At 36.5% G+C, this 110,220-nt stretch overlaps 1 protein-coding gene across 1 annotated transcript; it reads right to left on the bottom strand.

Moving 5' to 3' along the window:
- Nucleotides 1-12,971: 12,971 nt before the first annotated feature.
- Nucleotides 12,972-88,880, bottom strand: LOC131148616 (callose synthase 3). Its single transcript, XM_058098452.1, has 43 exons — nucleotides 88,442-88,880; nucleotides 88,131-88,362; nucleotides 81,703-81,803; nucleotides 77,943-78,067; nucleotides 77,745-77,838; nucleotides 77,463-77,573; nucleotides 77,250-77,366; nucleotides 77,049-77,141; nucleotides 71,952-72,043; nucleotides 71,224-71,350; nucleotides 69,215-69,352; nucleotides 69,045-69,121; nucleotides 68,871-68,964; nucleotides 66,873-66,995; nucleotides 66,661-66,778; nucleotides 50,307-50,641; nucleotides 50,119-50,171; nucleotides 49,916-49,976; nucleotides 40,802-40,883; nucleotides 40,673-40,722; nucleotides 40,479-40,565; nucleotides 39,520-39,654; nucleotides 39,310-39,404; nucleotides 39,084-39,168; nucleotides 38,831-38,991; nucleotides 38,567-38,690; nucleotides 38,363-38,463; nucleotides 38,148-38,277; nucleotides 37,907-38,058; nucleotides 29,549-29,658; nucleotides 29,306-29,428; nucleotides 29,036-29,104; nucleotides 28,716-28,902; nucleotides 28,472-28,631; nucleotides 18,479-18,598; nucleotides 18,259-18,377; nucleotides 18,094-18,177; nucleotides 16,149-16,261; nucleotides 15,610-15,839; nucleotides 14,721-15,518; nucleotides 14,566-14,616; nucleotides 13,875-14,060; nucleotides 12,972-13,480 (listed from the first exon to the last, which is right to left on the bottom strand). The coding sequence occupies exons 2-43, from the start codon at nucleotides 88,312-88,314 to the stop codon at nucleotides 13,232-13,234; spliced, it is 5,844 nt and encodes a 1,947-aa protein (XP_057954435.1). The 5' UTR covers nucleotides 88,315-88,362; nucleotides 88,442-88,880; the 3' UTR covers nucleotides 12,972-13,231.
- Nucleotides 88,881-110,220: the final 21,340 nt, after the last annotated feature.

The following is a 110,220-nucleotide window of genomic DNA, read 5'->3' as shown; positions in this document are numbered from 1 at the left end:
CTGACCTCATGAGAGGCACTCTCGCAGCCCACACTATCACCTGAACCACACCCTGAGGGTCGCAATATCTTATCTCTTTTTGATCATGAATTTTTCTCAATAAAAAATAAGAAAAATAATTCTTTTCTAATATTTTCTCTAATAATTTATTTTAATATGATAACAAATTTAGAAAAATAAGTGTTAATGATGAATAAAATTAAAATTTTATGTATTTATTATATATTTAATTTTCTCACCTACCTTTACAATCAAATATGAAAATTGAATCCTTTAATATTCTTATTTTTCTCTCATGTTTTTAAAATTTCTAGCAAAAGCTTTATCATGGTGGAATTGTAAATTCCATGTACACGACAATTCCTTTAAATTACTCAATATTTTTTGGTTGTGTAAAATATGTTTTTGTATTTTACTTTTCTTTTCTATCATCAAAATAATTTTTATAAGGGAAAAATAAAATTCTACCCATTAAAATATATTTTTTTAAAAATTTATAGTGTTTTGTGTATGTGATATATGTGGATTATCTATTTTATAATGCGAGGCTTAGAATTTTCTGTAAATGTCAAAACGTTAAGGTGATTTAAAATAAAATGGATTTTCTTGCAATTGAATTTGTTAGCTTTGTTTATATTTTGGTTTCTATTTTCAACCTAAACTATTTTTCAAAAAAAGGAAAGAAATTCTTATGATTAGAGACCATGTCAAATATAAGAAAAAGTTTCATAATTTACCTAAATTTTCAAAGAAAACTTTATCCTAAGGTGTAATTTTAATTTTGAAATACAATCAATTTATCATTTATAAGGTGTAACTAAAATGTCACTCTCAACAAACTTTAGAGAGAGAGAGAGAGACCCTACTCTTCTAAATTGCTTCTAAATTCAATAATTTCTAGCTTTAATAATCCCACAATAATATTATAATTGCAATAAACCTTTCTTCGTCTTATGGTGGACTAGCTACATTGAACCAATTGAACTAAAATCAGGAAAAGTTTTGTTCTGGAATCTTTTTCCAAAAGATTGGAAAGACAAAATAATCTCAGATTTTCATGAAGAAGAACCAGACTGAGAAGATTTTCAGAAACATAGAAAATTTTATGATTTGGTTCAGAATTTATGAGGAATTTATCTTCTCGAAGCTAAAATGGCTTTAGAATTTATATTTTTCTCGGATCATGAAATTCTAATTGCGATTGAAGGAAAATATCTCTATAAGTTTGAAGAAGCAAATTTAGTAGAATTTGCGATTGGAGCAAAAAAGATAATTAATCAAATTAAAAATTGGGAGCATCATCTTCCTTCAACTCAGGCCATGAAGAGTGATCTTCATATCGTACTTGCAAAGTTAGCGAGAAAGCAGCATGATGAAGAAATCATTAGTGCTTTAAAAGATTTTTAAAGGAGGTTGAGATCGAACGGTTTAGATAATAGTCCAGGTGTCATCATATCCTAGGCCAGACTGAACGGACTACTCAGAAGAATCATATCAGACATTTGTTCAGAATCATGTCATATCACAGGCCTCGCCAAAAAGACGATTCGTCGGGTCATATCTTTTGTTGTTTAGTCAAAAGCTATTTTGTTAAAGTTGTCAGTAATTTGTTTTATTTCAAAAGGTGAGTCAGCAAGCATGTGTCATCCCCTCTTTCTCTTCTTTTTTTAAAAGTAAGTGAGTCAGTAAAACATGTGTTATCCTTTCTTTTATCCTTTACAGCTTTTGTTTTACAAAGATATCGGGAAGGCATCTACTTTTGAGCAAGCAAGTTGTACTTATCCTTTAACAGTTGCTACCCTATATAAGGGAGTTCCGATGTAAGAACCCGAAATATGAAAAATGAGTTTAAATATTAAGAGAGGGGCAAAATTAAAAATTGCCCGAGTCAAAGGGTTATAAAGGAAATTCTCATTTCTTCAAAGCTAAGCAAACTTAGAATTTTATCTCTCTCTCTCTCTCTCTCTCTCTCTCTCTCTCTCTAAACCTCTCCCTACTCCTTCTCTCTAGAATTCTTCGCCGATCGTTGAAGGAATTGGAAAACGGAAGCTACCACAAGGATCGTGGAAGGATTCTCTACAACTTCTACGTATCGGAATCTCGTTTCGGAGATTTTTGGGTTTCAGCGTAAAATCGAGGTAAGACTCGGTTTTTAATTCTGATCTTGTAGATTTGTAGGTAACTGTCTTGTGAACATATTATGTACTGTGATTTGTAGGTTTTGGAACTCGGTTCGCTATTTAGGGACCTTGGAGTTCGAGATTTGCTTACAGGGTTAAGGTAAGGGGAACTATGTTTATATTGGTTATTTTTGAAATCAGACTCGGTGGAACTATGGTCCTGTTGACCTTATTGGTCACGCTCGGTTTTGATTATGACAAATACTCATTGTATCTAATGAGCGTTTGAGGTTTTGTGCAGGAACTAAAGGTGATAAGATCAAGATGTGCACAAAGCAAGAAAAGCTTGAAGACCAATTTATAATTCAGCATTGTAATATATTTATATTGGTCTGTAATAGTAAGTAGGCATTTGGTTTGTAATAAGCTCACACACACATCACATGTATGATTTACTACGTAAGCTCAAACCAAACCATGAATGAGAAAGGACACTAGAAAGACCCTAGGGTGTACCCTTCGGTCGATTGATACCGAACTTTTTCGATGTCTTCAAATTGGACCCCAAGTGACCCTAGGACACACACACTTTCACATATATTTATTAGGCACTTAAATAGGGCTTGTTTGGTTCAATACGGGACTGAAATGCACACATGATGCACTTTCGATCAACTAGCCAAGTCAGTTCATTTTTGCCTGGTGGACCGAGACATCTTAGGTCAAAGTTTGACCACTCAGTTGACCAGTAAAGGTAGTTCAAAAGGCCCTGGTCAACTGAAACTCTTTGGAGTCAAAAGTTTGACCACCTGGTCGACCGAAACTGGTAGTTCAAAAGGTCCTGATCGACCGAAACCCTCCTGGGTCAATAGTTGACCATCTGGTCGACTGAGAACATTTGTTCTCCAACTACCTGGTTGATTGAAGGGTCCTCGGGAAAATTTCCAGCGGTCTAGTTGACTGAACCAGGCAGTTCAAAATGCCCTGGTCAACCGAAACTCGGAAAATTGAGAAATCACCCTCTCTTAGTCGACCAAGACCTTAGTTTAATATTTCCCTGGTCGATCGGACCATTTGAAACTTGGTCGACCGAAACATTTCTAGTCGACCAGACCTCTCGGGTTGCCCTGATTTTTTATCGCAGTTAATATTTTTTAAACAGGGTTAAAATATTTTAAACATCATTAAACTTTTCTAATAATACCCAATAGGTCCCCAACGGTCATATTTTCTCCCATGTCTATATATATGAGTTCATTTGAGAAAATTAGGAGAGATTAGCCACTTTGATTAGAAAAGAATTCTTTGAAAAATAAAAACCCTATACTACTCATTTTCTTACTCAAATCACTCATACTTGCCTTTTATTGTTGCCTACATCATTTGTAAGTTAATTGAGTGTTTTGCTTTAATAGATTTGCTCTCCCATTCATATTTGATTGATTTATTTTCATCGAGAGCTAAACCTAAGGATTCTTAGGGGGGTTTTGCTAATAAGCCTATCCTAAGAAGACCTTGTTTGATCTTATGAGCTTGCACTTTTATTGCAAGATCTTAAGAAGATTGTATTTGTTTTTGGTTGCAAAAACCTTTCAAATACTTCCAAATATCTATAGCGCTTTTATCCTGTAAAATATTCGAAGAGATATTTGTTTGTATGATAGTGATCTTTGTTGCAATATTCTTTTACTCATATTATTTGCTGAATACAAAGATTACACATCTTTTGCAAACCAAGCATATACATCGTTTAATACTTACATGCTTGAGATATCTTACTGATTGAAATACTTAAGACTTGATATCTTTGTGTGAACTTATTTGTTGAATATTTTGTGATACAAAGATTGTTTATTTGACACTCTCACGTACACATTACACTGATAGAATATACTTTGAGAGTTGAACCATCTAGACCACGTTGAGCTTACATATTGAATCATATTGTGGTGTATGTTATTGCGCGCATTTGGGTCCATATCTGCTTTACACGAAAGCATAATCACTGTACCATCTGTTTATATACACATCTGTTGTATTTCCAGGCACGGGCCTGAAGAGGGAGACTAGCCCTAGAATAGTTCCGGATTGGCTTAGACCCGGTTAGGAAAGTTAGGTGCGTTGTCTTGTTAAGGCGTATAGGTTGAGGTCAGTCTTGCTAATTGACCTCGTTAAGATTGAGGTCAGTCCTGTGTTAATTTGACCTGGTTGTAAATGGTGCCCCTCCACCCTTAAGTGAGCTATTAGTGGAATCCTCCGGCTTGTGAGCTAGAGGCCGGGACGTAGGCACAGTTGGCCGAACCCCGATAACATATCGTGTGTTCATTTACATTTCCGCACTTTATATTTACCGCACATGTATGTTATGGGTGAATGATGCGTATGACTTAATTTCCACATTATATTTATCTACCCATTTGGAAATTGCATAGACTGACCCTAGGTTGAGTATATACTGTTGTTGGATAGATTAACCTAGGAGAAAAAGTTTTAAATTCCAATTCACCCCCCCTCTTGGGAATACACCAATTCTAACAGGTCCATTGTCCTATGTGTGTTTTGGCTACTCATTTGGGGGTATCTAACGGGAAAAACTATGAGTTTTTCATTATTACAGTTTTCGAAAAATGGGGGCGACGGGCCAAATCCCGGGTTTTGTTGAAAATCGAGTATATGTGTGATTTATACTGTGATATTGGAATGGTTGACTTTGTTTAAACTGTATTTGTTTGGAAAACCATGATTTAGATTACCAAATGAGTATGGTTTGTTTGGTTATATGAGCATACATGTGTGTGTGATATGTTGAAATGCTAGTAGGAACGCGGTTCCGAAATTGTCCTAGGTACTGAGAGTGTCCGGCTCTATATTCGAGGGCATGAGCCTATTCCGACAGATTAGGCCGAAGGGTGTGGATCCACTAGTTTAGCGTCGATACGATGCCATAGGAGTCGGGGACTAGCCATGTGCCGGTGGCACTTTGTTCGCGGGTTGCCTACGGGCCAACAACGTATGTCGCGAGCTGGCTTTGGGCCGAAGAGTGTGACGACACTGAGGATTACTGATCATGTGTATGTATTGTGACGGGGCTGCGTATAAATGGCTGCCGTATGTGTGTGTGTATGCACTATGTAAATTAGTACTGAAATGCATTTAACTGCGGGTATGTTGTATCATGATAACACTCAAATGCCATGCACCGATATAACATGTGTTCTTCCTTACTGAGAGGTGTCTCACCCCTATTGTACGTACATTTTTACAGGTCCTTCAGGTAATCGGAATTAGCGTCCTGGTGTAGGGAGTGTAGTGGCCGGTGTACTGCGTTAGGGCTTGGGTAAGTGCTAGGACTGTAGTTTTGTTGGGTTGCCATTTTGAGTTGTATTTGGGCACCCAGTTTGTAGGTTTTGTAAGAGCCATGTTCTGCTCTTGTATAGACTCTGGTATGGTATTACATATGTTGATATAGAATGACTTTTTTCACTGCGTCTATGATTATGATTGGATGTGTTTAGGGTGCCTGGAAACCCCATAGAGTCGGACCCTCATCCTTTGTACTGTATCAATGATGATTTGTATGATACAGGGACAGGTTAGGTTACATTCTCACCTCCGGGTCCTATTTTCGGGGTTCGGGGCGTGACATCCAACCCTTGTGTTCAGGGAGGGAAAATTAAGAAACATTAATACAAATTTATTCAGTTCATAGATCTCTCTCTCTTCGAATCTTTTTTTTTTCTATTCCAAACAGTATTGTGTGACGATTGAAGTTCTAAGTAAGCCCAAGGAAGCTCGGTGGAAGGAGCGTTCGCAGAGGTTCCATTTAGACACCAAACATACTAGTGGGATACAAAGAATTACTTGTTGCAACTTTGTGCAGGGTTGAAGAAAGATCAGGAAGAGGAAACAAACTTTTATTAATTAGTTTTCCTTTCCCCCTTTGTCACTCTAGTCTCAGTTTTGAGTTTAGTAAGGATTCGCGAGAAAGTGGTATTAGAGCCCTCTGCATTTTGTCTGAATCCTCACAAATTCAAGTAGAAGGTTCTAAATTCAAGCACTCAAATAAAAGTTAATTAGATATATATAACGCCCAAACAATTTAGATGTAAAACAAAAACAAAGTAAAACTGATGTGGTGAGTGAGAATTGTGAATGAAGTTTTTTCCAATTCCCTAATTGGATTTTTTTATCATTTAATTTTTCTTAATTTTTAACATAATAGAATAAATTAATGTTGAGAATTCCACTTGTGAGCTTGTCGCACATTGGTAAATTAGAGTGGATCATAGATGCTTATATAAATGGTTGGGCCCAAGACCCAATAGGCTTAAGCTTTTAGGTCAAGTTGGTGTTCATCCATGTGTATCAAGCCCATCCATGGGCTCCTCCAGTCCTAACAAGTGGTATCAGAGCTGACGATTTGTAACTCTAGGAGAGCGACGTCATAAAAGTCAAGATGTGAAACTAATTCTCTTGACGTGCTAACAGTTGGAGGACCAAGTGTGTGACCGAGACCAATAAGGATCATCTAGCCCTGTAATGGATTCGAATAGGGTCAAGACATGGGAGGTAGGATTGGTTCGGAGGCATGTGGAATGCAATTTGAGGCACGTAAGGCGCCAATGGTAAGGCCCACTTGAGCAATTGTTGGGGAATTGGACTTACTCACATAAGGGAGATGGTTTCTGTTCAAAGGGGAGCGGTTGGAACTCACAGGGGAGGGGGAGATTGTTAAGAACTCCACTTGTGAGTTTGTCCCACATTGAAAAATTAGAATGAATCATGGGTACTTATATACATGATTGGACCTAATACCTAATAGGCTTAAACTTTTGGGTCAAGTTGGTATTCATTCAGATGTATCAAGCCCACCCATAGGCTCCTCCAGTCCTAACATTAATTTTTCATAATAAATTTTGTCCAATTTTGTGTTATATAAGGTCCAGATAAAATGGGGTGTCTACAAACTCACCGTTGCAATGTGATGATCGATGCTCTAATAGTCAACCATGGTTACTCATAGCTATATATTATTGTCTAAAATTTCTATCAATGATACATTTGTGAAACTCGCGGTACCACAACTAATTTGATGCAAAAGTGAAAAGTCTATGTTTATTTATGGGACAATGACATTTGACTTCAAAATTACTTTCTATTTTTTTGTCCTTTTTGTTGAAGGGCATTGGTTTACATGGACCATGCCGCATAGATTTGGCCCGTGAGGTTTACATATGTAATGTTCCTTATGGACTTGTGACATGCAATTCCAATCCAAGCTTGCGGTGGTAAAATCTCATTTCTCACAAGCGGGTCAAGCATGTTGAGTTAGACTGCCACTTTATTTGCAAACTTATTCTCGTTGGTAAACTTTGCACCCAATTTGTGTTTTCTTATTTGCAAGTTGCTGACATCTTTACCAAAAGTGTGACATCTTTACCAAAAGTGTGTCTTGACTTCTCTTTGAATTCTTCAAATCCAAACTTCACGTTCATTCTAATCTGATGCTCAGCTTGCGGTGGGTGATTAGGATAATTTATGAGAGTTATTTTGTTTTTACCTTCCATGTAATTATTTCATGTAATTTGGAGTATTTATTCTCCTATGTAATTATCCCGTGTACTTTATCAATTGATATAAATACATAATCCTTACCACCCAGCGGTGGTTTTCCAAACACTCTCAGAAATAGATAAAAATAAAATAAAAACATTATCGAAGAATATTAGATTTGAAAGACATAATTTAAATAATAAAAATACAAAAAAAAAATTTATATTCTAAAAAATACTATAATAAAAATAAAAAACTGTTATATCACAAAGCTTACTTTAACTTTTAGTACTACAATATCAAAATGAAAAAAAAATAGTAAAAATACCTTTAAATGCCTTTTTTTTTTTTTTTTTTCAAAATTTAAGGAACTCAATATATTTTTACTCTTATTATTATATTTTAAATGTACATACCCAACTCACTTTAGTTTTACTTAAAAATTATGTATAAATAAATAATTTAATTTATAAAAATTAATTTTACATATTTAAGTATTCTGAAACAAAAAGTTGGCAATGTAAACATATGCTTTGCGAAAATTCATTTTTCATTATGTAGAAAAAATATCTGGATGACTGGATGGATCACTTTTGTCGTAGGATTTATTCGTGGCGGGGACCGACGCTACATCGAGCACAGTGCTCTGTCATCCTGAAGTCATGACAAGAGCTCAAGCCGAACTCAAACAAATCTCTGACGGCAAAGACAAAGACAAGGGCGAAATTAAAATAATAGAAAGAATCAGAAATTTCAAAGCTCCCTTACCTGCAAGCCGCCGTGAAGGAGACGTTTAGGCTGCACCCACCAGTGCCCTTCCTCGTGCCCCACCAAGCCGAAGCAAGCAAGCGTCGAAATTATGGGGTACGGTGTCCCGAAGGGCGCACAGGTGTTGGTTAACGTGTGGGACGTTGGCCACGACGCAGATTTGTTATTTTTCAAAAAAAGGAAAGAAATTCCTATGATTAGAGATTTTCAAAGAAATTTTTATCTTATGGTCTACTTTTAATTTTGAAGTACAACCAATTTCTTAATTATAAGGTGTAACTGAAATGTCACTCTCAACAAACTTGAGAGAGAGAGAGGCCCTACTCTTCTAAATTGCTACTAAATTTAATAATTTCAAGTGTTAATAATCCTGCAATAATATTATAATTGCAATAAATCTTTCTTGGCGACCACCAAGAAATAGTTTGAAAGGTCAAATTTTTTTAAAACTAGAATTATGAAATTAACAAAATTCACAGCATCACACCCCTTGAAATCAATTCGGTCTCCCTTCCAAAATTCTCATTATTGAATTTTAAAATAAATGCTCGTCAAATTTTCAATTATTGTAAATAAAAAAAGGTATTATAATTAAATTAATTGCTTAAGCAAACATTGTTCACTATAAAAAAATTTCCATGAGTAGAATCTTCAACTTATTGTGTGAATCATAATGAAGTAAAGATTAATATTAAGACATGATGCTCCTTTCTATCGAAAAACTCTGTCTGTGATGCGTTTAATTTCCTAATTTTTTCACACACAGCTGGTCCCAAGTTCGGGTTAAGGAGGAAGGTTGCGTTAAGTAGCTGATAGTCAGCGTAAAATTTGTCAGATCACTATGATATGAATCCTTACTGAATATTTGTTGGGACGTCCCCTACGAGCGATGTGTTGCACTTGAAAGACCCCGGTGTAGCAAAAAGTAGGCGAGGGTGGGTTAGGTCGTCTCCCTGAAGCAACGCGCCATATTGGCGATAGAGTAAGAGATAGAATTATAAAAATCAAAATAGTATTAGGACAAGAGATAATAAATATCATTAGTGCTTATGCTCCTCAAGTTGGCTTAACAGAAAATCTTAAGAAAATATTTTGGAAAGATATGAATAGTATTATATAAGGCATACCAGAGACTGAGAAAATATTTATAAGAGGAGATCTGAATGGATACGATGGAAGAGATAATAAAAATTATGAGAGGATACGTAGAGGATATAGATATGGAGACAAAAATGAGTCTGAGAAGATGATCTTAGATTTTGCTATGTTATATGATTTTATTATAATGAATACTTGTTTTAAAAAGAGAGGAGAACACTTAATAAGCTTTAAAAGTGGACAAAATAAAAATCAAATATATATATTTTTTAACTAGGAGGGTAGATCGTTTATCATGCAAGGATTGTAAAGTTATTCCAGATGAAAGCATAACCACACAACATAGAGTTTTAGTGTTAGATATATGCATTAAAAAAATGAAAGATAAATGATAAAATAAACCAGTGTAGGAGAACTAGATGGTGGGACCTAAAAGGAGATAATATAATAAAATTTGAAGATAAAATGATCAAAGATGGGAATTGGACCTTAGAGGATGGAATAGATATAAATACTCTTTAGAAAAGATTAATTAGCTCTGTTAAAAAGATAGTAAAAGAAATTTTAGGTGAATCAAGGTGAAGATTTTTGAATAGCAAAAAGAGTTGGTGGTGGGATTAAGATATACAAAAAAATCATAAAGATAAAGAAAATTTGGTATAAAACATAAAAAAAAAAAAAAAAAAGTAGAAACACATTTGGCGTGTAATTTGAGATTGAGGGGAGGGGTTTGGGATTGAATTTCTTATTTTTTGAAAATTGAAATGCCATTTGTTTTGGTTTTTATTTTATTTTGTTGGCTTTATCCGCGGGTGGGTGTTGGTTGTCCCTGTACCGTTGTACTTGCGCTGAATGCAGGCATTTCTGTTATGATATGATGTGTTGTGGTCCCTTGGCTGGATGTGGACTGTGGGCTGGCTGTTTCACAAATTTGGCTGGACCGTGGTCCCGTGGGGATGATGCTGTGGAAAGGGTCCACAAACTTGCATTATTTCAAGGAAGACGCATGTGCCTGAGGTCAGATGTGTCAATTTCTCCTCCCCTCCCCACTTTCCTTCGCACAAACACACTCGTTCGGGAGTACGTGTGTTTGGGAATTCTAGACTTCATACGGGTGGGTCAAATACTGAGTCTGCACTACCCCAAGGATGCGGTTCAGGTGGTAGTACGGATTGTAGGAGTGCCTTTCATGAGTTCAAGTGTTCAAACTCTTCTGGACTCGTTTCTGCTTCTGGATTCCTGAATTTATCCTTCATTTGAAGTTATGGGGTTAACTTTAAGGGACGCATGATTAGTTACGTGGATCGTAAAACGGACGCGTGGATACCCGGTGCGTATTCCAAAAAAAGTACTGAGTCTACACCGTTGCCAGTGTTGAGGTATTATTGAGGCCTTTTAATTTTTTATAATTTGGAAAGGATACGCGGGGGAGGGGTGCTTTGAGAATTTAAAATGAATATTAATTGATTGAATTTTAAATTTCTAAAATTGTATTCCCCATTTGTAGGAGGCAGTGGGATAAATTACAATTGCACAAGTCTTTAAAATTTTATTGAACTGTATTTTACTCCAAGTTCAAAATTAAAATATTCTTAAGTTGAATATGGAAGGATAACTTTAAAGTTTCAGAGATTTGAATGCCTATGAATTTAGATAATATTTAATATATGTTAAGGGAAGCAATTTGAAAAATTTTATGTATTTATTATATATTTAATTTTCTCACCTTCCTTTACAATCAAATATGAAAATTGAATCCTTTAATATTCTTATTTTTCTCTCATGTTTTTATAATTTCTAGCAAGAGCTTTATCATGGTGGAATTGTAAATTCCATGTACACGACAATCCCTTTAAATTACTCTATATTTGTTGGTTTTAAGACCTATATGTGTGTGTGTGTAAAATATGTTTTTGTATTTTACTTTTTTTTCTATCATCAAAATATTTTTCGTAAGGGAAAAATAAAATTCTACCCATTAAAAGATTTTTTAAAAAATCTAGTGTTTTGTGCATGTGATATATGTGGATTATCTATTTTATAATGCGAGGGTCAGAATTTTTTGTAAATGTGAAAACGTTGAGGTGATTCAAATAAAACGGATTTTCTTGCAATTGAATTTGTTAGCTTTGTTTATATTTTGGTTTCTATTTTCAACCTAAACTATTTTTCAGAAAAAGGAAAGAAATTCTTATGATTAGAGACCATGTCAAATATAAGAAAAAGTTTCTTAATTCGCTCAAATTTTCAAAGAAATTTTTATCCTATGGTGTACTTTAAATTTTGAAGTACAATCAATTTCTCAATTATAAGGTGTAACTGAAATGTCACTCTCAACAAACTTTAGAGAGAGAGAGAGAGAGAGAGAGAGAGACCCTACTCTTCTAAATTGCTCCTAAATTCAATAATTTCAAGTGTTAATAATTCCCCAATAATATTATAATTTCAATAAATCTTTCTTGGCAACAACCAAGAAATCATTTGAAAGGTCAAATTTTTTAAAAAGTAGAATTATGAAATTTAACAAAATTCACATCATCACACCCCTTAGTTCAATTTAGTCTCCTCTCCAAAATTCTCATTACTGAGAGTTTTAAAACAAATGCTCGCCAAAATTTTAATTATTATAAGTAAAAAAAGTATTATAATTAAATTAATTACTAAAGTAGACATTGTTCACTATAAAAAAATTTCCATAAGTAGAATAATCAACTTATTGTGTGAACCATAATCAAGTAAAAACTAATATTAAGACATGATACTCATTTCTACGGAAACTAGTGAAAATTCTATCAAACTTGATTAAGTATTGTGAGAAATCAAAAACCCTTCATATAATTTCATTAGTGATGCAATCCTTTAAGTCATATATATATACATCTGATCTTGCCCTTTCTGGAACACAAAATGATACATTCTTTACCAATAAATTGTTTAATGAAATTCTTGACTTCAATCAATGTACCTATTATCTATACATGAATCAAGACATCATTTCTAGTCTTGATTAATAATTTAAATATGTACGAACGAAGATCACAGAGACATATACATATTCACTTCACATGCAACCTTAGTTTTATGCCTTCACTTCGATCAAGCTAAAATTTGAAGGTACACACTAGTTTAATATTTTATTTTCAGCCAGCAATCTACTGACTCTCTTCGAGTGTTATGATGGCATGATTTTTAAGTTAACACAATTTAATGTGATTTTTTAATTCATTAAAGGGAATATTGATGGCATGAAATATGTATTGATATATAATTAATAAAAATTGAATAATATCTCTACTGATAAAGTTAATGGCATTTCATTTTTTTTTTTTGGAAAGTATAAATTGAAATCATATAATGAATTCTATTTGTGTTGTCACCGCACACCATAAACCATCTTCAGAGATCAGAATTTAGTTTCGTCCCAACAGTTCATTTTTGACAAAAAGGATTTTCATCATTCAAAAAAGCTTACCATTCTATACAACATTGCATTTTCAGCAACAGATACGAGCGTGGCTGGCACTGATGAGTTCCAAATTATATAAAAAAAAAAGGAAAGAAAAAAAAAAAAACAGAAAAAGCAAAAGAAAAGAGCACTGCCTGCATCTATAATTACAACAGCAGTAATTTCCAATGGGGAAGGATTTTCTACAAATCTATCTGATAAACAAGATTGTTTGCTGTCACTAAGATCATTCTTTGTTGCGAGAAGAACGATCCTTCCGATGCCCGCCAAGAATACGAGAAATTTGTAGACCTCTGCTGAATGCTTGGTTGAAAAGCATTCGGGTTTGGAATTCTGATACAAAAGGAAACCAGGCAAGAAACGCAACTGGGGTGAACAGAAGCCAACCCATCACAATTTCATAGCCACGAGCAAGTGTCTGAACCGATCCCCAAAACCCAGCCCGGTGAACAAGAGGCTTGCAAGCTTGGGCAACCTGGAAAGCAATAGGGGGGGAAAGAAAGCAAAAAGGGAAATCACAGCTTAAACGAGCACAACTTAATAGTTACTTTCATATAGGAAGCAAATTGGTGCACAGCTGCCTCCAAGGACATCAAACAAGTAAGACTCCAAGCGTTTCATCCATAAAAAAGAGACTAGTTCAAAATAACAAGACAGCTACAATTATTAGCACTTTTCATCTTGGTGGTAACAAACAATTAATCTTAAGTGGGAATATATGTCCAGGTTAATGAATATGCAGCATGTTCAATTTGGGTGCCAGAGATTTCAAGCTTCAATTTATGGACCAACAAAATCATATGGAAAAGAGAATTCTGAACGAATTGAGTAAACAATAAAAATATGCAAGGGGGAGATATTTCACTGACCAGAAGCAAACCCCAACCAGTTGGCATGAAGGCAAGAATGCACACTACGATGTCCCGCATTGTCATGTGGGGAAGCGCAATCAGGGTGATAAGAATTGAGACAAATGTCAGGAAGATTAATCCCTTGATTAGCCGAAACATGAGTTGAAAATTTGCACTGAATTTTCGCCGACCAACAGAGACAGTCTGAGAAAAGTAAGGGAACACAATTTAAAAGCCGACAAAAGGAACAAACTCACATGCAACCTTACCAAAATCAGCAATGATCAAATTTCTTATATTCTTCGATTTGGAAGCTATCCAATATTGTACATATTATGAGAAAAAACACCAAATAAAATCATACCCAACCATCTGAAACAAAAGAAACAAAAAAACATAAAATAAAATAAAAAAGGCCTTGCCAAGTGAGAATTGACCCCAAATTCAACACCCAGCTACACTGGCTCTGGCAGCCTCCACTTTTCAAAATTTAAAGAATATCTTGGGACAAGTCAGTTGACTCCCAAAAACAGAGACCAATGAACCACAACTAGAGTATAACCATGGAGAGCATATCCCTATACTACAGTCAGAAAAAATAAATTGAATGCTGCATGGAGGACCAACTAAAGAGAGATTCTGCCATGATAGAAATAAGAATTTTGCACTAACTTTCATCATAAATAATGTTTAAGAATTTTGCACTAACCTTCATGACAAACAATATTAGAAAGATAACCAGCCAAGACACACCATAAACCTGTCATTAAGTACAAAAAACAAGAATAAGTTTGTTACTGCATTGCAAAGAAGAGGAGAAGAAAAAGCCAAGCAAGGAAAATAAAACTGGCAGGCAAGTCATACCAGAAAACTTTTGGTGTTCTTTGTAATGTTTAGGTGATAAACAAGTCCATATTGATAGATAAAGAACCGCAGAGATAGCAGTATCTCAGCAATGATACCACGCTTTCCAGAATAGCGAAGATGTTCTTGCTCTTCCTCCCACCATGATTCCCAACTTTTTTCAGAGGGTACACCAATACCTCCTCGGTTATTTATCCACTTGTTCCAATCAGTCCAATCATCAACAATCTTCTGCCATTCAAAACCAGAAGGATTGAAGAGGAAGGGGGCAAAAAGCCAAGTTCCAACCATGAACCACATTGATGCAGTGATCAATACATAGGCTACTGCACTCCTATAAGAACTGCCAAATATTTGGTACACAATAAGCAAAATCATCAGTTCAATTCCCTTTACGAAATGACTGCGGGAGTAGAGTCTGTAGTTCTCAGCAAACTTGGCATGGAACACCACAAACCCTCTGCCTGTAGGCCTGTATTTTGCACCTCCATGAAGCATCGTCCTTCCGTAGTAGTGGGTCTTTGTTCCAAGAGAAAATGTGAAAAATACAGGTGCCAATTGTAATTGCATCAGTATGAATTCACTCAGTGCAGTTCGAAAACCCCTTTCTAAACCAATTTCCATCAACATAGGCAAGGCCATCAAATATCCTATCTGCACAAAAGATTGAGAAGCAAGAGCCACCTGAAGAGGCTTGTTGTCACGAATTGCTGGTTGAGTGCTCAGTCCTTCTTCAAGCCCACTGAGGACGAGATAAAGGCGCCCATACAGAAATACGTATACAGTGAGCACAGTTATCTGTCAGGAGCAAACAAGGAAAAGTTCAGAAAATCTCCCTCATAACATAAACCCTCTTGAACCGTGAAAGAGGGTAAATTTAGCAGCATACCAGTGTACTGATGTAGAAACCAACAGTGGTAAAATAACATGACAGCATCCGGAAAAAGTCAAAACGGTGCCCAAGCCTGTATATATCACGACTTAATGTCTGCTCTCCATTTCCATTAGCTATTTTCGCCTCAAACAGAGAAATCTGGTTCAGACCCACATCCCTTCCTTTCCCAACTTGTATATACTCGTGATGAGTAACATTGCCCTCACGAAGTGTAGAATTAAAACCTGCACCCATGGTCACATTATAGAAGTAACATGGTCAAGCTAGCATAGTATTCCCAAAAAACCAACTCACAAAAGCAGAGACATGAAGGGGAGCTCAAGTGCAACGGTAAGGTTGTCCGTGTGACATGGAGGTCACAGGTTTGATGTGTGGAAACAGCCTCTTGCAAAAATATAAGGTAAGACTGTATACTATAGATCCATTGTAGTCCACCCCTTTCCCGGACCCTGCATACGCAGGAGCTTTGTGCACCACACTGCCCTTTTCTTTTTTTTTTTACAAAAGGAGAGACGTCTAGAGTAGAAGCATACCTGCAAATATGTCCTCACTTAAATTGATAATCTTAGAAGCTTTACTGACACCTCCTCTTGTCAGGTGAAACAGCCTATCAAACACATCCGGATGACCATAATGGAATCGAACCCTGGAAACAAGGAAACAAGCAAAGTTATTTTGTTAAGATTAAATAAACATTTAAGCAAACAAAAGAACAAATGATTAACACAAGCTCGTACGCTAGAGAAACACTTGTCTGCATTCTGGCTTGCACCAACTATCGAGGTAGAAATGGAGTCAAGGCAGGAATGGAACCGTTATATGAATGCAATTACTGCATTTGGTTTGTCACACAAAATGACTGTTTGCTTGTTATTGTTGTTGAGGGTTGTAGTTGTCCAGGAAAAAAGAGCGTTAGTAATGGAATTGTAATCCCTACCTGTAAAAGGTGGAATCACCATTTTCTTGAATGAGGGAATTAGAATTTCGGCTGGAATGCATTCTTTTATGTGAACCAAACATTGGAAAGGGAATCGAGGTCTGCACTCCCATTCCATTTCAACCCTAATTTTGTAAGTCAAGTGTAGGATTTATATAAGAGTAGTTAAACTAACTAGGAATGAGTTAGTAAGGATCTAACAACCCTCAAATTGTAGAAGAGAATTTCCCCAGATTGTGTAAATTGGTGGAAAAGGATTCTTGTGGCCAGCTCCACCTAGTGGGACTTAAGGCTTGGTTTGTTCGTTGCCGTATAGATATACATAGTATTTAGAATCTTATGATTCACAACTCGATTTATATGATTTGTATCAATTGCACACCAAATTGATTTGTATCTTACTAGAGAATCAAAAACCAACGAATTGTTGCCGCATCAAGGTGAATCTAATGAATCGATCTGAACCCATCGATTCACACAATTCTAGGCCTATCATATCCCGTTAGACCTATCATATAACAAATTCCAAATTGAAGTTCAAGATCTGAATTCCATGCTCCCATATGGAAAATATGAGTAAGAAATCTATACAAATGATAAAAGAAACGCTTCCCAACTTTTTTATATAAATTTGGAAAATTGGAAAATAAGGTGGTATTATTGTAATTATTAGAAAAAATGAAAATGAAAAATGAAACCATTTCACCAGAAAATAGTGCCATTTTTTTTTTGTTATCATTTATTTCATATAAATGTTCCAAAATGATTTCTTTTTTTGTTGTGATTTTTGGAAACTAAATTGGAAAATGAAAACTGTCTTCTAAAACTAAATAGGCCCTTAGGTCCTGCATTGCCTTCACAAAACCGTTCCCTACTCTTAAGAGGAGTATGCCATTCTACCATTGAGAAGGGGGAGAGCACTAATTGGCAAAAGTGGTAGGTGGTACTCATGTTTTGTTGTGTTATTAAGATTCAAAGGTTGATTCTTTAAGTAGTTCGTTCGTTTATTACCAAATTTGTTCGAGTTAATTGGTTTTTTTCCTTTTTAATTGGGAAATCATATGCATGAAATATGATTTTTTAAATTGTTGACAAACACCAAAAGTTCAGTTTTTGTTAGCTTCTCTCGACTCCTTTCCTTAAACAACACAAAGTTCATTTTTTATATTTTTTTTTGACTCCTTCCTTTATGCTTTATTGTTGAGGAGAAAGCATACACATGAAAACATGATTTTTTACTTGTCAAACTTAAACATTTAATACAACTTTTCTTGTTTTTAGTATATTAGTACATGCATATCATCTGGAAATGATTTTGTGAAGGATGAGAGAAATTTTCTCTGTGAATCAAACTGTGGTGCAGTGAAGGATTCATGACATACTCGACACAACACACAAACACAAAACACAAATACCTAAATACCTATTATACTTTTACACCTCCACAATGTAACTGTATAAATGTGCAAATGTTATTGAGAAGAAACAATGAAAATGTAGGCGCATGAAGCAAGGAATTACACAACAATAAGAGATCTTACTTCAGTGGGTTGGCCAATAATCTCTGGCCAATAGTTACAAAACTCGTCTCTTGATTTGACATGAACCATGCAAGAGAAGACACACTGAACAGAGTAGACAAATAATCAGCAAAACATAAGGATAAAAAGGTATATAGTAGCAATACAACTTATAATTGAACCCACCTTCCAGTAAATATATGCTCCCTCAGACCAAGTATTGTAGGAAACCTCACACCATCATGCTTTTTAAGAAATTCTTGAAGCAAATTCCTCATTTTTAAGGCCTCTTCCATGTAATTATCCTACAGACGTAGAAATTTTAACAAGCAGAAAACAGAGAGAGAGAGTGAGAGAGAGAGAAAGATCCTTACTCATCAGAAGAAAAAAAACGATCATTATCTACCTGGTTCATATCAATTGTTTGCAAGCCTTCTCCTCGCGTGAAAATGATAGCATGGTTCTGATTTTCAGGCTTCCCCTCACCCAAGATGGCGGGTCCTGGAAGTCTTATTCGATAAATAACCTGTTTGTAGACATTTAGATGATCATAATTTTTAGCTTGCCACACACTGATAAAAATGGACACTAAAAATTACTAGTATGCTAAAAACAAAAGTTAATTACAAAAGCCAAATGTAACCAACCCCCCCCCCCCCCCCCCCGCGGCGGCATCCTCCTCTGCCACCCTCCCTCTCCTCTTTTAAGAAGAGCATTCATAGAAATTCATTGTCAGTATACAGTTGGGTGAACACAAGGGCAGGGTTCTACTTTGGTGTGGCCTTAAGCAAATAATAGTTTTTTATTTTTTTTCTCTGTAATGCACATCAACCGAATCATTTGTTGATTGAAAAGAAACAGAGACATTACTAATGAGAAAAGAAATTACAAGGAGCAGCATAAGAAATCCTTCTACAAGATAAACAAAAAAGACAAATAAAATCAAAATAACACTGCCCACCAATCACAGTAAATCTGAAAAGTAAACTTTTCTAAACAGCCCACCGCAAAAGCACACAAAGAGGCCAAATACCAAATCCTATCTCGGGGATTTAGAGATACTCTCTTCAAGCATTCTTCTCCAACCGTAACCCTGACAAAACAGCAAAAATTATGCATCTACAGAAAGATGGCACATCTTTACCCCTTCAAAAACCTGAAAATGAGAGAGCCAAAGCCTCCCCTGACTTCGGACAAACCCAACTCTCTCCAAATAAGCCAAAAAGATTATTCCACACCCTCCAAGAAACGGAGCAACAAAGAAACAGGTAAGAGACATATTCTGAACTATAAAAAAAGAATAGGGGGGGGGGGGTGTGGGTGGGTGGTGGAGAAGAACCAACCAAGCAAAAGCCTTAATCTTTTGAGGGGATTTTGGGCTTCCAAATAGAACTATGGAGCGAGAAGTACAAGTTTTGATGGGTCAAATGCTCAGAAAAGGAGTTACAAGAGTGCTCCCTCAAAGGATCAAGAATCCACAATGGTCCCTACTACCCTCCAACAAACATAATAAGGAGGTGAAATACTGAGATCCAACACCTCCCTATCATTGAGAGCCCTATCAAAATGGAAATCTCATGATAAATCCTCCCTATTTGAAATAAAACAATGAAGAAATAGGTCACCGTGAAAAGTGGACAGTCCACACAAACCCAGAAAAAAGTGCAAAGCGAAGAACTCCCCATCCAAATGTCTCCCCAAAAATGAATGCAGCCCATGACTCACAAAAAATTTTCTATAAGGAATAAAAAGAGGATATAACTATGATATACCCTTCCAACAACTGCGACAAGCACACAAAATTAGCATCCCATCCATTACCCTGCAAGCCAAATTTACTTTTAATTACTTTGTGCCTGAGGGAAGACTCCTCTAAGGGAAAATGCCAGAACCATTTACCCATTAAAGCAATATTCTTAGATACCAGCTTTCCAAGACCCAAAGCCACCCTCCTTTTTATACCTACAAACAACCTCTCAAATCCCAACTAACCAAATGATCCTTTATCTCCCAACCCAGATCATATGAAATCTCTCATGATTTCCTGAATATGTAGCTACTACCGTAGGAATTCTAAAAATGGATAAGTAAATCGAATGGGATACTAGCAAGATAAGCTTGAATAAGTGTAATATGCCCATCTAGAGAAAATATAGTACTCTTCCACCCATCCAACCTTTAGTAAAACTTCTACAACACATGATCCCAAAACCCCATTTGCCCTAGGATTACTACCTAGAAGAACTCCAAAATAACTTACAAGGCCAGTCAAGAATACCACACCAATCTAAGGACACTAAAATTAATACAAGCTATCCCACTCTTCCCCAAATCTATTTTTAAATCAAAAGCTATCTCAAACAATTGCAAGATAATAGGAATATTTAGAAAAAATCCCTATGATCCTCTAAGATGTTAGAAAAAAATATGTTATTTTAGTAATTAGGTTGCGTGAATGGGGATTTTTTGTCCTTAAAATCTTTTTTATTCTTATTACAAATGAAGTGGGCAGACTTGGAGCTGAGCCCAAGTTCTTTTTCTTCTCCTCCTCTTCTTCTCTTCATCAATTTTTTTATTCTTATTACAAATGAAGTGGACGGACGTGGAGCTGTACCCCTGAGTTCTTTTTCTTCTCCTCTTCTTCTCTTCATCTCTAACCCTAGATGCTGTATTTTCTTCCTTTAATTCTTTAATAATTTATTTCAGATTTACAACATGGTACCAAAGCAGTAATTTTTTTTTCATAATAAAAGAAGTTATATTAGATAGAGAAAGAGAAATTACAATGAAAGAGGACAAGAAGTCCATCCCAAAATAAAATAAAATAAAACGAAAAAAAATTAACAATTAAACAAGGAACCCCCTCTTCACTTTTTTTCCTTCATAGTTCACCGAACTCTTCAAGTTAGTCAACTCCATTTGATCCTTTTTAGCTCTGTTTTTACCCCTGACAAGAGGCACTTCATTTTCCCCAAGATCACAAAACTTTAAATCCAGTTTATCCATGAGATCTTGAACCTCAATATCATTCCCTAGAACCTCCTTCATCGGTGTAGGTAAAATATCGTCCTTGCACTGCAGTTCATTAACCAAATTGTCATTGTCAAATATGGAGATACCCTCCAATCCTTCCAAAGGGATTGGATGTACATATGATAAGTTCCCTAAACTGTCATTGGAGACAGAAACATGCCTACATTGTTCCCTAATTTCATCCAATAGTAACCACCACAACTGACTCACTTAGACCATCATTTTCATTATATGATATATCCCCCCATTTCAATACCTACTTTCCTTTGCTAACTGCATCATAAGAATTACCTGTCTTTTTCTTAGCATTTATGTCTTCCACAACAGCCACTCTTTCCCTTTTGGCATGAAGAATTACCAAAACAATTTGACAATTTAGGAATGAGTGCCATATTTTTTTGGGATCTGCAATCCTCTTGATCCACTGTGATAGGCTCAATCACAGCCATACCATACTCTCGTAATGGAGCAGACTCATTGATAGTTTTGATGGCAAGAAATTCATTATAAGGAATAATAGCAAAAGCGCCCTCTACAAGTTATCAATCTGGTTATTTGTGCTCATTAAATGGTGAAAACCAGCCTGTGCATCTTCAGTAGACTTTCTAGATATTTCATCCCCTTCCACATGCTGACCATATAAAATACAATCACCTAAACCTGCTAGGATATTAGAAGGGACCTCACTCTGTGGCCTATTTGGTGAAAAATCCATCAAACTTTTATCTAACCCCTATCAAACTCCCATAAACTCTCCAATATCAACACTTTCCTTGCCATTCTCATCCTCTTGAAAAGAGATATCTTTAAACTGCTCATCCACTTGTTTCTTAGGACCATCCAAATGAACAAAGTTGAGAAGAGAAGGCTTTTTTTTTCACCACAAAAATATGTAAATTATTACATTTAGCAACTTCCTGTTCTACACATCCTTCCACATTCCTTTGTTTATCATCAACACCCCTTTTAGAGCATTCTTCACATGATGGCTGGGATTTTCTATGCTGCTCCTACTTTTATTGAGTCTTTGCCCTTCAAGTTCTACATCCCCTTTGTCTTCACTAGCCTCCTCCTGTTTTACCAGTTGGGTTTCTTCAGTCCTAGTAACCCCAATGCAAAATTTTTTTACCATAACCTGTTGCTTATTCCCCACATTTATTAGAAAAAGGCCCATTCCCCTATTTACCACTTAAACCTAGTTTTGCAGCCCCCTTATAGCCTTTAGTAGGCCAATTATCACTAGGCTCAAATTTTAAATAGCTCCTATCTTTAAAATTGAAACCCCCAACCAAGTCCTAATATCCCCTCTTTCCCATCATAAATTTCCCATTGGAATGTAGGATCAACAATATTATGAAATTCTTGATAGAAGAGTTCCAATGATTACAAACCACTCCCTCATCGGTGAAAGTGACAACTTTTGCTGGAGCTGATTGATAAGCTCAGCGTAGGTTATATTTGACCTTGTCATTGCTGCAACACTCCCCCTTTTCTCCATCCCTTGAAGATGTCGATTCACAGTCTATATGACAAAAATCATTCCTTTAGCCTTTTCAATACTTCCACCTCGACCAGCGAAATCCTTTTAAGTGCTTTCCATTACCCAGCTGTTTTGAAGGAAATGAACAAAGTTGCTTCGATCTCCCTCTTTGTACCTCTACAAGCACAAAAACTTCCCCACAAGTTCCCAAGTAGCATCAGAAGAAGAAATCCACCTTCTATCTAGGACAACAGATCTTCAATACTCTTGTCAAACCAACACAACCCTAGCCAAAAATCCCTTATCTGATGCATTAACCACTGTAATTCTTCATGGTTCAACACTAAAGACGACATTCAGCTACCCGCAAACTCGGTTATACAAGTTGCATCATTCCCCATTTGTCAAAATTGCAAATTTTTCTATCCTCCTTAAAAGAATGGCGAAACCACATGCAATCTAAAGCTAATTGTTTAAGATAGCCAGGGTAAGACATTTTAAGGAAGGAATTGGTAGAGAAGAGTAAGAAATTAGGTAGAGCTAAGGAAGAAAACTGGATACAGGATCGAAAGATTCAGCTACAGAAGATTGAAATCACAAATATGTTCATTTGAAAAGACGATACGAAAATGGCCTTCACCAGATTTCATTAGAGAAGACAAGAATTCAAAAGACCATCATGGGAGAAGAAACCCATGGCGGAGAAGAAACCTCATGATCCCCATTAGCATGATTTTTCTCTGAAAGAGAAAATTAAGGGAGAGAAATAGGAGGAAGATAAGAAGGGAGAACAGGAGAAAAACTCCAAGATGATAAAATCTGCCTTGTATATATGATGAGTAATTGAGTCAAATGGAAGACCTAAACTCAATTAAAGGTCTCACCCTCTATTTATACTATACGTTAGTACAATAAGAATGACCAAAATACCCTTACTAACTCACACTTATTACTAACAAAACTCTAACACATAATAATAGTGCTAAAAGACTAAATAACCATTAACACTCCCCCTCAAGCTGCAGCATTATATATCATATGCTCCTAGCTTGTTACAAATGAATTTCACACAAGCACCTCCTAAGGCTTTAATAAACAAATCAGCAAGCTAAAACTCAGAATTCGCATAAGTGGCTGTAATGAGCTTCTATACAAGTTTCTCTCGAATAAAGTGGCAATCAACTTCAATGTGCTTTGTCCTCTCATAAAAGACTGGGTTGGAGGCAATATGAATAGCAGCTCGATTATCACACACCAACTCTATAGGCTAAGAATGTGGAAAACCTACTTCTTTAAACATGTTCTTCAAGCAAACAAGTTTACAGGTATTGTGCACCAGAGCCCTATACTCTGACTCAGCACTCAACCTGGCAACACAGTTTGTTTCTTACTTTTCCAAAACACCAAATTACCACCGACAAAGATACAATACCTGGTTGTGGATCTTCGATCGGAAGGTGATCCGACCCAATCTGCATCTGTATATTTCTAAATATGAGTGTGACCCCGATCCTAATATAAGAGACCCCGATCCTGGTCCACTTTTGAGATATCTCTAAATGCGAATTATTGAATCCTAGTGACTTGTTCTCAAGGAATCAAGAAACTAACTCACAACACTTGTTGTGATGGATATATCTAGTCGAGTGACTGGGAGATGATTCAACTTTCCAACAAGTTTTTGGTACCGATCTAGATTAGGCAACAAATCACCCATATCTGGCATCAACTTGCTATTGGGATCCATGGGTGTGTCAACAAGTTTGGATCCCAATGACCCCGTCTCATCTAAAAGATCAAGAACATACTCCCTATATGACTAGATAGTTCCCCATACAAGATCTCGATACGTCTATAATCAAGAAGTACTTCAATGGTCCCAAGTCTTTGGTCTAAAACTTACTCTTTAGAAAAAGCTTTAGGTCCTGGATGCCATGATCATCATCACCAACGATCACAATGTCATCCACATATATAATAAGAAAAATACTACTCGATGGAGTTTGACAACCCCTTTCGACGTCACGTCTCATCTCTCTCCGACGGCCGATTTGGACCTCTCATCTCTCTCCAGCAACCCTCTATAGCCTCTCGGCTCTCTCTGCGAACCCCTACAACTTCTCTGCTTCGAGATCTATTCTCAGTCTGAGGTCTCTACTCAAACTAATTCGAGGATTCAACTCTCGCTCTCTCCAGTGTTGTTCGTAGCAGACTCCCAATGTTGTTCCAGTGTTGATTTAGATTTAGATTCTTAGAATCTTGGATGATGAGAAATTGTGATACTTTAATTTGGCTTTTTCTCTTCTTTTTGTAATGTTATGGCTCATGCTTAATTTTAAACATGTATTGTTTGAGTTTGTCAGCTAAAATTGGCCTACATGATATTTAAAAATTATGTATTTATTTTTTTCTCCATTATTCTTAATTTTTTCTCATTTCTTTACTATATATAAATAGATTTTATTTATTAATTTTTAAAAAATACTGTCCCAAAATGCTTATGCCTCAATGCCTTAAGGCTAATGCCTCTCCTTACGCCTTCCCCTTTTAAAACATTAGTCTGAATAATCCAAACCATACACCTAAGTATACCCCTTAGCAACAAGGCGGGTCTTTAGACGAGCCACAGAATCATGAGGATTGACTTTCACATTGTACACCCAACGACAACCAACCATAGACTTATCAGGAGGAAGAGGTATCATATCATGTAGTGCATGCATCTCTTCAACCATTGCCATCCTCCACCCAGAATGGGATAGGTCTTTAAAAATAGACCTTGGAAGAGAAACATAAGATAGAGTACTAACAAAATCGTAATAAAAGAATGACAAGAATAAATAAAAATAAATAAATAAATAAACAAAACAAAACAAAATTAGAGATCAGATGTTGGGTACAAGTGCATTTACCTTTTCGAACAAGTATTGCAGATACTAGGTTTGGATTTGGAAGGCAAGGCAGAGGAAGGGACTCATCAAGGTCAACCGAACTCAAGGAATAAGATTAATATGGTGTAGAAAGGTGACATCAGCAAAGACAAAATCAATGTAAAGAAGGACCATAACATTGATATCCCTTTTGAGTATAGGAATAGCCCACAAAAACAAATTGGATAGCCCAAGGATCCAACTTATGGACTTGGGAGATAATTGATGGACAAAGGACAACCAAATATACAAGAAGGAAGGAAGAACAAAGGAGCCCTAGGAAAAAAAACGAAATATGGGATTATACGACCAAGGACAGAGGATGACATTTTATAGATGAAGGAGCAAGCTATGAGCACAACATCACTCTAAAAGACTGGGGACATTCACCTAATACAATATGGTACGAATGACTTCAAGGATGTCTTTTTTTTTTTCACCCTGCAACTCCATTTTGTTATGGAGTGTGGGCACAAGAGGACTTTGCATCATACTAGAGTTAGTCATACAAGTACTAAATTGGGTACTGAAGTACTCCTTAGCATTATCACTACAAAGTATCCTAACTAGCATGTTAAATTGAGTCTTTATTTGGGAACAGAAAGCACAAAAGATATCAAACCCCTCAGAAAGATCTTTCATTAAATATAACCAAGTCATCCCAAAGTAGTCAACCCCAACTTTGACATCACACAACTAGGACCCCAAATAAAAAATGGATAAGCATGAAAGGGAACATGACCATGCTTGCCCAATTGACAGGATTCGAACTCAACATTAGACACAAAACTAAACGTAGGAACTAGCTGTTTCAACTTGTCCAAGGAGGGTTGACCAAGGCGACAATGGATTTGAAGTGGTGTAGCTGCGACTATGCAATGGGTGAAGAAGGCGACTCAAAGTGGTAAATTCCACGATTACCTCACGTCTTGTGCCAATTGTCTTTCCCGTCTTTAGATCCTAAATAACCATGGAATCAGGAAGGAATGTGATAGAACAATTTACTGACTTAGTAAGTTTACTAACTGACATAAGATTAGAAGGAGATTTAGAAATGTATAAAGTGGACGAAGGAGAGATGGAAGGAGTAGGATTTACCATTCCTTTCCACTTAACAACAATAGTTGACCCAACCAGCGAGGGTAACTTCAAGGAGATTCTTACGATATTGGAGATCAGAAAAGAAGTTGGTTACAGAATCAATAATCCAAGGACTAGTAGGAAGGATACCATATGGCGTGCATGTTAACACTGGAGGAGTCCATAGGTGTGCTTGATGCACATGTGTGAGCACCAACTTAACCCAAAAGCTTAAGCCTATTGGGTCTTGGGTCCAACCATGTATATAAGCACCCATCATCCACTTACTTTTTACAATGTGGGACAAACTCACAAGTGGAATTCTCAACTATGCAGACTTTAGGACTACCTTTCTAGGCAAAAGAAGCAATGTGATAAGATGCTTGTTGAGACAATTGAGAAACCTAGAATACTCCTTTGATATAGTAAAAGCAAATGGTTCACTCAAAGAAGTGGCTAACGAAGGAATCATACTTTTGGGATTTGCAAACGCCATCCCAACATTCACAAAATCAAACCAATGATCATAAGATTAATTGCTGGAACAATTGGAACAACCACGAACAAGGTGACCCACCATGAACAAGCCACAGATAAATCAGTACAAGGCTGCCATAGCACCAAGAAACTCACATGCAGCCCCAAGAAGCAACACTCAGCACTGGAACAATTGGAGAGGTGAACCACCGAAACTACCATGAACAACCAACAACCTCAGATGCAGCCCCAAGAAAGCAACACTGCCACCGCCACACACACAATAAAAAGAAAAAACAGCTTATGAGATGTGCCACTGCCCCAAGAAGGTCACCAATGACTGTTACTAACACTGAAAAACAACTAACGAATTACCATGAGTGCATTGTCACAACAAAGATTGGATCTTGGAGCAAAAACACATGCCCAACAGCTTGATATTTTGGTATATGGAAGGAATTAGAATAGTGAATCAAAAAACATAGCAAATCCCACTGTTTCAGACCCAATAAACTCATTAACAATTGATAAACAGCTTCACAAAGCATCAAACAACCATTCCTTGGGTGCTGCACTGCCACGGACGAGGTGAACAACTCACCAACGGATATAGCACTGCCACAGCTCACAACTGAACATATGAATGCCGCCATGGCTCCAAAAAACTCATAAAGAAGCCCTCACAAGCCTTGAACAGACATTAACAGAATGCCACGAATGCATACTCAGAAAAGATTGATTTTTTTGTGCAAAAAACTGACCTAACAGCTTGATAATATAGTCTAGAGAAGGAATCAGAGCATGGCAGAGGGGAAAAAAAAAGGACAGAAATTCACTCACGTGCCGGCACGGGGTTCAGCCCTGCCAGCATTTGGTCAGTGCATGGGAGCGTGTGGGGACTCCTCTGGCGATGGGGTTTTGTGGTCGTCTCGGGGGGGGGGGGCTGGGGCTCTGTTTATGGGTGTATGGCTGGTTTGGTGAAATAATATGGGATGAAGGTGAATCTAGGAAGGACAGTCACGAGAATGGTGCTTTCAGGCGATGGCTGAGGAGAGTAGGGTTTAGTTTGGATCATGCTCTGAAACCATTTTGAGTAATTGGGTAAAATGGAAGACCTAAACTCAATGATAGGCCTCTCGCTATTTATAAATATATGAAAGTACAATAGAAATGACCATAACACCCTTACTAACTCTCACTTATTACTAAAAAAGCTCTTAACACATAATAATAATAATGCTAAAAGACTAAATAACCATTAACGTGTATGATGCATGCATCCAAAACAGTATATCACTGGCCAATGGAAAATAGAATTACAACACCACAAAAATTATAGATTCCATATCGAAATTTTGAGTAATGGATCCATCATATAGTTTTTAATAATATTTTTCACCTGATCTAAATTTTGAACTGGCTCTGAAGAATTTATGGACTTTGGCATGGCAGCTTTCACTAGAGCAGAATAGTAGAGTTTCTTATTGGCACCCCTTTTGGATCTGTCTTGGTTAGCTTCTTCAACTTCATCAATGTAAGCTACACGGAGAGATGGGTACCTGCCACAGTGATAGAGGTCATCAGGCTGTAAGTTAAATAAACAAATAAATCCATAAGAAAAAAAATTGCAGTGCGGGACATACTTGTTCATAAGCTTTAGAATGTCCTGTGCATGAGGATCGCCAGATCGCTTCTGAATCCCATATTGCTGACATGACACCACATATGTGAACTTCATGTCAGCTACTGCTTGACATGATGTCCATAGTCTTTTCCCTTCAGGTTGTTCCTCAGTATTTAATTCAATGGACTTATAGCCAGCCATTAATTCTGGTCCATGCAAACAGTTAAGTTACAATTCCATTAAAAGAATGTGCGCTTCAGGAAAAAAAAAAAAAAGGTATTGGACAGGAGAATAGCAGAACACCATAAAAAATCCATGATTTCGAAAAGAATCAAATACCTTCATGTTCAGCCATATCAAGAAATGCCTGAAGCTCCAAAGCCTTGCGGCAATACATCATACCTCTCACTGGCATTTGAAAAAATATCAGGCATTTGTCAAATGAAGAGATACCAAGGCTATTCCCTATAAACATTCCACCACCCAGCCCCTCCCAAGAAAAATGACCAAAAGAAAAAAATAATAATAATAAAAGAAAAGGAAAAAAAAAACAAGAACAAAAAAAATGCAAGAACAATAACAAATGGGAAAGGCCTGGCCACACATTACCAGTTTTAGTCAATGTTTGCCCCCTGTAAGATGCCCAAAGACGCAATTCTTCTTCTAAATCTTCAGATTCTCTAAGTTCTTCTTCACTGCATTTCACACGCTCGAGAAAGTTTTTCCATTCATCTAAAAAAAAAAAAAAAATATTGGCCAATTTAGTATCCATATCACAGAAGTTTTAAAATGCAAAATAAACACTTGTCCATCACTTAATCTACTTTAGCAATTGAAAAGCAAAAGACACACCAGGAAAAATTTTCTGCAAGTAGAAGAGGATAGAAACCCCGTCTTCATTCGGCACCTCCAATTCAGATGAGGAAAAAAGTACCTCTTCTGTGTAGTAAGGAGTTAAAACACTGCAAGAAGCACAATTGTGCGTCAGAAAACGTATAGGAGAAAATGCAGTCAACCAATGGTTTTGCATCATATTAAACCACAGCAAAGGAAATTAATGCCAATAATTAATTAGCTTGTAATACTGAAAAAGAATACCGGAGACATGGACAAATTTCATCATCATAAATTTCATAAAACATGAATCTATATTACCTAGAACTATTTTACCTAGATCATTAACATTTAAAGAAGAATCAAAACCAATATTATTAAAAGATAAGCCTCCAAGTAGTAGATGTCTTTCAGGAAGAATATTAGCACCCCCTAATCTACATAATAAAAAAGACAATAACGAAATATTAGAGAAACAAATCGAAGAATTAAGAAGTAATATTCAAGAGTTAGATCGAAAAATATAACAATGTATAGACGAGGACCTTATCATAAAGGATCTAATAAAGAACTAAAGAAAGAAGAATTAAATCAGTTAATAGAATTATTAAGAGAATTTAGAAATACTATAAATAATGAAGTAAATATATCTCAGCAAAAATAAAAAACTTTAAACAGCATTCAAGGATTAATAGATTGTTTTACTAAACAAGAAAAAAGAATAAAAGATGAATCATCTATAATTTTAGAAAAATTAGAAAAAATAGAACAACGATTGGAGTTCATAGAAAATAATCAAGTTGATTATAGCCTCAGTAAAATATTAGAAGAAATCAGTTAAAAATGGAAATTAATGAGCTTCGTGCTCAAATAAAAGAATCTCGAGTAAGCATATATAAGAAAGAAAGAACACAATTGTTCTCAAACATCGATAAGACCCAAACAGAATGTAAAAACCAGGATTCATGAGTATTTATAATAGAAGAATAATAAAGGATAAAGAATTGAAGAAAAAAGTTAATATCAAAACATTGAGGAAAAATTGGTATAAAGAATTAAGAAAAACTTGGAGAAAAAGTTGGAAAAAAGAGTTAAGAAAAAGTTGGTATCAGAGCCTAGTTGGCGAAAACTGGAAAGATGAATGATAAAATAAACAATATAATAAAAGAAAAAGATATTAAGAAAAAGGATAAACTTTTAATAGAATTAAAAGAAGAAATAATAAACTATAATCCACCATTAGATATAAATAATTTAGATACTACCGCATGGTATGCAGGATATGGAACTAAACCCGGAATACCTTATAAAGGAAAAGCTATACAAATTACTCAAAACTTAGATAATAATGCAGAGTATTTATTTCAATCAGACTTCAAGAATGCTAATAGAGTAACTGAAATGCTAAGAGCAATAAATGCAGTAATAAATAACCACACTGAAATCTTAAGTTATATAGCCACTAGTCAGATAAGAACAGATACAATATTACAAGAAAAATATAAAGAGGCGAGAAAAGATGCAAAAAAGGTCGTTAGTGAAGCTAAACACAGATCATTTAAAAGTTTGTATGATAGATTAGATACAAAAGAAGGAGAAAGAGATATATTTAAACTTGCTAAAGCTAGAGAAAAGAAGAGTAAAGACTTAAAAAATGTAAAATGTATAAAAAGTGAGAATGACATTGTCTTGGTTAAAGAGGAAGACATAAAAGATAGATGGCGAAATTACTTTAGTAAGTTATTTATGAAAACCAAATAGAAGGCTTAAACTTAGAATTGACAAATGGGGAAAATACTAAAAATATGAAATTTATTCGCAAAATTAGAGTTAATGAAGTTAAGTTTGCATTAAAAAAGATGAAAAATAGAAAAGGTATAGGACCCGATAACCTCCCAATTGATGTTTGGGATGTGAGAAAGTCGTGAACCTACTAAAGTTAGTTAATTCAATTATTTAGTTGAAAAGGCTGCAGACAACACAGCTTACAGTTAGTAGAACATTCAGCAATAAAATTATTCAGTCAGCAAGTTGCAGCCAGTGTGATTCTTATTCAAAGTTCTGTTCAGTTTTTCATAGTGGAATACAGCTGTCATCCATTAATAGCACAGAAGTGAGTTATTTAGTCTAGGAACTTGTCATATTCTCTGCCTTGTTTCTAGTTTTATTTAATGAGTTAAGTTCCTAGAATATTAAAATTTCCCATCTATTCCCCATGTACTCTGCCCTATAAATAGTGGTCTTATCCCAGTCATTTTAAGTAGTGAAAAAATAGAAAAGAATCTCAAAAATCCAGCAAAAAGTGCTGCAGCACTGTAGTTTTTTATATATGTAATTTCTTCATCAAGTCAGTAAATTAAAGAGGCATTTTTCAGTATTTTTCTTTGTTCTTTTCTGTTTTTCTATTCTTCTGTTCCAACAAAATTTGGTATCAGAGCTATGTAGTCCAACACCTCTTTCTCTGCTGGAACTATGTTCAATTATTCTCAAAACCAAGTACCCATCTTCAAAGGAGAAAATTGTGGGTACTGAGCTGATCAAATGAAAATTTTCTTCATTGCACGAGACTTATGCAAGATTATTGAAGAGGGGTATGATGATTTAACTTCAACAAATGATGATTCATCCTCTACAAACACAAGCACAGCAACCTCATCTCAGAGATCTTCCCGGAACAAAGAAAAAATCAAAAATAATGCGCTTGCTTTGAGTTATCTTCATCAAGGGACTAGCAAAACCATCTCTCCCCACATCTTTGGCATTCAAAAGGCTAAAGACGCATGGAAAACACAGCGGAAGGAATTTCAAGGAAACAATAAAGTAGTCTCGATCTGACTACAATCTCTTTGGAAGAACTTTGATTGCTTGGCAATGAAAGATTCTTAAAGCATCAAAGATTTTTTCTCGGAAGTTGCTGAAATAGTCAACCAAATCAGAGCTTATGGTGATCGGATAGAAGAAAAAAAGATCGTTGAAAAAATTCTCAGAAGTTTACCACCAAAATTTGATCATGCAGCTGCAGCAATTGAAGAATCAAAAGACCTCTCAATTATGACCATCTTTGACCTCTGTGGTCCTATAGAATCACATGAGGAAAGAATTAAAAGATCTTCAAGTCAGCCCTTGGAGCAGGCTTTTCAATCAAAGCTCAAATTGAACAAGAAAAATCAAGAGAGGAATGGAAATTTTCAGCAACAAGACCAGTCTCAAAGAGGCCAAATAATCAGTCTCGTGGTCGTGGCAGAGGCAGGAATTTTTCGGCCTCAAAGGTCCAGCAATCAAGGACAGAATTGCATTATATGCAAGAAGTCAAATCACACCTCAGTTGAATGCTATTTAAGGTGTAAAAGGTGCCGCATTCCAAACCATTCAAACTAGAATTGTTAGCACAAGAAGAATGAAAGTTCAGAAGCAAATTTCAGCAAGGAAAATGATGAAGAGCAAGTGTTTCTCACTTGTATCAATGCTGAAAGCAACTACGACAAGGTTTGGTACCTTGACAGTGGCTGCAGCAGTCATATGACAGGTAACCGTGAGTTATTTGTTAAAATTGATGAAAATGCTTCAAATTTCGTTATTCTTGGTGATGGGAAATTTGTAAAAGTTGAAGGAAAATGTGTAATAGCAATGCAGTCCAGATCAAGTGAGCAAAAATTCATCAATGATGTTCTTTATGTCCCAAGTCTTGCTCACAATCTCTTAAGTGTGGGGCAGTTAATTCAAAAAGGATATCAAGTCCATTTCGAGAAAATGAATGCAGAATCATATACAAGAAGAAGAACTCACTGATGGCTAAAGTTGAGATGACTCGAAACAAGGTTTTTCCACTCTCCATCAACTACACAAGTCCAGTGGCTTTGAAGAGTTAAATTTCAAACGAATCCCAACTATGGCATCCCAGATATGGGCATTTGAATCATAAGGGACTGCAGCTTCTCAAGAAAAAGGATATGGTTTGTGGTCTTCTCCAAATAAATCAAATTTAAGGAGTTTGTAAAGGTTGTATTTACGGGATGATGCACCACCTTCCTTTCCCCAAAACTTCTTGGAGGGCCAAAGCTCCTTTGGAGCTTGTTCATGCGAATATTTTTGGTCCCACAAGAACACTCTCTTGGAAACAAAAGGTAGTTCATCCTTCTTGTTGATGATTTTACTAGAATGTTATGGTTGTATTTTATTCAGCAAAAATCAAATGTCTTCTCGATATTTTTAAAGTTCAAAGCCCTCATTGAAAGGCAAAGTGGGCTGAAAATGAAGACCTTAAAAACTGATCGTGGAGGTGAATTCATTTATCACCAGTTCATGAATTATTGCAAGAAGGACGGCTTTCAAAGGCAACTAACAGTGAGTAGAAGCCCTCAGCAGAACGGAGTTGCTGAAAAAAAGAACCGGACCATTGTTGAAATGGCCCGGAGCATGTTAAAAGATAAAGGAATTCCTAATTCTCTTTGGGCTGAAGCTGTACATACCACTGTCTATATGTTAAACCGGTCACCAACAAGATCAGTGAAGAATAGAACTCCCTATGAAGCTTGGAGTGGGAGAAAACCAGATTTTAGTCGTCTGAAAGTGTTTGGTTGTCTAGCCTACTCACTCAACAAAGCTCCTAATAAGGACCAGTTTGATCAGAGGGGAGAAAAGCTTCTGTTTAATGGGTACAACGATGAATCAAAGGGCTACCGGCTGCTGAATCCTGTTAATCACAAGCTAACAATGGCAAGAGATGTCATCTTTGACGAGAGGGGAGTATGTCAGTGGACTTCCAGCGGCCATAACTCAACAAATATTCCAGATTTTGTACTAGCTAAAGCAACAAGACCTAAATCAACCACTGAGTCTCAGAATCCAGCAATTTCAGAAGCTAAAATTGCACCCGGGAACCTTAGTTCAAAATCTGAAAATTCAGAAAATAAAGAAACTTCATCCTCTTCACTCGTCCTAAGAAGACCTGAAAGAGTTAGAAAACCTCCAAAGAGGTATAGTGATTTTAGAAGCTATTTTTCTAATGAAAATTCAGAATTTGCTCATTTCTCTTGTGAGCCACAGAATTTTGAAGATGCACTAAAGGATAAAAAATGGAAAAAGGCCATGGAAGCAGTGTTGAACGTGATTGAAAAGAACAACATGGAAACTTGTGGATCCTCCTGAAGGCAAAGACATCATTGGTCTCAAGTGGGTTTACAAAACCAAGTACAACGAGGATGGTTCCATTCAAAAGTACAAGGCTAGATTGGTTGCCAAAGGTTATTCTCAACAACCTGAAATTGATTTCAACGAGACCTTTGCACAGGTTGCAAGAATTGAGACAATTCGGCTTGTACTTGCAATAGCTGCCAAATTGGAGTTAAATGTGTATCAAATGGATGTTAAATCTGCGTTTATCAACGGAGAACTGAATGAGGTAGTTTATGTTGAGCAGCCACGTGGATATGAAGTGAAGGGCAAAGAAGAAAAAGTGTACAAACTGAACAAGGCTTTATATGGCCTCAAATAAGCTCCACGTGCTTGGAATAGTAAGATTGATTCTTATTTTCAGAATCAAGATTTCAGAAAAGCTCTCATGAACTAGCTCTTTATTTAAAAAAAAAAAAAAAAAATGATTTCATCATCGTTTGCTTGTATGTTGATGATCTGATTTACTTTGAAAGCAATCTTCATTTACTTGCTGATTTTAAGCACTCAATGATGAAAAATTTTGAGATGACAGACTTAGGGATCATGAAGTACTTCCTCGGGTTGCAAGTTAAGCAACGAAGAAGGGAAATTTTCATTTCCCAAGAAAAGTATGCAGCTGATATCTTGAAGAAATTTCATATGAAGGACTGTAAGGATGTAAGTATTCCTATGGCTCTAAATGAAAAATTAAATTGTGACGATGGAGCTAAGAAATTCGACTAAAATCAGTAAAGGAGTTTAGTTGGATCCCTTATTTACTTGACTCATACTAGGCCTGATATTACAAAAGCTGTTAGTATGTTGTCTAAGTTCATGCACAGCCCAAGTGTGCATTATGCAGCAGCAAAAAGGGTATTAAGATACCTTAAAGGCACACTAAAACTTGGACTGAAGTACAACAAAGATTCTGAGTTTGTTTTGACCGGTTTCATTGACAGTGACTGGACCGGATCAGTTGATGATCGAAAAAGCACATCGGCAAATGTTTTCTGCCTTGGAAATGGCACCATTTCATGGTGTTCAAGAAAGCAAAACACTATTGCCTTGTCATCTGCAAAAGCAGAATATATTTCAGCAACAGAGGCTGCTTGTGAAGGAGTTTGGCTGAGAGGGTCCTACAACCATTTATTGTGATAATACGTCAGCAAAAGCTCTAACTAAGAACCCAGTTTTTCATGCCAGGACAAAGCATATTGAGGTCAGAAATCACTTTATTCTTGACCTTGTGCAGAAGGAAGAAATTCAGCTAGAATTCATCAGCACTAATGAACAACCAGCAGACATGCTCACAAAACCTATTACTACTGAGAAGTTTTTGAAGTTCAGAGACATGTTAAGACTCACAGCTTTAGAGGGGAATTTGTGAGAAAGCCGTGAACCTATTGAAGTTAGTTAATTCAGTTATTTAGTTAAAAAGTCAGCAGACAACTCAGCTTACAGTCAGTAGAACATTCAGCAACAAAATTATTCAGTCAGCAAGTTGCAGCCAATGTGATTCTTATTCAAAGTTCTGTTCAGTTTTTCAAAATGGAATATAGTTGTCATCCATTAATAGCACAGGAGAGAGTTATTTAGTCTAGGAATTTGTCATATTCTTTGCCTTGTTTTTAGGTTTATTTAATGAGTTAAGTTCCTAGAATATTAAAATTTCCCATCTATTCCCCATGTACTCTGCCCTATAAATAGTGGTCTTATCCCAGTCATTTTAAGTAGTGAAAAAATAGAAAAGAATTTCAAAAATCCAGCAAAAAGTGTTGCAACACTGTAGTTTTTTATATATGTAATTTCTTCATCAAATCAGTAAATTAAAAGGCATTTTTCAGTATTTTTCTTCTCTGTTTTTTCTATTTTTCTATTCTTCTGTTCCAACATGGGAATGCTTAGGTGATAACAGAATTATATTTTTAACTAATTTATTTAACACACAAAAACTAAGAAAATGCTAGATGAATGGAGGAAAAACACTTTAATACCTATATACAAAAATAAAGGAGGTATTCAAAATTATAATAACTATCATAGAATTAAACTTATGAGTCATACAATGAAACTGTGGGCAAGGGTAGTTGAACAAAGATTAAGGCAAGAAACGAAGGTCTCAAAAAATCAATAAGGTTTTATACCTAGGAGATCTACCACAGAAGCCATATATATTTTAAGAAGATTAATGAAAAAGTTTAGGGAAAAGATGAGGGACTTGCACATGGTATTTATTGACTTAGAATAAGCATATGATAAGAGTATCTAAAGAAGTTCAAAGGTGAGATTTAGAAAAACAAAAAAAAAAAAAATTGTAGGTATGGGTATATTGATGTCATTAAGGATATGTATTATGGAGTGATGATTAATGTAAGGACTATAGATGGAGAAACTAGAGAATTTCCACTCACCATAGGTGTACATCAAGGATCTGGTTTGAGCCCTTATCTTTTTGATTTAGTGATGGATCAACTGATTAAAAACATTCAAAATGAGGTGCCATGGTGTAAGTTGTTTGCAAATGATATTGTATTGATTAATGAAACTAGGGGCGAAATAGAGACTAAGTTAGAATTATGGAGAGAAGCTTTGGAATCAAGAGGCTTTAGGATAAGTAGAAATAAGACAGAATATATGAAATGTAATTTCAGTAATGGTCGGAGGAATATTGGAGACAAAGTTAAACATAATGATGAAGAAATAAATAACACTTATAGATTTCGATATCTTGGATCCATTATGCAAGCTAAAGGAGAAATTGAAGATGATGTGATGCATAAAGTTAAAGCAAGTTTGGTAAAATGGATAAGTGTTTCAAGTGTGCTTTTTGATTGTAGAATACCCTTAAAATTAAAAGTAGGACGGCTATAAGACCAGCAACGCCGTACTAGGGCGTCGACATGGCGTGTCGCTTCGGGGCGACGACCTAGCCCACTTTTCGCTACACCTGGATGGTACAAGTGTAACGTGTCGCTCATAGGGGACGCCCCAAGAAATATTCGGTAAAGATTCATATCATAGTGATCTAACAAATTTCAGGCTGACTATCAACTACCTAACTCAACCCTCTTCCTTTACAAGGGCTTTAGACGGACTGTGTGTGAAAAAAATTAGGACATTAAGTACATCATAGGCGGAGTTATAAAGCCGAATATAATCTTGCTCATTGGAGCAGTGAAAATATGATAAATTTATGTGATCCAAAAGATCATAGCTACTTACGAGAATGAAAGCATGTTCCGAACTTTAGGTGCTGCAGGCATGTCCATAAACAACGAATTTGAGAAGAATGATATGCGCCTTCTAGCTTCTAAGTTGGATGGAACATCCATTGCAGATTCCTTCACAGTAAGTAATAGATAGAGCCGCTTGATCTACAAAAAAGGAAACTACCAAGTATGAAATGGGAAAAAGAAAAATTAAAACTCCATATTTCTGACATATTCCTAACAATGCAACAAACCTTCTCTTTCCATGCTTCTGATGCATCAATTGGAAAATTGATTGCTCCATCTGATGCAAATAATTGAATGTGATGGTCTAGTGGGGTCATGCCCTCATGCCCTGATCCACCATGAGTTGAATCCAGCCAGCTGTGATTTAAGATGTCTGAACAGTAAGAATTGCAACATGATATTCACACAAACACAAAATTAGGAAATTAAACAAGTACTCTACCTGGAGTCTTGATCTTCCATCATTATGTCCTTTGTTGCTACCTCCAGCATGTCCTGGAAAAGAATCACAACTTGATCCTTGTCCTCCTGCTTATTCTCTAACTGTGAAAACAATACTGTTATTGTCAAGTCTGCCCACCAACTCCATATCTCAACAGTAATTCAAAGAATATATACACATACTGTAATAACACTATATATTTACCAAAAGTTTGATAAGCTTAACAAAGTGCTCATAGAGGCCAGGAAGAGCACTCATCCTGTATTCAGTTATTAGATCACCGACTCTAATATGTTCGTCAACTTTATCAAATATTTGGTATATAACCCTGAAAAAGTCATTGCAGTAATGAACAAAATACATTAGGAAATGTAGTGATAAGAAAGGCATCCAAACTATATAACAGAAGATAAACATGCAACCTGTTTTCATACTGCAACCATGCCTTAAGACTCTACAAGCACTTACCCTTTCTCACGGTCCCCCCGAGCTAAGAGTTTAATAATGTTCTTAAATGAAGCATAGCACTCACGAACAGCACAGGACATATAGTTGTCAGCTTCAATCCTCTTTTTCAGCTCTCGGTCTTTACCATTGCTATCCTTAGCCATATCTAGTGCTATTGGGATCTGCAAAACAAAAGCAGAATAAATGAAAATGAATATATAGCAACAAGAGTTTCAAAAATTCCTGAAAGGGAATAATTATACAGAGGATAGACCTTGCTAGCAAGTAAAAATGGAGGCCACTGTATGAGATCCAAATCTTGGTCAGCGCAATATGGGACAAGCAACAGGTCCATTTCCCTGAGAAGGAAAAATTCAGCAGACTGCGCTCAAAAGAACATAGAAAATTTCAAATATATCCAAGAGAAATATAGTGAAACCAAAACAATGTTGCAGTTTGACAGGAACTTGAATTTAGGATAGCATCATTATGAGAATTACTTATTGCTTATAAGATCCTCCTCCCTAAAACTACTGATTATTTTGTTCCATAACTGAGCAAATCTTGCTGCTTCTTTCATCTTATTAGACTCAATCTGCAACAAGGAGTTCAAAATGATAAATAGTTTTATAATTACTTTAACATAATAATACAGATGCATGACAAACTCAAAATGATTACAGGTACAGATTAATAACAAAAATGCTAACCTCAGCAAAGCGGCGAGAAAAAGTAGCCTTCAGCCCTTTCCTCTTTGGTTCACTCTTCTCTTCTGGAATTAAGCAGGCGTTAAAAGCACCAGGCAACGATTGAAACCGAGATCTTAGCATTCCTAATGTTCGAATCTACAAGCAATAGATGAAGTTAGAGAAATAAAATAAAAATAAAAGAAAGGTAAAAGGATAGCATTAAGTAAAGATAAATTTTATACTAAAGTGAGTAGCAAATTCCCAAATTTAAAAGGCAAAGGAATGATGAATGTTTTTTCACAGCTTTCCGTGAGCAATTCCAATGCACAAACAATACCAAGTAGGCCTTCAAATCAGTTAAATGAATTATTTTCCACTATTTAGCATATTTAAACCCAATCCCTTCTGTTAAAATTTTAAGTTCTGTTCAATAATTTTTTTAAATGCCTCAGTCCACATTCTTCAGATTTTCTCCCACTCCAAATGTAAATTTTATATCCAGGAAAAAAATATTTAACACTCATCCAAATATTATCATATCTTTTGCAAAGAACAAGAATAAGAAAGACAGAACAACAACAAATGGCAGATCACCATGGTAAGATCACCAAGCTGACAGTAGAAAAGTAAATATTATCATGCCATCATCCGCAGCAATTTAGCTAAGATAAAAATTCACAAGAATAGACATTATTAAATACATAGAAGCCAAAGAATGGAATCAATTTGAAATGAGTTGAAAACCATTCTACCCCCATCCTACCCCCATTTGCTATCAGGGAAAAGATATACAAATTGCTTAAATCTATACTACATCACAACCATGCATAAAGAAAGAATATATTAAGAATTCCTTTCCAGTTGGTACCAACATCAAGATGCTTCATGACTAACAAAACCAACAAGAATTCTAATATATTAAGAAATAAAGCAAACAAATGGTGTTACAAAGGGAAAAAAAAAATTATAAATAAACTAACCTCTCCAAGACGGCGGAATGCACCATAGATGCCTCCAAATAACGTGGAGAATATGGCGTACCAAATTTGAGTATCCATAAAATAGACCTACAAAAAATCACAGCATGAGAACTTGAATTGCGGCTTAAACAAACCGGGGGGGGGGGGGCGGGGGGGGAGGAGAGATAGAAACATCAGAATATGATAGCCCATACAAGAATGATTGGAGCCCAGAGTGCAATCACAACACCAATGTTGTTCTTTGCTGCAAAGAAAGAAAACATGAATGAACCATTTTCTTAATGAATAAAATTTTTAAATGTCCTGTTATTAATTTCTGTTACCACGGGGAAAAAACTCGTGCCACTGAAAATTTCTTATGGGAACGTTCATGATAGCTTTCGTTGGACCCACTAGAGGCTTTATCTGCACAGGAAACGTGACTGCTCATTAAACAAATTGAGTCTCAGACTGCAGTAATATAATTGAAATGCCCATAAAATTTACAAGAGCACAATCAGTAAAATTTTACAAGCACCTAAAAGCAGTCCAATCTCATAAACTACTCAGGCCTATCCACTTAGAACATGGACTGCCACAGGAAGTAGAATAAAAAACAGAAATTTTCAGCCTACCATAAGGTGCCTCATTCACTAATTTGTAACTAGATGATATAAGTTAGCTTTGAATGCAAGATTTGCCCACTGTTTAACCACATCATGTCTATTGATTAATTCTCAGATAACGTTAGGAAGTTTATTAAATATGATGTAGAGTGGCCCTTTGGGTGCCCAAGATTCAATAGTCCATTAAGTATACTCCATTACTATTTCAACCTTTCCAAAATAATTCAGAATCGCATCATAGATCATGAAAATTATTCGAACTTTGTAAAGTTATTACTGTCTCTCAAATGATCTACTTAAAAAATTCAAGTCAGTTTTTTGAATAGTCAACAACTAGCATACAAATTATATTCAGTATTAAAAAAAATATATTTAATTTATTTACATAAATTAAAATGTAAAATTAGTAAGATTTACAGCTAAAGGCCTGGAGGCTTGCGCCTAATCTCCAAAGGGCTAAAATGCCTTGCCTTATGTCTTCTTACCCTTTTAAAGAACATTGCATATAGTCAACACAACAAAGTGAGATTTGTGGCTTGATTGCCATTCTTATTTCTGCATTTTTTGCTAATTAACCAGCAGCATTCTGTTGATGAATTTCAAATAACACTATAACTACAAGCTCTAAACAAGAAGGAATACAAAGGCATCACTCACCAAAAATTTGATTAGGGACTAAATTACCAAAACGAAGGCAAGTATGCACTTATATATTTAACATTGAGCATATGAAAACCTTTCTTTCTTAGTACATTTACCAAACAACAAAAACATTCACAATTATCAGGTAGTACAGGATTTAACTTTGTTTCTTAAACACGACAGCCGGACAGCTCAATAACGACATGCTCTAGCAGAAATGCTAATCATGAAAATTCATTGGATATAACAGAACATCTCAAGACTTCAGAGACAGTTAAGGTACTACATAACTTCAACATTTCTAACAAAATATGACAATCATAGAAAAATTTACTTCTCACACCTCAAACCTGACTATTTTTCTTTTTTTTCGGTTGGGAAAAATGGATTTACTGCATGCCAGATAAAGTGCCGGCAGGCATTCACTCTTATCAAGCATGCATACTGCCAATTAACAAGGAAAGGTTCCAAAAGAATGTGGCTACAATGCATCAACATTGACCTGCCTCTCATTGGAGGCTCCTTCACATGGTCAAACTCAAGGGAGGCTCCCTCACACTCAAGGATCAACAGATTCTTAATTTCCTCTGATTGAGGAAATCTGGTGTAGTTGGATACCTTATTGTATCTCTACCCGTCAATCTAAGTGCTTGTTAATGGCTGGCCCACGTTTTTTTTTTCCTTCCAAATCGTCTCGTGGTCTAAGACAAAGAAACCCCCTCTCCCTGTTTGTTCATCATGTTAATGGAAGTGTTGAGCCTAACGATAACCAATGCCATTGAAGGAGACCTGCTCAAGGGGCTTAGCATTGGAAGGAACAATGACTTTACTGTAATCTCCCATCTCCCTTTCGCAGGTGACAGACTTTTGCAAGGAACCCAGGAAACTTTTGCAGGTGACAGACTTTTGCAAGGAATCCAGGAGAATCTTTATTCCTAGATGCATCCTCGCATTTTTGAAGCAGTCTCAGGCTTAAAAGTGGATCTGGGCAAAATTGAATTCATTCCAGTTGGGATTTGTGACGCGGGACTTTTAGGCTGCAAGCTTGGAGCCTTTCCTATTACCTACCTCAATCTCCCCTTGGGAGCCAGGCTCAAAGATAAGGGTATTTATCGTTGGAAAACTTGAAAGGAAGCTTGCTGGTTGGAAAACGAACTATCTGTCAAAAAACAGTAGACTCACACACATTAACAGTACTTCATCCAATCTGATGGCTTATTTCATGTTTCACTCATCCCTGGTGCGGTAGCCAAGAGATTGAAAGGTACCCAAAGAAGATTCCTATGGGGGAACAAGGGCGAGGTTTATAAATATCATCTTGTTAGATTGGGAGTTTTTAAAACCATTAAAAAAGGAGGTTTAGGCTTGAGGTCCATGACACAGAAAAATAATTCCTGGAGGGAAGTCGTTGCTACCAAGTATGGCCTCCATCATAATGGTTGGGCCTCAAACGAGTTGAAGGAAGGCATAGTACAGGTGTTCGGAGATACATGAGGAAAGGATAGGAGAAATTCTTCACTCTCATTTACTTTCATGTGGAGAATAGGGAGGATGTGTTCTTTTGGGATGATATAAGGTGTAGCAAGTCCCAGCTCAGCACTATTTACCCTTCTATCTTCATGCTAACATGTGACAAAGATGCTCTCATTTGCCAACACCTGGAGTTGACCTTGATTAGGAATACTTTTAACTGGGAGTCTGATACGCTATCAGATTCCTACAACAGTCTTTAAAAGATCCAGTGCCAGCCACCATCAATGAGCCCAAATGGCCCTTAGACAAGGATGGAGACTTCACAAGCAAATCTTATTATAAACACCCTAGGTCCATGGCTGAGTGCAGCAGTGATTTCCCTTGGAAACTCATTTGCAAAACTGCAGCCCTACAAAGGTTGTTTTTTTCACATGGGCAGCAGACAACCTTCAAGAGAAGGACTTACCTCTCATTAATAGGTGCTTTTAATGCCTGGAGCAGGCTGAAATGGTTGGGCACATTCTATTGCGTTGTTCTTGGACCAGAAAAATATGGAACTTGGTCATCTCTGTGGTCAAGAAGAAGTGGCTGGAGCCATGGTGAAGGGCGAACTATGGGATTGAAGAAGGATCCGAACAAGGAAGGAAGAAAGCCTCTTTCCCCCATCGCCCCAGCTATTTTCTAGGCAGTGTGGATGGAGAGGAGCAGGAGAGCTTGTGAGTGAATGGTTTCAATCTGTCAGGCCGTCATTGACCATTGGATAGCTATGATTTTCTAGCTGGAAAAGCCGGCTGGTTGGAAGGAACATTAAGGGTTGTGTTGTTTTCTGTCCATTGCACTTAGGTGGCATCGCCTTGATGCCTTCATCCTTCAATTAATAATATTTCTCTTTGCTGATTAAAAAAAAGGCACCACATAGTACTAAAATATTTATTTCCAGATCTGAAGTGTCAAATATTTAGTGAATGGCCGAATGAATTGGCCTTAGTTCTGTATATTGTATATAGACTTTACAAGAATGCTATACATGGAAGGTAAATGAGGTCTAGCATGATTCTAGCCCTATACAAGTAAACTATAATCTATCAAGCCCTATACACGTAAACTAAATATATGCTAATTGTACAAAATAATGAATTGAAATATAAGGAAATAAATGAGGACTGAAGTAAGGAAAGAAATCTTCTGCTTTGCTGTTTGCTGTTCCGTTGACAGCCCCCCTCAAATTGATGCGGGTTGATCAACAAGCATAAATTTGCTACCTAGGAAGCAATGCCGATGACGAGTGGGAGCCTTGGTGAAGATATCCGCAATTTGTAATTCAATGGAAATGTGTGGACGAGTGATAACACGAGCTTCAAATGCTTCACGGATAGAGTAACAACCGACTTCAATATGCTTCATGCGCTCATGATGGACAAGATTGACCATGATCTGGATAGCACTCGAATTATCGGCATGTAGAGGTGTAGGATCAGTCAGAGAAAAATCTAGCTCACCAAGCAAGCCTCAAAGCCAAATAATTTTAGAACAAGCAAGAGACATCACTCGGTATTCAGATTTCGTCAATGACTTTGAAACTCTGTCTTGCTTCTTACTCTTCCAAGAGATCAATGCATCACCTAAGAAGACACACCAACCAATGATGGAGCGACGTGTAGGGATGAGCAAACGGTTGGTTCGGCCAATAATTAACCGAAATTTTCAATTAATGAGAATTGTTAACTGAACCTGACCAAATTACCTTTTTGGATAATTCGGATAACCGAATTAATTTGAAATTAATTAATAAAAACATAATATAATTGTAGATTTTTTACCAAATATTGATTAACATATTAACAAATTAACATATTAACATATTAACATATACTAATTAACATATTAACAAATTAGCATATACTAATTAACATATTAACAAATTAACATATACTAATTTATATTTAAATTTTAATTAATTATTAAATCGGTTATTTCGGTTAACTGAATTAACATTCCTCTTAACCGAACCAATTAACCAATTAACCGAACTTTGTAAAACCATAACCGAACCGACCGATCATGTGTTCATAGCCGAACCGAACCGACCAGTTTCGGTAGGTTAATTCGGGTTTCCCCGAATTATGCTCACCCCTAGCGACGTGTATCCACACAATCAGCCCAATCTACATCGCTATAAGCAAAAAGGCGAGTAGAATTGCCTGAAGGGAAAAATAAACCACAGGCAGTAGTGCCCTGAACAAAGCGTATGATCCTACGGACAGAAGCCAAATAAAGATGATGAGTCGTCTGAAATAATTGGCTAACTTGTTATACAGCAAAAGAAATGTTTGGTCTAGTAATAGGGAGATAGACAAGACTACCCACCAACTTCCCGTATAAACTGGGATCAGCAAGTCACCCTCCTCTTTGCAAAGCTTGACATTTAATTCCATGGGAGTATCAATAGAAATAGCCTTCTAAAGGCCAGCTGTGGCCACCAAGTCACTAGCATACTTGTGTTGATTAAGTGAAATACCTGAGAGACTATGATTCACCTCAAAACCAAGAAAATATGTGAGACCCCCGAGACCTCTTATATGAAAGGACTCTGAGAGATGAGTCTTGAGCTGAGCAAGTAAAGTAGAATCAGAACCAGTAATCACAATATCATCAACATAAATCAAAAGAACAATACCCATGTCTGATTTCCAAAGAAACAATGAAGTGTCATACTTGCTCTGTTTGAATGAGAATTGTAATAAAGTGGTGCAAAATTTATCAAACCCAGCCCTCGGAGATTGTTTGAGACCATAAAGAGAACGACGAAGCTTACACACATGTGAAATCGGAGAGGGAAATAAGCTCAGGGTGGCTTCCTATAAATACACTTTTTAAGATCCCCGTGAAGAAAAGCATTCTTCACATCCATTTGATGTAGTGGCCACTCATTGGAAGCAGCAATAGCCAGAAACATACGAAAAGTAGTCATCTTAGCCAAAAGAGCAAAGGTCTCTTCATTATTGACACCATATTCCTGATTATTCCCAAGTGCAACAAGACGAGCTTTGTGACGATCCTAACTTCCATCAGATCGGACCTTGGCTGAGTAAACCCATTTACAACTCATAGGAACAATTTCTTTCTGTATAGCTTGTCGCCAACAATCATGTTTGGTAGCGTGTGAGTAGGAAGTGGGAATATCTAAACTGGACAATGCAGTAGTAAGAGCCGAAATAGAATTACCAAAACTTGAGAAGGGAAACCCTTACCTGTGCGGGGGTAACTCGAGAAGAGCGACGTACCAAAGGCTCTTGAGGTGCTACAACTAACTGAATATGGAGCGTGGTAGGATCAAATATCAGATGCGCTACCGAAAGAGACAATGGGCGGAGGGTGCCGCATATACTCGATACCTGATTTAAAACAAGAACTGACCGCATGAAGATTTGAGAATTGCTCCTCAAAGGAGGGGAGAATCACAATAGGAGAGGAGGGTATAGGGGATATAGGAAAAAAATGTTGATTTTCTCCTAGAAATGCATGTACGATGTAATGCAGGATCACAGTAAACAAATCCCTTTTGACACACATTGTATCCCAAGAATGCACATCGAACAGATTGAGCAGATAAGTTATGTCGCTCATGAGCAGGTAAATGAACAAAACATACACAACCAAAGGTACGGAGGTTATCGTAACTAGGTTGCTTAGCAAGTAAACGAAAATAGGGAGACTCCATGAGTAGGACTTGAGAAGGTAAACGATTAATCAAGTAACAGTTTTCAAAGCCTCAACCCAGAACATGGATGGAACAGAGAATTCCAGCAAGAGAGTACGGACCACACCTAGGAGATGAAGATTTCTCCGTTCAGCTACTCCATTCTGTTGGGGAGTAGCAGGACATGAACGTTGATCAATAATGCCTTTAGAATCCAAAAATGTCTGAAACTCAGTAGACACATATTCACCACTAGAATATGTAATGTCTTAATAGAAGTAGAAAATTGATTGTCAACATATGCTAAAAACTCAGTGAAAGTACAAAAAACCTCAAATTTAGAACGAAGAAAGTAGACCCAAGTAAATCTACTACGATCATCAATGAAAGTCGCATAGTATTTAAATTTTTCCTGTGAACTAATCAGGGAAGGTCCCCAAACATCGCTATGGATAAGCTCAAAACATTAAGAAGCTCTACTAGCATGCAAAGGGAAGGGAAGAGTTTTGCTTTTACCAAGTTTGCAGGAGGCACACTCAAGAGATAAAGAAGAACATTCTTTATTACCAAGTAAACCAGAATTCAATACATGAGATAACATCTACGTATTGGGATGGCTAACAACGATGCCACACCATACTAAGATCTGAAACATTATTACAAGCAAAAGACTTAAAAGAAGAAACTGGAGAATGTGCTAGAACAGGCAAAAGTAGTGAAAAAAAGCGCCCCACCTTAGGTCCCTTCACGATCGGCTCCCCCATTACTTGGTCCTACACAACACAACCAGTACCAGAAAAATTAACAGCACAATTGTTATCAACTAATTGACCAACAAAAATACGATTTGTGGAAAATTGAGGAGCAAGAAACACACTAGTGAACTTAGAAGAGGCATCTTCGAAAGCAGCTATTGGCAAAGAACTGCCATTGGCAGTCTGAATAGCAAATTGACCAGCGTAGGGCCGAACATGACACAAGGTAGTGGGATTATTTGTCATGTGATTAGAGGCACCCGAGTCCACATACCAAAGATTAGTAGAATTGTTATCTTGAAGCCCCATTGCTGATAATGCTGAACTTAGCATCTGTTGCACCATTTCGGGTCTGCAGTAATTCGCTAAAGAAGGGGCAAGAACAGAGAAGCCACCTGAAGAAGAGCCAGGGGCCGCAAAAGTCATTGTGGGGAGTACACTAACAGAAGCCTGGAATGCTTGGGCCTAACGATTCTATAGGCGGATACGGCATTCTTTGATAATGTGACCCTTCTTCTTGCAATAAGAGCAGAATTTCTTGGAACAATTAGCAGTGATATGTCAAAAATCTTTGTAGTAAAAACACTGCGAAGTGCTAGAATGCGCAGGCGGGCCTCGTCGTTGAGCAGCATAAGCCACAGGAACATACCCGAAACTACCATGAGACTGTGCCAAAGTAACTTGAGTACTAAGTCATTGTTCTTCACGAAGTAACTCACCAAAACAAACATTTAGAAAAGGAACAGGAGAGCGATTTAGCAAAGACGAGCGAACAAATTCATACTTGGGGCGGAGTTTCATAAGAAACTAATCACAACGACTAGTCTCGTGAAAAGGTTGAATAATGGGAAGAGAAGCCACAGGAACATCCGCAATAACCAGATTAAAATATTCATTCCAAAGAGTCAGAAACCCCGAATAATAGTCTTGGATGGAACGATTGTTATGTTGAAACATGGCAATCGCATGCTCTAACTGAAAACAACGGGCACCGTTATCTTGATGATATACTGTTTTAAAATAAGTCCACATGGATTGAGTGGTGCGATAAGGTCCCAAGTTGGGGACAATATGTGGCTCAACCAAGCCAAGAAGCCAAGAGATAATCCGAGCATCAAGCACAACCCATGAAGGACAAGTTGCGGACTCCTTGGATTTATCAGGATTGGGTGCACAATCTATGCCATGAATATGACCCCAAAGATCTTTTCCCTTTAGGACTGAAAAGCCCACGTAGAATAATTGTTGCCCATAAACTTGGCGCACACAGGTACAGAGTCCATGCAAAATAATGGAGAAAATCGAGAAGCCCAAAAAAAAAAAAACACTATGCCAAAAGAAACAAACCACCAAAAAATCTAGAAGCCCAAAATAAACAATGCAGGTACAAAGAAAAACCAAGAACAACCTCCCTGCACTAAAAAATTAAATCTTGAACCAAAAAGAAACTGCACTAAAAATCAAATCTTGAACAAAAACCTGTTGTGCCGAGAAGATAAGTGCCAGAAACAGCAACAGAAAGCTATTGCCTGCTTGCCGAGAGTCGCAAACAGCAACAGAAACTGGAGAAATAAGTGGCAAACCAGAAACGTGCTGCGCCTACTTGCCGAAAGTCACAAAAAGCACCAGAAAATTGTTGCCTTCTTGCCGAGAATCACAAGAACATAAACTAGAGGAATAAATGGCAACCCAGAAACCTACGGTGCCAACAGCCACGCAGCCACAAAAGTACCGAAAGAATAGAGAAAAATTCCAGAAGAGAGAACAAAACCACAACAGCCACGAAACCAAGAAGACAAAAAAAAAATTGAAGGGAAAAAAAACCTAGCAGGCGGATGGCTCTGATACCATGTCAAATATTTTGTGAAAGGCCGAATGAATTGGCCTTGAGTTCTGTATAATAGATATAGACTTTACAAGAATGCTATACATGGAAAGTAAATAAGGTCTAGCATGATTCTAGCCCTATACAGTAACCTACAATCTGGCAAGCCCTATACATGTAAACTAAATATATGCTAACTGTACAAAATAATGAATTGAAATATAAGGAAATAAATGACTGAAGTAAGGAAAGAAATCTTTTCCTATGCTGTTTGCTGTTCCGTTGACATGAAGGACACAAGGCAGCATTCAAAAGCAATGACTCATTGCCATATCCAAATAAGGCTAGACAAATACATAACAGAAGGCTAGCGCTACTGATTAATGTGTTTTTGAATATTAAAACAATAAAAGTTCAAGAATGAACAGGAGACACACCTCTATATAGTAACTGAATGCCAACTTTGTTATTATTAGAAGAACCCAGAACATTGTGTACCTGAATTTTCAAAAATATAATAATGAGACAAAATATTTTTATTTTTATTTTTATTTTTATTTAAAAATAAAAAATAAAAAAACTTCCATTTCTTCATTAGTAGCAGAAAATCTAAACAATATTCTGGACATTGAGATCCTACTTGAACAGAGAAAACGTGCTTTCATGCATTCCCCTCCCAACATAGAGACGAGGCTGCAAGAATCATATGCACAAATACTATCAGATAAAAGCATTCACATTTGAGCAGTTTTGGTACTAGTAGTATGCTCTTTTCATTTTACAAGTGACTACTAGAAATATGAAAATGAAAAGATGACAATGCAATACCTGTGACCACCACATCATGAGCATCACAATCCTATAATTTGATCTCTCAAGGAATCGACGAATGAAGGGAAAAAGAAACAAGATCGCAGCAAGCATATTTGGTGACAAGTAGATAACAACAGCCAAAATAAACAAGGAAGGTGATTTTGAATTATTTCCAAACCAACTTTTGATGGTTTGAGCAAATCCAGGAGGATTCTCCCAAGTATAAGCGTAAGTAACTGGAAGAACTATAACCCATGCAGCAGCTGACACAATCTTCAAAATGTATCTTAGTTTAACATGGAATGACATGCTCTCCCTTGATTTCCAGCTAAGTATTGCATCAAGAACAGCTGCACAAATTAAGAGTGTAACTAACTATTAATAAAATTTTGAGTTCTCACAAAATGAAAAGACATGCAATGATCAGGTGCAGTATTAGAAGTGATAATGCCATTGCTATTGTTAAAAAACTGAGAAGCCTAAGTTAATAAGACCAGCAATAAAAGAGTTACTGTTAGGCAAAATGAATAGAAGACAAATGGAACAAAAGGAGAGAGTTATTGGCCAAAGGGGATAATCACCCCCAGACCAGCTGCTTGTTAGGCTTTGCTGGTGACATAAATATCCCATGTAGTACAAAAAACATGAATATTTTGAGCCCTGGACCTGCTGCCACCCTGACAGCTACTTTCTACAAAGAACATATAGGTACCTCCGACAGTAACAATCGTAAGTCTGGAAAAAAAAACAAAAACACAACACACCATTCCATACTACAGAAACTTAAACTGATATAGATGTCGGAAAAAATCAGCTTTAAGTTAAAGATGTAGAAAATAAGAAGCATTGAGATCAGGGAAACAAAGACGCACAATGCAGCAGCAGACTTATAGTTGATGGACACGGTGAATGGTGATACACTACAAGCAGCAGAAAAAAAAAACAAAAAAATAAAACAAACAAACAAAAAGGCAAGATCACTTGTAAATTTTCATCTACAGAATATATAATTTGGAAGCATAACCCATAGCCAGGGCATGATTATATGTTTCAGGCTTTCACATTATAGCCGAAATTTTTTTTTTATAATAAAATAAAATATAATAAGGATGAGAATGCAGAATCAAAGCGGGGATACTAAATCCTAATATTAAAAAGTATTAAAAAAATCAAAAAGAGAAAAAAAGAGAGTAAAAGCATAACAAAAAAAATGAAAAACCGCAATAATCAGCCAAGAAATCCCCTCTTCAAACCCTTGCCACCATAGTTCACCAAACATTTCAAAACCACTTCTCTATAACCCTTCACCTTGGATTTGCCACCATCAAGCCTGACTTCATTACCTCGATCAAATAACTTGAGGCCAAGTCATCCAAAAGCCTCGCATTGATCCTTCCTAGGAAATTCATCCTGAACAAAGGTAGGCATGATTCCATTTTTAACCTTTTTATCATCTCTATGAACCTTGTCTTCAAACAAATTAATACCTTCTAAACCATCGAACGGAGGAGGCAGCACATAAGATAAATCACTGAGACAATCAATAGAAGAATTAGAGGAATATCCACACTATTCCCAATATGGTCCAAAAGTAGAACTTTTTCACATTTAAACTCACTACTTCCAATGCTGTCTTCATCTGACACATCTCCCCATCTCTTACTTTCCTTACTCAACTAAGTCGTCTCAGCGATTGGCTCTTTCACTATACTTAAAACACCTCTGGAATCTCTCTCAATAATTTTATGTGTTTTCTCACTAGATATTCTTGCTTTTCTTCATTAAACTTCCTACCTTCAAGACCCATCTGCATATTCTTTCAATGGGCATACACCTTACCAATCCCTGAATTCTCCAAATAGATTCCCTTTCCAACTTGATTTCCCATCGAACCAGAGATGAAATCCTGACTTTCCAACTCACAAGAAATAAAATTCTTTGAGCTAGACTCCCCCTTTACATTCTTTAAGCTCCTCCAAATGCCATTTTCCTCTAATCAAGGAGAAACATTAAACCTATCAGGCCTTTGTCCTCCTTTCGGCTTCAACACTTTGATTGAATCAGAATATCCCTCATCATGAGCATCTAAGCTTTTATTCAAAGAAGTGCACAAGGATGGAACACCTTGTACTACATTTAATGAAGGACATCGTTCAACATGTTGCTGCTTAGAAGGACGATGAAGCCATGTATCATCACAAATCGTAGGCAAAGAGATTCAAGGGGCTGCAGAGACTCTTGAACTTTCCCAGTTAAGTGTCCCATCTGCTGTTTTTGGGCCTTCCCAGATGCATGGTCATCTGCTCTCCTATATAAACATCCCCATTGCCCAAGCTCATTTTTAAATCAAAAGCCTGCTCTTGGGCCTCCTTAATCAAAAATCCCACCAAAGAGTTCAACAAACTCTTATTATTTTCGAAAAGCCAGCCCAAACCAATTTTAATAGACAATCAACCAGGCCCAACCCACTCTAATTTCATCAGTTCATCTTCCACGCCAATAATCCTACGCGCCGCTGTCTTTGTCATCCTATTGTCAAAACGAGAAACCTTAGCCACCTATTGTTTAGACTGCTCATTCGACACCACCGCTTTCAACTCCATCGATTGTGCCTGAGACACTACTCTTGCAACCTTCCCCCACAAGTACAAACCTTTTCCTGCAAACTCATAGATATTGAACAACCTTCACCATGGGCTACACTTCCAACAACAATCTGACTCCAAGAGCGATTTATGTAGGACCTCTTACTATCTACTCCATTCAAGTCTAACCAACATGAACTCTCCAAAGTATTGAATGCTTCCAAAAATTGAGACCATCCTTCCCCTTCTCTTCAGGAATGAAAATGATGTACTTCTTACCCCTCTATCCATGACCTAATTCCATGAAATTTATTTCCCTAGTTACGTGAATCCCCATCCAGTAATTGATATAGCCAGCCCTAAACCTTTGAAATCCCTTGCCTAATATACCAGCGAAAGCTGAGACTACCAAAGAAAACCATAAGGCAGCTCCCGAAGAGAGACAACCCCCCCCCCCCCCCGAGTGCACTCTCAGTTCTTCCAAACCAGCCATCTATTTAATTTTATCCCTAAAAAAACTTAGTGCATTGTGCTCCAACCATGAACCCCACAACACTGGAAATATTCCACACTTCCACAAAGCAATCCTATTCTTTCTTCTTCTCTAAAGCCCTCAAAAGAGAGAGTCAGTATTCCATCCATCCTCACTAGACAAACCCAAGCTTCTCCCAACATGCCAAATAAATTATTCAAGATTCTCCAAGAAATATCTCAGCGTAAACACAAATGAGGAGCAAACTCAGAATTCAAATAACAACGCACACAAACATCTGGAGATAAGGCCTCACAGATCTTCTAATTTGCAACAAATTTTTAGTATTAATTCTATTAAACACAATCAGCCAAATGAAAGCTTTAATCTTTGGGGGAGCTTTGGTCTTCCAAATGAATGAAAATGGATGAAAACAAGAGTTGAAGGGGTCAAACATTCGAAAAAAATTTACAAGAACAAATCCCCATATGAACTAAAGCCCAAAACCGAGTAGCCCTACCTAAAGAAAGATGACAATTATTCAATAACAAGAAAGGCAGAAAGTTCCATAATCTCTCTGTCATTTAGGAATCTTCTGAAATGGAAGCTCCAAGAAACTAAAAGACTACCCGAATCGACCACAAAAAAAGAAACCATACCATCTCCACTCCACCTTGAGCCTTCTTTCCTTCTACAACATCCTCCTAGGGCTACAAGAGATTTTTTTTTATAGGCTGAGCTAAAGTAATTGAATCCTTCATTGGAGTTATCTATCTCATCTTTTTGCTTGGATGTGTTGATCTTGCGTAAACAACTAGCAAATTCCCAACTCTATTGATTTCAAACAAAACCAGCATTTTTCTAGCATTGTTGTACCTTTGTTCCATTGAATGAAAGTTATATCCTTTCCTTTCATCTTCCTAAGCCACTAAACATGGATCTTTTTGAACTAAAACTTGCCAAGACTGGAGTAGCCATCTCCCCCCAAGTACAAAGGGGATCTCCTCCCTTTCGCGTACTCAATGATCCTCCAACAACCATCAATTACAACCAAATGATTCAACTTGCGCATGAAAAAAAGAAGCCCACTGGGGTATGACACAAATCTAGCAAAGTTATTTATTAAATCATATGCTCCCATATCATATCCCATCATGCAATTACTCACAACCTCACCCACAATTTTTGGCACCCTCTTGCTGTACTAGTCATTTGACTCATGTTTCACCTGAATCATATCACATCTCAAATTTTTTTTCCTCGAAAGTTGCATACCATCAAGCAGTATCCCTCCTAATTGATAACCTTCCATATTTTAATAATGCATGGCATGAGCACTAAATATTAATATACAACAGAAATTATTCGGAAACAATATTTATTCCTTAATCGAAACCCAAGAGCATCATGTATATTTCTTTATCAAGGGTAATATGATCATTAGAAATATATTATAAATATATAGGGAGAAACCCATCATTATGATTAGGTCTTCCAATTTACAATACTCTCAATGTGGTATCACAGCCTGGTCTCGAGGCCTAAATATTAAGTTCCACATTGATCGTCAAACCAAAGCCTAAAGCCCTATATCTGCAGCATGTCTACTGGAATTGCTAGGACACCATAGGCCTGAAAAACAGCGAACAGCTACCAGAAGCCACAGCAATTGCCAGAAGTTCCCTATACAACATTACAATTTAGGAACACAAAAACTCCTTTAGATCTTGCAAAACCAAAACCACAGACACCCATAGGAATTCGATCTGCCGACCCATGAAATCCCATTGCTGGAAAGTGAGTAAAGCAGCACCAGTGTGTAAAGCTTCAGACAACCATGTTTTTTTTTTGAATTGATCCTATACTGTTCAAATCCCTCTATAAAACATATTGAGTATTTTGTCATGGATTTTTGTCCAAGTTCTCACCTTTATAGTTACTCATGCGTGGGGACTCCAAGAATGACTGTGCAGTACTTCTGGAAGCTGTTTGCCAATGTTTAGTAAGTTCATTAGGGACTGAAAGTGTTATGTTGCTGTATTTTTGAATTGATCTAATAGTTTATCTTATTCGTTGTTTGTATATGATTCGGTTTGTTGGTCGAAATTTTTTTCTGTTGGGATGGAAACGACAAATTCCAAAAATTTTCCATCATGACTTGTCCAGCCATTGGTAAACAGAGTTCTATAACAGTCTCCGAGGAGGAGAATTTGAGGTTCCTGTAGGCATCCCAAAACAAGCATCCCTCATCACATTGCATCTTTTCACATTGCATCTTTTGCTAAGAAAGTTAATCCTATGAGCTGCATGTCATCCAATCTCCCGCTAGACCTTGAGTTATGGATTCTGCCACAATTTTACTTGTAACCAATTTCTATTCAGAACTCTAGCATTCTAAAAATCTACCTCGAGTTGCCCTCGCTCATGGGTCCAGTGCTACAGTTAAGGGATGACCATGTAAATCTTACTCCCTCAATCTCCCTTTCTTCCAATTTGTACATTCCTAAATCCTCCTTCAATATCATCTCTGTTAGTAGGATTATCAGGTTGCTAAATTGTTCTGTTATTCAGAGTATGAACACAAGGAACATGATTAGCACAGGATGTGGGGTTGGTTTACTCTACGACTTTGAGTCGCTCTCCTCTCATATTGCCCGTAGCACAGTGTTATACCACTTCAAATCCATTGTTGCCTTCATCATCCTTCATTGGACAAGTTAAAACAGCTAGGTCCTACAATGAGTTCAGTGCCTGATCTTGAGTTTGAGTCATCTCAATTGTGAAAGCATCATTACGTTCCCTTTGATTCCTGAGTCAATAAACTGGAAGCCCGTTCATGTTAGTTAATTCTGATGTTTGGAATCCTAGTTGTGTAATGTCAAATTTGGGGTTCCAATATTTTGCATCATTTGTTGAAGACTAATCTAGGAGGACTTCACTATATTTAATGAAAGATCATTTTAACATCTTTTGTGCCTTCTATTCTCAGCTAAAGGCACAATTTGATATTCAACCATGGTACTTCATAGTGATAATGCAATTGTCAATTCATTACCCAAGTAAGAGTGACCAACTCTAGTATGATCTATGTGTCATTTTGTTCCCATGGTCCACAAAAAAATGGAGTTGCACAGCTTTAAAAAAAAGGCATAAACTCAAAGTCACTCGTACCTTACTGCATCAAATGAATGTCCAAAAATTTTTGAAGTGGTGTTGTGCTCACTACTTGCTCTCTTATCAATAAAATGTCATCCTCCATCCTTGGTGATAAAATATCATATCCAGTTCTCTTCTCAAAGCCTCCTTCTCACTTACTCCCCATATATATATATATAGCAAAAGAAATATATTAAGAATGAGAATGGAGATTGTTACGAAGCTGGGGGAGGACAAGAGATCCTTGGAACCCAAAAAACAAAGAATAAAAAATAGATGTAAAAAAGCCTAGAAAACCCCTCTTAAAACCCTTTGTAATTGGTTGTGTCCTTTGTCCATTAGTTGAGTTTAAGAAAGATAAATAAGTTGGATCCTCATGCTATCAAGTGTATTTTTCTCAGCCAGTCTATAATCAAAAGGGGATAGCAATGTTATAGCCCTACTTTACTTTTTTTTTTTTTTTTGGTAAGTAAAAAAGTATATACTAAAAGAACATCAGGGGGAATGCCAAACCAACCACCCTATAGGGTGTAACAAAAACCAAAAATTACATTAAATTCATTTGCTGCAAGTCCACTATGCCAACTAGTAACCGCTGTAAACCATTGTTCTTTGCTGAACTGAAACGTTGACACAGAATTTGAAAACTCTTTCCATTCCTCTATTTCCATGAACACCAGAAAATTGCAAGAGGAATGAGAGACAAAGCCCTACTCTTTTCCTTTGTTGCCCGAATCCCTCTCCATACCCAAAGCTCCCCTCCAACAGATCTAGCAGTAACCCACCGTTGTCCGATAAAGAGTCAAAGCCACATTCCTTGACTCTTTGTCTTTGTTACCATAACCTTTTTTTGAGTCTGCACCATACCATTATGATTTTTTGAGTCCTGTTGGCCCTGATGAATCCCTTCTTTGCCTAACCTTCCAAATTATAACCTATTATCTCTACCCATTACTCCGGCATCTTCATCCAGTTTGAGTCCTACTCATTGCTTAGATCATCCAAATTTGTGAGTGTACAAACGATATTGACTAAGCAGAAGAGTCTCCTCCAGTTTCTATTATATTTCTTTTCCTAAATCAGCTTTTGAAGCCTTATCCCTTCTTGAGTAGAGCACTGCAATGATTGAAGAGATGCATCCTTTACATGATAATGATACTTGGGAACTAGGACAACTCCCTCCTAATAAGTTTCTGGCTGGTTGTGGTTGGGTGTATAGCATGAAAGCCAACCAAATGATTCAGTGGCTTGTTCAAAGGCTAGCCTTGCCAAAGAGTATACTCAGGTGTATGGCCTTGATTATCATGACACATTCTCCTCTGTTGCCAAACTTGCCTCATTGGTTCATTTCCTTGGTCACCATGCTTCACTTGCTTTGGCATTTGTCACAAACATTGAACACCTTCACACATCGTGACCTCTAGGAGGAGGTATATATAGAACAACCACCTGGGTTCGTCATTCAAGGAGAGTTACATTAGTGTACTAGTTCAAGAAATCCTTGTCTGATTTGAGTCTCCCAAAGCAAGGTTTGGTCCAGTCAAGTGCCTAGTACTTGAGTTTGGTATTTAGCCATGTGCAATAGATCACTCCACTACTTACTAAATTATGCTCACTATATATATGGGTGATATTGTGATTATTAGTGATGATCATCAAAGTATCAAATGGGTGAAGCATCACCCACAAACTAAATTTCAGCTTGGAATAAGTTATTTAGTACTTTAGGCGATTGTTGGGTCCATTGAAATATTTCTTGCATGTAGAGGTATCTCATTTGACCACTTTTTCACGTACGTAGAACTTATGTGCAATGTTTATGCATTTAAATTTAATAAGACATCTTATGTTGATTCTATTAAAGTCACTAGCACTTAACAAAGACATGAGACTACTCATCCTGCATTTCATTCTTTGCAACTCGTGTTTGAAAGCTAAGAGTGACTCAAAGACTTGATCTTGAAATTCCTAACGCAACTCATGTTCGAAAGCTAAGAATGACTGGAAGTAGTTTTGGACTTTGAATTCCTATATATTGATACAGAGAAAGCTCCTAGAATCTTGCAAAGCCATCCATAGCTTCCATTTTGTGAAGGGAACATGGTTCCATATTTTAAGGAGTCTAAGATTCTAAAGTTTTGTGACAAAATAATTCAATTTTATATTTCTTTTACACAATTGTGTTTCTTGTGTTCAAAGAAAGAAGCTTGCTAATTTTTTTTATAATAAAATATGAATTCATTAATAGACTAAAAATATAAAGCTAGAAGAATAAGACATCTCCTTAACAAAGTTAGGAAAATCCACATAAAAAACACAAAGGAGCAACCTAAAGACTAAATAACGAAAGAGGAAAAAAACCATCACAAACTTACACTCCACATAATGCCAATCGCACTGAATATCCCAAAAACTCACCCCCTTAAAATTCCCTTGTTCAAAACACCAAAGAGAATCCAAATAATGTATATTTTCCCAAACCAGCAACTGAGATGACTTCTTCCTTAGAAAAATGCGCGCATTGCGCTCCATCCGCAACCCCCAAAAGACTGCAAAAAGAAAAGACACATTTCCAAAGCACTGCCCATTCCCTTTTCCTGCCAAATATAGCAAAAGACACTGCCAAAAAATCCTTCACTATCTTAGAACTCACCCAACATTCGCCTAAAATACCAAATAACTTATTCCAAACACTCCAAGCATAGTTACAATGAATGAACAAATGTAATGATAATCATGAACAATTAAAGCAGAGAACAAATATGTCCAGAGATGGAGCCTTCAAAGGTCTCCTAACCTGCAGCAAGTTATTGGCATTAATTCTATCAAGCGCAACCAACCAAATAAAAGCCTTAATTTTAATGGGGACTTTGGCCTTCAAAATGGAACTATAGAGAGGAAAAGATAAATTAGACCTTTTCAAAAAATCACAAAAAGATTTGCACAAGTAAACCCCCAAAGGATCCAAAGACCAAGACCACCTATCGTCCTCTAAAGAAAAAAAGACAGTTAATCAACAAGACAAGCAAAGAGGATAGCTCTACCATCTCCCTATCATTTAACGATCTATGTAAGTAGAAATCCTAATAAGGCAAATTATCACCTAGATCAACAACAACAAAAAAAAGAAAAAGAAATGGACCCATCCTAACCTGAGCTCAAGCGAAAGAAGCGTAGAAAAAAGGTTGGCAAAACTACCTTTCCCAACCAAGGATCTTTCCAAAAACGGATATTACTACCTCCTCCCACCAAGAATATAATATGGGAAATGGCGAGGGGATAACTCTACAAGATAGCTTTCCATGGACTCTCTGAAAAACATCTAAATCTCAAATTAGTGTCCCACCCATTCTCATCCAAACCATACTTGCTTTTAACAACCAAATGCCACAAGGAGGAATTCTATAGCGGAAACAGCCAAAGCCATTTAGTCAAAAGAGCTGTGTTTTTAGACACTAGATTCCCAATGCCCAAACCAACCTCCCATTTAGACCTCCCACTTGCCAGCTTACCAAATGATCCCTAATACTCCCTACCCCCAGCCACAAACAAACCCTCATTATCTTCTCAATCTTATTAGCAACCCCATCCGGAATCTTGCAAATTGAAAGAAAAACAGGCTCGGATTAGCGTAATTCTACCACTAATAGAAATTAGAGTATCTTTCCACCGATCCAATCTTTTAGAAACCCTTCGCACAACAAGATCCCAAAAGCTACCAGATCTAGGATTACCCCCAAAAGGAACCCCAAGATAGGATAACGGCCAATCCAAAACACTACAACCCACCTCCATAGATAGCTCCTCAACACTGTCAAAATATTGATAATGACAAAGCTAAGAATTTATCTTAAAGTGGAGAAGAATTAAAATAGTATTTTTTATTATTGTAAAATAAGGTACAATCTGAATGTCTTATAGACTACAAGGATTATCTAAAAGGAAAGAATAATGAAGGAAAGAATAGGAAAAAAAAATGAAGGAATGACAATTACCAATAAATCTCCTAGAATATCTCCTAAGAATATATCCTAGAATATCTCCTAAGATTATTTACATAATTACAGAAATTTCTCCTATAATCAAGGAGAGTAGATTTACATAACGAAGATGTCTTCCATAGCCAGCTTGCCGATCAAATTTTCAAATTGCTTCTTTGGTAGTCCTTTTGTAAGTATATCTACTACTTGTTCAGTAGTAGAGATATAGGGTAAACAAATCAGTCCACTGTCCAGCTTCTCCTTTATAAAATGCTCGTCGACCTCAACATGTTTTGTTCTATCATGAAGCACTGGATTGTGAGCAATGGCTATGGCAGATTCGTTATCGCAATACAGTCTCATAGGTAGCGGATTAGTGACTTTCAATTCTTCCAATAATTTTTTAATCCACAACACTTCACAAACTCCATGAGCAATTGCTCTAAATTCTATCTCTGCACTACTCCTAGCTACCACATATTGTTTTTCACTTCACCATGTAACCAAATTTCCACCAACAAAGGCACAATAACCAGAAATTGATCTTCGATCAGTTATACTCCCAGCCCAATCTGCATCAGTGTATACCTCACCTTGTAGATGTCTATGGTCATCAAACAATAGACCTTTTTCCTAGAGTTCCCTTTAAATATCTCAGGATTCTATAAACTGCATCAAAGTGGTCAGGCCCTGGTGAGTGCATGAATTGGCTAACCATACTGACAGCAAAGGCTATGTCAGGACGTGTATGTGACAGATAAAGTAGCCTTCCAACCAATCTTTGGTACTGGTCTCTATTGGTTACTTCCTCGGGCTTGGCAAGTTGTGGTTTAAGATTAGGCTCTATAGGTGTCTCAGCTGCTTTACACCCTAGTAAACATGTTTCTCAAAGCAAGTCAAGCACATATTTTCTTTGTGAAACAAAAATACCTTTTCTTGACCTTGCAAATTCCATACCAAGAAAATACTTCAAGTCGCCCAAGTCCTTAATCTCAAATTCATTAGCAAGCGTTTGTTTTAATTTATAGAGTTCCTTGCTGTCATTACCTATGAAAATAATATCGTCAACATAGACAATTAGCATAGCAACCTTCCCTTCACTTGAGTGCTTATAGAACATGGTGTGATCAGCTTGAACTTGGCCGTAACCATGACCCTTTACAGCCTTCCCAAAGCGTTCAAACCAAGCTCTCGAAGATTGCTCGAGCCCATACAATGATTTTTTCAATTTACACACCTTATCTCAGCCAAGATTACCTTCAAAACCTGGTGGTAATTCCATAAACACTCCATCCTCTAGATCTCCATTTAAAAAAGCATTCTTTACATCCAACTGATGTAAGGGCCAGTTAGAATGTACAGCTAAGGAGAGTAACACTCGGATTGAGTTTATCTGGGCCACTGGAACAAAAGTTTCTTGGTAGTCAATTTTGTATGTTTGTGTAAACCCTTTTGCAATGAATCTTGCCTTATATCTCTCTATATTGCCATCAGCCTTGCATTTAAATGTAAACAACCACCTGCAACCTACAGTTTTCTTTTCCTTTCGCAAATCAACAATTTCCCAAGTACTGTCGTTCCGTAGTGCATTAAGCTCTTCAAGAACTGCTAACTTCCAATCCGAATGATCCATAGCTTCCTAAATGGTCCTTGGAACAAATAGGTGAGAAATATTGAATGTAAAGGCCTTATGATTATGAGAGTCTATGGTATGATAAATATTTGGCAATGGGGTGCATGGTACAGGTTTTAACTCCTTTCCTAATGGCTATAGGTACATCAAGGTCAGTAGACTAATCAACTAGTAGTGTAGTAGAAGGATTACCTGGGATTTCCAAATGACCAGTTTTTGGAAGTGATGATTGATTCTACTCTGAAATTGTGGGATGATCCTTACTATTAGAACAATACCTGCCTCTAGTATAAACACAAAGCTCAGAAGAGGGATTATTCTATAGCAATTCTCCCCCTGTTTGTGATTCCCTTATGCTTTGTACAAGCAGATTGGGATTTCCATTTTTTTCACTATTTAAAATTTGAATTTCTTGAATGTTTTGTATAGGGATGTCAATGTCAAGGAAAACAATAGGCATTGGTATAGAATATTGCCAAAGCTGATCTTCACTACTCTCTTTCTCCCCATGAAGATAAGTTTGGTTAAAGTAAGATTGATTTTCAACAAAAATGACATCCATACTGATGTGAATTTTTTTTTTTTTTTCGATTCAAACATTTATACCCTCTCTTATTGGGAGCATATCCAAGAAACACACATTTTTCAGCCCTAGGATCAAGTTTAGATCTAAAGTGAGCTGGAATATAAACAAAAACAGCGCATCCAAATACTTTTAGAGGCAGATCAAAAATTAACCTATTATCAGGAAAGGATTTTTTTAGGCATGCCAAAGGAGTGATATACTGCAGCACACAGGTAGGCATTCTATTAATAAGGTAACAAGCGATTAGAATAGCATCCCCCCACAAATATTTTGGAACATGCATTGAAAACATTAGAGCCCGTGCAACCTCAAGTAAATGATGATTTTTTCTTTCAGCGATGTCATTTTGTTATGGGGTGTCACGACAAATGGATTGATGTTGAATCCCTCTTTCTTTCAAAAAATTTCCCAAAACTTGGTTGAAATATTCTGTACCATAATCCATACAAAGTATGCTTATTTTTGTGTGAAATGGGTTTTCGGTCATACTATAAAAACTTCTTGAATAATATTTCAACTTCAGATTTTCCATTCATCAAATAAACCCAACAAATCCGAGTATGATCATCTTAAAAGTCACAAACCATTTTTTTTCCCGGATAAGGTAGTAACCTTAGAGGGCCCCCAAACATCACTATGTATCAAATAAAAGGTTTTGATGCACGGTAGCCTTTTGAAATAGAAGGAACTCGGTGATTTTTTGATAAATGACACATGTCACAATGAAGAGAAGTACAATTCAAATTTTTAAACAGATTAGGCAACAAATATTTTAAATAAGAAAAACTAGGATGCCCTAATCTAAGAAGCCAAAGCATTATTTGATCACGCACAAGGATTGAACTAGTACTACCACTCAAGCCCTGAGCTTGTTTATTACTGAATAGGGTATCATCAAAATAATAAAGGCCATCGATCATCATAGCACTGCCAATTATTGCCCCCAAGTTCTGGTCCTAAAATTCACAATGAGAATCAAAGAATATGATACGACAGTTAGAATCACAGGATAATCTACTAACAAACAGAAGATTGCAAGTTTAGGAACATGAAGGACAGATTTTAATTCTATTTTCCCAGAAATTCTAATTGAACCTGCTCCTGCAATGGATGAAAGACTCCCATCTGCAATCCTAACCTTTTTATTACCCGAACAAGGATAATAAGATTGAAACAATTGAAATATATTTGTCATATGGTCAGATGCACCTGAATCAATAATCCATGGTGCAAAGGCTAAAGAGCTGGAATAGGCACTCGACATATTACCTATTTGGGCAAAGGAACCAATAGAAGTACTGGATATTAGATTGGATTTCAGCAGTTGAAGAAGCTGATCCATCTGCTCTGAACTTAGAACATTGGTCTGGGCTTCACTTGCTCTAGGAATCACTTGATTGTTTGCAGGTCCAAGTTTGCTGCTCTTCCAATTTGCTGGTTTTCCATGTAATTTCCAGCAGGTTTCTTGGGTATGGCGTGGCTTATTACAATAGTCACACCATACTAGAGATTTTTTATTGGGATATGACCGTTGTACAGGGGCATTAGCAACAGCCAAAATAGTAGGATTAGCAGCAACCAAAGTCAAGTTCTCAACTATTCCATCAGCCCCTTTTTTCTTTAGCATAACATTCCGGCGACAATCTTCATGTCTCACTTCAGAAAATACCTCTCCGATTGGAGGCAGAGGCTGCCTACCAAGAATCCTCCCCTTGACCTCATCAAACTCATCATTGAGACCAGCCAAGAATTTAAAAATTCTTGCATTTTCCACCATCTTCTTGTTGTAGTTGCAATCATCAGGGCTCTTCCATTCATAATCATTGAATAGATCCAAGTCCTACCACAATCTCTTAAGGACATTGAAATACTTAGTCACACTATCTTCCCCTTGTTGGGTCATTTCAATTTTTTGCTGCAATTCATAAATATGGGAATAATTTCCAAGGTCATAATACATCTGACTAACATTATCCCAGAGTTCTTTTGCAGTAGGATCGCACATGTAATTAGCACTAATATCTTCATCCATTGCATTCACAAGCCAAGCCATAATCATGGAATTTTCAGCATCCCATATAGTATATGATGGGTTTGCTCTATCAGTGGCCTTGGTTTCACCAGTGAGGTACCCAATCTTACCTCTCCTACGGATATACATTCGAACTGACTGAGACCATCTCAAGAAGTTGGCTTCATTGAAATGGATATTTGTGATTTGGACTGAATGGGGTTCGGTATGGGCTACCTTAGTTTCAGTTTTGGTGTTAACCACAGGTTCAGGTCTGGCCATGGTGGAAGTTTCAGAAATTTCAGACATAATGGAGACTAAACAGAGTTAAGGGAGTGAGGCCTAGGTTTTAGAGGCTATAACTGCCGAAAGGAAAAGAAGGCCAAGCTCTGATACCATCTAGATGGGGAGAAGAATTGAAATAGTATTTCTTATTATTGTAAAATTAGGTACAATATGAATGTCTTATAGACCATAAGGATTATCTAAAAGGAAAGATCCCCTAAGATTATTTACATAATTACAGAAATTTCTCCTAAAATCAAGGAGAGTAGATTTAGATAATTACATAAATTTCTCCTATAATCAAGGAGAGTTGACTGGATAAATTTTGAAACTTGCCAACAATTTAGAGGAAGGATATTAACCCAATTTGTGATCAATCGGTTGAAATTTTGCCTATATATGGTTCTTTGCAAGCATTATTGAAATTTTTGTAGAGAATGTTGTTGAGAATTAAGAGAAAGGATATTAACCCAATTTTAAGATCAAACAGTTGAAATTTTGCCTATATATGGTTCTTTGCAAGCATTATTGAAATGTTTACAGGGAACATTGTTCAACACAATTAGTTTCTAGAAATCTTCCCTGCACAAGAAAAACCATAAGACACATTATTTCTATGCAAATCTCTGTGAGAAGTCCTTCAGTCATATCACCTCATAGTTGCAACTGACTCTACATGACTCATGAGAAACAACTTAAAACATACCATACTCAAAGTTTTTCCCTGCAAACATTCCGTAAGTCATCTTATAGTGCAACTAATCCTCCATAAGAAATTCCATAATACATCTTCTCACAGGGGTGGATCAGCATAACTTTTTATAAGCCCTTCAATGTCAAGTAATGAAGCTTAGTTTTGTACACTGATTGCACACTGTTCTTAAAACATTTGTGAGCTTATATATCATATTTAAATTTCTTGATTATCTATAAAGGGTGTGCAGTTAAACTTATTTGATTTAAAGTGTGAGAGAGTCTATAATGCATGTTTTTTTGGATCAAGTGTTGGATCAAGTATCAAAGTGCATATCAAGGACCATAGATCCATGTGCCAAGTGCATGACTACTGCTTATTATACTAGTGAAATTTGTGAGTGAGCTTCTTTGGGAGTGAATGTTGGTCACAAAAGATAGAACCACTATAAATTTTGTATGTCATTGTCTTTTTGTTTCCTTAATTTTACTCTTGCTTGTCTGCATTGCTTGATTCTGCACTCTGCTGTTAAAATTAGTACAACATGAAATTTTTAACCACATCAATTCAACCCACTAACCCCCTGGGTGCCACACCTGGGCGAACAACCCTTGTACAGTATGGGGACCAACACCATGCACAATATAACCTATCCTACATGGCATTTGTGCCCGTTATTAACCATGTGAATCCAATCCAAGAATCCACTAGACAATTGAACATAGTGAATATTACAGTGATACAAGAAACATTAGAGTCCTTAAAAAGTCATTACCAGTCTACCAGATTGTTCCCAACATGCAATGAACAAGATAAAGATTAAACGGATGAAAAAAGAAGAAGAAAAAAGTCGCTATGAAAATGTTCCCCACACGCAATGTGCAAAAAGGATAAATGGACGTACACAAAAAACAGAAAGAGAGACAGAGAGAGAGAGAGAAACTACGATCAGAACTTCCTCACTTACCCTGTCCAAGCTTCAATATTGCAGCAGTGATAAAGACAGACAGTATTTTCTTGAAAACATCAGCACTAAATATAGAGCTTGGTTGTCCCGAACCATTCCAAGAGGCAATAATCATAGCCTTCACAATATTCACCAACTTCAATACCAACGAAATCCATAAACAGGAAATAAAAAATCACAGAAAATCAAAGGCATGGAAAGCAAAGCATTACCTGTAAGCACAAAATGAAGAAACCCCACATTCTGTCAAAGCTTCGAAAAATATGCAAAAATGTACGTATCTCAACAAAATTAACTTTCCCCATCCATCTATCTCTGCTAGCGGGTTTGCCATCCTGAATATCATATAAATTAACAACTTATCTTATCATTTTCCCTTTTGAATTATCTTAAAATACAGAAAATGTAGTGGTTAGCACAAGGGCAAAGATATTCCAAGAATATAAAAAATGAATGTGAAAAAAAATGATTTCTTAGTCTGACACTCAGAATGCATAATAAAAGACAACTTGATCAAATTCTACATTCAAGGGGCACACACACACACACACACACAATTGGAGTATTTCCAAGCACAGGAGTAAAACTTGTGCTCTTCATTCTAGCTTAAATGCACCTGTGGTCACTGAATTGTTGACTTAAATGATCAAGGTCACAAAACTATTTTTTTGGGCACTAAGGCCGCACAACTACCAGATCATCGCAATCTCTCTCTTTCCATCCAAAACTTACAGACCTTCATTAAAATTGCCTGCGTGGAAGGTCAACCCATTTTTTTTCTTTCTAATATTTTGTATTCATAATAATAAAATTTAAAGGAGATATAAAAATATATATATGTATATATATATATATATATATTCTTCGCCTTCTTTTCTTTCCCCAAGCCTTAATTTTAATTTCAGCTTTTCCGCTATGATCCTCTTCTTCTCCACAATAGTTGCGGGGTTATATATTCTTCTCCTTCTTTTCTCTCCCCAAGCCCTAATTTTAATTTCAGCTTTTCCGCTATGATCCTCTACTTCTCCACAATAGTTGCGGGGTTCTGGTGACGGGATTTGAGAAGGAAGGGGTGTGGGGAATCATCCATAGCGGACATGGACATGACCTTTGCTTTGCAGGCTGGGGTTTTGCAGATTTTGGGGGTTTGGCGTGAAGTGAGTTCAATCTGGGAAGGCAAACGTAAAGAACTTATGGGTGGTATAACTGGAAACAATTTAGATCTGGGTGTCTGGGGAGGTGGACAGCAGTGGAATCACTAGCGATGGCAAGGGTGAAGAGGTAGTATCTGTTGCGGATGGGATCTATGGTTGGGTTTTAAAAACAACAGTTGGTTTTAGCTTTTTGTTGGTATGAATTTGGGCGTGGAGGGGTTCATATTTTCCAAGAACACATTGTAAGCCGCTGTCGCAGATCTCCACACCTCCATCAACACCACCATGTTCCAGTCCACACAGGTGGAGAGATGGATTTCTGCCACTGCAACTGAATCATGAATATTGGTGAGTTGTGGGTGCGGAGATCTGCTGTGTTCATGGAGGCATGGAGATTTGCAGTGCTGTTCAATGAGACATGGAGATCTGCAGCAACGATGGTGGGATCTACGATGACAAAGGAGACTTCCAGAGATGAGGGGGGAAAGAGGAAGAGAGGGGTGAGTGAGAGATATTATTATTGTTGTTGTTATTATTATTATTATTACTACTATTATCAAGCATGGGCCTAGAACTGCCACATGAGCAATTTTAACCGAGGGAGATTTTATTTTATGGAAAAAGGATGATTGCAACAATTTGATAGTTGAGTGACCTTAGCGCACGAATTAAAAAAAAAACAGTTTAGTGACTTAGATTGTTTTAGTCAATAGTTCAGTGACACAAGCGCATTAAACCCTTCTTTCTTAATGAAATTTCTTTGTTTGTCCAAAAAATAAAATAAATAAAATAAAAAGGGAGCCCGGTGCACAAAGCTCCCGCGTATGTGGGGTCCGGGAAAGGGGCGGACCACAATGGGCTACCAAGTGGCAAGCAGTCTCCAAGATACAATCACTTAAAAGCTGCATTGTGAACCGCATGATTTTTAATCATCAATGAATTACTGCTTATATAAAATAAGGAACATGTTTTCCAAATTTATTTGAACTGTACACCTAAAAAACAAAATCCTGAAAGGTAAAGAAAGAGCAAAGAGAAGTATCCATCAAAGCTTACTCCACTTTTATCATAATGAAGATGTTCTACAGGCAGACAAAAGAAATCAGCATCAGCACGCATGGGCCAACCCAATCGAAAACAATCAACAGACCTACAAGTTATAGGGGTTACTAGTTACAGTTGTTAAAGTATATAAGGTAATCAAGAGTGACCAAACAAATAGATTAATACCAAAAGTATTCATTCAAATCATCATAGTTCCTCCACTGGGAATGCTTCGATTTCCCTCTCTTGCTCCTTTCAGCTTCCTGTAAAGCACCACATTACAAAGATAACATGCACAAAAAACACACAGAACACTCAATTTTAATAGACCATTTCAAAAGAAATGAACACAACACCTTTGCTATGACTTCATAAATAGGAGTTACAACTTTCTTTAAGAAAGCCTCTTCTTCACCTCCATAGGCTGGCTTCACGTTCTCACCAGTCATGGGACTCACATTCCCAGCTAGCATGCCATAAAGTTCAAATGCCATCTGCAAGTGTGACAAGAATAAGCATCCAAATATACTTTTTTTTTCTAGGACTATCTCCTAGAACAATATGTTTTTCATAAAGTGTCTGTTAGATTATCACTTTATCTAAAAGATTAACCCATTAGGTTGCAGGTCAACAATGCATATCAAGCCTTAACATTTTACTGCAGTGCAACCCGATTGCATGTGGAGGGATAAATAAACAATGAATAACACCCATATTGAGGACGTAATTATTTTTTTAACAAATTTAAATTAGGTACAGACAACTAGAAATCATGGCTCTAGTACCATGTTAGATTACCACTTTATCAAGAAACTTAAAGGCATGTTCGGTATCACTGTTGTTCTCTGTTTTCTGTTTCGGTTTCTCTACAGTGAAAAAATAGATTATAAAATTGTGTTTGTTTTTGTTGTTAGTTTTCTATTTTTGTTGCTGGTTTTCAGCTGTTTGCCAAAAAACTGAAAAACTAGGTTTTATGATTTTCAATTGTTTTGGCAACCTGTTGTCAAAAATTTTAATATCTAGAAAAAAAAATTTTGGATTAAATTATTCATTTATATATTTTTAAATTAAAATCAAAATTAAATGAACATATGAAATAAATATAATTAAAATAAAAATATACATAAACTTCAAAAAATAAGAATAAAGCCAATTACAAAATTCTTTTATTATTTTTCAATTTTGATGTCCAATAAATTTTTTTTAAAAGGAATTTTAAAAGTAGAACAATTAAGCAAAATAATTATAATAAATTTTATTTTTATTATAGTAATTTTTTAATGCATATTATTTGTAGTTTTATTATTTTAATCATATTTTAATAATATTTTGATTTAAAGATGAAAATGACCATTTTTTTAATTAAGTTTTATTTGCATTAGTTTTATAGATGTTAACCAAACACGTTGCGGGTTTCTAGTTTTTCGTTTCTACTTCTAGTTTTTGATTTTAAACTTTGGTTTTCGTTTCTCTAATTTTTTATAGTAATACCAAACAGAGCCTAAGCTGTTAGGCTGTGTCCTTAACAGTGACTATATATATGAGGCTGAAAGCATTAAGTACATTATTATAGAATTCATATGATTGCAGTCAGCTTCACTCTAGGAGGAATATAGTGTTCTTCCATTGAGAAGTAGATAAGGACACTAGTCAGCTTGGTACTCATTTTTTCATTATTGTTAAGTTTCAAAGGTTGAATTTTTAGTAGTTTGCTCAATTATTTATCAGTTTTGTTTTAGGTTACTTTTGCTTTTCTTTTTTAATCAAAGAAAGCATATGCATGATTAATGGTTTTTTATTGTCAATAAACATAAAAAATTTATCTTTTTTAAATATCTCTCTTGATTCCTCACTTAAACAACATAAAGTTCAGTCTTTTTATTAAATTTTCTTGACTCCTTCCCCTTCCCTTGCTTTAAATTGTTTCAAGAAAGCATACGCATGAAATATAATTTTTATGATTAAAATTTAAATGTATTTTACTGTTTTGTTTGTTGCACAAATGTCTGCATGTGCTTGCCTTGGAATTGATTTTGGAAATTTGTACTGTGTCTTAAGATTTGACTCAATTCTTGATTCCCAAAATTGGGATTTCCATGCACAATTCAAATCTTAATTTACAATTATGACCAAACTTAATACTAGTCCAACATCATTAGAAGCTAATTTACTCAACATAAAAGATGCAAGTGAGAGGGGAAAAAATTGATGCACAGTTAAGTGTGTGTGAGCCTATATGTATGCATATATGTATGTCAGTACATACTTACGTACATAATACATATCTGTATATATACGTAACATTAATAAAATGTTTTCACGCATAAGTATGTGCTGTTGTAAAGAAATTCAAATCAAAGCATACGTGATGGTAAATATAGCAAAGGCATTCAGGCATGAATCTTAGGTTCGCAGCCTCCCCCCATATAAGAAGATAAAGACCCATGTATAATAGTTTACGCTGTTGCACTTCCTGCTGTATGGTAGGCAGCCTGCAGTACAAGAAAACCAGAGAAAGAATGACAAAAAACACAATAAGAAGTTCATAATTTAAACATGAAATATTAAGTTTCCAAACTAACCCAAACAAGACTACAACACAACTCAAGCAATAAAAGTGGTTCTAATCATTTCCTTTTGGCCGTGTCAGATACTTCTACAACTCGTGAGCAACATTATACGGAAAACATGAGTAGCATGTTCCAGACACATGGAGTTGGAGTGTTGGACACACATCATATCTATTAAAAAGCTAGAAATCACAGCAAAGATATTATTGTGTGGTTATAATTGACTCAAACAGAAGGTGTATATTTTATTTTCTTGTTGTTCACACGAAACATAGAGCATAATATAATGCAGTTAGCAACTTCAAACTAGGCTTCCTCTGTCATAATTATCTGTACTATACTTTTAGAGGTGATTATGTCAAACAACCAGTATACATTGTAAACATGTATGTATTTTATGACACACTACGGCATCAAAAACATACAATCATGCTGTCATATATGTGGTGTGTCATATATGTGGTGTGCTCGCATTAATGAACAAGTGTAATTTCAGTTGAGTATTTAATATGAGAAGCCTCACCAAAGACTACTTTTGCGGTTCAAGTATTTGCACCATTTTTTGTAGTTCTTGAAAAGTTTCTTCATCACTTCCGTAAGTGCACGCTCATCCAACTAGACCAAAACAAAGCATCAGATGTCAAAAGCAGATAAAAGAAATCTGATAGGAAAAACAATATTTTACAATTCCATAAAGGTAGTGTTCGGGAGCATGGATTTTGAGGCTTGGACTTGGATTTTGTTGGATTTGGAAAAAACAATTTACAATTGTGTACTACACTTTATCCAAATCCACACAAATTGAAATCCAAAGCCCAAATCCCATATTCCCCAATGCAAGGAAAAAAAATTCTCTCATTGGAGATTGTCAAATCAGGCTCTCAGAGACATAGATGGCACCCAGAAACCAGGAAGGCAGAGCAGGAAAATAGTGAGCAGAGCACATGGACGTAGTATGCAAGAAGTGTCCACATAATATAGACATCTATAGGTATATAAGTACATTATGCACATGCAAGCCGGCAAATGTATTAAATGAATTGCATGCCCACTACCCTTCAACAAACAGGAAGGGAACCTAGACAGAATGACAATAAGCTGCAGATTTAGAATCAATTAACAATCTTCCTTCTCCCTTCTTTATTTCTTAAGAAAAGAAAACTTCTCAAAGAAGGCTAATGGAAGCAAAGATTTTAAAGATGACATGCAGACAGTCATGACAGACATATTGAGTTTCGCATGCTTTTATGTTTTAACTGCAAAACCACATAGTTGGAGTTCCAGCATCATCCAAGGTAGACATTTTTTAATAGCTAAAATGTGAAGACTTGATGAACAAGTATTAAAAAAAGAAGAAATTGCAGTTTGCAAGTTTCTACTTCATGTTTGTGGAAGGTGTGATGACAGTGTAAGCTGTTGGTTGCATTTGTGGAGGTATATTGGCATCAGCATGAGAGAGGGGTTGCACTGGCAGTTGTGGTCATGCTAGAGGCGAGGATGATGTTGTGGTCACAAATAAAGTAGCAATAATTTACATTGGATATGGAGATGGTCATGGCAGCTAATGTGATGGTGGATTTGCTACAAAAATAAATGCAAGACATTGAAGTACAAAGCATTGAAATGAAGAACCACCAATGGAGAACTTCAGGTGTTTATGTTGTTGCCAGGAATTTTTATTTTAGTTTTGGAAAAATTCTGGTTATTTTAGAAGTTTAGTTAATTTAGAATTATTTTTTGTATTTTAGGTACTTCCGGGTCATTTTGTAATTTTTTGTTTTACTTGGGATTATTTTGCAAATATTTGCTTTATTTGTAACAGTGTTTTGTAAATATTTGCTTTATTTGCTTTGGGGTCATTTTGCAATTTTTTGTTAAGAACCACCAATGGAGAACTTAAATTGTCTATGTTGTTGCTAGGAATTTTTATTTTAGTTTTGGAAAAATTCTGGTTATTTTAAAGTTTAGTTAATTTAGGGTTATTTGTGTATTTTAGGTACTTTGGGGTCATTTTATAATTTTTTGTTTTACTTGGAATTATTTTGTAAATATTTTCTTTATTTATTTTTTGTTTTACTTGGCATTATTTTGTAAATATTGCTTTATTTGTAACAGTGTTTTAAAAGGCTCAATCGAGGCTTGCCTTCACGCTGCCTCAAGGCAAAGCATGCGTAAAAATCCCTTGAGGCTCAATCTAAATACCAAACTCCAAAAAAGCTAACGCATTACATGCTGAGGCTTGCGCATTTTTACAAAAAGCATGTCTTTTGCGCCTTTTTAGTTGAAGCTTGCGCATTTTGGGCGTGTGATTCTCAAGTTATAATTGGTTAGAAAATTTTTACTACATATTCATATAAAAGGAATGTCATAATATGAGAGTTGTATCTTACATCATGAAAATAGTTTGAACTTTGTAACAATATAGCCATCTCTTGTCATGACTTATGTCATGTATTCAAGTTAGCAATTTTTGAATGGGCAACAAGTATTTTGCAAAGTATTTGTGGTTTTTCTTTTTTACATTATCTTTGTGATTTTCTTAATTTTTAGTTCATTTTAAATGCTGAAGAAATAAATAACTTGAAGATTTCGATACCTTGGATCTATTATGCAAGCTGAAGGAGAAATTGAAGATGATGTAATGCATAGAGTTAAAGCAGGTTGGGTAAAATGGAAAAGTGCTCAAGTGTGCTATGTGATCGTAGAATACCCTTAAAATTGAAAGGGAAGTTTAATAGAACAGCTATAAGACCAGCTATGCTATATGGATCGGAATGTTGGGCGATGAAGAAACATAATATCCAAAAAGTAAAAGTTGCCGAGATGAGAATACCTAAATGGATGAATGGTATAACATTGAAAGATAAATTAAGGAATGAACATATTCGTGGTAAGTTCGGTGTAGCTCCTAAAGAAGATAAGATAAAGGAGGGACAACTCAGATGGTATGGACACTTGCAACGAAAGCCACATAGTGCACCTATGAAGAGTGGGAGGCAGTAGAAGGGGTTGGGGTAGACCTAAAATAACTTGAGAGGAAATAGTGAGTAAGGATTTAATATCCTTGAATCTATCAAAAGAAATGGTCCATGATCGCATAAATTGGCGGAAAAGGATTCATATGGCCGACCCCACTTAGTGGGACTAAGACTTGGTTTTATTGCTGTTGTTGTTGTTACTTTATTTTAAATATATATAATTTATTTAGCAAATTTTTTTCTTAAAAAACAAATTCTCAAAAGGCTTACACCTCGCCTTACGCCTTCGCCTTTTAAAAAATTGATTTGTAATGTTATAAATGCTCTCGCTCTCTCTCCTTCTTCCCTTCTCTTTGAATTGCTGCTTCTATTTCTCAATGTTTCGAATCTTCTTTTCTAATCTCTGTTCTATCCCATTTCTGGTTTCTATCCAGCTGTCTCTCTCTTTTCTTCTCCTCTTCTTCTTTTCTTCTGATTTTTGCTCCTGTCCTTCATCAATTTGGTACAAAGCCCAATTCTGATGAGTTTATCTCCATTTTTCCATGGCAATCCCTCCTCTTTCCCTCCGCTCTCATATCTATTTCTCTCCTAATATTCCCCTTGGGCAGTACCTGTTCTGCTCTGTCCCTCGCCCTTGATGCTGGTATTGCTTCAATTTGGCATCAGAGCAAACCACAATGACCAGGCAGACTGTAGACTTACAACTTCTCCAACTAAAGTCATGCCACCAGCTTTCAAGGACCAAATTTCTGGAGGATTTCAAACAACCACCCACGCAGACGAAGACAGAAAGCCCTGCAACACCATGGCCTGAAGTTTCATCATCATCCAACCACTGGAGAATCCCCATGTGCCACCTGAAATTTTCCAGCCGCCAAACCCTTTAAAACCCCACCTTGCCAGAGTTGTTTTCACACAACACCACCACCATCAACTCATCATGCCTGGATCTACCTCCATCCATAAAACCATCACTGGAGACCTTGCCCAGTAGTGTGTGAGAAATTTCCAGTCATCTGCATTTTCCAGAATCACAAGAAATTGAGTTTAGCCATGACTTTTGGGAGTTTTGGCGATGTCTTGACTTGACTTTTGAGATAATTTTGGCCTACATCACAAGATCTTGGATTCTCAATACAAATTTCAGCGTTTTGAAATGATGACTTGCTATTTTATTAAAGGACATTACAGCCTTCTACACAACTTGCAGTTGGAGGATCTTTTAGAAACTCCCCAACAGTGACTGACAATGGAATGGCCACTTGATTTGCCTACATGATCGACTCCATTCCCACTCATGGAGTTAAAGCTACTACCACATTTCAGATTTCGAGACCAAGTTTTCTCTAATATGGGGACAATGATGGAGAACCACCAACCGAGAATTTCAGATGTTCCTATTGTAGCTAAGATTTTTTATTTTAATTTGAGAAAATTATTGTTATTTTAGAAGTTTGGTTCATTAGCGTTATTTTGTGTATTTTAAGTACTCCGGTGTTATTTTGTAGTTTCTTGTTTTACTTGGGGCGATTTTGTAAATATTTGTTTTAATTGTGATGTTAGGTAAGTACTTTATTTGTGATGTATGAAACCGTTATTTATCATTTCGAATCCAGAATTCCACACTGTTTTCCCTCTCTCTGGTATCCAGGTTCTCCCTCTTCTTTTCTCCTCCTGCCTCCTTCCTCCTTTATTCTTCCTCCTATCTCCTTCTGTTCTCTGTTCTGTTCATATTCTTTTCTCTGTTCTATTCATCTCTCTCTGCACTGTCCCCACTTTCTGTAAAGCAGTACCTGTACTTCTCCACAAGCATAATTTTCCTTTTACAAAATTATTGTCTTACAATTCTTGATTCTTCTAGGGAGTATTCATGTAAGCCTTTTAATAGCATTTAACCATTAAAAATTTGTCTTTCCCACTTCATAGATCTATCTGGAATGCTAAAGTCCCCTGTAAGATTAATGCTTTTATTTGGTTGGTTGTTCTTAATAGAGCTTGTATATCTGAAGGCCTTTCAAGGCTTTATTTCCTGATGTATGTTCTCTTTGTTTTGAAAATTCAGAATCTGATTTTCACCCGTTCCTTCATAGTTCATTTTTATGGAGGATGTGGAATAAATCTTATTGGATTATTTGGAGAGAGTTGGGGGTGTCCAGAGTGAATGGAGGATTTGTTGGCTATTTCATTTTCAGGTTTTGAAAGCGGTAAAGATGGTTTGATGTTGTGGAGGTGTGCGATTTTTGCAGTTTAGTGGGGGATTTGGTAGCAGAATGCTCATATCCTTATGGGGAAGAGGATGTATTCAATTATGCTCTGGGATAGGACTCAGTGTCTGGCCTCCTTGTGGGCATTCGCAACAGATGTTTCAAAGGGATTTCTTTTTCTGATTCACAGCATGTTTGGCTAGCAGCCTTGTTTTGAGTTCTTTTTGTTTTCTTGTATCTTACAAGGAAAATTTCTTATACTCCTTGTACTTCTTCTCCTCAATAAAATCTCTGCTTTTTCAATTCAATAATAATAATAATAATAATTGTGATGGAAAAGAAAAAATAGTTTCCCATCACCTGACTTCTTTCATGAGGGAAAAATGAGTTAAAAAATATTGTGTCCTTAAAGATTGGAAAACCCCTGAAAAAACCAACCTTGGGTTGTTGATCAGGCTTTGGAAACTGCCGTATGTGAACATTTGCGAGTAATAAAATCAGGTGCTCCCTCTGATTTGCCACATTATCTTTCTGCATATTCATTAAGATAAGCAATGGTCACAGCCTTAAGGTGAAAAAAAATGCCCCAAAAAAAATGAGAAAGTACAAGAATGAGAACGTGCAAGTTAGATTTCTCACTTGAAAGCCAAACATTGCCTGAAGCCAGTCCAGAACATCTTCATCTTTTTTCTTCTTATGGTCTTTGGGCCATGGAAGACCTCTGGTGTTACGAAGTGCAAGAACAGCAGCTTGAATCTGCAAATTGATAATGTCAACAGAAATATTCAATTGTAGACTGGAAAGTTTCAAGAGAAGATGAAAGAAAAACACTAAAGTCTTGGACAACCAAACCTCAGGATATCTCATTATTGCTTGATTTGCACTATCAGGATCAAGAGGAAGAATATTGTAAGGGACATAAATTTCTGTCTTTTCTGCAACTTTATCATGAGCTTCCAATATCTATGTAAAAATCAACTATTACATCATCAATTGAACATGGAAGAAAACCGCCACAATGCATAAATTAACAGAAACCAGAGCTCGCAAGTAAGAAAAACCACGTAAGACAAATTTCACTCCAAAAAAGAGTGCTCAAATGATGTCAAGCAGAAAAGTGCTTTTGAGTCTCACCTCACGGTCAACTTCAACAGATTGATTAAGATTAACAGCTTTCAAGACCTCAAATAGAACATTAGCAGTTTGATATGCTTTTGTAAGCTGTGCACTGAGTAAATGTAGAAAATATATTGTCAAATATAGCCCCCATAAAAGGAGTGGCAGGTACCAAGCACATTGCTGAAGCCATTCAATATCTCCCAAACAACTTACCGATCAGCTTTATCAGCAGCATTTTGCAAAGCTTGGATATATTTTTTGTAATAATGCTGGTAGAAGCTTTGCATTTCACGAGCATCACTCTTCTTTACTCTTCCCATTAAGGTCGGATCATTCTCCTGGAAAACATGAAAAAATCCACCTCAGAACAGGGAAACTAATAAGAGACAACAGACTATTAGAATGGACACAATCATTAAGAACCATATTCAAGCCATACATGTCCATCATCAAAGGCATCGAAATTCCTATGAAATTGTCATTTTTGGAAAAAAAGTACACTGTAATTTCCCATTAAAAAAAGTAATCAAACAGAAACATCTAGATACTCGTGATGTAACAACCCCGACCCGCCACATGGGCCCGGAGTGCTACTTTAGTGACGTCAACGTGCCTGATACCTTATTCATCAAATATAAAACACACATACGTAGCGGAAATAAAATATAAAATCCTCAAGTTACATTACCAGAGTTCTAACAATCTTTATACACAAATATATCCATTTTCACATAATTACATCTCATAAAACTAAACAAAAAAAAAATTTCTATCCACACACTAACTACATAAAATTACACCACTAGCCTGCCTTCTCAAGCCTGCTAGACCCAATCTATAGGATTTCCTTAAAAGATAGTTTGTAAAGTAGGGGTGAGACACAGCTCAGTAAGGGAAAGACTAAGTTAATGTCAGTGTGTGGCCAACATGAATTTAGTGTATAGAAAATAACCAGTTCACTAAATAGATAAACACATTTATGAAAACATTTTTAATTTACACACACACACACACAACTAGCCGAGGATAAGGAAGATTACCCGCCCATACAAGTAGCTTCCCTCTGCTCTAATACCATTACTGCTACCAGGGCACTCACCTTTCTCAATAAGCCCTCGAAGTTATCTTATTAATTAACCGTAATCACATAAATTAACAGATATGCATATAAGACACTCCCTGTGACAAACACGCCATTTACATCCCCATGGCAAGGGTTGTGCGGCCCGAAAGCTAGACTAATGTCCTGGGGGATCCACCCAGATAGTAGTCATCTATACTCTCCGCTAACATACTCTGCGGGTACACGCAGCTCCAACTACCGGTCCAATTGCTCTCACCCAAGGGTGCATTCACCTCACATAGGCAAATCGGACAAGGCCACCCTACACCTCTCAGCACAGGTGTGGGCGCACACGGCCACATAACAAACATCTAGCAACGATACCATGCTCACACTACACTGGTCCCCAGGGTTCCTAAAACATATCATGCAATTTAAATAATAGAAAATATCATTTAAAACATCATTTCACATATATTTCTTGTTATTCCAAAAACCCGGCCCCAGGCCAAAAATACAATTCGGCATATAGCCATCAAATAAAACTCGGCCCTCGGCCGTCAAATAATTATCCTGGCCCTTGGCCAATCAAACAATACCCGGCCACTGGCCGTTAGTTCAAACCCCTGCATTTCATAAACAGTTCCAGTATTTTCATAAGCATTTCTAGTGTTTTTCACAACAATTCCAGTATTTCAAAATCCCAAATCCAGATATACAATAATCCATACAAATTAAATCATCCGCCACACAATTTTTCACTTTCTAACATATTCATATAAATAAACAAGCTTTCCACCATTCATTTTATTCAAAAATATCATACCGTATATCCTACGTTTATAAAACCCATTTCGAACAGTTTGTTTCCAAAATAGCATTTAAATTCTCAAATGAATAAATAAATATATTAATTTAATCGGTTCAAATTAAATAAAATTCCTGACTTAACTTAATCCCCTTACCTGATTCCTGAAAAAAACCCACTAATACCCCGGCCTATGCCCCAGACGTTAAAAAAAATCCCTGAGCCCTGAAATTCAAAATTCACTATATTATTCGTCACAATTCTTAGAACAACTTTTCCTAAAATTTCCCTAAATTCTGAATACCTTAAATAGCCTAATAAAAGCCTAAATTATTAAACTTACCCCCAATTTAGGATTGGTATCTCGGAGCTCCAATTCGAAAACTCGCTCCAACTAGAATGTAGAGAATCTCCCCATGAGTCTCCTAACAATTTCCGTTCGTTGATGGGGCTTATAGTTTATGAGAATTGAGGTAAGTTTGAAATTTGACCTTACCCCAAGAAATATGCCTACGCCACCGCTCCTACAACAAATCCGCTCCAATAGAAATGTCGGTGGCAGCAAGCAGAGTCCAACGGTATTTTCGGATTTTTGATTGGCCGAATAACGAAAACGGGATAGAGGAGAGTGGGAGAGAGGGGACGAGGAGATGAAGGACGCTGCTCTGTGCTCAAGATGAATGAGAAAAAAAAAACAGAGAGGCTTCCTGAAAGATCTTTGATCCATTAGGATAAGTTAACCTATATTATATAATATATTTTATTATAATATTAGATTATTATTATATTATATTATTAATTATAATAATTAATTAATTAATTTTAAAAAAATTAATTTTTAATTTTAATTTTAATTAATTTTTTTTAATAATAATTTTTTTAATTTAATTTTTTCTTATTTATTTTTTTAAGATCACTACACATGACTCCACAATCACATTGTGGGAAAGTATGATAAAAACTCAAAACCAAAAACAAACACCATAACAAGTAAATCCAATATTAGATTTTCCATAGTCATATAAGACACTATCTGTGCATATTCCTTAGCCTCACTTAATAAGCCCCACACTTTTTAGTTAACCACTATGTCCATTTATTGTAAGAGAAAGGAACACAATTTTTTGCTACCAATGATGCAGATCCATTGGCTGAGAGGAGTGTTCATAAGTTGGAGATTTTCCTAGCAAATTTTATTTTTTAGATAAAAGAAGACAATATTATTAAAACTGGAAAACAGAGTACATGATTTAGAGGACAAAAAATTCCTTCCCAGAAACTAGAAATGCTGAAAAGCTATAATACACCAAAGAAAAAACAACACACATAATTATTACAAAAGCACTGCCCTCCAGTCTCTCATGAGGTCAGACAGTGATAGTCTCTGAAAAATCCAAAAAGGCACCCCCAAAAGGAGGCTAGGAAGAGATATTCCTAGCAAATTACCATTCTTCCTCTTTCTTCTTCAGTGACAATCTTCTCCACTGTTGCATCCTTTCTCTTCTTTCTAGGAAAGTTATATTTCCTACCAAAGCAAGGATGAGAATGAAAACACCTACAAAATCCTTCGAATAAACTTGAATTTGCATAGATCCCCATAATATTTATATTTTTTTTTTTGTTGGAGACATTTGACTCTATTTTTTGGGGCCATCCTTTATTCAGCCAAGCTACGATGCCCTATCCCGTTATGGAGTAGGGGTTGGCATTAGTTTATCTTTGATGAACACCACAAAAAAATCTTTATTCAACAGAAACAAGTTTAGCAAATATTGAAAACCAGGCATGAATATACATCATAAACTAACAAAAACATCCGTGTAACAAATCATTTGAGAGGATGAACACCAGCATTCGTTGAGAGGATTCCATGCAGAATGATCACTCTCACTCTAAACCCCATCAAAGCAAGAGGAAACCAGGGGAAAAAACGACCATAACGGTTTCACATAAAATAAATCCAGTTTATTCACTTTAAGATTTTTTAGCCCCATCGTGAAAATCAATAAGGGCATAAATTCTGCCTCAAGAAGGCAATCATAATTTTATAAAGAATTCAAAACAATACAATGACTCAAATGAGAAGCGTTAAAAGTGCTTACCCTTTCTAGACGTTGAAGAAGGGCAGTTTTGAATTGACGAACACCACGTCCACTTGAATTTGGATCCAACTTGTGAGCTTTCTCGAATGCATAAAAACGACCTACATCCAAAATGTTCATTAATGAATCATATTTCAAGATGGACTACATGAAGAATACAATACACACACCGCGTCATATTTAAAAATAATGATAAATCATAAAACAAACTAACAAAGTATTAAGCAGCATTATAAGAAGGAAAAGAAAAGGGCAGACGACTGTCCAGTTACACAAAAAGCGTGCATGGGTTACAATTCTTAGAGAGACTAATAAATGGGCAACCAATCCATCCATACTATTAGTAAATTTGCTTGACAATAAAAGATAACTTTTTTTTAACCCAGGAATCACTAGGGATTCAAGATAAATATAATTTAATTTCATACAGTTGTATTTACATAAAATGAAAATCTAAACAAAATAACAAAAATGTTTATATTTGGAACACCTCTTATTGGTTGACAGCTGATACTCAAAGAATTACCATCATATCCTTCAGAATAAAAGAAAATTTAGTACATTTTTCCAGCGAAGTTTTAGAAAATTCAATTCATCATATGCTAATGGAAACCCAGTGAAGTAGCAACAGCAAGGGTGGTGAACAGTTTAGGTAAAATAGGGGGAAAAATAGAGGACGGAAGGGGAAGGAGAAGGGGAAGGGGAAGAAGAAGGAAGAAAGAAGAAGGAGAGAGAACGTAGGAGATACAATTTGGGGGAAGAACACATGTTCATCTCTCAATTTAAATTAAACAAAAACTAACTCTTAAATGGCTTTTCAGACCCCAGTTAAGAATGCATAGATTACAAGAAGGTACACATAAATCCCTAAACATCCATGAAATTACAAACAAACTTGCAAAAACGCATAAGCCTACTTCAATAAATTAAACACATTTGTTTAGGACCCAAGAGTCCCTTGACGTCAATACATTTATTTTCTTCAACCTTGTCGCAAGAGAGGATGAGTCAAAAAGGTAAACAGTTTCTCAAATTTTCAACAGCATCCAAGTCACTTAGGACCTCTGTCTCAACTTCAGAATGGCATCATCATCATCTTCTTTTTCTACAATAGCCACGACTTAGGACATTGAGCAACTCAATGCCCAAAAGCCTAACATTTGAAGCACTTGATTGATGTTTGGACCTTAAGGGATCGTTTGGAACCCCTTATGCCGAAGTACTTTTCAGAAAAAGTGCTGAATTTAATAAGTATTGATAATAAGTGTTGAACTAGAAAAGTGCTGAAAATTACAAGTGGTGTTTGGTTGTGTTTAAAATAAGTGGTATTTGGACACTTAGTTTTATTATAGGGTGCTATAAGATTATTTTTAACATATTTTGAATTACAAATATTAATATTTTTTAATTAACAATTTCATTAATAATTATTCTAATTATTTATAATTAAAATTTCAATATTTTCTACTAAAACATAATATAAGAATATTATTTTTAATTAATAATAATCATGTTATTAATGTATATTAATAGCATATTACTATCATATTAAATTATGATAAAAATAATACTTTTAATTAAATCTAAAATTTTAATTTATTTAATGTTAATTTAAATTAATAAATCATTCTTGTTCAATCCACAACTAATATGCATTTTTAAATATATTTTAAACAACAATATTAATATTTTTATAATTAAAATTTCAAATGATAATTATATTATTTCTCTAATCAAAATTTAAATATTTTATATTAACTAAAATAACATGATATTATTTATTAATCAACAATAATTTTGTCATTAATGTATATTTATAACAGATTATTATCACATTAATTTATTTTAAAAATAGTAGTAATAGCTAAATTAAAATTTTTAATTTATTTAAGTTTAATTTAAATTTATAGATGGTTTTTTTATTCATTCCAGATTTTAATTATATTGTATTAATGATTAATAGGTTGTAATGCATAGTAAATTAATATATGATTAATTTTAGTTAACAATTTAATTAATAATTATTTAAACTATTATTTTTAATTAATATTTAAATATTTTTATTAAGTAAAAAAATAAAATATTATTTTTTGATTAATAATAATCTTGTTCTTAATATATATTTATAACATATAATTATCATATTTAGTTATGTTAAAACAATATTATTAGTTAAATTAATACTTTTCATTTTTAATAAACAACAAAACAAAACCAAGCCTTAGTCCCACTAAGTGGGGTCGGCTATATGAATCCTTTTCCGCCAATTTATGCGATCATGGACCATTTCTTTTGATAGATTCAAAGATATTAAATCCTTATTCACTATCTCCTCCCAAGTTATTTTAGATCTACCCCTACCCCTTCTACTGCCCCTCACAGTAACTAAGTCACTCTTCCTCACAGGTGCACTATAAGGCCTACGTTACAAGTGTCCATACCATCTGAGTCATCCTTCCCTTATCTTATCTTCTATAGGAGTTACACCTAACTTACCACGAATATGTTCATTCCTTAATTTATCTTTCAATGTTATACCACTCATCCATCTAAGCATCCTCATCTCGGCAACTTTTACTTTTTGGATATTATGTTTCTTCGTCGCCCAACATTCTGATCCATATAGCATAGCTGGTCTTATAGCTGTCCTATAAAACTTCCCTTTCAATTTTAAGGGTATTCTACGATCACATAGAACACTTGAAGAACTTCTCCATTTTACCCAACCTGCTTTAACTCTATGCATTACATCATCTTCAATTTCTCCTTCAGCTTGCATAATAGATCCAAGGTATCGAAATCTACAAGTGCTATTTATTTCTTCACCATCAAGTTTAACTTTGTCTCCAATATTCCTCCTATCATTACTAAAATTACATTTCATATATTCTGTTTTATTTCTACTTATCTTAAAGCCTCTAGATTCCAAAGCTTCTCTCCATAATTCTAACTCAGCCTCTACTCCATCCCTAGTTTCGTCAATTAATACAATATTATCTGCAAACAACATACACCATGGAACCTCCTTTTGAATACTCTTAGTCAATTGGTCCATCACTAAAGCAAAAAGATAAGGACTCATAGCAGATCCTTGATGATTTTTCAACTTTTCATTTTTAATATTAATTTAACTTAATAGATGATTTTTCTTCTTTATTCCAAAATTTAATTATGCTTCATTAATAATTAATATATTATAATACAATATAAAATAATATATGATTTTCTTCTAATTACTTTTAAAATTATAAAATAGTCACTACATTTTCTTATATTTACAAAATTAACCCGACCTATAAACAGTATCACTAAGCTATCCTGGATTGCTTCTCAAAATTCACTCAAGTAGTTCTGAAAGAAGTCGTTCTGGAAAAACACTTATTGCAATAAGTGTTTATTGTAATGCAAGTCAAATGTCACTTTTTTCTAAAAATGCTTATTTTAAATGATAAGTGTTATAAGCACCTTTTTTTAAAGAGCTCCCAAACGGGGGCTAAAAGTTGTTCAGAACTGCTCAAGAATCTTCAAATGAGTATTATAAAAGTATTTTAAACTCCTTCACTCAATTGCTCAGATGACTTCTCTCACACAATTCAATTGCTCAGCTGACTTCTCTCGCAAAACTCCACTAGTAGTCTTCCCAAACCAAAGGGTCGATGTAGCTCTAGGAGGATTGCATTGTATATCCTCCTTTATGTGAGTGGCATCCTTAGACTGTATCTCCAAACATAATGAGAGGACATGCTGCAAGCTTGGAGGTAATAGATATCTTCAACCCTTTCCTATACAAAATAATCATCACATCCTCTTTCCATTCAATTACAGCACGAGTATCCAAGTGATAAAAGCCACCAGGGTAATTCAACAGCTGGCTTCTACAAAGCAATTATCGCATTCTCTTTATATTATATACTTCTATGCCTGGTCTACACAAGTAGCCAAATGAAAAAAAACCTACTAGTGGAGTAATCTTCTTGCTTCAAATCAAATAGTTTAAGATGGACATGCAGCTGGTGTTTGGATGGTACAAATTGCTCCAACATGGGTTGCTTCATCTCATTCCATGTTCTTTTTTCACCAAATATTTTTCTTCATCTCATGTTGTCAAATCCACCAATTTGAGCAATTCCATTTTTGACTCAGCCAAATATAACTTTCATGCCTCATTCATACCATACCATTGAAAAATAGTACTCCAAAACTACACCCAATCATCAAATTCATCAAAAAACAAAAACTATCTCCATTAAGATTTGACACTTCTATTTTAATCCCCTAATCAAATGATCATTTTGATCTTCACACAATATGAGGAGCAACATCAGCTATACCACTTTCCTGTTGGTAAGAAAGTCAATGGCCTCTTACCCAAAACTGCAACTCCAGTTGTCAGCCCATTCAAAGCATTGGTAATAATCTCAAAGGCATTCTCGATGTCTTGTAACCAACCAGAAAATAATTCTAATTCCACTTCTGCAGATAACACAACTTGGTCACTATGCTGCTCATATAAATATATATATTATATACAGCATCTATATACCACTAAGGACCCTAAACAAAATTTACTAACAATTATCAATCTACCTATACGAAACCACAAACTTGACTCTTAAGGGGCCATTTGCTATCACTATCAAAAATTATAGAAACGAAAACCAAAAACAAAAACTAAAAACCAAAAATAGAAACTAAAGACCCGAAACCAACAACCTAATTGATTAATATATATAAAACTAGTATAAATTAAAATTTTAATTAAAAAATGCTCACTTTCATCCTTCAATCAAATAATATTTTTAAAATATGATTTTGTTTTTTAAAAAAAAAAGCATCCCGGTGCAAATTATTACAATTTTTTACTTAATTGTTATACTTCCAAAATTTACTTTACAATAAAAAATTTATTGAACATTGTTGAGTAATTGGGTAAAATGAAAGACCTAAAATCAATGATAGGTCTGGCCTTCTATTTATACTATATGTAAGTACAATAGGAGTAACCATAATACCCTCACTAACTCACACTTATTACTAACAAAACTCTAACACATAATAATAATGCTAAAAGACTAAATAACCATTAACACTCCCCCTCAAACTGGAGCATATATATTATATGCTCCTAGCTTGTTACAAATTAATTTCACACAAGCACATCCCAAGGATTTAGTGAACAAATTAGCAAGCTAAAACTTAGACTTTGAAGGAGTGGTTGTGATAAGATTCTATACAAGTTTCTCTTGAATAAAGTGACAATCAACTTCAATGTATCTTGTCCGCTTATAGAAGACAAGGTTTGGGGCAATATGAATAGCAGCTCGATTATCACACACCAACTTCATAAACTGAGAATGTGGAAAACTTAGCTCTTTGAACATGTTCTTCAACCAAACAAGTTCACATGTAGTGCACGTCATAGCCCTATACTCAGACTCAGCACTCAACTTGGCAACCACAATTTGTTTCTTACTCTTCCAAGACACCAAATTGCCACCAACAAGGATACAATACCTGGTTGTGGATCTTCGATTGGAAGGTGATCCGGCCCAATCTGCATCTGTATATCCCTAAATATGAGTGTGACCATGATCTTGATATAAGAGAACTCTCCCTGGTGCACCTTTGAGATATCCCAAAATGCGAATTACTACATCCCAATGACTTGGTCTTGGGGAATCAAGAAACAGAATCACAACACTTGTTGCAAAGGATATATCTGGTCGAGTGATTGTCAGATAATTCAACTTTCCAACAAGTCGCCGATACGACGCAACTAATTGCTAATATCTGGCATTAACTTACTAGTGAGATTCATGGGTGTATCAACAGATTTGGATCCCAACAACCCCGTCTCATCTAACGATCAAGAACATTCCTCCTCTATGACAAGACAATTCTCATACGAGATCCCAATATACCCAAGAAGTACTTCAATGGTCCCAAGTCTTTGGTCTTAAACTTACTCTGTAGAAAAAGCTTTAGGTCTTGGATGCCATGATCATCATCACCAGTAATCACAACGTCGTCCACATATACAATAAGCAAAATACTGCCCAATGGAGTATAACTATAAAATACAGAGCTGCCTATCGATGAAGGTCAAACTCAAGTACTACAGCACTAAAAAGGTCAAACCATGTACTTGGAGATTGTTTTAATCCATACAATGACTTCTTCTGCTGACATACTAAGCCTAACTCTGCCAATGCAACTAGATGCAATTCACAAGGGACCGTGCACAAATTCAATATAAATTATATAACAACGCTAGATTACCATGATTGACTTTATGCTCTGATTTTTATCGTGATAAAACAACTGAAAAATTTAATAAGCATTTAATTGAAACTGAAATAGGTGAATAATACCAACTGAACATACGCGCACATTTGCTTAATCAGGAAATGTCGGATTTTTCAACTTACAGAGATAAGCAACCCTGGGGTTACTGGATTCGATTTCATTTGCAACGCGAAGAATAGGGGCAATTTCAGATAGCGTTGAAGGAACAATCTCACTGTCGAAAATGGACTCCCCGAGATTGCCTGCCGTCTGCGTCCGTGTAATCCGCCTCTGCGGCTGCGGATTGGAGCCCGCTTTGGACGACATTCTCGCACTCCAAAATACACCTCAGTACCAAAGTACCAGCGTTTTCCGCTGGAACAAACAAAGGTTCGTCTGAGTGTGTGTAAAAGTGGAAAGAAGGGAAAGAGAGCAGTGAAGTGAAACTGCTTACAGGATGAAGGAGGAGAGTACTAGGGCTGTGAATCGAGCATCTCCAACACGCGAACAGACGATCGAATCGCTCGTGAAGAATGACTCCTCCGATGAATCGCTAGATCAAACTGAACTCTACTTAATCAAACAACGTTCGCGAATTGAAGCCATGGGCGTCTGATAAAGATGATGCTGAGGGCGAAAAGGAGCTCCGCTGAAACCCTTGGAGAGAGAGAGAGCAGTGAGAGAGAGAGAGGGGGAAATTTGGTTGCAAGCTTAAGCCTTAGGAAGGAAGGAAGCAAGTAGAGGAGGAGAGAGTGAGCGGGTAGCTTGGGAAAGTTACATTTCCTTGCTTTCACTGATCTAAGTGTGCCCAATTGCTAGATAGCCCGCCGTTTCAGCATATATAACGAAATTGCCATTTAACTTGCTGATTCGATTCCTAGCTGTAGGACGACATGCGGAACAGAAAGCTCGTGGCTTATTTAAATTCACAGGCCGCGGGGCAGTTTCGGGATTTGAGGAGGGAGGCAGGGGTATTTTGGGCATGGAGGAAGGGATATTTTACCTGAAAGCTTTATCGGAGAGAATTTGTCGGTTTGTTTGTATTTTCAAATATTTAAATTATGAAAATAATGTCGGGAAACTTTTGCTGCTCTGAATTCTGATTGGTGGAAGCGCACTGGTGCCTGACGAGACAAGAGCCAATATTTCCACATGAAGGCGGCCCTGCCTACGAGGATCGGCGTTATCCTCCTTGTAAAGCTGTGCCGACTTGCGTAATTGGCGTGCTCAGAATAAATACCAACACAAAAAAAATTCTATCTTTTTAAAAAAGAAAAAGAGGTTGGGGACGTTTGGCTTGTGGACTTAAAAATATTTTTTCACTCGATCTAAATTTGAGTGAAAATTAATTTTACTAAATTCTAACATAATTTTATATTATATATTATTTAAATCTTATATAAATTTAAATTTAACATCTCTCCAAATATAGGATTATAATTTTACATGATAATATTTTTAGACATTTTATTTTTTACAAGGGTACGTTTATCTTTTGAAAGATTATGAATAATATATGTAGAATGTCTATATTGGTATTTTTGATTTGCACTACTACAAATTTTAAGGAATATACAATGGGATGTATGAATAAAAAATATGGGTTTTATTTTTATAAGGTTTTAAAAATTTGACAATATTTGATTTTCGAAATATTTATACCTCATGTGGTAAATAATGTCTTAGGTAGTAAAGTAAATTTTTAAAAATTTGACTATTTTTACCCTTTTTGAGAGGCTTCTCCGACCACAAGGAAGGATTTTAGTGGTAGCTCCGCCCTGATTTGATGGAGCAAGATGGTGGAAATTCTCAAGTGGTTTGTTTGAGGCAATGACGTAGGCGGGTATAATCGAACCTTGTAAAACTCGGTGTCATTCTCTTTATCCCTACTCTCTTTAATTTTTCGCACATGTATGTTTATCTTTATATTGTTGTGATTGTGACACACGAGTTAATTTTAATATTGATATTATTTGGAAGATGGCTAAATAGTTAGCTAAATTTTTAAATATCCAATTCACCCCTCCCCTTTTTGGATGACACTAATCCTCACAATTGGTATTAGAGTTCGGTTGCAATAAACTTAAACGTATTTGTATAAAGATCGCATGGCTCATATTGGAGTATCTCCATTTTGTGAGGGTCAATCCTTTACAGGGCCTCCAATGTTTTGTGGTATAGATTACACCTCTCAGAAACAAAAAATGAGCATTTTTTTATCAAAACAATGGATTGAAGGATTTGGAAAGTGATTGTTCAAGAGAACTATATTCCTACAAAAATTATTCATAATAGAGAGTTTCCCAAACTAGAAAATGAAATGAATGAGCATGATATTAATTTAATGTAAATCAATTCTAGTGCTATGAACATGTTGTATTATGCTTTAGATACTAATGTTTTTAAAGAGATCATGACTTGTACAAGTGCTAAGGATATTTGGGAAGAACTTGATAAGAGATATGGAGAAACCGAAGAAAAGAAGGCTATCACTTGGGATGATCTGAGCTCAAGTGATCAAGAAGGAGAAAATTATTCCTTTATAGCATTAACCGACAAAGAGGTACATTCTTCTCCTTCCACTTCATTTAATGATTCATGTAATGATTCTTGTGATGAATATTGTGATAAATTTAGTGATGAATCATGTGATGAATCTAATGATGAAAGCGTGCCTTCTTACGAAAAATTACAAAAATGATTTATTTAAAATGCATAAGACTATAGTTAAGAAGTTTAAAAAGAAAACAATTTTGAAAAATGAAAATAAAAATTTGGCAAAACAATTGAAAGATTTAAAAGAATCTCATGCTACCTTAGAAAAGGAAAAGATTGAAAAGGATTTTAAAATCACTTGCTTAGAGAGAAAAATTGAAGATTATTCTTTAAATGGGTAAGAATTATGTGATCATGTAATTCCTGTTTGAATAAATTCTTCCTTGAATTTCAAGGGGTTTGTTTTCTTAACCACCCATACCATTTTTCTATCTTTTATTCTCGATGAGTTAGGAGTAGGTGGTACTTTGACTCTCTAAACTTGTTTGCATTTAACACCTTTCCTTTTAAATAAGCAATTAAATTTAATGTACCATTTCTTTTTACACAATGCACAAAAGGTGTGGGTATAAGGGCTGGAGGAGGTACTAGCATAATGTTTTGATTCTTTTACAAAGTATCCCATGTATAGGTTTTTTCTTTTCTTATTTTCAATCCCATTATTACCTATATTTTCTTTGTCTAAGGTCTTCTTTTGTGAACCTAAGAGCTTGTCAACATTTTCTTTACCTCTAATAAATGTATGGATGATCTTAGACAGGTCTTCTATTTTCTTTTCTAAATCTTGAATTTTTGAGTTCTCTAGACCTTTGCAAACATTCTGAAGTTTCATAAATTCTTTAGTCATATTGTTTGTTTTATTTTCAAGATCAAGGATATGAAGATCCTTTTCATTTTCAATTGTAAGTTGGGATCTTACGTCTTTAAGCTATTTTTGCAGCATAGCATTCTTGTTTTCCAAATTCGTGATTTTCAAATCCTTTTCTTTATTAACAAGAATTTGTGATTCAAATTCTTTCAATGATGCCTCATTCTTATTTTTCAAAACAGTGTAGCGTTTAAGTGTTTTAACAAGAGACTTATGAGTTCTAACATATTCAATTTGCAATTCCTCATAAGTAGGCATGCTCTCACTATCAATGTTATCATATGATTCAGTATCAGATGCATCATTCAATTCATCACATGAATCATTACCAAATTTATCTACTAAAGCAGAAGGAATAGAGATAACCACATTATCTGTTAAGGAAACAAAACATTGGTTACCTCCTTTAGGATTAGTAGGGCTTGAGTCACACTGAGAGATCACATTGTTTTGCATGGGTGCTCCATATCTCCTCTCAAGTTCATCACAGATTTGCTTAGCATTACTACACGCCATAACCTCATATAAAACATTAGAATCTAAAGCATGCAGTAAGGTATTCATGACATCAAAATTTATTTGCACTAAGTTCCTATCATGATCATTCAATTCAAACTCAGATTTAGAAACACTAGTATAGCCAATAGATTTAACAGGCACACAATCACCCTCATAAATGACATTCCAAAATTTTCAATTTAAAGCTTTCACGTACACATTCATTCTGAATTTCCATATAGCATAGTTTTCACTATAAAATACTGGTGGGTGTGTGACCAATCTTCCCTTGCATGAAGGGGATGCACTAATACGAGCCATCATGATCTTTTAACTAAATGATGTCTAAGTCTAAGTTACGAGGCTCTGATACCAATTGTTAGCTTTGGTACAATCCCAAAAGGGGAGGTGAATTGAGTATTTAAAAATTATCGCCTAGGTCAATTAGTTTAACAGCAGTATTACACAACCTAGGGTCAGTCTATGCGATTAACAAATAAACATACACATGGAATAAAAGTAAAGTGCCGAAAAATAAACAGTACACACAATATGTTATCGAGGTTTGGCCAAATTGCCTACATCCTTGCCTTGGCTAACAAGCATATGGATTACCACTATATGCTCACTTGACAAGTGGAGCTGCACTTAAACAACCAGGTCAATTAGCATAGGGCTAACCTCAACCTTTACAATTAGGTCAATTAACACAATGCTGACCTCAAACTACACAATCCTTCCCGGGCTGGATTACCGCCCCCTTAGGCCATGCCTGGAAATACAACAGTAAGTTCACAATAAAATGGTACAATGATTATACTTTCATGTAAAACAAATATGTACCCAATATAAGCGCAATCACATACACATCAACAATATAGGTAAATGTAAACTCAGTGATGTGTATATATGTGCAAATAATACTCAACAAGATATGATCACAATAATGTTCAAGAGTGTTCTAAACAAACAATACCTTGGAATTTAAGCAAAGCACAAATCAATAGCAAATCAGTATTCCAAAGATATCAATCAGATATTCAAACTAGTTCAAAAAGATTTTCTTCAATGAAATAGGCACATTACTAGTTTGAAAATATTTTGCTTGTTTGAAAATATCTTTGCACAACCAAAAACAAAGCTATTGGATACTTGCAATAACAATGCAAATATCCTAAGCTTACTAGGTTATCCCTATACAAGATTTATAGTATGAAAATCTATGAGATAAACCTAAGCTAAACTCCCCAAAAATAATATCTCAATCACACAAGCAAGTGGAAGTTTTTAGCAAGATCTAGTAATCACAATTACACAAAATATGCTCTCATAATCTCATAATATATTAAAGGAATGGAAATTTAAGAGTATTTGCCCAAAGAGTATATTTTCAAAAGAGAGGATTTTTTGGCTAATCAATTTGCTAATTATTTTTAATCCATACAAATGAGCCTATATTTTTAGGCAGGGGTAAAATTATAACCGTTTGGGACTTGTTGGGAATTATTAGAAAAAATTCAAAATGTTTAAACACACTTAACCCAACTTAACCCGATTTTACCACAGTTAAAATAATTTTAACCCGCCGAGGTTCGGGTGGCTGAACCTTGGTTCGGTCGCCCGAACATACATAGATTAAAAATGTATTTAAGTAAGTTCGATTGTCCGTGTCATGCTTCGGCAACCCGAACAAAAGTCAGTAGCTTCTGTTCATAAATTTGGGTGCCCGGTCATAGGTTCGGTCGCTCGAGACTCATTTTGAACTAAATGGATCGGTCACTTGAGTTGGTGGAATGTCTCTTTCAAAGGGTTCGGGCGCTCGTGGCTGGTACGCACAAAATGGTTTGGTCACCCGACAACCTAAGTCAACTGTTGACTTCTCAACAGTTCAGGCGCTCGAGAAGTTTTGAGCTCGTGGGGTTCGGTCGCCCGAGCTCTCACAATTTACTTAATAATATTCAATTTTAAGCTCATTTTCAAACACCCTTGTATTTTGTATGATATGTGAGTGTTGGGACCTAAAATCTTTCTATGGTCTTACTGAGGTCGTTTTGAGATAGTCCCAAAAATCCAGCGTCAGTTAGCCGAAGGTCGACCGAAGGGTGCCCTAATGACATTTGGCACCCTATGGTCAAACTACGGTCTTGTTGAGCTTAAAATTACCTACGTGCATGATATACAGAGATTATTACAGACCAATATAAATTATTATAGACCAATATAAAAATGAATGCAAATACAATTGAAAATAGGTCTTCATTCCTTTTGCTTCTCCAAGCACCATTAATGAAGTTTGATCTTCATAGTCCGTATGACTTGCTTGAGTTCCTATCAACAGTGCATGCTAAGGATAGACCTGTTCAAGAAGCTCAGTGCACTAGTGAGAAACATTGGTTTTGTCATATTCAAAACAGGATCAGACTCATAGAGTCAACACATCGCTTAACGTATATATCATTAAGATTGGTTAAAGTATGAAAATATTGGCTATAACATGCTAACTTTGAACCCGAAAGGAATGAGAATTGCATCTGTTGGAATGGGACATTAGTCTCCATATAAATCCATATCATTCATCCAAAATGTTCAAAGTAAAGGTTAAGGACTTAACTAGCCTATTTGAGGGTTACAATTGAAATATTTTCTTGGAACCTTGTATTTCTGAGATGAATAACATAGATCATCTACTCTCAAATAAAATCTCAGAAGCATGCTCTAGTAGATCCACTTCCGATGGAAAAAGTTGTCTTTCTTATTAGATAATTCTTATTGCTACATATATATATATATATATATATATATATATCATATTCTATCCATCACAAAGAATTGAGCTTTAAGGAATTAATCATAGTACTATGTATCATCTAATCCTAAACTCATCTTGGAGCTTTAATGCTTGATCATATTCAAGTGCATTCAAAACTCATCCCCATGATTGGATAACTTAGTCATCACTGGAAATTCACGAACTACTAGTAAATTATTCTCAATCATAAGCATTGGTTTTCATAATCATTTCTAAACCTATCAGTGCTTATTAAAAGACATCCTACTCTGACCAAATTATAAACATCTAAAAAGGGATCTAAGGTCTTCATTTAATCAAATTAAAATATTCCCTCTAGGCTTAATTAGCAACAAATCACTAGGCCGATGGAAATATAAAAAGTCATCTCTTCTATAGGAACTCTTTACCAAACATTGATAATACTTGGTAAAGAAGTATACTTTCATTATTTCATATGCTTGCTCAAAGTATTGATCATGTTGAAAGGATACCTTCCATTAGCAGTAAATTAGGAGAAAATATCTTCTCTCACCAAAGAGCATTGTTTAAGAAAGATTCACGTACTTCCAAAATGCTTTTTGTCTAAGCAGTCAGGACATATTCACTAGCACAATAATATTTTGCTTATTCTGAATATTGGCCACTCATAATCACTACTGAATACTCTTCTGAATTCATTATTGAATTATTCTTTAAAGACTATTTATGCATACTCCCTTTATAAGCTCTCAACTATAAATCAAATCAATTAGAGCTTTATTGTATTGATGAGCTTGGATGGTTGCTATAGGTTTCAATCTATAAGAAGACGTGAATTTCAAGGAGACCTATGCACAACTAGTTAAAATGGAAAGCCATTTGAACTTGAGTCTCTCACATGTTGCAATTCATAAGAAAAGAGGCAAAATAGGCTTATTAGACTGAAGTGATATTCTTTGATACTTTTTGGTCATTTAAATTTAAGCATTCAAAGCCAAATTTAAGTTATTGAAAATTTAGAACTCTTGGCTAAGAATTTAATGCATAAAGAAGGTGAAAAAGAAGAACATAATGATGGTGATGATCAGGCTGCTACAGTGAGGGGGAGCAATGTTGGCTTTTTGAGTTCGATCTCTATTTTGATGTTGACAAACACAAGTATCTCATGTGTGTGCCTGATATTTTTAATAATGACTCACTCAAAAAATGAACAACTCGGAAGTTATCCCAAGTATAGGAGTTCAGTTATGTAATATTTAGCCCAAAGGTCATATCATCTTCTCGGGGAATGCAGTTTAATCCCAAATTTTACGTAATTCCAATCATAAAATAAGAAACAAAAAGGTCACTAAACACAGTTCAGATTCAGGTTTTCTAGTTTGTTGATATTTCTTTAACGAATTAAAATAACGTGCAATTTAAATTTTAAATCCTAATACGAGCTAATTTTAACAATGAGAAATGGAAATTCTACGTTTAATAACCAGGCAATAATTGAAACACGTGTTGAACTTCAGAAAAAAGATTAAAAACAATAATTTTAAGTACAAACTTAAGCATGTAATTAAAAACTCAATCAAACACAAACTCAACCAAGAAAAAATCAAATTTTTGCAATCAAGAACTTGAGTCAAAATTAAGACTTTAACCACTAAACAATAACTAAATACTATAACAAATTTCGGACTTTAATTAAACGAGCTTAATCTAAAGAGAACCTAATAAAATTTAGTTTTAAAGAAGACAACCAATTTAAGTCCTAAAGAAGATATTTTATTCTTTTTGTATTTTATTCTTTTTTTTTTCAAGAAACCAAACCGAACTTTTAATAAAATAAAAATTAACTCAAACATAAAAATTAAATCTAATGCTATCAATAAATAAGTAGAGAAAGATAATAAATAGACCTCAATAATAATACCCAAACAAGATTAAAAATTAAAACTTTAAATACAATTCCACTAAAGAAAAAAATAACAAGTATTCATATATTTAAAAGCAAGAACAAACAAAAAAAAACTAAAGAATAGAGAAGAAAGAAAAGAGAAAGAAAGGGAAAAAGAAAGAGAGAGAGGGAGTAAGTTGGCCATGGGGTTTTGATGCAGCAGCAAGTAGGGGGGTCGCTAGCAACAAGGCAGCACACGGCAAGGTAGAGAGGGCTCGACAACAGCAAGGAGCACTAAAGGAGGCTTCTCGGGTTGAATGGGGAGCAGCAGCAGTGGTTCGGTTTCAGTAGCAGCACGCAGCCAAGAAAAAAAGCAGCAGTAGTGGTGGCTTCGTGTGTAGCAGTTGTGGGTATTCTCAGGTTACAGAGACAAGAGAGAGGGGGAGAAGTAAGGGAGAGAGAGGAATGGAAAGGAAGAGTTAAGAGAGAAAAGAGGAGAGAAGAGGGGTGCTAAAAATAGAGAGAATGAAAACAAATCCGAGGAGAGGAAGAGGAAGAGAGTAGGGAGGAGGGGTGTTGCGAGCATAAAGGGAAGAGAATGAGGCAAAGGGGGAGCTGTCGTGGGAGAGTAGAAATATATATATATAAAGAGAGAGCCCCTATGTAAGAACCCGAACTGCGATATATGGAATAATTTAATTAAGAGAAAGGTAAAATGGTAAATTAAGCAGACTTCGTCGACGAAGGTCTTAGGTTGCTCAGGGACGAAATGCAGGAGGTCATCGACGAGGAGAAGCCGAGAGGTTTAAGGAATCTGGAAATCTAAGGCACGTCGACAAGGTCACCATCTCATCGACGTATTGTCTTCAGTGACTCGTCAACGAAGACGCCGTCTCATCCGCGAGGTTGGCCGAGTCAAAGAGCTATAAATATCAATTTTCATTACTTCTCAACTAAGAAATCTAAAATCCTCTCTCTCTCTCTCTCTCGAAACTTGAAAGCCACTCTCTCTCTAGATTTCTTCACCGTACGTTGCTGGAATTGTCAATCCAACATTACCACGACGATTAGGGAACGATTCTCTTCAAGATTTATGGAACGGATCTTCGTTCCGGGCATTTTTGGGTTTTGGCTCGAAACCGAGGTAAGGCTCAGTTTTCAATTCTATTTTGGTAGTTGTGTAAAGAATAGAATTGTGAGTATGTTCTGTACTGTGGTTTATAGGTTTTGAAAACTCAATTCGCAGTTTAGGGGCCGTAGAGTTCGGCTTTGGAATTTTTGGGGAAAGGTAAGGGGATTCTATTTATGTCGGTTATTTTCGAAATCAGACTCTGTAGAATTGTGGTTCACGGTCCTGTTTGCGTTTTGGTTACTCATTTGGGGGAATCTAACAGGTAAAATTATGGGTTTTTCATGTTATAGTTTTGGGAAAAATGGGGCATTGGGTTGCCTCTCTAGTTTTGTTGGAAAACCGTGAATATATTGTGATATTTATTATGTTATAGGGATGGTTGTACCTTGACTTGTTTGAATTGTATATCTTTGGAAAATCATGATTTTAGATTACCAAATGGGTATGGTTTGTTTGATTATATAAGCATGTAGGGTTGTGTTTTGTTGAAATGCAATAGGAATGGGGTTTCGAATTGTTCCAGGTACTGAAAGAGTATCTAACTTTATATCCAAGGGTATGAAATATCACCTGCCATGTTTGGCATGAGTGTCTGGCTCTATATCCAAGGGCGTGAGCCTTACCAGCTGATCACCGAAGGGTGCGGATCCACCAGTTGTATCGGTACAATGCCATAGGAGCCTGGGGCTATGCCATGTGCTAGGGACATCGTGTAATGCGGTTCGGCTTCGGGCCGAAGGGTGTGATGACATCGGGTTACTTGATCATGTGTGTGTGCATGATATGCATTGTTCGGGAACTGTTTTGTGAAAATACTAGAACTGCATTAAACTGTGTATGCCAAACACCGATATAACCTGTAACTGCCTTACTGAGAGGTATCTCACTCCTACTGTACGTACATATTTTTCAGGTCCTTCGAGTAACCGAAACTAGCGTCCTTGTGTTGGGAGCGTAGTGATTGGTGTACTGTGGGAAGTACTTGGGTAAGTACTAGGACTGTATCGAGTGGTTTTTTAGGATATTTGGTTGACTCTCGGGTTTACGTTTTGTATTATGGAAGCTAGAATCCTTTTGTATAGACTCTGGTATGATACAAGGTATATATTGAAAGAGTATTTTCTACTGTGTATATGTTTTGTATGTGAATGTGTATAGGGTGCTTGAGAACCCCATGGGGTTGGACCCTCATTTATTATGTTGTATCATGTATGTTTTGTATGATACAGGGATAGGTTAGGTAACTAATTCATCCCTGGGTCCCATTATCGGGTTCGGGGCGTGATAGCTTGGTATAAGAGGTAACCAGGTTGTTAGGTCTTGTAGACTTAGTTAGGCATAACTATGTGTAGATGCCAAAGTATAGGATGTAGGAAATGGGTAAAGTAGGTCAAGGGTTATTTTGTTGCTAGACCAGGAATCGTCGGCGGTGTTCTGTATTTTTCCTAGAATGACGATTAGAGTAAAATTATGACAAACCATTGATGATTTTCGTGTTGATGTGATAGGACAAACCTGGACCCATGAGGTGGTAGTTAACATGATTAGTTGTAGATAATTGTGTTAATTGTACGTGTTATAGGAGTATTAATAGATTCCTATTGTGTTTTCAGAATGGAGCCCAAGGATAACAACCTGGGAAGTGGCTCCGAGGAGAAGGCGAGTGATAAGTCTCCTTTCGTGCCTCAAGGATTGACGAGGCAGATCATGTGGGAGATCGAGCGGAGTGTTAGGAGATACGAACGTTCTCCTATTGCAGCGGGGTGCACCATTGAGAGGTTCACACGCATGCACCCTCCGACGTTCTCAGGAGGATCCAATCCGATGATAGCAGAGGACTAGGATGAGAAGACTGAGAGGATCTTAGAGGTCCTACACTACACAGCTAGGCAGAGAGTCCTCTATGCTACTTTCTAACTGTCTGGGGAGGCAGGGTGATGGTGGACTGCAGTGAGTCTGTTGGAGAGACAGAGAGCCAGTCCTGTAGAGATGACGTGGAGCCATTTTAAGGACGTGTTCTTTGAAAGATACTTCCCGGCTTCCACACGTGACGCTAAGGCGGATGAGTTTTCAGCTCTAACACAGGGAGGCATGACGATGTAGGGGTATGCTGCTTGGTATATAGAGCTATCTCGTTTCGCGCCATGCTTGATCTCGAACAAGTACAAGAAGACTCGGAGGTTTGAGAAGGGTTTGAGGAAATACATCCATAGGTTAGTAGGAATGCTTCAGATCTGAGAATTTTTGGTTTTGGTGGATAAGGCCACTGTGATCGAGATCGGTATCCGAAAGGATGAAGTGGATCAGAAGCCGAGGAAGAGGCTAGTACCTTCTGGTTCTCAGTCTAGATCTTTCCAGGGATCATGAAAGAAGAAGAACAGGGGCTCAAGTTACCGCTAAAATACTAAGCATCAGGGTTCTTAGATGAGTCAGGCGAGTGATCATTGTATCAAGTGCCACAGATGGCATAGCGGTGAATGCCAGTCGTTTGAGGGTAACTACTACAACTGTGGCCAGTCAGGTCACATGGCTCAGGATTGTCACACACGGAAGAGGGGTATGCCTTATTCTAGTCAGAATCAGGGAAGTAATCAGGTATCCTAGGGAACATATCAGGCAAACACAGCTCTGGCAAGGGTATACTCGCTTACTTTAACGGATGCTGAGCATGCAGGGAATGTGGTGACAGGTACTTTGATGTTACATTTAAATAGAGCTGTGGTTTTATTTGATTCGGTTGCGACTCATTCTTTCATATCTATTAATTTTGTAAAACTGTGTGGGGTGGAGACCCAAGTCATGGAAGAAGGGTTGTCTGTAGCTACACCATCTGGGAGGGTATCATTCTGTAGGAGGATGTTAGAAGACTGCCCAATGGTAATTTAGGGAAAGCTGCTACCGGCGAATCTTGTGGTATACGATATGTCGAGGTTTGATGTCATATTGGGGATGGATTGGCTAATTCTCCAGTTATGCTGTGATTGACTGTTGTAGGAAGGTGGTAGTGTTCAGACCTCCTATAACGATCCAAAGAATAATGATATTTAAATAATAAGTAGGAAGGGAAATGGAAACAGAAATAGAAGGAGGCAGACTTCGTCAACGACATTGCATTTGGATAAAATAACCCAAGAATTTTCCTAGGGCATCATCGACGAACACAAGGGATTCATTAATGAGGGTATAAGAGGGTCTCGTCAACGAGGGCATGTTTCATCGACGAGAAGAAACCGAGAGAATGTTTTGGGCGATTTTGAATTTTGTCGACGAAGAGGAGAGTTCATCGACGAATTTCCTATTAGACTCTTTGACGAGATGACATGGCTCGTCGACAAAGGCCACAATATAAATAGTGCAAAACCTCGGATTAACGCAGAAATTCAGCATCGTTCTTTTTCCTTTCTCTCTCCTACGGTTCCTCTCCCTTCTTTCTTAGATTTCAGCCCCATCAGACGCCAGATCAATGATCTGAGACCACCATGATGCTCCTGGCAGAGTTCTCTTCAAGTTTGCCAGGGCGGATCGTCGGTGGGATCGAGTTGAATTTCTCCCCAGGTTCAGGGTATGGTCTTTTATTCGAAATCAGGCTTTCCAGCAGTTGTAGGAAATGAAGTAGACATATAAATAATGATGTTTTGCTCTAGTGAATGTGATTTTCAGGGAGTTGAGTGGGAAACCCTGCGAGTAGGACCAATATTCAGTAGATGCTTTCTAGTAGTCAGGTAAGGGAAATATGCTATGCTAGGAAACTCTTTTACCAATTCAGCACGAATTATATATTTTTATCAAATTATTATTTAGAATATATATATATATATATATATATATATATTTACAGTTTCCAGAACTTGATAATATTAATATTTACTTGTGTGGCTTGAGTTGATAATAGAAACAATACTATATTTTTAGAATTTGTAAGTACCATGAGATTTGCATGTTTATAGAATGACGAATTTTTCAGTGTACAGAATACTCAGAAATATGCATTTTCAGTAATCCCAGAATAACATGTTAATTGGTACCATAACGGCCCGATATACAGACATTCAGACAGCAGTTCAGTTATATATAAATCGAATTTTTAGTCAGTTTATTCAGAATTTCAGATAAATTTTATGAGGTTATGGTTATTTTACAAATTACAATAAAAACAGCATATTACATATATGAGTTACTTATGTAGTATCAGACCATGATGGATATGTCACGCCCCAAACCCAGAAATGGGACCCAGGGGTGAAAATGTAAACCAACCAGTCCCTGTACCATACAAAACATTCAAGATACAGGACAAAGGATGAGGGTCCGACCCCGTGGGGTTCCCAAGCACCCTATACACATCCAAACATAACAGAACATATGCAGCGGAATAAGGTCTTACTAAATACATACAATACCATACCAGAGTCTATACAAGAGTTGAAACAAGGCTCTATCACAAATGTACAAACAGGCGCCCTACACATCCCAAAATGGCAACCCATCAAAACACAGTCCTAGCACTTACCCAAGTGCTAACCGCAATACATCGGTCACTACGCTCCCAACACCGGGTTGCTAATTCTGGTTACTCGAAGGACTTGTAAAAATGTACGTACAATAGGGGTGAGACACCTCTAGTAAGGAAGAACACAGGTTATATCAGTGTGTGGCATTTGAGTGTTATCATGATGCAACATACACGCAGTTAAATGTAGTTCTAGTACTAATTTTACACAGTGCATATACACACACACACACACATGATCAGCAATTCCAGTGTCGTCACACCCATTAGCCCGAAGCCAGCTTGTGACATACGGCGTTGGCCCATAGCCAGCCCGTGTAACACGGCGCCACCGACACATGGCTAGTCCCTGACTCCTATGGCATCGTACCGGCACTAAACTAGTGGATCCACACCCTTCGGCCTGATCTGCTGAAATAGGCGCACGCCCTTGGATATAGAGTCGGACACTCTGCCAATCTATGGCTAGCAATTTCATACGTTCTCGGATATAGAGTCGGACACTCTTAGTACCTAGAACAATTCGGAATCGCGTTCCTACTAGCATTTCAACCAATCACACACACATGCATGCTCATATAACCAAACAAACCACACCCATTTGGTAATCTAAAATCATGGTTTTCCAAAAAATATAGTTTAAACAAGTCAAGGCACAGTCATCCTATAACACAGTATAAATCAACATGTACGTTCGGTTTTCAACAAAACTAGGGATGCAGCCCGTCACCCTCTTTTTCCCAAAACTGTAATCATGAAAAACTTATAGTTTTTCGAGTTAGATCCCCCCAAATGAGTAGCCAAAACACACACAGGACTGTTAACCACAGTTCTACCGAGTTCGATTTAAAAAATAACCGATATAAACACAATTCCCTTTACCTTTCCCCCAAGAGAGATTCCCGAACTCTAAGGCCCCTAAACAGTGAACCGAGTTCCAAAACTTTCAATTAACAGTATAAAATATACTCACAACATTGTTCTTTACTAAACTATCGGATCAGAATTGAAAACTGAGCCTTACCTTGATTTTACGCTAAAACCCAAAAATCCCTGAAACGGGATTTTGATCCGTAGAACTTGTAGAGAATCCTTCCACGATCCTTGTGGTAACTTCAGATTTATGATTCTCGCAATGAACGGCGAAGAAATCTAGAGAGATAGAGAGTAGGGAGAGTTCTAGAGAGACAGAGAGAGAGAGAGAGAGAGAGGATTTAGTTTTCTTAGTTGAGAAGTAATGAAAACTTCAATTTATAGCCCCTTGATCTGGCCATTTCTCGTTGACGAATTGCGTCCTTGTTGACGAGGCTCTATAGTCTTCTCGTCGATGATACCAAGACCTTGTCGACGAGTCATGGATCTCCAATTTTTTGAAACCCCTCGGCTTCTCCTCGTTGATGAGTCTCTGAACTTTGTCGATGAGGGATACAAGGCGTTTGTTGACGAATTCAGGCCTCATCGACGAAGGCTGTTCAAATTCCAAATTTACCCCTCTCTTAATTATTTAAACCCATATATCACAGTTCAGGTTCTTACAATCTCCCCTCCTTACAAAAATTTCATCCTTGAAATTTGCCATCTCTCATTTACAAACTCATACATACAACTGAACACATGCATACAACTCCAAAGATAACTAGTGACTACTACAGCGTAACCCCATCATACACATGCACATACATACCCTCACTTATGGCGGAGGAATACCGTGGTTCATATACAACCATCTTAGGAGTTCACAATACACACTCCCAATGACTAACCACCTATCCCAACCCAAAGTAGGATAACATACAAGTACTTAAAACAACTGCGGATACTTCTGGCGTATTTCCATTTCTAGTTCCCAAGAAGCTTCCTCAACCTCGTGGTTTCGCCACAATACCTTCACTAACGGTATCTCTTTAGTACGAAACTTCAAAACTTTATGGTCCAGAACCTGAACAGGTATCTCCTCATACGCTAAAGTATCCCCAATTTCCAACTTATCATAACTGATAACATGTGAAGGATCCAACATGTACCTTCTCAACATGGATACGTGAAACACATCGTGGACCCTCGAGAGTGCTGGGGGTAATGCAATCCTATAGGCTATCGGACCCACTCGCTCAAGTACCTCGAATGGTCCGATATACCGCGGGCTTAGCTTGCTCTTCCTCCCAAATCTTATCACCCCTTTCATCGGAGTGATATGCAAAAATACCTTACCTCAAACTCTAACTCACGGTGGCGAACATCTGTGTAACTCTTCTGTCGACTCTAAACTGATTTAATCCTCTCCTAAATCAAACCCACCTTCCTAGACGCCCGCTGCACAAGTTCAGGTCCTAACACTTGACGTTCACCAACCTCATCCCAATACAAAGGAGATCGATACCTCCAACCATACAAAGCCTCGAACGGTGCCATCCCGATACTAGCCTGGAAGCTTTTATTATAAGTGAACTTTGCTAGTGGCATAAACTGTATCCAGCTACCACCGAAGTCTAACACACAAGTTTGCAACATATCCTCCAAAATCTATATCGTCCTCTTCGACTGTCCATCAGTCTGGGGGTGGAACGCTGTACTGAACGTAAGCTTCGTCCCCAATGCCTCCTGCAAGCTCATCTAGAATCGAGAAGTTAACCTCAGATCTCGATTTGACACAATGGACACCAGTTCTCCGTGCATTCTCACAATCTCATGCACGTACATTTCTGCTAGCCTACTTAAAGGATAGCCAACCTTCATCGGTATGAAATGAGCAGATTTCGTAATCCTGTCCACGATTACCCAAATAGCATTCTGCCTGTGAAGCACTGGTGGCAACCCAGTCACAAAATCCATGGAAATATGCTCCCATTTCCACACCGGAATAGGCAAAGGTTGTAACAGCCCTGCCAGCCTCTGATGTTCAGCTTTTACCTGTTGATACGTCAGACACTGCTCCATGAACTGAGTAATCTACCTCTTCATACCAGACCACCAGAAGGTCTCGCGCAAGTCACGATACATCTTTGTACTACTAGGATGTACAGTAAATAATGAACGATGCGCCTCCTCCAGATTCGTCTTTCTGATTTCATCATCATTCAGAACACACAATCTGGTCCCAAAACTCAGCACACCTCCCTCAAAGATGTTGAATTTTGTAGCCAGTCCCTGCCGTACCTTTTCCATAACCTCTGCCAACTCCGCATCACTACCCTGCGCGACCTTAATACGCTCAAACAAAGTCGGCTGGACCACCAAACTAGCAAAGAAAGCCCAATGATCCCCAAATACCAACTCTATACCCGAACTCTCCAAATCCCGTCTGATGTGACACTAAGTTACAACTGCAGATACAGTTGTAGGTCCCGACTTCTGACTCAACGCATCAGCCACCACATTAGCTTTTCCCGGGTGATAACCGATGGTGCAATCACAGTCCTTAATCAACTTAAGCCACCATCTCTGCCTCATATTCAACTCCTTTTGCATGAAGAAATACCTGAGGCTCTTATGATCAGTGAAGATCTCACACTGCACACCATACAAATAGTGTCGCCAGATCTTTAGTGCATATATAACAGCAGCCAATTCTAAATCATGCGTAGGTTAATTCTTCTCATAATCCTTTAGTTGTCGAGAAGTATACACTACTACCTTACCCTGTTGCATAAGAACACATCCCAAACCCTTCAGAGACGCGTCACTATAAATCACAAATCCACCATCCCCTGAAAGAATGGTCAAAACTGGAGCAGTAACCAGCCGGTGCTTCAACTCCTAAAAGCACTGCTCGAAATCACTGGTCCACTCAAACTGCACCCCTTCTTGGTCAATCGAGTTAGAGATCCAAACAGTTTAAAGAACCCCTCCACGAACCGACGATAGTAACCCGCTAGTCCCAGAAAACTTTGAATGTCCTGCACATTCTTTGGCCTGGCTCAGTCGACCACAACTTCGATCTTGCTAGGATGAATTGATATACCATCGCTAGTAACCACATGGCCTAAGAGTGCAATCTGACTCAACCAGAATTCACACTTCTTTAATTTAGCACACAACTTCTTCTCCCACAGAATCTGTAATACTAACCTCAAATGGTCCTCTTGCTCTTCCGAACTCCTTGAGTATACCAGAATATCGTCAATGAATACCACCACGAATCGATCCAGGTACTCATGAAAAATCTTGTTCATCAAATCCATGAACACGACCGGAGCATTCGTCAACCCAAATGGCATAACCAAGAACTCGTAGTGGCCATATCTAGTTCGAAAAGCAGTTTTCGCCACATCCTCCGACCTGACCCTCACCTGATGATATCCTGACCTCAAGTCGATCTTCGAAAAGACTCGCGTCCCCTGCAACTAGTCAAAGGGATCATCTATATAAGGTAAAGGATAAAGATTCTTCACAGTCACCTTGTTAACCTCACGGTAATCAATGCACATCTACATCGACCCGTCCTTCTTCTTCACAAACAATACTGGAGCTCCCCAAGGTGAAACACTATGTCGAATGAAACCCCTATCCAATAATTCCTGTAACTGCTCCTTCAACTCTCGAAGTTCTGCTGGAGCCATTCGATACGGAGCTTTAGAGATCGGTGCCTTGCCAGGCAGTAACTCTATAGCGAACTCCACCTCTCGATCCGAAGGTAAACTAGGTAAATCATCTAGAAACACATCCGGGAACTTGCAGATCTGAAGCATAACCACTAGTTTATGGATATGCTTCCTCAGGCCCTTCTCAAACCTCCGAGTCTTCTTATACTCGCTCGAGATCAAACACGGTGCAAATCGGGACAACTCTATGTACGAAGCTACATACCCCTGCACCGTCATACTCCACAGAGTCAGAGCAAAAAACTCATCTGCCTTCGCGTCACGTACTGAAGCCGGGAAATATCTATCAAAGAACATCTCCTTGAAACGGTTCCATGTCATCTCCTCAGGACCGTCTCTCTGCTTCTCCAGCAGACTCACCGTAGCCCACCATCGACCCGCCTTCCTAGATAACTGGAAGGCAGCATAGAGGACTCGCTGCCTATCTGTGCAGTGTAGGACCTCCAAGATCCTCTCAGTCTTCTCCATCCATGTAATAACCTAAAAAAAAAAGTTAATTTTTTTTTTAAAAATTAATTAATTAAAATTATTAATCAATTAATTGGTTAAACACTATTAAATTAATGTGTTAAATAAACAAATAAAAAAATAGTATGAAAAAAAAAGTTAAGAGTAATTATTAATTAATTATTTAAATATTATTAAATTTAATAAATAAATAAATAAATTTTTTAAAAAATTATTATGAATTAATTAATAAATTAAGTATTATTAAATCTGATATATTAAATAAATAATATGATATATAATGGTTAAAGTATATATGTGTGTGTGTATATATATATATATATAATATAATATTATTAAATGATAAGTAAGTAAAGAAAAAGAAAAAAAGAAGAAAGGAAAGAATAAAGAAGCAACTGGGCGGATTTCAAATTGAAATCCATTTTCAATTTAAAACATAGAAGCCTCCTGAAATTCTCACAGATTCTCCATCTCTGCCTCCATCTCTCTCTCTCCTCAATTTCGTCGGCCTAACGAGTGCCGACTAAGAAACGGAAGGTGTCGTTGGATTCCTAACTCCGCCACCGATATTTCTACTATAGTGGATTTGTCGTGGGAGCGACATAGGCACCATTCCTAGGGTAAGACACCTTTCCCCTTATTTCTCAATTTCTTGTTAAATTTGCTGTTAAATCGATGATGAGGCACCACCATGGGGTCCTAGTCATGATCGTTGTCATTTTGGTGCAGGTAATTTTTCAATTGGGGTTTTCTAGACCCCACTCCAAAGCGAGAGTGAGATTTGAAAAATTTGGTAATTTGACTATATTTAAATGTATATTTACTTATTTAGAATTTATGAGTTTAAAAAATATTAAAATAATATTTTATTTATGATTAATTACATGGAATTAGGATTTTTGATTCAGGGCCCGGATGAGCCTCGCAAGTATTTTTTGGGATCCCTGTTGGCGTGGTTCAAGAAATCAGGTAAGGGGAAAAATATATATTAAACCAGAATTTTTATGATTTTAATGGAAAATAAATTGTGTTATATATACGTATATATGTTTCGGCATGAATTTAAAATGCTAACCATTTAAATTATATTTTTTTCGAGTTTAGGGTTGTTTATTAGATATATATATATATATATATATATGCGAAAATGAACTGATGAAAGTGGAAAAATATATTCAGGATAATTATATAAGAAATGAAAGGTATTTTTAGTATATAAATGTTAAATGTTGGTTGCCTTATTTTATAGGCAATTTATGAATTTTATTGCTAAATTGTGTGGCATGAGGTTCTGTACAAATATATGTTAAATGTATAAGATGCAAGTTAAATAAGTAATGCATTGTAAATAAAATATGATATGAACTATGTTGTTTGTGTGTGTCAACCATGTAAACAACTGAAAGATGCTGGGTAAAGCAGCTGAAAGATGTTGGGTAAATGTATGACAGCTGAAAGATGCTGGGTAAATGCATGACAACTGAAAAATGCTGGGTAAAACAGCTAAAAGATGCTGGGTAAAATAGCTGAAAGATGCTGGGTATGAAATGAAAATGGAAATAAGTGAAATGAAAATGAAATGTGAAATGTGAAATGTGAACAATGTAAAATGGGAAAGAGCCACTTAAAGTGGAATGAAATGCAGTGCTTAAGCTATGAACATGAACATATGTGTATGATTGAATAATGATGGAAAGGAATAAAGTATTATGATATTAGAAGTACCTATGCACATAGAACATGATGTGATTAGGCAGGGCGTACTCTTTGCCTGAGGGTTTGCTGAGAAAGGCGAGTGCACTAGTAGTTTCAGATGTAGCAGTAGCCGCATAACGTACTAGGGCAGAGGGAACCTACTTGTATGGGTGGGTAGATTTCCCTATCCTTAGGGCCTTTGCCGGTAAACTATTGTTGAACTGTATGAGTACGAGATTAATCTTACACTTGAGGGCTTATTGAGTAAGGGGAGTGCTCTGGTATGCTTTAATTGTGACCTTAGGGTTACCTAAGTATCAGAGCAGAGGGGTGTTACTTGTATGGACGGGTAATCACCCCTATCGTTGGGTAATCTCGTGGGTAAATCTTTGCATGTGATTGTTTAGGTTCAGAAAATGGTTTTAATGTTATGATAATGATTTGCAAATGTATTTAAAATGATATTTATATACCTCATGTTAGCCACACGCTGTGTTTAATATATTGTTTCTTCCCTTATTGAGATGTGTCTCACCCGAATATGAATTTATCTTTTTTAGGATTTCCTCGAGATCGAGCTTTGAGAGCTCGAGGTTTTTATAGCATTATTGGGAAATAGAAAAATAAAAGGGTATATTTCTATGCTAATTTTAGGATGTAAATATTTATGTTTTATGTCTTTATGTTTTAAGGCTGTTGAGTAAGGAATGATTGTGAAAATACTGAAATGTTTTGGGAGTTATGTAGATTTATGGAAATGCAGGTAATGGATGAATAGTAAGGATGTTATATAGGGGTAGTAAACTCTAGTAATATTGATTATGATTATTATGTTATATGGAGATTATGTTTATGTTTTTCGCTGTGAATATCATGGATTGTGGATTATTAGGGATTTTATCACGTATAACGCACCGGACTCGAATTTAAGGGGTCGGGGCGTTACAATCTAGTCCTCTGCTATCGTTGGGTCAGGTCCTCTGGAGAACGTCAGAGGATGCATGCGTGTGAACCTCTCAATGGTGCACCCCGCAGCAATAGGAGAGCGCTTGCGTCTCCTCACACTCCCCCCGATCTCTTGTAACACCTGCCTTGTCAAACCTTGAGGCACAGAAGGAGACTCATCACTCGCAGTCTCCTCGGAGCCACTTCCCGGGTCATTATCTTTGGACTCCATTCTGCATCACAATAGGAATCTACCAATATCCCTACAACACATATAGTTAACACAATGATCTATCATTAATCGT

Source organism: Malania oleifera, chromosome 2 (assembly GCF_029873635.1).
Source record: "Malania oleifera isolate guangnan ecotype guangnan chromosome 2, ASM2987363v1, whole genome shotgun sequence".
Classification (NCBI taxonomy): Eukaryota; Viridiplantae; Streptophyta; class Magnoliopsida; order Santalales; family Ximeniaceae; genus Malania; species Malania oleifera.
Note: the sequence above shows the minus strand (reverse complement) of the source record. Positions and strands in the feature narration are given on the sequence as shown.

Coding starts and splice junctions, on each gene's coding strand:
- LOC131148616 (XM_058098452.1), bottom strand. CDS start 88,314: ATGTCGTCCAAAGCGGGCTCCAATCCGCAGCCGCAGAGGCGGATTACA. Junction 77,574..77,744: donor CTGTTGAAGTTGACCGTGAG/GTGAGACTCAAA, acceptor ATTTTTACATAG/ATATTGGAAGCTCATGATAA. Junction 18,599..28,471: donor CAGTTCAAAATTTAGATCAG/GTGAAAAATATT, acceptor GTCTACAAACAG/GTTATTTATCGAATAAGACT.